Consider the following 116,557-nt stretch of genomic DNA (forward strand, 5'->3'; position numbering starts at 1 on the left):
TGAGGAGCTGGGTTGAGCTCTAGTAATATGCTTCGCATAAAAACTAGCGTCGCGATTCGTTACTGCTGCCGTGTGCGCACAGCAAGTGCTCCTATTGGCTGACGCAGATTTGAACCACCGGTGCGCCCTTCGCGAGCATTTTGACGGTAGCAAGCTGCGCATTTCGTTGTCCTGGCGACGTCTTGCGCTCGCTGTAAGCTGTATAGCTGGCTAGCGTTTCTTTCGTTAATGCGCCCTAAATGCAAAATCGTTGAATGTACCGTTCAACAAGGCAGAATCCTCACATTTAAAAAGAAATAAAAGCTTATTTTCGTGTGTAAGCTACCCATCCCCTCCTCCTACTCGAGTCGAACGCATCGGTAACCACGCCAAGCCGGGCACCACATTTCCGTTCGTACAAAAAAAAAAAAAGTAGCAGTTTCGAAAAAAATGATTGCGATAGCAAAACACCATATTTTTTGCGTTCTTTTTGTCTTCTTCGTTTTCCACGGGTATTATACTTTGCGCCGCAGTACATCGCATTAATTTGCTTACTAATAAATCAACAAGTATGGTGTCATGCACACAAGCAAATGAACAGATCTCCCTCGATTGCCGATGGTACACTCACTGTCACAACGTTACAGAGGGATGAAAAGTGCTAACAGTGAGGAGCGAAGCTTACGCGACCTCCAGCACTAAGCGCGCGTAAAGACAGCGCACATGCAGCCATCAGCCATCTAACCCCCCCACCCCACCCCCTCCCCACCCTCTTCATTCCTTTGAGCCTGCCGGAGATTACCTCCAACATAGGGCGCGAGCAGTGTACCAGCCATGTGCAGCTACGGCCAGGCTGTAGAGGAGGAGCCGCACGCTCACGTCCCCCTCCCACCTTGCGCTCGCTGTGTTGTGCGACCTCCAACACTTGGCGCACACCAAGCCACCATCCTTCTCTCCTCTCTCTTGTTCCCACAGCACACCAATAGGATCTTATCACACTTGGCATTTATACGGAGCCTCACGCCAACAGTGAAAATTCGCCTAGAGCGCCCATGTAATTGCAATACAAGACAGTTTTAGTATAGCGTAAAGCAGCAAACGCAAAGAGTTAGTGTTAGCATTGCATGCACCACACTGCGCATGTGCCGTACGTAAACAGTGCTGGAGCTCTTACGTACGTACGATATTTTTGAGATTTAGCGGTGAACGCTAACGCATGCAAGGGGAGCCTTACGTACGGCAACATGGCGGTGCCAGTCGAAGTGAAAGCAGCCCACTTCGGATCTATCGAGTCGTCGGCCTGCACTGTCCGGCTCATTCGTTCCCCACTAATGCTCGTGTTTGCTTTAGATTTGTGTGATGATGCTTCGACAGTGGCGCACAGGTGACTAATGGGCGTTGTTTGCGATATACGTTCTCGATTAGCGGCGCAGTAGGCTTAACGAGAGGGTTTGCTAATGTTTGCTCATGTTTGCTGTATCCGCCTCGAGATGGCGCCCAAGTGTATTTCGCTGGTTCGCTTGGTGTAAAGCCGCATGTCAAGCCGATGCATGTCACGTTTTCCGCGGCAAAACACAGTAGTGTGGTCGGTGCTGTGGTCACAATGCGTATGCGTTTTACCGACGACGACATGCACCTCCTGAAGGAGGTTTTCGTCTTGAACCCATTCGGATGAACGTCAAGATGGGCGTCCGTTGCAAAAAAGGGGAAAGTGGGAAATCGTATTTATGGAAGTGAAATTGCCGGTGAAACGTCCCCTCCGGAATAGCTTCAATGCTGAGTAGATCTTGAGGACACGTAGAACCTGCGCGGTCGCTCTCGTTCCCGAAGCATGAGGGCGTCTATGTCATCCCAACTTAAGAAGGACACGTAATATGGGTCCCACAGAATACTTGATCGCGGCATGCTAAGAATAAGTGGTGCGTTTTGCGACTCTCGACAAAACAACACTCAAACCAAACACCTACATGCGTAATTAACGCATCGACTGTGGCTTTCGATAAGCTTGACTTAGGGACGCACTTGCCGAATAGGCATTGGATAAGCTCGACATTTCGTGTGGATTTGGCTTTCCAGTAATTTGTGTTTTTACATCTAGATGGTGCTGTATTTGTTTGCGTTAAGGTTAACGCTTTTCTCCGTTCCGCTATTCTAAAGCACTACCTTGTGCCGCGCAGTGCAGTCTTTCTTTGCATTAGCGTTGCGTCGCACGCTAATGCTAACGCAAGCATTTTATGCTATACTAAAACTGCCTATAAATGTAGTTAAGGTCGCAGATCACTTAGTGATTTTGTTTTTTTTGCTCGCTGCATGGGGGGTAGCTTGATACTGCTCTTGCTGAATGAAGATTCTTTCTTGCACCGGGCGCAGAAAGCCAATGATCATTTCGTGAGACTGGCCTAATCCACAATGCAAGCTCGCCAAGTTTCGGATTTGCCGACTCAATCATAAAATTACACTTGGGAGTTGCCATGATGAAAGTAAAGGAAAGCACCATGCACTTAAAACAAGGTGTAGCATTTCACGACCACAAGCACGAACATGGTCGGAATATGGAACCATCCACAAATAACTGTCGAATGCTGAACCGATGGGTTCACAGCAGACATGTAGGCGCCGGTACCGAAGACGTGCTAGGTAACACCAAAGTACTTAACACTACTGCGAAGAAGACGTACAAGCTCCCCATGAAGCCTTCCATCGCATTGCTGCCCCCGTGAACTTCGAGTGCGCTGTCATCGTGCTACCACTACCGCGGAACATCGACACCCTGCTCTCAAGATTCCACAAGCAAGGTAAACACTGGCCTACTAAAAGACGGCTGAAACTCAATTTCCCTGAGAGCTATAAACATTATCCGACACTCCCCTGATTTTTTCCAGAAATGCAATAGTCCCTGATAGTTCCCGTATTACCCCATTGTTAGACACCCTGTATGGAGCTTTACCTCGAGTCGCAGAGCGTGCCGTGTATACTCCCAGTGCGGTATACGGTCGGCTGAAGTCGCACATGCCGTCAGATGAACTGCGCACATACACAAAAAAAGTGATTTATTTCGCTAAGAGTGCCTCGAGTTCATGTCCAACAAATGCTTTATCTTGTTAAACGAGCTTAGCCTGTTCTATTGCACGTGAGCGATATACCGTGCGGAAGCACTTTGTTATAAGATCAGCTGACAGTATGTACAGCCATCTGTATTACCGATACCGATGGGCCAGTCACCGGCTCTGTTCTCTACAGAATTATATGCAACAAAACAACAAACGCTACCTTAACACCTCACTGCAACAAATACAGGGCGTTTCTTTAATTGCTTGTGGCAGATAACACAGTTCCCGTACATGAGCTAGTGTACTCGAAGATGCGGTCATTACTTGCACCCCTTGTGCCACAAAACCCCTATACATCATCATCATCATCATCATTACTTGCACAAGGTTGATTTGCATAATTGAATAATTCACAAAAAATCAATAATTAACTTTCTAGCTAATTACCTCATGGCACATATTGCAATTTACAAATTCTAGCAGGTGAGACTGCAAGACATATCAAATTGAAAATAATTGTGCGGATGACACCATTTACGAGATATGTGCCGTCAAACTTGCGGTAAAATTGCACAGTTCCAGTTACTTTCTTAACAAAATGTCGTTTTATGCATAGCAGTACAAAAGTAACTGGAACGCCAATGCATTGCTCCGCAAAGTTCGGGAATTAATGTCTAGAGACTGGTATCATCCTGAGGATTCGAACTTAGTGGATCTAATCACGGTGACTCCTCTGTGGCATTACATGACCTACTTCTCATTCGTGCTCTCTTCAGCCAGTTGCAGGTACTGGCTCATTATGATAGTTGCAGCATCTTCAGTGTGGTAGCAATGTGGTACTGCTGTGCCTGTACGGCATGCAAGACAACAAAATGACACTTGTGTAGGAATACACAATGGTGCAAAGCAAGCATAGCAGAGGCAAATAGCAAGGCCTTTGTGATGTTAAAATAAGTTGTGAATAATCTACATACAGCGGCTGTCGGACACACTTGTGTGATATGAAGCAAAACTTATTTCTGCTGTTTTTCAGCAGAAACCTAACTAAATAGTCAGCAAACATAATGACATTACTTCTGCACTGCAGTTTTAATATCACACAGACAAATATTTTACTCTTGTCTACTCATCATAACTCCCTAAACTATATCATGGAAAACATGGATGCAAAAAGTCACTGCTGCATGACAGTATCACGAGTGTCTTATAAAAATTTTTCTTGGCCACATTGCAGGTTCCTTAGGTTACAGCATTACTGAAGTGAAGCCAACTTGCAAAGTGATTTCATGTTACCTTTCAGCCCAAAGACCTTGCGACATGTCCCGTGTAAGAAGGAATTAATATATAATCATTACTACAACAGCCTGTATATGATTAACTGTAGATTGTAAAAGCAGCATTTATGGAGCTACTTGAAGCTGTTAGTGTAATTTAGTATTCTCAGAGCCATCATAATGGCTGAGAACTGTCGAAAGTTATTATAACTGGGTTCTATTGATAAAGACAATGCTTTCAACTGAGTGCACAGCAAACCATGAGATATGATCTCCGTGCACTGCGGAAAGGCCAGTTGAAACTGCATAAGCGTGAAGCAATGTCACACCACTTGTACGTATTGTGGTGTTGAACCCAAACAAAGCACCGCATGTTTTTGTGTTCGTCTCATTCTTGTACTGTTAAAGTGTGTTTTTTAAAGTCAGTTATGAATAACTAAGTTGGCCAGGCTTCTATGTTTGAAAATGTTGTAAGCATAATAACAGAAGTGGGCTCAAAGATGAATGAACACTGGTGTATTCAAGGTACTTAAGCTACGAAATCCCCTTTTATGCTACCATGCACTTAGCAATTTCCAAACTGCTGTAGTTTGGATGAAAGCAAGGTTGTTGCCACTCCACAGAAGACACCCCATGCACATAATAAGAAAGCCTTTTCACTCGATAATAAACAATAAAGCTCACCTCTTAATATGGAAACCAGATGGAGCATAGGTGCCTCATTTATTTCAGTATCATGGTGACCATAAAAAAAAAAAGAACTATCACAAGATTTTAAAATTTTTTGCACAATTTGCAACAGTCTCGGTGTGAAAACACTGCAAATAAAAACTAGTCTTACTATATAATAACTTCAACATATATGGTACACAATATATAACGTTGTTTCTACGCACCTCAATTGACTTGCATCTGCTTCGATTGTAAGCTTGTGTTGCAGATGATAAAGGTTTAAAATGCTGAAATCGCTGTCTCGCAGAGAGTAACAGAAAAAGCTTTCCTACACAATCTCGAACCTGATCTTCAGGGGTCACTAACATTATTGATTTCAGTGGAATATTTAACTCGTTAATTATTACGTGATATGAGCCCCGGCATCTTCCTGCGTGAATACAAAGATCTAATGAAATTGTCCCCTTTTTACAGACTTACAACTGTACCTTACATGTTGTTGGGAAATATAGAGAGCAGTAAACATGCGATCATAACATTCAATGGCACATTAACAAAAAATAAATAGAAAAGAAATGACGGCTCGTCATGTGTCCTTAGCGTCCTGAGCACACACTGCAGGTTTTCCTCATGGGGCTAAACAGCCAACACGACCCTTTGCACTTTAAGAACGAGAATCTATATCATGTACCGTCACATAAACAAGTCTCACATCATCTACCACACGTTTGGACAACTGCTCTGAGGCATGCAGACCTCGCTGACCACTTCCTCAACTTGGGACACAGAGAGCATGTGCAGCATGTGCTGCGCTGAGCCCACAACGGTCATCGACGGTCCACCTGCCACCACAGTCAAGGAGGCTGCAGGCTGCTGCATGCTGGCAAACAAGTGCTCCACGGCAGAATGCTCGTGAGTTCCGGGCTCCATTCGGGTCAGCTCGGTGATCTCCTGCACTGGCTCCAATTCAACTATGCTGCTGGCTGTTGGAGACAGCGGCGGTAAGGAAACCAAAGCTTCAGCTGCTGCCGTGTTATGAACTGGAGCTGCTGTTGTATTGGAGGCCGCCACTGGATAGGAAGTTGCATCTGGAACAGGAAGTACTGTAGACGCAGCCGTCATGCATGCAGCCGAGGACACAGAGGACACATTTGCCACATCTGGAAGCGAAGACACAGTGGGAGCAGCTGCCATGCCTGGAACTGAAGGCGTAGTCGACGCGGGCAGCACTACTTGAACTGAAGGCACGGTGGACACAGGCTCCGCGTCCGCAACAGAAAGTGTGGTTGAAGTTGGGGCTGTGGCTGGTTCAGAGTTGACGGCTGTCATTGTGACTGACATAAGAGCATCTGCAGAGGGCTCTGGAGGTTTTGCAATAACTTCAGCTGTTGCTCCGACTTTGGCACCATCCTTTGAACAACAACAACAAAAAAAAATATTTCCCTTAATAAGAATGGCACAAATTCTTATTCATATTAGAAAAACACGGCAGGGGCTAGAGCTTAAACAATATTTTCTGTCATCCACTGTTATTGTGTTTATTCACTCGCTTGTGCGTGCTACCCCTTGCCATTTTTTTTGCCAGGATTGGCCACTCAGCGTACTGGGGGAAAAATCAGAACGAAAGAAAGAACAGAATCAAGTGAGAAGACACATTAACGTTTTATATTGTTATGCTGAGGTCACATAAACTTGAATTCCACTAATTGTTTGGTTGCTTTGCATGTTTCTGGCAAGGATTCCAGCAATCCCTGGCATAGACATGAAATATTTAGGGCAAAGCCTATCACTGTAAACTTCAAGAAGTGGTGATAAACTTAATTGTTTAACAGCAGCCATAGGAACAATATTAATGCCTTTTCTTATTGAAATTGAGAAAAGAAGACACCCTACAAGGCACTAACCACATGAAGAGGTACACTGCCAAGAATACTTTTTCACTGCACTGCTTTGTATTCCACTTGGTTTGGAGACTACCAAATGTAATGTTGTAATCAACTGTGATTCACTTGTTTAAAATGGAAAGATGTTGTAGTTACGTTATTACTAAATGGCTTATGATTACATTATTCCTAGTTTGTTACTAACTGGTGCCACAGGTGGCCCCCTTACTTGTATTCTATATTTCTGCTACTAACAAATAAAACATTCTTCAATCGGCTGCCATCATTTGTGCTTGCTTGGGCTGAGTGCCACTCGGCATGCACCAGCCGAGGATACAACAATGTTGTTGTCATAAAGTCCACAACATCTGCATTTTCCCTTCAACAAAGTTTTCTTGGAGCAAGCCTAGACATAGATACTCCAAAAAAAGAAAAATATAAAACTTAAGACCTACTCTTGCGAGTCCTGATCTAAGAACATGTTTAGAATCAATTAATATGCAGATATCAACTGCCTTTGAGTGCTCCCCAGATGATGCTGGTAACAGTCAAACAGCAACTGACTGTAAGAGCCAGTGCTATTGTCAGTGTCATTAAAATGTGGCAAGATAGCTAGTTTATGCGTAGTCTACAACACCAATGCACTGCTTCCATTTTGAAAGCTCATTCAAAAACTGAATTACTTTACATCCTAAGCCAGCAGTAACAATGTGTCTAGTGTTTCCGGCCATCTGGGCACATTTATGCTTAAGAAAGTCATGTAAATCATCAACGTGAGATGGCTGTACCCCACAGCATATTTGCCAAGGCAGACTGCAGCGTCATCAACCATGAACAAATGAGCAATGACAAAATAATTAGGAGTGTTCATGACTTTGATTTATCGAACAGTGAAGATGCCACCACAGAGTATGCATTCATTCTGGCAAAAACCTTACGCAATGAAAGCCTTTAGTACAATCTGGAGTTTTGTCGGAGTGCATGCCAACAATGTCACGATGCTCTCCTGACAGAATGCGAAATCGGCAGTGCATTGCTGCTGCTTGCCAGCAAGTGCAAGCAAGTTGATATTCAAATTATTCAATTAAAACTACTTTTCCATGTCCCTAAACCACAAGATTCGTGGTTATGTGTAAAATTTCCCATCTTCGAAATTCTGCCACAATTAAATTTTGTTTTTACAAGCCCTATCAACTTCGTTGTAGTGCGATTCAACTGCATGTCACTTAGAAAACACAGACCAACCTTGTGTGCAAATTTAACATGCAGGAGCATGGAGGCATGGCTCAGGAAGCCCCGGTTGCAGACAGCACAAAATACACGCAGGCTTGATCGGTGCGCAGTGGCAATGTGCTTCTTGAGGCTGCAGCGACTGCGATAGATCTTGCTACAGACGCTGCACTTGAAGTTGACCTCCTGGGTGTGCGTGCGGAAGTGCATTGCCAGGCTCAATTCAGTCCTGCATAAATAATGCAGCAAAGAAAGTGTTTCAAGAATCAGAGTCACCCTTGGGCAATGGTGAGCATGGTTGAAGTTTCAGATGTTGAACTAATGCAAGGCAAGTGTTGTGAACATACATTTGCATTATTATTTTGCAATGTAATATTAAACTTCAATATAACAATGTCTTTGATGTAACAAAGTATTTAACTTTGCATAACTTCGTGTCCATAGAACACCATGTATTTTAAACGTCAATGTAACAAATTGTGCTTATCTGTATAATAAAATATCACTGCTGCTGTGGATGAATACCGAGGCAATAAATGGAAACTACAGTGAGAGCCAGTTGTCATACGGTTGAATTACATGCGGCTGTTTGCGGACACATCTTTCAAATTGCAATCCACGTGGCAAAGAGCAGCTGGCGAAGCAGTTTGTAAAATAGCCAGCCATGGCCTCTGAGGTCAGAGCTCTGCCATATCTCAGAGGTCATGATCTGGAGAGTGTGGTGCTGAGGAGGCACTAGGGGGCATACATATTGGTGCATTATATTAAGCAAGTCACACTTTCCTATTAGCGCATCCTACGCAGTATAGTCATAGCTCCGTGTTCCATGTGAGCCTTGCCTCAGTGCCTGATCTGGTCTCTGATATGGTATTTTTGTTGTGACTAACGTTTCCCACAGTTACGTCCAAGGCTAATGAGGCCTAAACACTGTTACATTAGAAGCAGGTACTAAACACAAGGCCTGATCATTTGAGGAGGCTGGTATCTTGCAAGCAATTGCATTTGGTGAAAAGATAAAGGATATGAAGAAAAAATTTCAATATAATGGCATTTCAAAATAACAAAGTGAGGTGACAATTTTACCAACTTGGTTATATTGATGTTTAACTATGGTTATTTCTCAAACCAAATGAAATTTGAATGAAATAGTGACAGAAGTGAGTCAAATCAAATATTAATTACTTTTAGAATAGTTTTCACATAGCTTTGAAAGAATGAACAGCCATTTTTAACCTTAATATAAAGTGATGTTCACATTCTGTGCATATTCATATTGTTAACAAGTTTCTGTCATTACAGTGCAAATTACGAAGTGCAGCTTATCAAAAGCACAAATGAAGCATTGTGAACAAATAAGCAGTTTATTTGCATAGTCAGGACACTTCGGTCGGTGAGTGTAAATGATATTGATTTAGCTGGAAACATCTGGAGCTCTGTGCAACATAAAGCATGCTCCATTATGCAATTTCTTGTGTTTTGTGTCAACTATGGCAACTGGGATTAAAATTATGACACTATTGCTTCAATTTTATGCTTGAACACCCTCAGCTGACGGTTTAAAATATCAGAAAACTATTTGAAAACTATTTGTATTTACGAATAGTGGCCGCTCTATTCAAAGAGGGAAGTTATGTTGACATATGTGATCTGTTATTCAGATATTTGCACACCTCTATATATGTCACCTTAAAGGGACACTAAAGGCAAATATTAAGCTACATTACTACGTTGAAAGATTATGCTTCCATAGTAACGTATTCTTCATTTGTAATGAAAACAGCTTATGTGAGCGAGAGCATGACGAAAATAGAAAATCAGAGTGGCACCATGTGTTGTGAACTATGGTACTTCTTATGTGAGGCGTCAGCACCTCTGATTCACAGAGAGAGGCCGCGACTCGCCACTGTAAACGGCATTGCTTTTCTCTCTTTACAACAGCTGAGGCGGCAACATTTGGCAATTGACTACTCTGCCGGCTCTGGCAGTGCAGGCTCAAGTGACCATAACTGGTAACCTGAACCCAAGCAGAGCCCACAGAGTGACTCACGCAAGCTGAATACCTACACTCGCCAATAAGTAAACTTTGTATATAAAGCTAAGTATAGAGTCTACAAAAGACATAACAAAAGCATAGAGGGCGGTCACATGGAGATGACATCAGGTCCTCCGCTTTGACCCGGGCAGTTCAAATTGAGAAGCAGCAGTAGGACCTTCGATGGCAATGTCCTAGACAAGAAATTTATATATTGGCATGCAGAAAACTACGATACTTCTAGACGAATATTCTATCGATCTAGATGGGCTTAATACTTTTCTTTCGTGTCTCTTTAATCAGCAATGCCCTGTCTATGCATAATGGCAGAGAATAAGTTAGTACAACTCGGTTCCTGCAGTGCCCAGTGTCACAGCCACAGGCAAAACTCACTGGAAGGATTTTCCACACTCTGGACAGAACTTCTCCTCGGCAGTTTTCCCCTCAATGCCATGAACGAAGACCCGATGTGCACGAAGACTGCCGTCAAACTTGAAGAAACGGCCACAAGGTTCACAGCTGTACTTCCACCGTGAACATCCATACTTCCTGCAGAACAACAGAGTTAACACAGATATGCTGCAACTTTTCCTTAGTTTCCTATTCGCAGGCAAAGTGTTAATTTATGTGCATGCATAAGCAACTGCCATACAGTTTTGTTTCAGTTTTTGGCACAGCTGATACGTACTAGCATAGATATACACCGCAATACCGAGAGATGTACATAGTAGGAGCAGTATTGGTAGCGACACCTTGAGGCATTGTGTTCACCCAAAGAGTGCATAACATTTATCAAAGTGAAAGATTGCTTTAGGCTTATTCGCTGATGTAAAAATGTCAGCAGCAACATAATAATCTGGAAGAGGTCTTGACTCACTATTATCATTGTCAAAGGTAATAGTTGTGCAACACAAGAATGTTTCTAGTCCATTGCAGTTGACCACAATGTCGTGAAATGTCACCACCAGCATTGCTATCGTTCATTACATTGTTTGATGTTACAGTAAACATGTGTGCTAACACCGTAACACCACATGCATAATCTCAACTTTTTGCATTACTATATAGATAAGTTTACTGTAGTGTTACCACCATGTTGTTACACTCTGCCGAGCCTTGTTCCAAGAGTAAAGCTAAGGAGGAAGAATTGAAAAAGACAGCTTTATTCTTCATTGCGGGACAAAAGCCACGAGTTCTTCGTGAGAAACAAAGAACATGTTGCGATACCCTATTGCCATAGTCTGCTGCTTCACCAGGCTTCCAATCGGCTACCTTACAGCTTTCTAGCCTGTACGCTGCCTGAAAAACTGGATTTCTAGAAATCCATGTGGACACAAAGAGCTTCGCAAGATTAAGTGCCATCAGAACTTGTATTTCCGGGCTGCTTGTAGCAGCTTCAAAAATAGCAATGTGGCTGAAACAGAAACTACTGCTTAAAGAATACTTGGTTGGAGGAGATGAAGGCACAACAAAATTTGTGAAGAATAACTTCAAGAAGAGCATGAATATGACACGAACAAGAGAAAGCACTATATCTGACATCTGCTTCCTTCGTCCTGCCCCTGGGGATAGTATTTACACTGTCCCTCAATGCACTGAACGTTCAACCTGTTAAACTTTCTGCACAGCTGCCCCTTCTAACAAAAACCCATGCAGCCAGTGTTCGTGTTCCTGTCAAAAAGACACGCATGTTTCCGCTCACCTGCCTGGCCTGTGTGCCCAGTTTTTGGCGGGCACAGCCTGCTTTGCTGTTTTTTCATTACCGCCATATGAATCAAGATGAGCCACCCTTCTGTGAGCCACCATGCCACTGGATGTGCGAAATCGCTTGCTGCACAGGTTGCAGGTGAAACGTGTTGCCTGTGCATTATGAACCGAGGCCTGGTGCTTCTCCAACAGCCGTGGAGTCTCGTACAGCTTCTTGCACTGGGTGCACTCGAGGCCTTTTGCGTGGGGGGCACCGTGCAAGGCCACATGTGCAGTGTGAGCATCCTCAGAGATGAAATGTCGCGGGCAGTGCGGACAAATCAGTGGGCCGCCTGGTCGGTGCTGGCGCCGCATATGCAATGTCAGCTGGAACCTGCATGGGCAAACTTTGAAAATCAGCAAGATAATGTAGTTGTTTCGTGACACCCTGGCATTGTCGCATAGTGTCACGACTAGGACTGGGCATTGATTGAACACTGAAACCCAATGATTGGAACATAAAATTCAATGAATTAATTGGTTAATCGAATATGTGTATCTACACACGTAAGGCAATAATACCAAAACTGATTATGTTTGTATATAAACTTCAAAGAAAACATGCTATCTGAATCAACATTTGCCCGTAATGTGACTGTAGTGGCACCTTGCTTGAACGACTATATATAAAGCATATCAAACTCACTCAAATGCAATCATAAGTCTAGCTGCAATGAGAGTATTGCTTTGTCCCATTGGCCCTAAGTGCAGCGCTCACAAGTGGCTTCTGTGGCAACAAACATGCAGGCGCTGCCTTAGTTGGAACATTTTAGCTCATTATAATTGTGATTACTGTATCAATAAGCTATTCAAAAGATTAAACAATAAATCATCGAGCCCTAATTATGACTTGACCTTTTTTCGATGGCTAATCTAGCTCTTTTGCTGAAGCTCTCAGTTGAGAGTCTAAACTCCTGACTAACGTGGCCTAAACGTCTGGCTGACATGCATGTGCCAGTACTGCACTCCTCCCTAAATGAATGAACAAGAGCCTATATTTAGCAGTGAACAAAGCGACTTGGGGTGCACACAGTTGTCTGTCCTCACCTCAAGTTGTGCCATTTAGTGTTTGAGATGCTGTACCAACAAAGCCAATTCTAAACACATTCAAAAGCTTATCTTATCGGGATATCTGCAATGGGTACATCTTCCAGCAGCCCATAGGCTGCATGGGGAGATTGGGACATTAAACCACATAATTCATGTTTTTATGCTTTTTTGTGCTTTTGCACTGTATTAGCCTTTCTTTCACCCTTTTGCAAAAATGATCAAGAGCAAACATAAATCCACACCAAACACACAAATGGAAGCCACCATGCCTTGAATTGCAAATACAAACCAAAATTTTAAAGATATTGCAGAAACCATGGGATTGTTAACCTAAGCGAATAGCTCGTACGAACAAGTAAGAGCCAGCTAGAGAGGGAGAGGGAGTGAGACAGTGAAAGAGCAAACAAACGTTTTCCTTCGTGAATTCAACTACCTACTACAGACCACCGAAGTACCTGCTACCAACCTACCACAAGGACAGCCAAAAGAGCCAAAGAAAGCTGCCATTGATGCATGCAATCACGAAATCAGTGGCGACAATGAAAAAATTCATTTATGAGGCAATTTTGTCGCAGTAAAGTGAGATAGCACAAACAGGGAATTCAACTTAAATTTGATTAATTCTAGACTACACTAGAAACGTCCCCTGGGCTAAAAGCTGCCATAAGCAGCTTGACTGGACCCGGGAGGCGTTGTACATGACTGTGTGAGGTAGTACTTTGTAACGTACGTGATTAATGATAAACACAGTTCAAAACCTACTAAAACAATGACCAAAGTTAAACAAGATCAATTTGAAAATATTTTTTTTATATATAAGCCTCTTGACAGGTTAATTGACATGTAATATAGAAGCAAATATTTAAGCATATGTGATAAGATCATGAAAAAAATCAAAGGCGGTCGTTCAATTAGCATCGTTATATATGAATATACATATATAAGTTAACAAAAAACATCTTCAATTCCTTGCTAGGCAAATGAGTAATATGAACATAACTATTAAGGTTTTTGGCAAATAGTGTTCAATGGAGTACAATTTGTCTTCTGTGCAAAAGGGTGGTACAGACTAAGGATCAGGGTTTCTGAGGTGTACTGATATTTCATAGTGCTGCAGGGTTGCAATTGATGTAAGCCAATTTCTTAACTCTTCTGCAAAATAAAGTATATGTAAAACATAGTATTCATAGTATCGATCTACCTATACAACTTGCCACAGTCGAACTTCGGTATATCGAACAGCACTGTGATCGCGAAATAGTTCGATATGGCCAGAATTCGATATATAAAATAACGTTAAAAAATCATCAAAAATTTGTGCAAGTTAATCAATGAACCAAGGGTGCAATCGGGGACCGTTGTTCAGAGTGCACGTTCGGTTGCGCCATGCGCAATTGGCCTAGGCGGCACCGACTTCGTCTGCCGGGAGTGCGCAGTCGATTGCGCCGCACGCAATTAGCATAGACCGCACCAACTTTGTCAGCAGCGCGAAGTCGGCGTGGTCCAGGCCAATCGCCTGCGGTGCAACCGAACGCACGCTCCGAAGAAGGATCTCCTATCGCGCCCCAATCATGGCACAGTAAACACTCACTTGAAGCCTCACAAAAAGTATTTATTTATTTGGATGAAAGCACTGCATCAGTGTAGCCTGCTTCTCATTGGCAGCCACGTGCTTAAACCCGGAGTCCTCAACATAGTCTGAATGACCCACAAGCGATAGGCCGGTGCCCTCTATCCACCTTTTGCAACGCCGAACTGCGCATGCGCAGTGCCCTAGCGGCTGAGTACTGAAGCAATTTGGCAGGCGCATGGTCGGACTCGACTCTCTCCTCCAAGTGAGTGGAGTCCGGCCGTGACAGGCACTGCACTTGTCAGTGAAATAGGGTGCCAGCCGTTTCTCTTAGACTCTTAGAGACCGGCACATATCTGTGTGTCTTGCTGTTCTACACAATTTACCCCGACGTATATCGCGATGATGCCTGCCCGTCCCGCGGGCAGACCTCCACTCTAGCGCGCATGCTTTGGGAGTGCGGGTCGAGGTACTTGAAGTTCAGCAAGGAGGAGTGGGACTCGCTTCTGCGCAGCCCCGCTCTAGACAAGCAAATCCTGGCTATCCAGCATGCCCGTGACCGGGCTGGTGGGCTAGATCTGCCAGTCCCTAATGGGACTAGCCAGGTGCGCGCCGAGTTTGCGTCCTTGTCGGACCTCCAATAAAGCTCTTTCACTCACTTGTCAGCCTTGCCATTCTTGCTGCAGCACACATGGAACGCTTTTCGAACATTATTGCCATTGAAATTTGGCGTGAAGCCAATGTCGTGTCTCGTTTACGGCTGCACCTCCCATGACCATCCCAGCAGGACAATGAGGATTTTCCGATTTCCATCGGTAAAACGCAATCGACAGTGCTGTGAAGCCTGGATTAGGGTTGTGAAACGGCAAGATGAGCAAGGGCGTCCATGGCAGCAGTTAGCAGCATCTAGACAGTGCGGGAAGCACTTTGTGACAGGTATGTATTGGCATATGCAGTTTACCTCTGTTTTTGTCATTACTGACTCATACGAATAATCTCTACAAAGAAACAAGTGTATGTTTGAGCTAGCAAAACAAATTATCTCCGAGCTCACGCGACCTGGTTGAGTGAAACGAGAAGTGCTTTTTTTTTTCTGTCGTCTGTGTGTTTGCCGGTAGAACACTGTTATTTCGCAACTTCCCACCGTGTACACTTGCAGCTTTATAAACACTCAGCGAAGGCTCGTGATGTCGGCGTAGCTATCTGTCAGAGCCAAGGTCACCTGTACTACTGGGGTGACGTGGGAAACAGCGTGCACTGTCGAAGTAGATGACAGTTATAGTTAGCAATCGTTGCTAGTTGTCGTTTCGTCATTCTCGTCAGCATTAAGTAAAGTAATATTTAATTGCACAAGACTTTTATATTCGTTTAGCAAATCGGGATGTAGTATAGTACTGTATGTACTAAGGCTCATTTTCCTGTGTGGCATCTTCTGGAGTTGAGTGGCGTGTCTTATTGTGTAACTGACACATTTCAGGGGCGCCTTTGCTGTTGCCCAGACATCTGGACTTCATACTGACGCTGTTTGTGTACACAAACTAATTCAAAAGAAGGACGCAGTTGACCGCCACGTTCGTACCGCGGCACGTTCTAAGAGGAGGACAGGTGCCCCACAAACAGGAGGTATTACCGATTTTGGTCATTCTGACCATTTTTTGGCATTTTTGTAGATGTACACACACTTTATGTGGGTAAATAACCTATGCAACTTGACGTTCTGTTGGCCTCCCCACTGCCTTTGTATGTGTGTACGCCTAGCACTACGCTCTAAAAAATGCCACGCTTAATCTCACATTAAGTTGTAAGTTTAAGCATGACACGCATGTAAATGAGGCAGAGATGACATTACAAGCACCATGTGACCGAAAATAAGCATGACACGCCTTCATGTAAGCGTGAAGGCAAAACTGCCTGCCATGGTTCTGTCTTGTGCAAGCATGAGCGAGCCGCGTACGCATGAGAAATGCAAATCACACGCTTAACATACTGCGGAGCGCTCGTGCGGGAACTCTCCATCACGCTTAACATATCCAAATAGGAGATCCGTGCTATATCACATTATCTAATAGGGGATCCGTGATATATCACATTATCTGCACGAAGCATGGGCGAGGAAGAAAAACACTCTGTGTCTTCTCACTGCCCTGCAGGGAATGCGAAACTTTTCTTGGGGAGGCTGAAGGAGACCATGGTGTTTTGAAGGCGGTGCTCAGCCATTTTCGGTGTGGATCTTCCGGCGGCCTGCCACGAGCGACGTTCGTTCATTGCAGCATAGAGCTTCCGTTCTGATTGTCAGAGTTGGTGTGTATCGCCACGTTGACTTTTACAGACATTCAGGGCGTACAATGCGGGTGGTGTATGCATACATTGTGCACTGTGCCGAGTTTACGAGAGAAAATCCACCACAGTCTGACGGCTCCAGAACAGCCTTTCCATATGGACAATCGATATGTCGCGGTCCCTCACCTGCTATTCATGGACGATTGAAATATAGAGGTAAGAACACTAGTTATGGTTTGCTTCTTTTTAAACAGCGGCTAACTGCCAATTTGTCATTATTTCAGGCATGTGCTTGTATGATGTGTTGTGCAATATTTGCATAATGGTACACTCATTGGAAAGTGAGAACATTTTACACGAGCAGTAGCAGTGATCGAAATTGAGTGCAGTCAGCCTCGTGATTTTTTTAACAAGTTTGAACACCGGGCTGTTGAAGTCCTCTGAATTGTTCAGTTTATTGTGCTGAAGTACGAAATTCCCACAATTTCAGTTTTTTTTTATGTTCACCAGCTCACCATTCTCTGTGTGCCCGCTGCCATTTCTCCTCGGGCAAGGGTGGCGAGCTGGGAGTTGCCACTCCGCATTTTGCACCGTGCTATTTAGAACTATGTTAGTGGCGCATCAATGTGGTATGTGTATGCCGTGTGGTTGCTGCGTATGCTGCTCATAGTATACCGGTGCTTACAAAGTGAAAGTTCATAATTTTGTGAGCTACTTGTCGGCTGACAGTAACCAGCATCTCTGAAGCGCTGCATGCAAGGTTACAACCACACCTGCTATTAATTTGCAACCTCAATAGCACTCTGAATTAGGATATCTATCTAGTGTAGTGTAGCTCCGCATATTTTACTTTTCAGGCTTTAGAGAGAGGAAGTGTGACTGCGTTCAGTGAACATGAGTGTACTCTGCCCATTGCAGTTCTTGATTTCCAGCTGCAAACGCATCTATGCCTGCAGTGACAATTCTCGTGTGAGAAGCTCACGTAGAATGTCATTCTTGTCAAAATTTCCATCTCCATTGGGTTGGGAGTTAAACGTAACTACATACTTCTAGCTCATCCTTGCTGAGGTAGTAAGAGGTTTTATCGAAAACGTTGCCAGTTGTGTTCGAATTTTTAACTTTATTTTTATGAAGAGCATGCTGGAATAAAATCAGTTACAGCTATGTGTCTCACCTAAATGTGTCTTGCATATTGTTCTTTTTTCTTAGGTCACATTTAAAAGATAATAAAGGTTTGGATGTAGGATTAATCAAAGTGAACAAAAATTGAAAAAGTTCCTTATGATCATATAAAAAATATTGAAATTCTCTGAGCCTTCATACGTGGCTTTAGAAGCGTGCTTGCGACCCAGGCTTGCAATGCATGTTCTCATTACTGCAGTCATTTGAACATATTTCGCCTATTGCGTACTTCTAAAAACTTGCAAACTGCAACACTTTAAGAGCAGTCACTAGGAGAAATGTCAGAAGTCCAATCAGTGTTAAAGCAGTGAAAAGGCAAGCGGTCTTCGTTACCACATTTAGTCTAAAAGAAACATGTTTTAACCTCTAAAGTATTATACTTTGGGTATTAAGACATTCTTATGTTTTATTTTCAGATCACACTAAGTGACCTTATCGGACCATGCGTTGTCTGTGGGGAAACAAGGCTCTTCACCTGTGCCTGTGAGCAAGAAAGCAATGAGATCAGTGACGACACATCCCTTGAAAAGGCACTAGTGATGTGCCTATGCCTTTATGGTATGTAATATGTAACATATCCGACGGCATATGGCCAATTTTAGTGCAACCAACTTAAAGCCAAGAACAAGCCAAGAAATATCATGGGTGCAAACAAGGTTAAGGGATTTGTTCACTGCGTTGCGCATTTAAATCAAACTCATACAAATACTTATGGTTTCCCAGCGATCTGAAAATGCTTTAACTCTAAGTTTTGTTTTTAGGATCAACGTTTCATTATGTCATATTTTCTGGGAATGAATTTTATGAATGAAATATTTACCCCATGAAGAAATATGTGTAATACTTTTCTCGCTGCTTAGGATGTTCGTCTTTCTTAGAGAGAGAGGCCAGTGAAAAAGAATTTGATCAAGTATTTTGGACTAACAATCAGAGAAAGAGTGCAATAGCATGATGATTTAATGTGGGAAGTTCTGTCCTGACGTCCCTATCCAACACAAGGCTTGCTAACTTAGAATGCGCGGTGCCGCAGAGCACAGTTGAGAGGGCATTCGTCCTTTTGTGCAAAGAGATACCAAGGGGCTTGTTTATGTTTTACATTCCTTGGCGTCCTTGAAATGTGCCAGGATTTTGCAAAGTACCTTCTTAATGGATTAGTTTCAGTGTCACTGGCGGGAGCATCTTGCGCAATGTCTCTACAGCATACTCAGCTTCTAATTCGCTGGCATGCTGCCACTGTGATAGCGTCTTGGTTCGTCACAGTCTGCGCCGTTGAAGAAGAAGTTGAAGAAGAGGACTTTGAAGAGCTTGGTGAGCAAAGCTCACTTCAGAGAAGCTACCCAAGTGCCCAAGCAGACAAGGGTCAGTGCTTCGTTGCTTCCAACGCATGCAGAGAAGGGGAGAGAGTGGATGAAGCATGCCCCTCAATCCATCCCCCTTTTGCCTTCGGGAACTCTCTCCAAATGTGGAGATGGGTCACGCCATCATAAGCGTGGGAACAGGGGTCCTTATGACGTCTGCTAAGCGTGAAGAGGGGTTGCTGATCACTCCTGGCAGATGTGATCAGTAAGCGTGAATAATATCATGCTTAGATTAAGCATGCAAAAAAGCTGCAAACACATGCCTAGATAAGCGTGGATTTTTTAAAAGTGTATGGAACACCATAAAGCAAGACATGCAGTGGTTAAACATGAAATTCGCCCTAAGAACTACACTTTATGCTCTATTTGAGACATGCGTTTTTGTGTGTACTCATACTGTTTTATTACTTATTCACTTTACGCCACAGGTGCAGCGGTTTCATGTCAAGAAGGAGCTTGTAAAGTGTTGCCGAAGTTGCCGAAGTCGATTTAAGAAGAACTTAGCAATGCAAATGTCGCGATCATTCTGCACGGAAAACGCCATAGAGAAGGCAAAATTTAGATTGTTATATCTGATATGCAACATAAAATATTGTTATGTAAGCCTTTGTATTTTTCTCATGGCCCTCATGCATAAGCAGATACTCTTAAGTCAACTTATTGTTACAACCATATATCGTTATATATAGCATCGTTATAAGTGAACTGCACTGTAAACGAAAATGGCGGCAGGCTCTCAAGCGTGCTGCAACAATATTTTAATGCAATTTAAGTGGAGAGAAAATGCATTTGAGCCCTTTTTGTACTCTGTTAGCATTACATGGGTGTTGGCAAATTTCGTTGATATGGAATTGCAGATAGACAAGAAATGTACAGTGCTCACGGAATGAAACGCGACACGGAGCATTTAGTAGAACCCTGCATATGTGCAAAGTATGCGAGAGCACCATGCCATGTCGCAAGGAATTTGGTCACCAAGGGTAACGAGGGCTCTGGTGTAGGTGTAGGCACCAAAATTACCTACGTCGATGTGACATGAACTGCAGACGGTGGAAACGAAAATATGCGCATTACTTAGCCCTAAATTGACGCGTTTCATTCCATGAGCACTGTACAGAATCCTATGGGCATAAAATAAAACAAAAAGACTGACCGGAAAGTGAAAGCTCGTTCGCACAGTGTGCATGAGAAGGGGTAGCGCCCTGTGTGAGTGGCCCGGTGCTGGCGGAACTGTAGGGCACTGTAAGTGGCAAAAGAACAATCGGAGCAGCGCAAGTGCCGGACGCGCGTCATGGCGTCCAGCTCCTCACGCGTCAGCTCCTGCTCATGCACCACCGCCATGTGGGTCTGCTGCTTGCGCTCGTTTGGGAACTTGTGGCCACACAGTCTGCGAAAAGAACGGCGCCAACAGGAAATCAGGGTGTACTGAAGACGCACACACCACACCAGAACCTAGTCTAAGGTGTTGCACTGGGCAATACAAAATTAAACTTATGGGGTCACATTATGTAAATCAGGGTGTACTGAAGACGCACGCACCACACCAGAACCTAGTCTAAGGTGTTGCACTGGGCAATACAAAATTAAACTTATGGGGTCACATTATGTAAAGGTGCCCTTCATTTTTCCATCTTTTCCTCCTTCATTACTGGGATTGGCCATTTGAGAAGCCAGATGATGATAAACAAAAAGTTACATTACATAATTGTAGGAGTATGCGAATACTCTAATATTTGATTTTGAATTGAATAGTGAATATAGTTAGACGTCGTTGATACGTTCCCATTATGTGCATTTTCCCAGTGCCAACATTTGCAATCGAGAACACAAGAAATTACGTAATAGAGTTACGCAAATTTTTTTACCGGTTCATACGTTCCCGGAAAACACAATTTTTCGGACCAAGGTTCAGTACATTTCGAAACTGCGATTGTACCATACGTTTTCCGACCACTAGAACCCATGTAAACAAGGAAATGCAGGAGGTATACAGTACAGTACATAGCTACCCGCTGCAGCAGCTTCACTGCAATACATGTACTCGCCCAACCATCTCACGTGAAAATGATGGTGCGCACGCAGTTTCTCATTTCAGTACCAGCAAATCATTTTCGCGGCCATCACACGCGGCATTCACAGCTATCACCATCAATCCTATTGAGATAAGTATCTTCTCGTATCTGTTTCAGGTGTGGTGCTGTCAGAAGCACAGCACACACTTTTAATAGGCAATAACTGAAACACGCTGCCGTTCCCTACAGCGGACTGCGATCGCATATGTTTTCTGGCCGTTTGATCCCATGTGAACAATAAAAGACACGAGGTGCACATGACTGCATGTAGCCACCCGTCTGGCGTGAAAACGACGGCGCGCATGCTTTCATATTCCGGTACCCGCAAATCTCCACCCGGGTCGTTGCACGCCGCATTCACAGCCATCACCGCCCATCCAACTGCCACAAGCATCGTCACCTATCTGTTTTACTACACGTGGTGCGTAGTGCCATTGGTAGTGTGCTGCACGCCTTTAGTAGGCGATAATCCAAACGCGCCACTGTTCCCTACTGCAGGTGGCACAACGTGGACATCACATTTCGCTTCGACGGCGGCATCGCCTACCAGCTCGATTTCGTTTCAGTTTCCCGTCGCTCTCTTAAACAACAAACCCATCTTGGGCTGCCAGAGCACCACCAGCTCAACGCACGTCGGCGTCTCGTGCCACAAAGATCCGCGCGACACTTCACATAACGTAGATGTCAACAATAGTTGAGTCTGTCTAATTTTTTAGTTATTTCAGATCATTTAGTTATTTCAGATCCCTAGGCTTAGAACCGCTCTCAGATCGCCGACGCACGGAATCACTGAAGTTTTTGCATTGCGTTATTAACTCTTCTTGCCGTATATCTTCGGATAACTACCTAACTCTTGCGAAACCATCTAATACTAGAAGTCACCATCACCTAAACATCTCACCTGATTTCGCCCATACGGACACATTTAAATACAGTTTATTTCCCCGTGCAATCGAGTACTGGAATTCTTTGCCTGGTGCTACTCGTTCTCTTCCTTTAAACTTATTCTTGGCGGCCATTGAATAGTTTTGCTTTGTGTTTGTTTGTATTGTTCGTATTGGGCCTGTATTGTTTACTATTTTCATTTCTCTGCCTTTCACACCCACTCCTGCAATAGCCCGATTGGGCTGCAGTATGTACAAATAAATAAATAAATAAATAAATAAATAAATAAATAAATAAATAAATATGTTTTCCCGGTTAATATGTTTTTTTTTTGCATTTTCTTCCAAAACGTATAAACGAGGTTCTACTGTATTCAATTTTTCGAATATCGGCACCTCCGGTGAATAACGTAGCCATGGTCGGTGCGGTGCCTTGACGTGTGCAGCATTCCCAAGGTACATGATCTTTATCGAAACAAGGTCCGGCTTGGCCGACCAGACCGAAACAATTAACGCTACGTGAACAACAAAAGCAGCGCATGTGGAAAGCATGGAAGCATGTGCGAGAACAGGGCCAATTAGCCATCAAAAGGCATACTGATCGCTTCTAATACACAAGTTCAATGTTCACACACGCAGGTTCATGCAGTTAGGAGCTTTTTACCCACATGTGAGCACACAGATGAATTTGGGACGTATACTTGTGGTAGTTGCCAGCTGGATGACGCTTCAATGGCCATCAATCTAGACCGCATGCGTGACCTCGCAACCAATTGCTGATAAACCCACCGTAGGAACATATTAGCGACAAGCTTGGACAAGCTCTCTGCGACGGTTTGCGGTCACACCAGCTGGTGGTGAATTTTCGTCCTGGCCACACTGTCTAGCCCATTAGGCCATTGTCTGTTGGTGAGTAGTCACAGTTAGCAAATCAATGGAGATCTATTCACAGTGGTTGCACGACCCTCAGAAAGACTACAAATGGACTCCTCAATGAAAGTGAGCTCATGGGATGACCGTCGCATGTTCACGGTCGTGAAAAGGAATACTGTACAAGGCCCCTCGTTCCAAACGCCGTTTGTAGGCACACAACGGTCTCTTTTCGTAGCTTAGAGCAACCCGTCACAAAACTAGGGCTCGAAAACATCATGTGACAGCGTGCTGACCCTTGGCTGAAGATGGATTTACACAGATGGTAGATGGATGCGAAGAAGGAGGTGGGGGAGGGGGGGGGGGGGGGTCTTTACTGTTGGCGCCGATGACCACACGGAGCGGTGCCGAGTGATGTAATGTGCATTTCCCACTTTTGTCTCTCCCACAGATTGGCCTTATCAAGCTGACGATAACCAACAGAAATCACCTGCCATAAAGATGGAAAAACTCTCCTGTTTTCTGGCAGAAAACTGAAAAGCAATACTTTCAAGCCATCAAAGATTGCCATTAAGCACAGTATGGCCCACTATTAAACTGAAAGCCCCACTCGTATTTAGGTCAACTTCGCTATTTCTTCAGTTTAAGAGGGAAGAAAACAGTTAATTCTATTTGGCAGAGATTCTATTGATAAAAAATATTCTCCGGATTTTTGTATACGAACTGAGTTGTTACTAGTACTGGCTTACTAATTTGGTGTTCCCTTTAATAAGAGTAGAGCATACTTTTTTCTTGATTTATAGGTACCCAAGTTACTGCTAGCTATCAAGATTCTTGTTAAGCACCGTACTTATTCGAATCTAGGCCGATAGGTTTTTCAAATAACCATATTTCAAACTCTAGGGTCGGCTTAGATTCGAGGATTTAAAAAAAATTTGCCAGTTTTTCATTAAAACTGTTAAATATGGTGCATAGCTAGCGCCATCTAGAAAAATCAGTATCGCAGCTGCTACTAGTCGTGCCAGTAGCCAACCGTACACAAGCGAGGTCACCATTTTTACCTGTGTCATGTCGGCCGTATTGGTGTGTGGCGTGGTGTTATCGCAATGGCACCAAGCAGCAGATGCCACTATAGGGCCGCTTTCAAGCGAAAAGTTGTGATAGCCGCAGAGGCATCGTCGAACCTTCAAGCCGGGCGGGACTTCGGCGTCAACGAGAAAAACGTCCGTCGTTGGAGGGGACAACAACAGCAGCTTTTTGCGTGCGCCGCAACGAGGATGGCACTTAGCGGACTAAAGAAAGGCCGTCACCCCGAAGTGGAGACAGTTTTGGCCGACTTTGTTCGGATGCAGAGAGCACCTGCCCTTCCAGTGACAACAGAAGTGCCCCAAGCGAAAGCTAGGGAACTTTCGAGGGAGCGAGGCCTAATGCCAAAGGATTTCAGACAACCGGGGCTGGCTTCAGAAATTCATGAAGCGCTTCGGCTTCAGCCTCCGATGTTGCACTTCAATCACCCAGAAGCTGCTAAGCGATTTCGAAGAAAAGCTGAGAGCTTTTCAGCGCTACGTGCTGTGAAAGAGAAAAGTGGCAGGCTACAACCTTGGGCAAATCAGCAACGCCGACCAGATGGCTGTGTATTTTGATAAGCCAGTGGCGCACACCGTGAATGAAAAGGGTGCCAAGGAGGTGAAGGTGCGCTTTGCGGGCTACGAGAAGCAGTGCGCAACTGTGATGCTGCGCTGCACAGCTGATGGACAAACTCCCTCCTTATATGATGTTTAAAAGGAAGACACTGTCTGCTCGAGAAACTTTCCCAAGAAATGTCATTGTGCGGGCAAATGAGAACAGATGGATGACGGGTGCGATGGTGGAAGAGTGGGTTAAGATTGTGTGGCAACGGCGTCCAGGAGCCCTTTTCACAAAGAACTCGCTCCTTGTCGTCGACTCTTACCGTCAGCAGTTGACCGACAACGTGAAGGCTGCGCTCACCCAAGCGAACACAGAGCTCACTGTCATGCAGGGCGGCATGACAGGCCAGTTGCAGCCACTTGATGTCTGCATCAACAAACCTTTCAAAATTCGTCTGCGGAAATATTACACGGACTGGTTGACTGACGAAGACCACATGCCAACGGCAATGGGCCGCATCAAACGTGCATTGCTATCGCAGCTGGCGGGCTGGGCAACTGTAGCGTGGGACGACATCCCAGGTACTTTGATCGTGCGCGCCTTTAAAAAGTGCAGCATATCTAATGTGCTTGATGGTACCGAAGATAGTGCACTGTTTGAAGGTGACAGTGACAAGGAACACAGCGACGAGTCTAGCAGCGACGACGACGTTGAATGAGCTCTACATGTTCAGATTCAATAAATGCTGCTTGCATTTTGTGTACGCTGTCCTCGCTTTTTTTGTTCGGCCAGCATTCGAGGTAATATATGTTTTTTTTTTTGCTGGCTTCGGACTTTAGGGGGTCGGCGTAGAATTGGGGTTGACCTAGATTCGAGTAAATACGGTAATGTGATAAGCCCTCTGAACATGTGCAGCACTATTGCACAAAATTTGGAAGCATAAAGCTTTGTGTTAAATTTTCTGATATTCGATATTCAATTAGACATTCGGCTTTTCCTTTTTTATTTGATTTGATAATCAATTCAAAATCTACAAATCAGTATTTGCACACTCCTACAAAATAGGCCTCCCGAGCTGTTTCTGGGCCACGAATGAATAGGCAGTATGAGAACCACAAAATAAGCTTTTAGTGATTTGACTTCAACACTCTATTAGCATTTAATTGTCGGAGAAAGGTTGATTATTATCACAGAAAGTGAAGCCCATGCTACTCTTTTCGAATTTCCCGATCAACATTGACATCAGTGATCAGTGACATCAATGTTGTCACAGGCTTCACCACCCACCTCTAATTTTTGGATCTTTTCCCACTTCTGTTGGTTAAGACTGTCCTGCTTAGTACAAAGAATGCGATGTCGTCCTGAAAGGTAATCTACCTTATACAGCTTAGTATTTTAGTAAACTTCAGCATCACCTTCAAAAATACACAGAGTGAAGTGTGCAGCCAGCTCAGACTATTTGCTGGAAACTGCATGCACTACTACACCTTACCGGCAAGAAAACTTGAAGTTGCGGGTGTGGACAAGTCGCTCGTGATTGCGCATGTAGTCGAGGGTGGCAAATTCCTTCGAGCAGTGCGGACACTTCGTGGCATTGGCAAAGTCGTGGGTGCGCTTGTGCTTGGTCAGACTGCCCCGGCTGGTGTAGCGGTGACCGCACTGATCACACAAAAATGGCTTGGCCTGCAAGAGGGGGAAGGATTGAGTGTACCATGTGAGCCTGTATGAACCATAATTGTCAGCCAAACCAATAAAACACACAAACAGCATGAAGGAATGGAACACACTGCTATCTGCTGCACTTCAGTCACAAAAAAATATAAATGTATATAGTACTACAAGAGAGGTAAGAGAGGGTGGTGGAAATTGGGGATTAAATATATTTACTGCATTTATCAGATTCTAACACAACCATTTTTTTTTCCGAGGAATATGGCTGAAAGGTTAACAGTGTGTTACAATTGAACATGGAACAAAAAGCATGTTCATGGCATTGGCAACAGACGCAGTTGAACTTCAAAGTAATAAAAATGGATAGAGCAAATTATGAGATTAGGATTACAACCAAGTAATTATAGAATTTGCAATTTTATTTCACAGATATCAATGTGTATGGCATAACAAATAGTGGATATAATAAAAGACTTTTCATGTTGGATGCAACTGTGTTACAGGCAGTCTCCACATCACACCCGAACCACCCGAGGACAGCCTCCTTAGGGAACTGTCAATGACCAATTTTTTGGATGCCTTCGCAGCACCACCACATACCCCATAGAGCCAGTGTATAAGAACACCTGAAATTTTGAATGTTGAAACCCTTTGCCGTCCATTTTCCAGACTTTTTGCTGTGACCGTAGGTCTGAAATGGCAATAATTGAAGCCATCACTGCCACCGTTTTGATCATCTTGCAGCGTCAAACCAGCGCTCTCACATGCCAATCTGCTTATAGCTGCAGCCATCGCAGCAAGGCTAAGCCTAGCTGCTTCCATGTGTTTCTACGTCACTGGCAGCTAAACGCGCCCGTCTCTGTTTCTGTACCCTCGAAGTGGACATGGCTACGTTATTATTGCAAACTTCCCAAAATTAACGATATTATTCATTACTAATGTGGAAGAAACTGTTTCAATGCGTGTAATGTACTCACGAGAAAAAAAAACAATCGCGTTCGGCTCGTTTAGCTTGCTCCGCTGGCTGCCATTCTTGTTTTGGTGTCTCACACTGACAGCGGCAGCCACCTGCTTGTCATCCCGCAGCAAATGAGGGATGAAAAAAGAAACTGTTTCTATTCATGGGAAACTTAACCCGCATAATGATTGAACCCCTGAATTTGGGTCAATTTTTTTTAGAAAAAGGTGCGATCATTATGCAAGTAAATACGGTAGTCCTTCTCAGCTGAACCACTTAGAAAAAGATACTGGTTGTAAGCAGAACAAAACTGCCAGGTATAAAGAGCAGAGACCAGGGCAAGTAAACTTGCTACTAAGCAGTCTACTCCCAACTCAAGCGGTGCTGTGATAAAAACCTGCCTTTGTGTGGCCCCTGAGGTGTCCCCAGTAGCCGCTGAACGTCTTCAACCGACGGTCACAGATCTGACACAGATAGTTGCCATCCGAAGTCGGCTCCACATGAAGCAGCTGATGCTTGTGCTGCATGTGCTCGTCACACTCAGCCTCCTTAAGGAACGGCTGCTCACACTTTTTGCACCTGCGCCAAGATGAAAACAGCCTCTGTTACCACTCTCCCGGTGTTGAGTTTCACAGTGTGCCAGTTAACTTACGAGGATAATTGAACAATTGCATTTCATGCCAAGATTACTGCAGGACATTCTAATGTCCCAATCGTGAAAGCCCTGCGCGAGCCCTGCGTGAATCTGAAATCCAGGCAGTGATCACAGGCTTAGAAAATATTTTTCTCAGATGCCATGCCCCACAAGCTTTTGACATTGACTCAATTTTTCTGCGATGATTTGACAAGGCTTTCTTGACAAAGCACACTGCAGTTTTTTTTCCTGATCGTCTTCTGATGTCTCAATCCAGTTGTGTGTCTCTGCCCTGAAAGATTTAGTATTTAGAGCAGTTCAGTGCCTTGAGTATACGACCAAATCATGTTATCGCATCATTTACGCCCAAGCTGTCAGCATTCATTAATGGACAGTGAGAATGCATTCTCTAACAAATTCTATTCATACACTGCGACAGCGGCACTGAGAATGTAATGTTTGCAGACAACACCTAAAAGAAACTGACAAATGGCCAGAATGTGTTGCGAGACATTGATAAAAATGAAATGGCCATGATCTATAGGGACAGAATGAAGAACACTGTTTCCGATTTAAGTAGGAATTATTATTTTGAATAGGCAAAGAAAGTCTCAAAAGCTCGTAAGTGGTGTGAACTGGCAGTGAAGCCTTGGTACTCTGGATGTAGTACATGAGGTTACCGTACGTAATTTGGCTGTTATTAAGTACCGCATACATATTGCTTAAAATTGCAGTTTGGTTATTATTAGGCTTTTGCACTTTATTCGATGCGTATTACAAAGTAAAAGTGGAAATGAAAAGTGGAAGTAAAAGTGGAAATGAAAAGTGCACACGTGGCTACAGCAACATGCTGAACTGCGAATCCCGTGTAAAGGCGCCATTTCACTTTAGAGAACTTAACCTCTCTAAAGGAGAAGGCAGGTAAGGTTAACCAAGGCTGGAAAGTTTGGGAACTCCTGCATTAGAGCAATAACAACATCAACGAAGACAAGCAATCCAGCATTATTTTTCTTTAAAAAAGAAAGATTAAATTATGGGGTTTTACGTGCCAAAACCACTTTCTGATTATGAGGCCCGCCGTAGTGGGGGACTGTGGAAATTTCGACCACCTGGGGTTCTTTAACCCGCACTTAAATCTAAGTACACGGGTGTTTTTGTATTTCGCACCCATCGAAATGCGGCCGCTGTGGCCGGGATTCGATCCTGCGACCTCGTGCTCAGCAGCTTAACACCATACCCACTGAGCAACCACGGCGGGGTTTTTTTTTTTTTTTTTGTGAACATACCTAAATATTGGTACCGTGGGGTGGTTTGATGCAACGTGCTGTGCCAATTCTGTGGGCTGTGAGCAGCCAAAGGTGCACTGGTCACAGGACAGTGCAACTGGAATAGAATCCAGCATGGCTGCTGCCTCTGGAGCTGTCTCTGGATCTACACCGTCTGCTTCATTAACTCTTTCACCAGTCGACACAGCTGACAGATTTTTGTGATACCTAGGAGAGAAAAGAAAAATTAATACGAATGCAATAAGAAACATGGACTAACAACATTGCCAGAAATTTCAGCCTAACTATAACAGGTAAGAGACTCACACTAAAGAGGTACAGTTAGATCCCAATAATTAGAGATCTCTTAACTCGAGTTGATGGGTAAGTCGAACTGCTCTACTGGTCTCGGCAAAGTTCTACGTATTTGCATACATAAAAACTCCCGTGAATTCAAATAGCAAAAAAAACGCATAACGATTATTTCAAACAAAATTTCTTCTTCCCATGGACTGCTTTTTACACAAAGCTGTGCCAAAGGCGAAGGTCCAATGTGTCGCTACAGTCTATGCTCGTTAAAATGGTCCCATGTACAACAGACTTTCGGATATAACGGACCATATTTCAACCTTAGTTTGGTCCACCTATTTTATTAATGCAACGAAGTTCACTTTGAATAGACCGCACTACTACGGACTATCGGCTACAGCATATGAAACTAGCGGCAACTTTTTTCAAGATCCGGCACATAGAATGCACTTTTGCAGTGTCGACACGGGATGACAACTGACTTGCAAGGGCCAGCCAACGATCACAGCTCAATATCCCACACGCAAGGAAGGAAGGCAGAACAGAAACACGCCGTCTTTCATGTGCAAGACATTGGGGGGGGGGGAGGCGAGAGAGAGTGGTGGGTTCTGATACTATATATTAACTTGATACGATACATATTCTTGTTTTCTTTGCATCGGACATGTACATGCAAGTTTGTACTATACTGGATACTAGCCGTTTGGCTATTGGTCCAAATAGTTTTGCAGTAATTCATCCTGTGCACCACTAATAAAGCTTTTGATTGGTTGATTGATTGATTGATTGATTGATTGATTGTTGATTGATTGATTGATTGATTGATTGATTTTATGAACGAATTCTGCCCCAGTGCTTTCTTTGAATTCACTGTCTGTCGGCTTCATATAGCTTTCAAAAAAAGAAAACTAGCTCTTTGGTTCTATGGTTACTGTCATGGAAATGCGCTTACCGCACCACATGCCGTGCCAGGCCAGCCTTGCTGAGGAAGAGCTGCTCGCAGTGGACACAGAGGAACGTCTCACGTCCATTCTGGTGTGTCTGCACACATATCAGTGCACATTCTTACTGAAGTTGTAGCACAAGTAGGTTGCACAAATGTGTTGGGCTACCTTTATGGGACACTGAAGAGAGGTACTCAGTCATTTTAGAATGGTATAGCACTGCTTCAGTACTATTCTATTAGAATTCCTGCGAAGTTTCAAGACTTGTCTGGAGTGATCATGGTAGTGAGTTAAACAGGTATGACTTACAGCAAGTGAAGTATACACACTTCATAGATGATAAGAGTCACACGCAAGTGCATTATTATTAACAGTAATAAATTTTATGTGAAATCTACGGCTTGTGTTCAGCGTACACTGCTTGTTCCTCTAGAATATGATTCAACAGCACTGAATAGGGAACAGCAGCATTCAGTACCCGAAATGCCTTACAACAGCAATAACACCCCTGTCACACTGGGCGTTTAAATGTAATTGGAATCAAGTGGCATTTGGTGCATCGAATGTCATTCGTCCGCGGAGGTGCTACACTAAACAAATTATGTCATTCGGTGGCGATATCAATGGCAATCATTCCGAAAAAATGTGGTGACTAAAGTAGAACAAGGTTGGTATAAAGTGCTTGCATAAGTGCATATAAAGTGCTTGCCGATGCCTGATTAACTAAAACGTGCAACCAGGCGCCTGAGCGTTTACAATATGGCCGACGAGCAGAGTGGCGGCGGCAAAGGCGGCGGCCAGACGCTGCTGAGCTGGAGAGTAACAACAGTTTGCGACAGCCTGCTGCACGGATTTTGCCACTTTAAAGTAACAAGTCCATTAAAACACGCAAACATTATTATTTCTATACGAGTACGGTTTTCAATTTGCAAATGCTCTGTCCTGTTTTGCTTTGTTTCTGGGGTTGAGAGTACACATTCGCTCCGAGTGCAAAGCCAAATCAGTTTCTCGAATTCATTAGATTATGGAAGTCATTCGGTGCTAATGGCATTAAATATTGCTGTGTAGCAGCCGAATAATGTCATTCGATGCTAACGCCATTTGATTCGAATGACATTAAAACGCCCAGTGTGACAGGGGTATAATGTTATTAACAGCATTTGAATTCTACACTGCACTTTCTACAAGAACAGCTCCTCGTGGAAATTCCATGCAACTCACCAAGTTATGTTCATGCAGCTCTTTTTGGTCGGTGAAAGCACGGTTGCACTCCTTGCACTCGAGGGCGTGGGTTTGCTGGTGGCGCACGAAGGCTGCCTGGCGGATGAAGCCTCGACTGCAGGATTTACACTGGAACGGCCATTCAGACTCTGGCCTGCATTCCGTCGAGAGTGACCGAATGAATTCCAACCATGATTGGATGAGTGCTTCAGAACAAGCAGAGTATCCCTTAACAAGTCCAAATAGGTGGAACGTCTTATCTGAATAATGCTCAAAACATATAAATTCGATTACAAAAAGTGTGCTGAGGTTATCTATATGTAGTACTAGAAGCATATTACAGCAGGAGGCTCCAAAATTTAGAAAAACAAAACAACTGGTAGGGGGTGCCTTTTGTAATTACATAGACCGGGTAAATATAAAAAAGAGAGGAAGCATTAAAAATTTTATAAAGTACAAGCATATGAACAGTGACAAGTGGATTAGAGCAAATATGACTTGGTGCATATAATAATGTTAATAATAATAAGCAGTAATCAAAGTACAGATATGTTAACAAGCATATAAACAGTAACAGGAACAATCAACTTGGCATAATGAATAGTACTGCCTTTGTCAAGCAAACTGATTGCCTTTAGCCTTATTATAAGACTCAAATGACAAACAATTAAAAATATTTAAGAACTCAATGCAAGTTAAAGAGTGGTATATATTGTATGAAAAATTTGGCTAAAAACCTAGCTGTGCAAAATTGCTATACACACTCATGTTACAAACGCACTCACAACTCTGCTGCTGAAAATTAGGAGTCCCCCCCCCCCTCTTAATAATCGCACCCCTAACTTCGTTCCGTGCTATCCTGCAATCGAACGGCATTGCTGTAGTTTGGGGGGGGGGGGGGAATTAGAAGCTTTTAGAACTCTCAAACACGCGTGTTTAATGATGAAGCAGCTAATGAAAAAGAGGGATTCGAGAATGCAAGCGGCAAGCATGAGGTAAGTACAGGCTGAGCGTTATCACGGTCCCACTTTCCGCCAAGCCCTGCAGTCCCTGGCAAAAAATGGCTGACCGGAACCTGCATCAATTTTAGCTGGACTTTTGAGCCCTCTCGCAGTATACTGAGTGAATTGTGCATTTAGGTGGTATTGTTTGAGCGCTCTGGCAAAAGTAAAGCTGCTGGTTGCCATGTTTTCATCATGGTGGGACACTGGCACTCGTTGCTGCAAGAAAGTAAATTATTTTTACAACGTAAACAATTTCTTGTTATTCTTTTTCTTCTGCTGCATTGTATAAACAAGCAGTTCACTAAAGTGGCCACACCTGCAGCTCAAAGGCCTTCAAAATTTTGATGCAGTTCCATGAAGTTACATCATAGACTATTGGCTTGACAGTCTTCGAAGCTGGCCATATAGTGGTGCGCTTAGTTCTTCATGAGTTGGAACTGTCCATTCAAAGGCACTTGAAATGCCCATGTGACATGAGGGTGTTTGAGCCCTGGAAGTTTAACGCCAGTTAACTTGTGCATGTGTCTTGGGTTCTGTCACCTGTTCTGTATGTAGATGCCAGCAGAAGGAAACATAACAGTATAAATGCAGGAAACACAACAGTAGAAATGCAGAGCTAAATCCAATGCTAACTTGTGTTTCCACTTGTGCAGCAGGCAGTCGGCGCTAGTGCCGAAGGTCTTCTTGCAGTCCTTACAGCCGTACAGTGTCTTGACTGGCTTGTTGGGGTTGACTCGGGCATGACTCATGGCCTTGTGCAGCTGCAACACCTCAGCATTGCTAAACCAACCCCCGCAGGACGGGCACAGCAGGCCTGAGGTCACAGTGGGGGTAACCTCTTCAGACCTCGAAGACTGCCTGTTGCCATCTCCTTTGTTGGAACCTGCATGTGGATCCAGCAATATGTACAAACATTGATAAATTATTCCAATTCAATCCAATTCAGTTTCCAGAAAACCTCCTGAAAAGAATTATGGGCAAAAAGCAAAATTAACTGCTTCACGAGGCCCATAATCCCCCTCTGGGCAGCGAGTGGTGAGACAGAAAACACTGCACTGACAATGCAATCACCATAGAGGAATATAGAGCATAATCCCCCCCCCCCCCCCCCCCACTAAAAGATTACAAAGAACAAAGCAATACGGCATTTATTTTTGTGATGCACAGAAGTCTGTTTCCACAAGAAGGTTGAATGTTACTTCAAAAAAGAAAAATGCTGTACAGCAATATGACAACACTACACAATTTTAAAAAATAAGATTATTTGACAGGAGCCCAGAACATTCATGTTGGTCAACCTGCGCAATCGCTACACTGCAATGGTTCTGTGACTGCAACAAGCAACACCACAAACCAGATTTAGTCTTTATTTCATGGAGCAAAAGTTGATTAGTATTACACCCCTGTTACACAGGCACCTGCGAACTCCATTTAACTCCTTTGTCTTTACCTCAAGGGAATTGTGCTCCGTGTGACACAGTCTCCCTTGTGCCAAGGAAGTTAAATGGAGATTTTGGCAAAGAGAGTTTGTCAACGACCATTACAGCTGGATGGAGCACTCTAGTTCCCAGATAGCTACAGCTGCGAAGGAAACCACGCTAATAAAATAGTCGTAACTGGCTCACTCACAAATTTTAGCATTCTCTTTATTTATTTTTTTTTGCCACGGTTTATACACCACGTAATGGGAGTTCTTAATTTGTTTTTAAGGACATAGCGCCTGCACTCTCTACATCAATGCTTCGCGATGCCACATGGGGAAATGTCATTTCGCCATTTCGTTTGTTTATCCACTTCGGCACTGATCACAAAGCAGTTGAGCTCACCGCAAACACATACACACAAAATTACACAGCACAGAATCACAACTCGAAGCGCACTGCTTGAACAACATTATCCACACTGGCCGTGCATGAAAACAGGAGCGCAGTATGGCCAGCATCGCTTTCAACTTCGCTATGCTTGGAAAACAAGTGTTGCAGTATTATACAGCAAACTTTCTTGCTGTGATTTTGTTAGCTTACATATAGCGTTTAAAAAACTGCCTTTAACAGGGAATGTATATATGAGCAGTTGCGTGCCAAAGTAAGCACAGCAGCACTGTTTTTGTCCCTTGCGGCACCCGTCAAAAGCTTGCATTGTGCCGTGTAGCATGACTGCAACTAAATTGCCGTAGATCTCCACTAAGGAGTTTCATGTCAACGGAGTTCACGAGTGCCTGTGTGACAGGGGTATCAGTAGAGAACATTCAACCAGAACTTTTATTTTTTTACTTTTGTGCTAAAGCCACTGCACCTGTGACGTCAGTGTGACGTCAAGAATTTGGTGCTATTTTCACGCACGTGTGTGCACTGCTTTTGTGCCATTAAAGTAGATGTTGGAGAATATCAACTTTTTCAAATACGAACTGAACCCCAATATAAAACTGAATATTGGATAGTCAAACACAGATGCATATATTTACAGGAGCAATGGCTATTTCAGTACAATTAGGTACCACGTCTGTGCTGACTAGTGCAAAATAGACTATCAAGGGCAAAGAATAAGTTGCAAACACAAGCTCATTATTTGTTATTGACATACTGCACGAATGGCATCTCAAATATACAGCCTGGTTGCAAACAAGCCTTCCAATAATGAACAACTGCTATATGGCTAGCTTTCCAGAAACATTAAATAAATGATAGTCACAAAAAGATCGAAGGTTGTGGAAAAAGAAAAAATGCTGCTGATGGTAGGCGCCTTTTGGAGGCGGCAGGCTTGCAGCCGCGTTACAGTTGCAGCGAGGCGGTTCAGCTGGACGAGAACTCCAGAGGGACCTACGTCGTCGGTCCCTTCCCTAGAAACGTTCACCCACAGCATAATGCGGGCAGGCGAGCAGCTCGTGCCAGGGCGATATTGAAGGAAATGGTCGGCATGGAAGCTTTCATGGACGCAGCTCAATATGGGCGCTCCGGTAAATTCACGGTCACGGCGGTCAGCGAAAAGGGTGAGCTCCTATCTGCGGCCTTGGTAGGCGCTGTGACGGCCGACGTAGCAGAACAGGTGGCGGTTGCGCTGGTGATACAGAATTCAAAAAGGCCGTATATCTACACTGACTCAAACGCAACCATCAGGGCTTTCGCTTCGGGAATGGTTGCGAGACAGGTGGAGGCGATTCTGAAAAGCAAGTGCAGGACTAAGTGTGACCCCCCGCACCATATTATATGGTTCCCGGCTCACATAGACGACAACGTGCTGCCGGGCCGCCCGAACCCCTATGAGATTGCTCACCTACGTGCGCGAGAATTAACGCGCTGCGACGGCGGTGGGGCTACATTGGATCCGGAGCAGCTCGGCCACAGCGACCCCTTGTTAACCTTTCATGAGATCGTCTCCCACTATAAAGAGAAACGCAGGCACTTCCCGCCTCCACACCCAAATCTATGCATGTCTCAATCGATCACGCTTAGGATGCTTCGGACGAGGTCGTATCCCTCGCGAGCTTTCTTAAGCAGGATTTACCCAGAAATTGACCCACAGTGCGCGGATTGTGGGGAGGAGGTTAGCACTCTACCTCATATGCTCTGGCAGTGTCCTGCGTTACGGGATACGTCCCTCACCAGCGAACGGGACTGGGACAAGGCCATACCTAGTACAGAACTCAAGCTCCAGTCCATGGCCGTCCAGAGGGCCCGTGAAAGAGCGGAGAGGCTTGGCCTCCCGATTCCGACATGGGAGCAGCCAGTGGCGAGCGGGGGGCCCAACGGGTCTCCGCCGGCTAGTCCCTCAGGACCTCAATAAAAGTTCATTGTCTGTCTGTCTGTCTGCTGCTGACGGATTTGAGTGCCATAGTCCCATGAAAAGGAGCCTGTTTCAAGAAAAATATCTCTGGTTGTTGTAGCATAAAAGATAAAACTGCTACTACTTGACTAGAGTGTCGAAAATAATTGACGACCTACAATCAAATATGACAGGTTGTCATGTAGGCCTCCAACACAAAGTCATATACAGTCACCTACCGTTTATTCGGACCTCACAGGGACTGCGGAAATGTTCGAATAAACAGGTGTCTGAAAAAGCAGATTAAGCAAAAAAAGAAATCCTTTATTTCCACGCACTTATTTGGGGTCGGCAGTAGGCTTGAAGAAATCGTGAATGCGCTATTGCACGCTGTTTTGTTTATACGCAATCAGATAAGCCTGAATCTTGGAAAGGGTTGTACAGTCACTATAGGCGGCTGAAAGCACAGTCACTGCCTGTGCACACTCCGCATACGATGGCAGCGTAGCACATGGTGCGTCATCTTCCGACTCCGAGTCATCGTCCGGCAGTGTAGCAGAAACCTGACGAATGATCTCGCCGTCGTCGAGTTGTGCGCATGTCAGTACAGCACCTGTGAAACTGTCAAATGAGACGGTGTCCAGAATCGCAATGCAACCATTGCTCAGGTCTCGGCAGAACATTTTCGCAACAAATCCTAGGCCTCCTGACATCCGCTTGCCGGCATGCCCTAGGGCAGTCTGCACGGGCACTCTCGGCGCCATTAGACACTTGACGCTATGTTTCGTATGCCGCATTGGATCACCACAACCTCGACACAGCACACAAAGCAAACACCACCACGCCGTCATGCTGACACCAGTCGCACAAATGAAACAATTGGCCAGTTGCTCATAGCGTTGTGCACTAAAGCCCCAACCAGACGTACGCAGCCGCAAGCGCTGCACTGCATCTGAGCGCGCACAACGTCAGGCGCGGAGGCTGCATCGCATGTCGACACGCAGCGGCGTGGAGACCTTGCACTGCTAGGTTTTTAGCGCCCACGCTGGAAGATGCCGCTCGCATCACCCGCCCGACGAGTGCGCGTGATGAATTACTTAACGAGTGCTAAGCGTAACCTACCAACTTCGCCAAATATTTTTCTTTAGTGTCCCTTTTTTCCTTTCTTCAGACATATATTTACACCGCAGAGAGCTTTGAAGAAGGCCGATGGCTTTCTTGCGCTAACGTGCAATTGTACATATTGTGAAGCAAAAGTCAATGTTTTAATACCTATGGGGCCCTATCACTGAGCTAAAACGTTTGCTATATAGTGGAAGCTGTGTGCCAGTCTACAACAAACATACAGCCACAAGAGTTCTTCGAAAAGATGCTGTAATAGCAAAGCTGCAGGACTATGAGGAATGACAACATGGTTTCCAAGGCTTCTGGCTTGCCTTCGCTATTCTACTCCTCTCTCCTCGCCAGGTACCTTCTCCGTAATCCATCTCACCAACCAGGCGTAGCACTGTGAAAGCTACAAGTCGTGTCAGCCAAACAGAAGAGAAAACCAGAAAAAAAGGAATCCTCTATTGTCAGTCTTTGATCACCCTCCATGCAATGCCGACTGAATGGGAGCTTCATAGAAGGATCAGTGGTCGCACAATGGGCAAGTCCTCTCCCTTCTCAAAACACGCAGTCGGCTCCGAGAGTCTCAAGATGGCGTGCTCGTCCTTCGTCGGTTAACTAATCGACAGCTTTTACCTCGTGATGTCACACGCGTGACCCTGCTGGCTTCACAGCATCTGAGGAACAGAGGCAGAAAAGCACAAAGAGGAGCTCGAAACTGTTTTCTGAATGTGTGATCCCAGATATGTAGCGCTACCATGTTTGTCAAAGATGACCCTCACAGCATCTATATACAATATGTGTGTTTACTTAAAACAAGTTAAATATGTCAAGAGTGGTTTAGGAGCCCTTCAATGTATCTTTTACCTGCTTTTCAACTCTTCTCTGCCTTTGATCCTTCCCACATTCCTTTCTGTCTTTCCACATGCCCTTGCATCCGCTATGGACAGTGTGCCAACATGTCCCACAGTGTGACAGAAAAGCTCCACAACCACAAGAAACATACTAAGGGATTTGATTACATCTTCCTTCACACAACACTCACAAACAAAATTCCATGGCTACAAAACAAACAAGAAAATTGCAACTACGAAAAAACAAAGCATGAAGCAGAAGAGCTATAGGATACAATACGGTTTCTGAGCCAAAACTGAACAAAACGTACGACTTCAAGTATGCAGTCATTACCTAAGATTACATCATCTACAGCTTCTTCATCAGATGGATCTGGAATATCCTCAAGGTCCTCAGGTAGCGGAGCATCTCGTAGCGTGCACAGAGGGTTTCGCTCTCCATAAGGCACACTGATGAACACCTTTTTCTTCAGAGGTTGTTCTTTTCCTGTGAAGATACGACAAACCAGATACTCTCACTCGTTGCAAATTTCCACTCCTATTACACTCAATGACTGCATTTCATTTGTCTCCTTGTAATAAAAAAAGTGGCAACAATTGAGCAGCAAACGCACCTCTAAAGGAACTTGTATATAGCTAGCAATCATTGCTGCTCATTTCTCTTCTTGCGCTCACTCTTCATACAACAGCCAATTTCTGTCCCACATTTGCAACCTCCTCAAGCGCGTCTTTGGTGTCTCGGAGCTATGTGTCAATGATTTTCAATTTTTTTGTACTATTGGCTTCATGCAACTTTGCATGCACCTGGTACATGCTGCTAAGTAATGACCGCACGACTTTCAAGGAGCGCAGTCTACTTCCATGTGTCGCCAATGTTTCTGCCTATAAATTTGTGTGGCTTGCTGAATGCTGAGCCCCTACAGCATCTTGGTGGCAAAGTACTGTTGTAGATCTCACTGCTGGTTCACTTACCAAGACGCATGTACTCTTTACATCTCCCCTCAACATCTGCACTTTCAGATTATGATGTTTATAAAGTGGTTTGATTTGATTTGGATTTGGCTCTACTTGTTGATGTAAGACTTCTCTGCGCAGCACGTGTGTGCTTGCACAGTAACCCTTTTTAGCTTCTACAGCTTTAGCTTTATATGCCTAATCATGGTGCATTTCTACGCTTCCACGGCACATGTGTCTGTGAGAGATGCCACGGAATTCCTACAGGTGTGCTTAGACAGGTAATGTGCACAGTGCATTTTTCAAGATATCTGTAAAAATGTAACAATCATGAAGGTATCTGTGGCTCTTTGCTTATTTTTTTTAAAGTTTTGCAACACCAGACTATGTCTAAATTATTATGGACGAACAGAGAATCATAACATAACAGCACTGCTTTTTTTTCTTTTCCAATCTGTCTTCCTGTATTTCAGTGTACAGTGCACTAAATAATACTGACACATATTGAGTAACATGTAATAAAAAAATTAGGGCAGAACTTTATTTTCTATTTTTATTGTACCTATCAGCTTCATAAAGCTTTGCATCATGCTACGTCTGCAGCACGAGGATCATTTGTACGTACCAGACTTGGCTCTTGCGGCAGATTGGAGAGAGATATGACGCACTCCATGGTCTTGTGCACCATGAGGAGCCTCCTGGCTGAAGCGGCCAAAAACAAGAGAGACAAAGCCCCCGACATCAAGACCTTTTGGGAACACTAGCTCCGCACAAAAGGGGTCCAAGTCCACATTGATGAAGACTCGAGTGGACATCACTAGTGTCAGATGTCAGCCAGCACGACTGGAAAGCAAGAAGTGAATGACGAAGGTGGTGTCCGAAAGAAAAAACATGGAGGTAAATCATGCAATGGTGGCAAGGTCACGCTAATATTATAAAATTTAAAAACTATAAACATCTCACGAAACTCGTGAAGGCCTCTAACAATGCAGGGGCACATGACCTACACAGTTACAGGATGCCATCAGAAATGCCCCAGTCTTTCTGCTAAATGTAATTATATCATGAAACGCTATTTCATAATATTTCTGCACATTCTGCAATGGACAGTACTAGCATTTTGTAACATATGGCTTGTTTCATAGCCTTGACTAAGGGTTGTTGAAAATGTTTTTCTCTCTCCTTCATTCGATAGCCACTCTCATAAAATCTTTCAGCTGCTGTTGCCAATTGATAGTACCCATGAGTGCCAGCGCTACACTTAAGGTTTCTTTTATTTAAAGAACTCAGCAAAGTAGCAACACTCAGTGCACCAACATTGGCTTTTAAAGCTCTGAATACTTCTGTGCGCAATAACTGCCTGTGATAAATATCAAAATGTATATGCAAGGATGTGTTGAAATGTTTAACTGCAAGCGTAAAACGTGAGCAACATATTTTAGAAACAACACATTCTAGTGACAAGCATAATTTACAAACAAGGGTGGCCGAGTGTCCATGTTAGAACATAATTTACGCATCAATTTTTGTAACATTGTCAGAGCTTTGCCTCAGAATGTTTCTACAATCTCCTTAACCCAAGTCAAAGCTACGTTATCTCATTTTTGATTCATCGTAGAAACAGAAGTACACCGCTGCTGATCTTTTTGAAAGTGAAGGCTGAGGAAGACAGAATCAGGAAATCATCTGCCAGGCCACTTCTAGCAGTGGCAAGCCACGGTAAGCACTAATACGGGCGCTAACCCGTCACTTTTCAAACTGCCAGTTAAGTTTTTGGCGCCATCTAACACTTGAACTAGACGCAAACATGGCACCACTAATTTTCTACGCTTACGGAAAATGGCTAAGCTAATTTCATAACGCGAAAGATATAACCGGTGTTAAATTTATCAAGATTAACCTTGCTTTTCTATTGCGTTCATTGCTTCAATCGCGTCGCCAAGCATGGTAACTCGTACAGGTGAGTTTTATAAGTTAATGTACCATGTTCACAACTGAGAGGAACGATCAGTAAACGGTGTTGGTTATGAGATTGTGGACTTGTTCAAATACTGACTACTAAACACAAAGTCGGCAACAATATGAACAAGCCGTAACTAAAGAGGTGTCCAGAATTACCTCACAGATCTAGCAAATACATTGGCGTCATTCAGTGCATCTCCGTTCATTCCAAAGTTTGGACGACAGCAAACGAAACAAAACTAAAAATTGCAATGGAGCGCACATTGGTGCCAGATGGTGAAACACTTACGCGCCAAACTCGCGGTACCTCTGGTATAACAAAGAAACAAATCATTACCAGTTAGTACAATTGCTCATATTTACCTAAAAAAATCAGAAATACATTTTCCGTTAAGATATAATGGACGGAGTTAATCAATAAATCCTCCAAAAAGAAACGATTTACAAAACGCGGGAACCTCAAAATTGTTCCGGAGCGACCACATCCATTGAAACGTCCTGCCGATGAAATTCGGCACTGAGGAATTTACGTATCTATATGTAACAGCCCGAGAACGCTCGCACCTCGTGTTTGCGCTAATTCTTCCATACTTGACAGCAAACATTTACTTTTAAAACCCCTGTTTATTGCGCCATAACCAAGAACGGAGGGGAGCGGAGGGGAGGCCCAAATGAAGAGTCAACCAAGAAGGGACGCGCGAAATCATTAACTTGGTGTTTTTAAGGTAGTCATCCTACGTTGCTCTGGTTTCAGGCTTTCTTGCAGTTCTGGGAAGGATTGACGACACCGAACTACATTTAAAGAGAAAAAAGTCGCAGTTCCACCCGAGAGGCGAAGCATCGATTGCGATGGCAAATTAGTAGGCAGCTATAGTCAAAATAGTAGTTTTATCGGCCGTATAAACTTGTAAACATTCGTTTACTAAGTTAATTAACAAGCGTGGTGTCACGCGCGCACAATCAAACATGAATACATATCACTCGATGACCGAGCACACTCGCTGTCAAAACCCTGGAGTGAGGAAGCGCGTCAGCAGCAGCAGAAGCTAGGGAATCGACCTTCGGGTTGCCTCTCGCTCCAACGCGAACTAAGCGGCGAGAACACAGCGCACACGAAGCTATCAGCATCTGGCGCACTCTGTACCCATCGCAGATCGCTTTCAAGATAGCGCGGCCGCACCATTGGCGGCGAGGAGTTACGGAGTCGCCATCTATCGGAAGCGCCTCGCTGGCGTAATATGAGGGATCACGTGGCGCGCTCCTCATAGGTTTTGCTGTCAGCGCTCACTGAAAACACCACGCGCGAGCTCTCCCGGACATTTCTGTAAGTACTTTCGAAACGAGAGAAGTTTCTTACTGTCTAAATAATAATCTTGGGCAAACTGAAAGCACACAATCGTTTACAGACGCTATCTCTTTACCGAATACGTACAGTGAACGCCACTGCGCGCGGTCGCCGCGATGGAGTCTGCCGAACCGGCTACTTGCGTGAAAGGTAGGTAAACGCTGAGAGCAAACTATGTGAAATATGTTCCTATAGTGTTTGTATAACTAAATGGAGTGTAATAGAACGAAGCCTCAATGCAGCGATCGCGTAGATTCGCAGCGACCGACTGCGCGCGTCCGCATGCTTGTCCGCGCACTGTTTCGCTTTCTCCGCGCGCGCGTTCTCGCACCGTGCCATGAGCTTTAGGCCGCAGAATATGAGCATTTGACAGCATACAAGCAACCATTGTTGCGTGGGCGCTATCACAGCTGTTCAAAGATAATTTCATTGTAGAGACTTCGACGCCTACGGGGACTGTGATGTGCCGTCGTGACGATTCAATCTTTTTGTTTTTCTTCTAAATTCTTTGACCTTTCAATATTATTTCTCGAGTTGCGTCGCACTGTATGTTTATCGGTGTTCTCAGCGTGCAATTTCCCGCTGCTCCTTTTTTGTAATCCAGTGCATTAATTCATAACACAAACATTACCATATGCCATGCTTTCTTTAAATGTGCTTCTTACCGCTGCCTTTCCACTCCACTGAACTTACCAGTATCTATAGCATCGACAAGTTCATAGACCAAACCGTCACGACATTAGTCGGGCAGCGGACTCGGGCGAGCGTCTCAGTGCGCGTTTTCAGAATATCGCAGACCGGGCGCCGTAGCAGAAATCTTCCTCGCTCTGTGCTTGCTGCATACCCGAGTTGTAGCCGATGACTGTTTGCCGGTTTTATGTTTCGCGAGCCAAGCTTCACGCAGCTTCTTGTCCTGCGGCTACGTGTGAATAAGGCTGACACCGGCCTCCGTTACGTGCGTCCGGCCCTGCGGCACCGAGCAGTAGCCTACCATGTTGCGCTCCTTCAAAGGCAGCCACTACCTATTGTAGTGCTTTGAAGCGTTGTGAAGGAGACACTCGAAGCGGGAAAATTTCGCCTCTAAATGAGGACCGCAGCGTACGAGGGAATTTAAACTCGTTTCCAGCTTGCTTCGGCGCGCCCGAAGCAGCCGACGCGGCTGATATGTCCACGTGATCCCTCCTAGCACGTCACGCCGACGGTGGCGCCAGCTTTTCCAGTGGTGGAGCTCGAGGCCAATATGCAGTCGCCGCCAGAGTAGAGCGCGCCCCCTCCCCTTCCCCCACGGGTGTCTTGCGCGCTATGGAAGACCGCGCGATACCTTCCCGCTTTCCTCCTTCACGCGCGCCAGATTGAGCCACCATCATCAGCTCACTCTCGCACGCTCTCACTCGCACCTACAGTAGACGGTGCACATCTACAATGTTATCGCACTTGGACTTTATATCGATCATCACGGCGTCACCGACGAAAATGCGCCTGGAGTGTCCATAAAGTTGATATCGCAATAAAATGAGGAAAACCGATACTCTGGTTATCAACAGGGAGCTTTAGGCTTTGCGCACCCAAAGTTAGAGGGCGCGAACCGCCGGGCGCACAAAAGAACGCAAAAGGAGTACAAAAGAAAGCACGCAAGGCGTGGTGCTTTGGTTACGCCTGAAGACGTTTGGGCGCCCTATTCCTAAACTCCCTAATATGTAAAATGGTTGTCTTGAAACCACCCTGTAACGGCCTTCGGCCAACAGTATTGTTAAATAAATTAAAAAATAAAAACATGCAGCGAAAAGATGCAACGAACTCAGTTCGTCTCCTTTTGACGACGGACCTACAAACACATCGGGGATGTCAAATAGAACAAGGGAGATCGGCGGTCCGCTCGTGGTCAGTCAATGAGACAACGTTAAGCTTTGCCGAGTTACTGCCATCTCCGCCCTTCGTTTCGAACGACTAGAGCTCAAACTTCCCTTTTCCGGGGAAGCGGCGTCGAATGTGTACGTGCGGCTAGGACAAAGACAAATGCAACAGTGTCCTCAGTGCAAGTATACTTCGACGTCGCCATACATGTGATCAGTGCGTCACGTTCGCTGCACAATTTTTCGGGAGCCTCTCGCGTCATGCATTAAACCAACGCTCTGCGCCACCACCACCGTTGATCACAACACCTTCGTCATTCTGTTCTTATCCGCTAACATCGCGTTCATCCTAGAGACCGTCACAGAGCCAGCGGGTAGCCAGAAATTTTTATGGGGGACGGGGAGCGGGGGGAAGGGGGGGGGGGGGTTGAACCGGTGCATGACCGGGATATACGGTGAGAGGGAGGGAGGGGAGCTGGGCAGGTCGCACAGTGAAATCTCTGGGTGAAGATGGGGAAGGGGGGGGGGGGGCGGGGGGGCCTGAGGCACGTGTCTGGTGCGTCACCCCCTGGCCACGCCTCTGCACAGGGCTAACAATGTGTCCGTCTCCAGGAGGCCCATCAACCAACCTAGTCAACCCCTTACCTCTCCCTGATGTGTGAAATTATATGATCATTCACCCTCTTGTACGTCGATCAGGTCAACTCGCATATTATGTATTCATAGTACTAGCAGAGCCTTTAATACTTTGGTAATAGCCTGGTAATTAATAGCCGTTAAAATCGTGCTATCACCTGAATTTTGATTGGTAAGTGATGCTTCTGCTTGGACCCATTGTGGTTCGCAGCATCCAAGAACAAAATGAAATAAATAAGTGCATGGCTCACCCATCAATAGCCGGTAAATGATGCGGATCCTGGTGATAATGATGATGGTCTCCAAACTATGGCACGTACCCACAGCGGGGGGGATTGGATAACAAGCGGGCCGTACAATGAATAGAATTTATTGATAGGAAAGACAGAGAGGTCGACCTGAGCTAGTGCGCTCTAGTCTGCTACTCTGTACTGGGGAAGAGGGAAGGGGAGTGAAAGTATTGGGATGGATGATGATGATAAGAGAAGTGGTGAGTGCTTATGTACATGAGACAGTTGCCTCCCTAGAGCCGCTCGTCGAGCTTGGTGTCCTGCAGGAACTTCAACAATACTTTTGTGGCACGCATTGAAATTGCAGTGTCAGGCCATGGGCCGAGAATAGCCTCCTCCGACAGTAGTTGTCTGCCAACGCTGGCTAGGAAACTGTCTAACGTCCTTCGCTCCAGCATAGGGCCGTACAAAAAAGAGTGAAAATTATGCAGATCCCACGCAATGCGCATGAGAGTCGATGTTATGTGAAGCATTTTGCAGGTATCTGCTGGCTATCCAGTACCGTGTGGCATTCTTCGGAGAGTTACTAGATGAACCAACGTGTTTGCGTAATGCAAGCAACTGTCATTGACGCGACCCTGTGTGCGACTGCAGACGAAAGACGGCGATAGTATGACAGCGACCGCATTACGACAGTTTTCTTTTTTTTTGTTTTTACACCGCGAAGAAACGTTATAACTTGTTCCGTTAAGACTTTAGCTGATCCCAAAGGCGCAGCTTCTTCGTAGCCTAGTCTGCTACAAAGCGATTACATGTCACGAAGCAAGGATGGGAGAGACATGCTTCCGCACGTGACTCAAGTGAAAGACAGGGCTAAGACTGTTGCCGAATGAAAACTATAGGTGTGAGCACACGTTATGTGCAATGTGACGTGCTATGTGTCATGACGCGCACGCGCTAGAAAGAGAGAGAGAGAGATAAAAAGGGCTTTTTAATGGGTCGTGGAGAGGTTTTCCTGGCGGCATACCTAGCATTCTACTCCAAATGGATAGGATAAAAAATGAAACGATGTGCACAATTCATACTAAACATGCAAAACAAATGCGCAAAGCGCGACACTTGACTAAAGAGTCTCATTGAGACCACTAGAAAGCGCTAGTCATCTCAGAGAGCCAATTGGCGCTGGCACGAGAGAAACACGCATACTATCGTGGTCTAACACGATAAAAAAGAGAAAGAAAAAGAAGAGAAAAAGTGATATGGCCTAAGCATTAGAGTATCGGGCTGCAGTGCTCGTCTTCAGAGGTTCGATCCCAGCGTTGGACGCTTGAATTTTGTTTTTGTGAAACGAGGCGAGACAGGAACGTATACCTACTTAATTACAGCAAAGTTCCTAGGATGAGCCAAAGAATGCTTCGCATCAAAAAAAAAAAAAAAGAACATTCCCGCAGAAACTCTACTGGTAGTTGTCCAAATATGCGTAAGCATTGTGTCACTTGCTCATTTCCACGCAGCCCGGTGTCACTATCAATGTTTTATAACTTGATCCGGCCAGTATAAACCCTTATAAACCCTCTTCAGTCGTTCGCTTATCATGTTCGCTAGCGAACATGATAAGGCAGGTTTAATTAAGATAAAGTTCATTATAGCACTCCCACGACCATAGCTGTTAATTAGGGTGAATTTAATTAACCACATATAATTAAGATTAAGACAGACGCTCTTCGCATACAATTTATCTTGCAAAATTCACAATCACAACGGTTATAATTCGACGTACCACTGTTCCTTTTATACATTTATTTTGTAACGAAGAACCGTCGATCAGCTCGGGGCACCTCCAGTGTTTAACTGGCAGGGTAAGACCTCGGCACCGAGTTCGACCTCTCGCTTCTTGCGTACTCTGTAAACACTTTGACAATTTATCATGAAGCACACACACACACACACACAGCCGAAATGTATAAAACAGCTGTCGTTACGCATCTGGTGGGACTTGTGCTATTTCGCTTGGGACGACCAACCAACCACCAAACCTACATGGTTCGTCCGCTTGGCGCGTTCGTTTCAGATCGCATACTTCCCTCTCTATAGGTCAACGAAGGAATGGGAGTGGGAATGATGGCGGAATAGAAAACATAGATGGGAATTCATGCGTCGTAAATCTCCGCTTCACTTTTTTTCTCGTTCTTTTGTGGCTTTTCCCTTTTTTTTCCTTTGTGGAACGAAAGCAATATCGTTCAACACGATGATGAAGAGGATGAAGTTTAATGGCGGTCATTCGTGGCAGCAGATGACAACACCAGCAGCGAGTGTAAGGACAGAGCACCAATGCCCTCAGTGACCATCGTTCGAGACGTCTTGGGGGAGCTGGACACGCGGGTGATCTCGTGCCTCCACGTTTAAGCGCGGTGGACGTGAGTGCGAAACGTGTTTGCTTTGTGGCGTTACCGATTGGGCCAGTTAGCGTTGAAAGTTCTTGCGTGAAAGGGCGAACGTTTATAAGCGAGAAGGGAACAAGAAATGCACGTTGTTAAGCGTTCGCGCTCTCACACAGCATGGTTTCTGCGCTGCGCACGCATCGCCACACCACAAGGGGAGAGTCTTCATGAACATTTGTACCGCGTCGTCGACGCTTTCGTGATGTTAACCTCACGCCACGTTCCTTTCCTCTCGCGGCGATCGTCCAATAGGCATCGCGCACGCACTGCGTGTCGAATTGAAAAAAAAAAAGACATCATGCATGGGGTTTTACGTGCCATAACCACGATCTGCTTATGAGGCACGGCGTAGCGGGGTACTCCAAAAATTTGGACCACCTGGGCACACCTTAATCCCCACCTTTATCGCCACCATCACACCTTTATGCCCCCATTCCCCCCGTGCAGAGTAGCAGGCTAGGGCGCCTTAGCTCAGGCCGGCCCCTCTGCCTTCTTTCACTTAAATTATCTCTCTCTCTCTCTCTTGGACCACCTGGAGTTCTTTAACGTGCACCTTAATCTAAGTACACGGGTGTTTTCGCATTTCGCCCACATCGAAATGCGGCTGCCGTGGCCGGGATTCGATGCCGCGACCTGGTGCTCAGCAGCCGAACAGTATACAGCTATACTGCAACCACGGTGGATCGCGCGTCGAGTTGACATCGTTTACGTCCGGCGGACGAATGAAATGAAAGAGGGAAAAAAATATTATGGAGTTTTACGTGCCAAAACCACGATCTGGTTATGAGGCACGCCGTATAGTGAGGGACACCGGTAATTTGGACCACCTAAAAGGTTCTTTAACATGCACCTAAATCTACGTACACGGGCGCATTTCGCCCCCATCGAAATGCGGAACGAAAGAGGAATGACGATTTTCTCGCAAAATAGTTAAGCGTAGTGTTTTCATTCTGCCTCGCTTCAAACTGGCTGTCCTCTCGGAAAGAATCGATGCAACCAAGCGACTGACTTCGCGACCGGCGCTCCATTCTTCGTCAAATGTACGCGTGCTGACTCGGTCCGTGTCGGGCAAGGTACAGTAGCTATACCGCTTAACTTTAGCATCTATTTTAAGAGCTTTGGCGCACACAGCACCTTAGTTCTCGCTAAATTTATGCCACAAGATTGTGTTCTCAGGTCTACATCATCCACTGTACTGCATTTGGCGTCGTTCCTTGCATCAGCGAGCTTATGCAAATAACGTTGCAACAACGTTATGCAACAAGTTGCTTAAACGTAAACCTGTTTGTCTCTGCAATGGAGCTGGACGGGCATATGACTATAGTTTTTGATATGTTTCTCTGTTTTGTTTTTTCGAGACGAAGTAGACAAGAAAAGGTGTCGTGTACTTTGTAAAAAGGATGTGGACAAAAAAAAAACAACGGTATTTCGAAATCTGAGCTAGAACAAATAACTGGTGAGCGTAAGATCTTCTTTGCCCTTGTACGCCAGCGGGTCCAGTTCCCAACCAGGGCGCTTGACTAGCTGTCACTGTGCCATGGGGTGCCTTCCAATGTGCTTCCTTTTGTAAGCCATACTTGCATATATCGCTAAAGGTTCACCGATCTATGTTACTGCTGTGCGCTCAGCAGCTCCCCCCCCCCTCCCCCCCGCTTCTTGCAGGTGCTGCTGCCGAGTGGCGGCCCAAACGCTCCTGTCACATGTGCCCAGCTGCCCTGCTCGCGACACTGTCGCTGGCGCTGAGCGGCGGTGCCGCTTCGGCCGTCGCCGCCGCAGAGTTGTCGGGGTGCGCGTACGAGGGAGAGCGCAACGTGACGCTGTACACAGACGCCAGCTACATGTACCTATGGAACTACGTGGCCTCGAAGATCACCGACTCGCTCACCGACGACGTCGATACCGGTAAACGCGTCTTCGGCTCAGCGCTAATGGTGTGAAACATATGGCACTGTCCGGTGCGTCGATAGCAGTTTCTGTCAGAAAGACGCGTCATAACGTATACTAAATGATTAAACGTGCACTAAATAATGAAACGCGCACTAAAAAAAAAATGAAACGTGCATGAAGTGATGAAACGTGCGCCATGACCGTTTCTGTCGTATCGTTCACGCTACCGCGCAATTGGCAAGCTCACTTGCTCGGAGTCCAAACAAAGGGACTTATGAGCAACACTCACTTTTGGTCTGGTTGGCTGCTTCACGACGGCTTCATATTTGAAGTATACTGCCAGTAAGAGCAGTGTTTGTCCTCTTCCTTGAATTGTTCGATAGCGCTTGAATATATATTATCATCCTTATAAAGTCTAGAAGACGCTTGTTGTGAAGAAAGGACATTTGTAAGTCATTTTATATGGTGAAAAAAAGAAGCCCGTGTCTCGGTAAACTTCGAACGCGTCCTCAGCTTACAGTGTTATCTTTCTATATTCCTCACGCGAACTCAAATTGTGCAGGAACCATTGAGAATATTCTGTTAGAATGTCAGAGTATCCATCAACAGATCAACGCGGGAAAGCCGTTGTAATACGTCCGCCGTTGCAAGCATGTGGAAGAAGTATAAGGTCGGGACTGCACCGTAAAGACAAGCGAATTGGTAGATCTTTCGCAACTGACGCACTAAAAATAAGCGAAAACTGAGAAATCAAACAGCTTCAGACTTGCACTGCGCGCGAGTAAACCTCACAACCGGATGCGCATGAGAGAGTCACCAATGCTGCTATATACGCTGTGAGCGAATGTGCTACAGCTGGTATGAAGCACGCGCCTGTAATATGTAATGTGGTCGTTTTCCGCACTAGACATCCCACAGCACAAGACACCGGGTCAGTGCCGCCGCTGCTCTCACCTATACTTCCACGTATTCGTTTCATTTTATTCCATTACTCTCGGTGCCATTACGGCGTTGCTATAGGGATGAGCGGCAAGTAGAAATCATGTTCGAAACGGCAGTCTTGAAGGAAGTGTGGTCGCAGATACTGGCGACGGATGCAGGGAGGTGTTTCCATTAAGCAAGAGCGAATGGAAGTACACGTTGGTCTGGCAGCATACCACTTGAACTTTTAAGCGATGGTCTCTCCCATTAATCTCTCTCTCTCTCTCTCTCTCTCTCTAATAGAAGATCGACAACACGAGTTAAAACGTAGCAGGGGAAGATACAGGATGTGCTTCAATTCAGGATTGGTAAAAAAATATCTCATAAAAAAAAGACATAGACGGGATAGCTTTAGTTTGTAAAAGAGTTCAGGAAAGTCAAGAGATTTTAAATGGCAGTGGCAGTGGCGGTGCGAGAATAGTTGGCGACATTGCACAGACCAGAACGACTTTGGATGGCTTCAACGCAGATACAATTGAAAAAGAGTGAGGGTCCCACATAGAAGAAGCGTACTCGAGTTTCGATTCTGACTAATATTTTGTAAGTAGCAGTTTTAAGGAAACAGAGGAGCTATACCTGCACACGCGGCCGCGGTAATTCTCCGTGACTACGGCGCCCAGTTGCTAAGCTAAAGGTATCGGGCTCGATTAACGGCCGCTGGAACCACGTTCTGATGTCATAGCAAAAAACGAAAAAAAGAAAGAAAAAAGAAAGCCCGTGTTTCTAGATTTAGATGCACGCTAAATAATTTTATGTCGAAATTAACTGAGAGCTCCCGACTGTGTCGTTTTTCACGGCACGCTTGCATCTTTGGAACATGAAATCCGATCAGTTATCAATGAATTATACATTATTTTACGGCTTGCTAATGGCCTCACCTTCAATATGGATGCTCATATTTGTTCGCATTCTTTTCCTTGTGTCGCTTTTCAAGACAAGATACTGGACGACAAGCTTTTCGACATGCGGACGGGGCTGGCCAGCTTGGTAAGAAGTCATTTTATTCATTTCGGCATGATGGCAGTTGGCCAGCATCGCTTGCACTTTACCTATAAATCACGCTCATGGTGTAACACCCATTCCTTACATACGAGCTGAGAGACAGAACGCAGCGATGCCGTAACCATGCTAGGCTTAGTTTTTCGAAGGTGTTTTCAACCTGGCGGAGTTGTTCTCATATTCTTAGCCGTACGCCTGTTGTCCCTCTGCGCGAGGGCTGACAAATAATTTCAGGAGATGTTCTCACGCCGAAACAGCCCACCTCTCGCTAAGCCACAGTTTCTCTGTCTTGTTTGTCTTTTTCTTGTTTCGTTATTCCCGTTGTTCACCGTGTTGACCACAGCACTATCACGTAACCAGGCTTTCCTTGCTTGCGTTGTTTACCGGGCAGAATAGACAGCCCTTCGCCTAGCAGCCCTTTGTTTCGTTAAAAAGATGAATTTGTACAATCCGAAAGGGTGGATAGTTGGGCTCGTTGGCGGTTTATGGCTGTATAGGCACAGTGAGAGGCAGAGAAGACGGACTGTATAGTAGACGCACGCGGCGCTGACGTTCAACAAATTAGACTGCTTCACTTTATCCTAGACCTGTTCTTTCGGTCACATAAGTCTGCGGGCTGTCTATATAAAACAGCTTTGAAGTCTGCTTCCTTTGGTCTTATTGCGGTCCATAATGTTCTTAAGCACTGGGGATTCCCAGAAAATTTGTAAGCGTTTGTAGACAGAAACAACAACAACAAGAACAAAAAAAAGCTAGCTCAGAACTTAGCCCTACTAACTGTCTAAGTATGCGACAACGCACTTTGATTGTGACGTCTCGACAGCTGCGCGCGCTTCGGTCCCAGGCGACCTTGCACACTCTCACTTATCCTCAAGTGGCGTTTGTACACCTCCTATGTCTTACAAACTTGCAACTTCGTGCACACTGTTACGCACTAGCGTTGGCGCAACATCCATCGAATTTTCTGTTAGATACCTAAAAAAAAATAGGTGAATTCCACCTATCATGCTATAAGGAATGCGATATACCTACGGTGGGATCGAGCCTCTGTCTTGCAGCGTGGCAGTCAATGCTCTAAACAAGGCCATGATCGCACGCAAGCTTCTTTTGTGTCAGAGTCGCTCTTTGAAACGTCTCGCGCGAGCGTCGCGCGACAGTTTGTCGCATTCTTCTCTCGTGACAGCTGTGGCGCTTTGGACACGCTGTGTTAGACTGCATTGCCCTCGGGATCGGGCCACATTATTCGCTGGGCGGATACTTAATAGAGTTATCGCAGGCTGCTGTAACGCTATCGCGTTCAAGAAAAAATAAGCAAGGGCAAACGTATGTAAAGCTGTCTACGCTCATTCCAGAGAGCTGACAGCAAGACACGTGTAGAGGTTCTGCGTAGAGTGTCAAACAATTTGCGAGGTCTCTCTCCACCTCGCGCAGGCGTCCCAACACCAGCCGCGGCTGAACAACGCGTGGTACGCGCTCACGACGCTCATCGTGGTGGTGCTCGTCCTGCTTCCCATCTTGGTGGTGTCACGCGTGTCCGTGTCGCGCATGCAGTGCGGCTTCCTGCGCGGCCTGTTCGCGCCGCCGGCGCGGAAGGACAGCATCACGTGGTACACCGCCGCCACGGCAGCGTTCGCGGCTCTCATCACGTGAGTGCGTGCGACCGCGCGCTGCGGGTTGAGTGTGTACGTCGACGGAAAAGTTTTTAACACAATTAATCGGAAACATTTAATCGGTGAACAGGATTTATTAATTTACGTAAGTGAGTAAAAAAAACACGACGAAACTTGCGAGTATGCACGTTAATATTGCAAAAAAAAAAAATCGTGCTACTTGAATCGACAGTTGTCTGTCAGCGACAAAGCGTGCGTGGACTTAAATCAGGCATATCAAGATTGCTCGGACGCAATCCATCTGCGTAGGCAAAGAAGCGTGTTAACCTTCTATAGTCCTGTTAATGTTAAGTTGCTTACTATACGACTCATGACAGCGGCAATGAAGAGGCTCACGCGAGGCGTTGTATTTCCCCTCCTCTGGCTCAATATATCACTATTTAAATATTTCAATCTGAAACAAAGACTATCACACTACCACCACCTCTTCTGGCTAGAAGTGCAGCGCGTATCAGTGGATTCTGTACTGAAAGACCCAGAGGCGCCCGCCTTGGAGTCAGAACGTTCAAGCGCGCACTCGGTCGTGTGGTTATCTTTCTTGCAGTTGAAAAACCGCAGCGAAGGCGTCATCGCTGGTGCTTGCTTGAGTTTTCTCGTGACATCACCGGATTAAGTGCGACAAGAAAAAAAAATCGCGATTAAGGGACACTAACGGGGCGAAAATATTGAGCTAGCTGTATTAGTAAATTTACAATGGAAAAATAAAGGCGCCGCTCTTATGTCGAGACAGAAAACGCTTGATAATTGAGACAGAAAACGTACGAGAGCGACAGACGTGTGGCGACTCCACCTAGTAGCTCTCGCATCAGATCGCAGTGACGTCATGGATTTTTGAAAACGTCCGCTCGGACCTTGTTAATTTGTTACCGGCAACAGACCTGGCTGGTATTCTGAAATAGCGAAACGCTGGACGTAGAAAGTTTCAAGAACATTTAATGAGCCAAAACGGCTCGTATCCCCTCCTCCTCCCCCTCCCCCCAGAAAAAAAGAACACTTAGAAACCCGTGACGTCACATTGACTTACCGGCGCTGGGGTTAAGGCGCGAAATTAAAAAAAGAATGGCTTGCATTTTATTTTCTAACAATCAACCTGTCTGCGCGAAATTATCAAGAAATAGAATTCGGGGAGAACACTTTATCAGTTTAAACTAATTTACTGATTCTTTAGTGTTCCTTAAAGCATCAATCGATTGATTGGAATGTTCGGATCAATCATCCAACCACACAATTGGAGGATAGACAGTTGCGTAAATGTGGAAAATAGGTTCAGTACATCGTTGCCATCGCTCAAAGAAACGGCACTGCATGATGTCTTGAACATATTATTAGCGCACGCTCTTTCTTGGTGTGTCTCACCTTTTCGAGGCTTGTTTGTGATGTCGGCCATCGTATCACTTCATTTTTCGCCCCTTTGTAATCGCTTCTCATGACAGCTTAATCAGTTTACGAACTGAATAACCTTCATGTACACTCTCGATCAATGTGAAAGGGAACACCGTATTTGCGGTAAGGCATGTAATTTTCCTCGTGTGTACTTGTCATGAGGAAAAGTTCAGTGAGCGGGATTCTTCAACAGGGGAACAACCTAACAAATAGCAGTGAGTAAGGTTCTGACGTCCGCGTTTATAGGAATGGCGGTTCAAACACAGATATGATGTTTCCTTTCATATTAGACGAGCGTACATTATCACAAAAAGACGGAATTCTGGGGTCAATCGCAGGGGTTTTCGGCATTTGTATATGTGGACTGAAAAGAAAGGAAACGAAAACAGGGACGTGAAGATAGCAAGATGTGAAGTCACTGGTGTTTCAACGCGATTGGCTGCGTTTCGGACCACCGTGCACTCAAAACTTTTCGGCACGAACTTTAGGAATCTAGTAAAAACTTTCAATATAGGTTGCTAGGTGCCTTCGGTTAGCCAGATTGAGTTATACAAGCCCTTTATACCGCCAAAGCGACGATGCTTTGAACACTGCTTATTCAACCTGTGATTCTAAGTATTGTAAGATTTATTACCACTCTTCTCAAATGATTATATATATTGTCACAGTACGCTGAAAGCAGAACGCGGGGACACGTACACATATAAAAACAGGCTGCTTAATTTGTCGACTGACCCCAAAACGTGAGAGTCTCTTGTAGCTTACGTCGTTGTCTTTGACATTAGGTAAAGCAGATGTGGCAATACTCTTTGCATCACGTCTAGTGCTTTTTTGGTATAAATGTCTTCCATTATTATTTTTTCTTTGCTATAGCCATTGTTACTTTAATGTATAGTTTGTTTTACATACACCGGGCTGCAAGAAATTTGTTAAACTTCACCGCACTGTATCAACCTAACATAATTGGCAGTATATAAGAAAAGTAATTCAAAAGATCGGCCGAATCTCAACAACACTCAATTAGCAATGTAGAGGTGGTACTCCCGTCTAGTAACATATGAATTTACGGCTCTTAGTCATAACTTCCCTGCTGCCTTATAGCAGTGTTTCGGTCATAAAGCACTGCTGTAACGCATCAGAAAAATGGCTTTGTTCTGTTTTTTTTGTTTTTTTTTTTTGCCCATGGAGTTACACTGGTTCATTGCGGTGAAGTTCGACAGATGGCCGAAGAGGCAATATCCAGGATTTCTGAGCAACGAAAGCTTTCAGTAATCTTTACTAACTAAAGTTACTAAACGTAGCGTCTTATCTGAAAACATTCACAAACTGCCTTCAGTGTATATGTTACAATTGCTTCATAATAAGGCATGTTCTATGTAGATTACTGCTGGTGAGACAGCAGGCAATGGCGCCTGTTTCGTGAGGCATTTTTTTTTTACAAGTACCTTCGCGGGGCCACATCTAAATGCAACGCTTGCACAATTCGTTGAATTACAACGCGACATTTGAGACGTTTTTGTAGCGTTATCATCATTTATCATCATTTATTTTCCCTTAAAGACCCCGATGGGGGATTACATAAAAGGGGGGAGGGTGGCAGCAGGAAACATTACAGGGCGTGTTATGACATAAAAGATAACAGTGAACAAGAAATAAAAACTGAATTAAAAACCAACTATATATAATAAGAACCACATACAGAAAAGATATTGTTAACGGGCGACGGGGGAGAGATTTCTCTCCTGACATTCATTGACTAGTGATCCAATAAAGTTGTCTCTTCCTTCCTGAGGCAAAGACAAAAAGCACAAGAAAACATTTAGGTAATAAAAAGGGTTCAATCTCGCTCGCAAGATTTGCGGACGCCAGCCAAACATTTCTTATACGACCTTAGAAAAGCGTCCTCTCTGAGTTAAAGCGCAAAATAAAACAGAAAGACAAAAAATAATAGAGAAAAGCCTCTAACACGCGGCTTAGCACTGGCGGGTATGGTATGGTATGAAAATCTTAATTCAGGTCCTTCAGGTCGCGCTAGATTCCTATCCCGAAGCGGGCCGCTCCCACGTCGGGACCGAAAGGCCTATAGCCTCTCGGCCTCATCGCGGGCCCGATGGACTGCCCATGTCTGTTCTTCTAGTTCGTGGCTATGGAGAGCCGCGTCCCAACGCTATTTGTTGTGGTCCTTGTTGCTGCGTAACGCGGAGCACCGCCAGAGCATCTATTCTAAGTCTGCACTGGCAGGTGTCCGAAGACAATCGTTAAAAACCACACAAACAGCGTGTTCCTGTGCAATTCCAGGTTGTTCTACATTTTTCAAATCTTTTCCTCACTTGGAGCGGAAAACGCTGTCGACATCATGCAGACCAAGACTTGGGAGATAAGGAAGGACATGCGCTCCTTTCTCAACAGCATGAACTGTGTGAGTTCTTTTTTTTTATATTGATGGTAGTGCGCGCCGCTACTTAAGGGGACTGACAACCAATTTATAAAAAACTAGTTTTTAAGGCACAATGCAAAGCTCACCCTCGGTAGTGTTTACATCTGCAGCGGTTACTTCCAAAAGCGCATGGGTATTTAGTAAGCAGAATTTTTGTTATCTGGGCAGCATCTAAAAGAAGTAAGAGCCCCTCCTACATGCAACGCTGACAAAATGAAAGTGATGTTCATAGCCCGCCTCGCAAATTGTGAAAGCCGCCTATCACTCTGCTTTCACAGCAGTAAGTGTAACTGTGGTTAGCCACCTGCGTTTTAACCGTTTCAACCACTTTTGAAAATAAAAGGCTGGTGCAATAAGTTCGCGTTGTTGTACAGACCTTTCTTATATTTGTACAGCGTTTTTCCCCATTTACACGCCTAGGTCATGGCCAGTCATGGCTGACTGGTCCCTGTCGTCGTTGTTCGGTCTATAGACGAACCAAGCCAAATAATCAAAAACAAAGGCGGAGGCAGCACCACTTTTCTGCTCACTGCAAACGAAGGCTCATCTGTACATTAAGGTCAGGAAAAACTTATAATAATAAAAAATTATGCAAAATTTAAATAGTTATAAAAAGACCAGGAACCGAGTATACTAGTGAAAAGTCACGTGGTGGACCTCTTATGTAGCTTCATGTTTTTGCCGCGTGGGGCGTCAGGGGTAATTTTTCGCCACTTTTAGTGCAGAATTAAAAATATAAATCCACATTAATTGAGAAAAACATGGCTCGTTTTAGACACTACGATAGGGAATCATCCTATCAGAAGGGTTATCTCGATTCATGTCCTGAGCGCTTGCCTGTTTCCTTTATGTGAAGAGGTGAACGTGTAGGGCTTTGCTTCGCTGTGAAATGCGTTGATGAAGTTCGGAAGGCATACGATGCGTTCGCACGACTGAAAAGCTCGTGGCGTTTGCTGTTTCAGCGATTCGACCAGTTTCTCGACGGCGACATCAAGCCAACGCTAGAGACCGTCAAGGGCACCTTCGGTTCCGGAAGTAAGTTGCTAGCTCTCCGCACGTGGACCGATAAGATGAAAACCCATGCAACACTGTAAACGTGCTTATACCATAACCCAGTTAGCGCGTACTTGAAATATCTCATGTGCCGGTCATATCTGGGCAGGCAGTTTAGTTGCAGACAAGCGATAGGTAATTTACTATTTCATCCTCTAAGCCACCAAGCACTTCCGGAGCCTTGACAAAAATATTTCTTTTTTTTTTCTTTCTTACTCCTCCAGTTCAGTGAGTAAAGTTTGTTTTGTTGCATTACAAAAATATCTTGCAGTGAAGTAAGCTTTCAAGAAAGTAGCTTACGACAGTTAGTTGAGCCTGCAGCACTGTTTTATCAGAGAGATGATGACATCCTTAGACTTAGTGGGAAATTTCTCAAGAGAACTGATATCAGCTTAAGCAGTGAGAAGTCCTCGCTTATGTGCAAAGGCAATAGCGCACTTTTCGGTGACGTTGTAAATCTCCTCATAAAGATTTTTTTTTTACTTTCTCTTAGTAAGCAGTTCGTTTCCGGAGCAGCTAGCAAGAGAAGTACGAAAAGTAATAAGCAACACTCACCTCCAAGCCGTCTACAACACCAGCTTCCTCAACAGTGAGTTCTAGTCCTTGCATGCATGAAAACATAAACATTTGAAATTAAAATTAAATTATGGGGTTTTACGTGCCAAACCCATGATCTGATTATGAGGCACGCAGTAGTGAGGGACTCTGGAAATTTGGACCACATGGGGTTCTATACCGTGCACTTAAATCTAAGTACCACGGATTTTTTCGCATTTCGACCAATGCGTTTAATAAGTTTTCTCGCTCTCTCCCCCTCCAACTTCCAGCGTGCGTCACTCGAATCCTCGTGTTTAGGCGACGCGGCTCCTCTTTTAACCTTCTTGTTTTTTTTCCGCTCTCTTTCATTCTCTCTCAAATCTTTTTCTCTCCACTCCCCTTACCCCGTGCAGTGCTGTTGAGGTGCCCTCCCTTGAGAGACAGTTACGGCACTGCACTTTTCTCTTCCTGTCATCTTAAAATCACTACTACTACTACTTCCGCTCACAGCGCGATTCCTAGGTGCAGCGTCCGATGCGGGATGCCTCTAACGTGATCGCTGCGCCGTAGCGCGTCTGGTGGGAAAGCCTCCCCTGCGATGTGTGCCGTGCTGCTGGCGAGGAGTCATGCGTCTGCGTGGTGCTCCCAAGCGAGAGAGAGGACGATCCCATCGAGGCGTCAGGCCCATGATCGCGTCCGCCTTCATGGCGCGTCGCGGTCCGGCTGTCCGTGCCAATTAGGACGTTTGACTCGCGTAGATCGTTTCTCCTTCCAAGACGCCGAGTTCTTTGGTTCGTTCCGCTTGCTCAGGCGCACGTTTCCTCTTTGTGGGACTCAAGAGCATGCCGAGCGAATGAGTGGGCGGTGCGAACGGGGTGCGATAACGCTATCGCGTTCTACTCTTGAAGGCGAAGCTTAAGCATCATCCAAGTTTTTTTTCTTCTACTTATTCACCGTGCTACGTGATGGTATGCGAAAAACTTGTCTTAACATATATTTTTCAGTAGAAACCAAAGCACAGCGGCTGAACACTGAAAAATAGTGACCCGGAGATGAAGGTTAAAACAAAGAGAGAGAAAGAGAGAGAGAGTCTACTGGAAGGTATAGTTTAGTCCTGTTCAATATTTTCAGAAAATGAAGACATTTGAAGAAATTTCAGCGTTCCAGCGTTCGAACTAAAACCCGTCTTCTATAATAGGACTTCATGGTAATTTAATTTTTATTCATCATTTATTATTGCTTGAGCAAAGCACTCTCAGCAGAAGATAGATGTTGGGAGCTTGATGTATGAATTGCGTAACCTGGACAAAAATTTTGCTCGCTCAGAGGCACACATGAGAAGTGCGAGCTAAAAAATAAGCGCCAGGAGTTCAACTTACGCGCGTCAATCCAATGATGTACGTTTATCTGCCTATCTAATCGTCTGAAATTGTTCTGTCAATGTATAGTAGTCTAATAACGTGTGTCATTCCGTTTATACATCATTGTTCGTTGCTCCCCTGTTCACAGTGATACGCAGAACTATCGCTGTCTATGCGAATAAGGCAAGTATCCCTCGGCAAGTACATTCCCACCATTGTGACGACCTACACGTTTCTTAGTGCCTAAGATAAAAAGGGTAACTGCGCCCGATCAAAATGGCGATGGAATTTTAATCGATGACGTGAGACTCTAACGAGTAAAAAGAAATTGTTGAGTGAATTTGCCTGTGGTTGAATGGTAAATACACGACGAAATACAGGGTCTTGTGTTATAGAAGACATCTTCGCGCTTCTAACAATACCATAGCCCGGCCGGAAGCCACCACTCATAGTGCGTAGGTGACCCTCTTGGCAGCGGCGCAAAAGCGTTAACATTATACATGCAGTTTGAGCAGGTGATGCTAAGGCAGTCCCTCCTCACTGTATTTAACTTAGGAAGAAGTGGCTGCAAGTCTCAACAACCTCATCGATTCTGCGAACAAGACTGACCATGAGGTGGGTGTCATTCCGTTTAACTTTCTTTCTCTTTAAAAAGATGACTTTCGTAGTTTTATTAAAGCTGGCATCAACAAAGTTGGTCAATAAAAAAGATAAACTAAGTTGTAGTCATTGCCTAATACACGAGGCAATACACTACTTCAATCTGTCGTGACGACAAGCGGCTACATATTTTTCCAGATCCAGGAGTTGTGGGCGCAGCTGGTTAGCCGCTTTGGCAGCCTCAAATCTGAAGCCAGACGAGGTGAACCTTTTTCTCCATACTTTTCTTCCTTCAATACCACTACGGAACTCCTACAGGATGAGAAAGTCGCCATTAAGCCCAGATTTTACATAATATATACTGAGCCTTGAAGATTGCTAAGGAACTCAGGTGTGAGCCGATCTTGGAAATCGGTCCTGAGTGGCCTTGGGGCGTAACTTAGTCATCCTTAGCAAAACGTACTTTTTTTTACATCCTGTCGAAACTTTACAGAAGCTTTTTTGTAACGGGAGAGGGAGGGGGGAGGGATATAGAGATTGTCTATAAACGGCCTGTAGACCTTTTGTCTTACACTTGCTGTCGCCTGATGTCTATAAAATGTCCTACAAACAACCTGCTGGGAAGTGTAAGGACCACAACGGACGATAGTGTGTAGACTGGGGTCACACTGGGGTCACACTATGTTTATAGATAGTGTACATAGACTTTTAATATACAAAACGTGAAGTCTAGACAAGAAGGTGAAGTGGTCCACAGAGCGTTTATAGACAGTATGCAGACTGCCTGATTAAATTTTTGTAAGGCGACCACAGGGGGTTCTTGTGATGAATGCGCAGAAGTTGCCCGACCCATGGCATTGCTGTGTCATGGCATCTGGTGTCTTCCATTATTTTACGTGGTAATATCACGAGTCGTTAGATAGTATTGGTACTGCCATGCCTCGGTAACACACATTTGCCTCACGGCTAGGTGCTTTTCGTACGAAAAGGCAGCATGACCCTTATATGTACTTCTGGATTGCCCAGCCCGGAGAGCTCACTGGCACACACTTTCCTGCAAAATAACAGCTGAATTAAGTACGCCGGGACATCGCCCACCCTCACAAAAAACACACCTCTGCAACCAAACTTCAGGCCCACCTTCAACAAATTTTTTTTTCCTTTTTGCCAAGATATATCTTGGTGCATGTTCTTGATGTGCACTAAACAAAACGTTCTCGAACGCCACGCATTCTTTACTCGATTTAGTTGCTTTTTCTGCTCAGACACCAATGTATCGGGTGTGACCCCAGTTTTCGGGTGAACAATTAGCCTTTGTGGAGTAGTCAATCTCTCGATGTACTATGGCAGTCAGTGTCTCGGTTTATTATGGAAGGTACAAGGCCGGCCTCCTGGTCTGCTCCTCGCATAACCTCAACGCTTATATAAAGGCGGAAGCACTTCCCCAGGTGCCGTCATCCCTACTTATGCCGTGAATTCGGTGTGCCGCCCCTGCTATACGAAAAAGCACTTCCGAGAACGCAACACAAATTTTCCGAGGTTGCTTGTGCTCTCGCGGTTCGACGGGTATAGTTTGCTGATGCATATTGCTTCCAGAAGTGAGTAATCCGCGAAGAAGTCCAGGCGACCAGCCGAAGCACGCCTGTCCTTGTCTTTGCTGGTCACTAACAGGGTGTCAGCGACACTCGAACGTACACACGACCTCCAGTGGCCGAGGCGAACGTTCAATTCCACGAAGCCGCCATTGTGCATTTTACATGTAACGCGTGCGTTTTATTCGGATGCACGCACTGCACCTAATTTCATAAAAAACCCATGACCTCCCAGTTTGAACAAACTGTCTGATATCAGCTGCTACTTTCTCGACTTAAAGCACTGACGTATACCGTGGTTAAAACGCAGACGCTGTGGAACAAGTGATCAAGATACAGAAGATAGCAGAGGCGGTGCAAGACAACGTCCGCAAAAAGATAACGACGGTAAACTGGAACCTTACTTCTTTTCTTACCCCCCACTTCTTTCTTTCTTTCTTTCTTTCTTTCTTTCTTTCTTTCTTTCTTTCTTTCTTTCTTTCTTTCTTTCTTTCTTTCTTTTTCTTTACATGACTTGATATTCACGTTCCTTGCAGTATTGCCTAGCAGAAGACCCCCATTTACAAGCGAGGCATATATGTTGCACGACATTGCAAAAGTGGAGGAGAAATGTCTCACGTGTTAGAAGATATTTCTAATAATTGTTAAAGAAATATAATTTTCGATAGGGTAACATTTTTTTTCCTAATACCAATATAGGAAAGAGCTGATCTATGTCCCATAAAGAAGTGGCAAACTTTGTCCTCGTGGAGCGCCGAGCGAGATGATCAGTTGCAAACGTTTGATTGTCCACGTTTTAGAATAAAATCTGGGACAAATTGTGAAGTGTTGAAATAAGCTCCAATCTCCAGCAACAACCACTATACTTGAACAATAAAGACGTGACAGGACATAACTTTATAAGTTAATCTTATGAAAGAAGAGCCTGTAAAGCGTCCCTGTCACTGACAGAGAGTCTAGAGTGTGTTCCGTCTTGATTTTATCACGTCTCTTAACGTGGACTCCCAAAATAATTGGACGCTACAAGACTCCACATGCATTTATGAAAGCGTAGGTGCGTTACAGGCGGCCGGCGATGCAATGCGATGTGACGCCCACAGCAGACCTCAGAGATATCTCCCCTCCCCCCCTCGATCATCCCAACGACTACCTATCCATTCACTTTATCAAACAGACCTCATCTTATGGAATTGAAATGCCCATAGTACTGTGTTAGCGCGATGAAATAAACATGTCATTACACTTGTAATTCAATATTTCTATGCGTCAGCCTAGTTTTCTTCCACACCTGACCCCCCTTGCTCGTCGTCCAGCGCTCGACACTCCTTTTCAGCTACTCGGCCTCCTCATTCAATATGTCAGCAAACTTATCAGGAAACAACAATGACACACCATGTGTCTTCTTTCCTTGTCTATATGATCACAGCACACAATCAATCGATAATGACTGACAGAGTAAAGACGCCACAAAGCGCCGATAGACAGACTAATGACACCATGCTGTGATCAAATATACATGTATAACCAACTATCCCACCAATTCGTCCTGAGCAAGTTCTTCCCTTGCGTTCATGCCATGAAAATTATTCTTCGATGGGCGTCCGACGAGCTCCGTTTCCGAAAGATTGCCGACCTCAGCAACGAAGATGTAAAGGAGGCTCGATGTGTAAAGCATTTTCTGCCGGCGCGAGGCTTAAGTGAGGCGTGGCCCACTTGCTCGTCTCTCGCAGGCCAAGGACGTGCTTGTCACGCACGAGATCGCCTACCCGGGCTTCTTGGGAATGCGGACGGACCCCTTCCAGGCGGGCAGGCGGCGGCTGTGAGTGCTATCGCCGGCGTGCACCGCCTTGATACTGTAGTATATCGAACACGCTAGTCACCGGTGCTTCTCAGAATTGCGTTCCCAGAATATCGCCACGAACCCCACCGACCTGGGCTGTCCGCGTTCGGCAGTGTCTGCGCAGTGAAGGCCGCCCTGTTGACTGCGTTAGGTCGATGAGCCAAGACGCGAGTGCGACGACCACTTTTCGTTTACCTCCTCCTGTGTCCACGTCTGCACGCCTAACCTTTTTCGAACATGAATCTCAACTGGTTCAGCTATCTGTCGTCCTTTCGACACATTGTGTCGGTATAGCATATGTGAACGATGATAGTGGAGTGACAACACGTATACGCTCAAATAGCGTCCGTCTAATAACAACCGCTATGCAAAGTCGCGACGTGGTTGAAGATATAAAATCCATAACAAAAAACATCGTCGCCGTGTAGCTTTCGCTGAGGCCGTGCTGTTATCACAAGTACACAGTTCAAGTCACCCTTAATTAAGCTCCGAAATTTTAGAAGCCCGCGCGAGCTGTTGCCGAAACAAAACTGCGATCACTTTGCTGTATACGCACGTACGGCGAACTTCTCCCAGTCGATGCCACTCGTTTCGGACACCACGCACCTGTCGCATCTTTAATCGGACTCTATTCACGAGCCATACCCGTAAAATGAGCCCGGAAGCTTATATGCATCAGGGGGCCTAGCCAGGACTTCCTAGCTTGCTGTTTGCGCTGTAGTATGCGTTAACTCTTCGTGTCAGATGTCGCGTGCCGATTACGGCTGACATCGAAACAGAGCGCTCATTGCGCGCAATTAGGCTGTCACCGCCCAGAATCATATATGACGGGAAATATCTTATTGGCCCACATATACCCAGAGACCGCTTGCTAACAAGCTTCGCTTTTGGCCGTTCTTCGAGTCACGCGGTGTCTTAATGCGATAAAAGCCAGCGCTGCGTACGACTATGGAGTGCGGATACCCGCCGTGGTTGCTCAGTGGCTATGGTGTTGGGCTGCTGAGCACGAGGTCGCGGGATCGAATCCCGGCCACGGCGGCCGCATTTCGATGGGGGCGAAATGCGAAAACACCCGTGTGCTTAGATTTAGGTGCACGTTAAAGAACCCCAGGTGGTCAAAATTTCCGGAGTCCTCCACTACGGCGTGCCTCATAATCAGAAAGTGGTTTTGGCACGTAAAACCCCAAATATTATTATTATTATTATTATGGAGTGCGGATGAGCCCGAGGTGGTGGGTGCGACTCCCGGTTGCGGCGGTCCCATGTCGACGGGAGCGAAAGCGCTCGTGTACTTGCATTTAGGTGCACCTTACATAAGTCCAGGTGGATAAAACTAGTCTATGTAGTCTTCCACATATGCTAAGCGCAGGTCGTTTTCGACTATCATAGTCCCAAAGTTGTCAGTCAGTCAATCAATCAATCAATCAATCAATCAATCAATCAATCAATCAATCAATCAATCAATCAATCAATAAATCAATCAATCAATCAATGAAGAGCGCTGCTTTCGTCATTCATTCACGTTTACCAAATAACGCATCTGAGGGCTTACTTTCCCAGGAGGCTGGTCACCTTCGTGACGTCCCTGGTCGTGGTCGTGTTCGTGTTGTCACTGGTGGTCACCATCGCGCTCGGCATCTCGATGCGAAGCCCGGAGACGATGCCCGCCGAGAAGAACAAGTTCTCGAACTTCGCCGGCCTGGCTATCCTCTTGTGCGTACGCGAGCATCGATGCGCGGCATATTTGGGGGTGGCCGCGGTTCGCTTGCACTAAATAAGATTTTTATTACATGTCTTCCTATAGCGCATCATCTTACATTACGTTATACTCACAAAGGTAGACTGGAAAGGTTACCATCGCATTTATTACCGTTCGCATTAGAATGTGAGCACGGATCACTGCTTGCACAACATATAATCGCAGTGTTTCTGAAGAAGTTATCGTTTATTTTTCCTTTCGTACGATGGGTACAGACAGCACAAGTGTTTCTTTTAAAATAGGGAACTATATTTTCTGTTATATAGGACACCTAAATTAGCAGTGTATTCAAGTGTAGTATTTATTTATTTCACCTGAGCAAAATTTTTTTCTTCTTATAGTTGCTCCATTGCAATTATGTGATCATCACTGATGTACGTAACTTGATGTTTATTTCTTTGTTCTGTGTCACATGACGGTTGGTAGAGGTCCGGAATTACGTGAGGCAGATATGCTGTCAATTTAATTTAATTCAATCCAAATGTACGATCCAGCTGCAAGGGAAACCCGCACGGCCGCATGCTACACTCAAGTGGATGGCATATTTGCTTTTTGGGGACATACACTCTTACCCCCATCCCCCCACTTTGCCCTTGTCTCCTCATTCCCTCCTCCTCACTCCCTCCTCCTCGTTTCCTCTTCTTGCGGATTTCCTCAGAACTCATTCGGATCGACCAGGTACAGTCTCTGAAGTTTTGGCGACGATCTTAAAAGCGTTCCATAATGCGGCAGATGTGCTTTCGTAAGCTTCACCGCAATGCAGATGTATATTGCAAAAAATCTTTGCTGATTTGATCCCCTGCTGCTCTTTGGGTGCCTTGGAGCTGCCAAAGTTTATTGAATAATGACACGTTGTTTAAATTTAATACTTTCAAAACGAATGTTTTTAATGCAGTGTGTATACTTCACTGCATTACAAATTTGTCTTGTGATGAAGCCATTACGAAACTCGCATAATATCCTTGTCGAAGTTTCAAAGGCACTCCACGGGTAGCAAGATCAGTCACTGAGCTCTAGCAGCGCATGCTCTTGTGCTTTTAACGCTCCGCATTTCACGAGGGTGAGAAGTACACTGTGCGTCGTAATAGACAGGGCCACCGCGCCGTCGAAAGTTCTACAGATGCTGTGGTACTCGGCCTGACCGCAGGCCCGGCTCCATCAGAGACTCGTGAAGGCAAGTCTCCGGTCATTGGACATTTCGCCGCATATGTGGCTGTTACGTGCCTCGGCAGCTACGGGACTGCCGGAGATTATGTGGTTACACCTAGGGCTGATTGTCAAATACTCAAAAAGCTGCATCGTCGTACCAAAACTATAGCCATTCGCATTCGATGCTCAAGTTGGATTCGCACAGAAAAGGTTGCGTTGACATTTAAGGTGTTCGCAATGCTTGCGTCCATGTGGTTGACCGCCTAGGAGAAATGTACAATTGATTACTACAAGAGTACAGAGCAGGTCCCTGCCGCGGATACCGCGGCAGATACAGTTACAATGTCAGAGGTTTACTTTTGGCAGTTACTTCCCCACAAGCTTTAGATTACTTGAACCTCTTCTGTGACTTAGTAGCTATAGCTTCATGCAGTTGAGCATGATGTCGCCAGTTCCATTTCTGGCTGCAGCAAAAATATAATAAATGAAAACTAAAGAGAAAAAGAAAGCTCGTCTATTTAAATTCGTGTGCCCGAGTTTATTCAGTGCAGTGTAGGAGGAATACGCTTCGTGTTGCCTGACATCGTGTTCTTGTCTGACATCATATTATTCTTCAATTTCGCATATTTAAAGCTTTTTGATATCTATAGCAAAATTGTATATGATTCCTAAGGTTGTAATTGCTCGACTGGGACTGTTCTACTATAATTTCCCGTCCATTTTTAACTCCCCATCCTCGCCTCTATCAATGCACATCGAGATCGAGTTATTTGCTTACCGTCACTATCGGGGCCCTTTTCAGTACAGCCTACGGCGCACTTCCTGCGTCGGCCGTGCTGCTCGTGATTGGCCGGAACATCATGAACATGAGCGTGGCTGCCCAGGCCTTCATCTGCAACCCCTACTCGAGGAGAAATCCCAGCCTCGTCGACCACGTACGCCCGGCTTCTCTCTTGCAAACATTAGACTTGCTCCGCTACCCACAGGCCGTCTATAAACGTCTTTCAGACTGCCTGGCATGCTATAGACTTTTTCGCTGTCTACAAACCGATGCCCACAAAGTTTCCATTGTGGCGTACTGGACAAAAGAAAAAAAACCACATGCAAGCTGCAATAGTCACCTATATACCGGATGCTCCACGGAAGGCTTAAATGATTACAAAACTCAGAGCAACAGAGACTTGAGGGATGATTTTCTTTTTCCGACACGTTATTCGGGGCAGCAGATGTTCTGGGATTCTTGCGTTAATTACCAATTGGTTAACTGATAACTACAATCCACTAATTACCTTTTTTTGATTCCGAACTTTAGGGGACACCTTGTAATTTCAATATTGACGTTAATTTATACAGACCATAAAGGCCACCGATTTGCTAGATGACCTGCGCTTGGCACCAATTTATAGAAATACGTCCTCGGAATCTTCGGCAAAGTGCACTGCTGTTCAAGTAAACATATATGCGCGTTGCATTTTACCGTATAGCTAAATAAATGTTAAATATCAACTAATAGTGAAACCTTTAACGTGGTCGCACGTACGTGGGATTCATAAGCATATTTCAGTGCATGTGCGTACGTGTTTGAGTGTGTATGTGCACGCGGTTGTGAGAGGTAGAGAAAGGACAGCGACGGAATCAAAACCACAATCATAGGGGGATCAATGCGTTTGGCAAAAATGTAGGCTGTTGCTGCGAGAAACACAACTTCATAAGCGTCGGTCTTTATTATTATTATTATTATTATTATTATTATTATTATTATTATTATTATTATTATTATTATTATTATTATTATTATTATTATTATTATTATTATTATTCTAATTATACAGTTTTAGCGTACGTGTGCGCGTGCTCAAAAAATCAGTTCATTAGAGAGTTTTTTTTTTTCTCACCTTGCAGATACGCTTTGCCGCTGAACTGAACCGCAAGTACACTGCTCACATTCTGGACTACCTCACTTATCCGTCCAGCTTCGCGTAAGAAGCAAGCCCCTTTCTTTTTCTTTGTTTTTAAGGCGCATAGCGTTTGAATTATAGAGGGGCGCTTACAACGTAAAGCTATTCTAATCTTCTCTATTCCAATTCTGCCATCGGCGCTTCACGATTGCTGAAAAAAGTTTCGGACCACCCGCACTTCACCTGTCTGTCAAGCGACGTCCCAGAAACCGCGAAAAGGTCCTATAAGATATGATATGTGCCCAACGATTATGCATGGTTAGGTGGCACAAAAGAAAAATTATTCTTTTTGATTCGACGCTTCTTTGCTATTATGCATCTGCTATTGGTAAAAAGATTTCGGTCTGCACCCACTTCACCTATCTGTCACGCGACGTCACAAAATGGCGAAAACTCACCGCATCAAAGCGACGTGTACACGTTAAAGGTGCATTAATATGCCGAACAAAAAAGGATATCTTTCTGAATAGCCAAAGACTCTGCCCGGCCCGCTGCAATGACTCGCTTTGTGAAAACAAGAATGCCCCTCGTCAACAACCCGTTGGCGCCGGAATGTCTGCTGGGGCGACTCGCTTTGTAGGGACGACAATACGCCGCGTCCCCAAGCGAACGGCGCCGGCATGTCTAGACGCAGTTAGCGGACCAAGTATTGTCAGTGGATTCGCCGTCACCGTCACGGTTTGTTTAGAGCGGCGAAACTCCTGGAAGGAGGTGTTTTGCGGCGCCGTCTCACGGGTCTTATAAGAAGTCGTCAGTCAATGGAAAGAGAGGGCGGCCACTTTCTGCGGGGTCAACTCTGGGACTAAGAGGCTCCTGCTCAGGGCAAGACCCGTGTCTGCGAAAACGCCCTCACCTTGGTGTGGTCAGTGAAACCTGTGCGGATGTGATTGTGTAAACCCTCCCCCTCAAAGGCGGGTCGGCTACGATGACTTTGGACGCTCGGAATTGGTCGACGGTTGAAGGGCCATTTTCCTTCACATAGGGATCTAAGGAGGACAGAGTGTTTATAAGCAGCCGTGGCGCGGCTGCTGAGTGTGCAGTCTCTTTCAGTTATGCTAGACGGATGAACTGTAACGTTCTCATGTATATACTGTAAATAAATCCCATGTTCCTCGTTCTCGATGAGAACAAGTCCCTCCTTTCAACAACGTCCTCAGCGTGGACGAGTTGGACGACGGCATGGGCCAGCTACCATCTATTTCATGCCCGACCCCAACCATTACATTACTCTCACCTGCCCAGAGAGCATGGATTTGCGTTAATAAAACGTTTTGAGTGGCAGCATAACGTTATCGAGCTCTTACGCCACATACACGACGTCTCTCTGCCAACTCTTCCGTTCTGAGGATCCGTTTTAACGGCATTCTTAACCTTCCGTTGCCCGCCGCCGTGATTTTCGACCAGCGACCGAGAGCTATATAAGTAAGGAGTAGCGGACCAATGACAGACGCTGGCACCACCATCCTCTTCCGGTTATCTATTTTCATTGCGCTGGCTCGGCCCCATTGAAAACCTCACCACTTGAGCGTGCTCCTCGCCTCTTGTCAGCCAATTAGATAAGAAAAACCGTTAAATGCAGGCAATGTTGTTGGTTTTTAAAGCAAACAAAAGTGACCTCCTACAAACGAGGAGAGCGTTTGGTTGGGCTAATAACACAACGCTGCAGGTCACTGCCCGGTGCCTGCGTCGGCAATTACGTAAATTTGACGTCAGAAGATTGGAATAAAAACGGATTGCAATAGTTTTACGTTATATGGGGAGGGGGGAAGTGTTACACCATCTGTGTTAGAGAACAACACTTAAATGGCACACTAATTCAGTATAGACTGACAGATACGTTCAATACGCTCCTTGCATGTGCTGGTTGGAAGATCGATTATTATCAAAAAAAAAAAAAGCTACCGGACTTTGCATTTCGCGCATATACCGCACGGCGTTCGGGACTTCACAATCGTTATATGCTATTTTGCACATGATTGTGGTGCGTCTTTCGTGCACGTAAAGCTTTAAGAAATCGGCGCTTTCTAATCCTTTTTATCAAGAATGAGCGACAGTCTTTGAGTCTTCGCCAAAGTTAGTGACGTCAAAGTGCAGAAACTTAAGCGTGTCACCACTGCCAGTCTTTCGTTTCCTTTTCTTTGGTTTTCTCTCACACCAATCTTCCACTCATGACAAGATTGCCCTGTTTGAAATTTCAGGAGCGTCATCTCCAAATGTATAGGTGAACTATTCTCTCTAGTCTCTATTTGCCCGTCAGTCGAATGTACACTGCTCTCGCACTTCCGCGTGAATGAGGACGTGTGGGATCAATGGACAACCTTTCTTGCTTTCAGAAAATGTGCAAGCGCCCTCGAGAAGGCCATCAGGACCGACATAGAGCCCCTTGAACTAATAGTAAGTCAAATTTAAATCCCACGGCTGGTGAAATCGCAGCCATCGGCATGTCGTGTGAACACCTGAATGAAGCACACACCAAAAGAAATATTTATCCCCTAACACTGTGTGTCTTTTCTTTACATGTCCTGGACGGACACTTCCGCAAATGGCGTCATAATAGTTATATGCGTTTTCAGCGATAGAAGAACGAGCTCACGTGCATCGCGAGAGCACGTGATCAGAGTGTCAAATTTGCTTTCTGGTGCGCACGTTCTATAAGAGCTTGACGTAACTTTGAAATGTCTTGCACGTGCAACGGATCTAAGCTCACTTTAACAGAAACGGCGCCGCACCGAAAGGCGCTGTTTACACATACACTGGCGAGGAGCACAGTTGTGCCGCCTAAGCCACCCAGTGCTGACGCAAACTATAGCTTTCGCACCAATGCCGCATTTTCGAGGTCGGGCTCTCTCTCTCTTCCCCCCCCCCCATACACACACAAACACATACACGTACACACAGTGCAGATAATTTTATAATTACTTTCTCTTGATTTATCACTGTGATGCATATTGGTTTCATGGCACGGCAGCGTATTATTTCGACGCGACACAAGTCCGAGTTTTATATTCGAATCAAAGGTCCAGGGGAAAACGTCCAGTCGGTATCAATTACGTGACAGGAAATATCTTATGGGGCTTTGAGAACCAGCATAACAGCGCGCTTCTTTGAAAATTCCAGGATATCGGACGAGTAAGGAGAAAGCTGCTTAGCGGGCCGTCAGCAACAGCGTACCGTCACAAGGACGCGGACTTGAACACTTTCATGCAGTACGTGACTGACTTCAAGGCTTACGTGGACGAAGAGAGGCAACGCATAAACATCGTGAGCACGCTGTCTGTGATAGAAGCCCACCCGCTGTTCTCGCATTTCTGTGTGTCTCAGACCCATTTTCTTTCCCCAGATACCCGAAACAAGTATAACCGTAAGCAATCTTATACGCATTACTGTTTTACTTGTAAAAACGCTTTCTTTTTTTTTTCTCTTAATGTCGCTGGAGTACTGACTGGTGCTGCAACAATAACGGTGGCAAGCTGTGGCAACGTACCAGCTATGAACGCAACGACAAACTGCGTATATAATAAGGTGATCGAGGGGGGGAGGGGGGTAGTGAGGGGTGGGTATTCTGTAAGTGTCCACCTATAGTGGACTTACGCCCGTTTCGTCTATTTCTGAAGTGCTGATTGGCCCGTACTCCAGCTCAGCGAATCAGAACTTCAGCAGCAGACGAAATGGACCGATCCATCGGGTGGCACTAATCGGGACATCTAATATCCCGATTAGCGCGGCACATTTCGTGCTTTTACCTCCGTTGGTGCGCTGTCCCATGACTTGCGTGTGGGGCGGTGTTTTGTCCCCCTTTGGCCTCTCCTGACCCCTATAGTTCCGGAATGGCTGTCCTGTGACGTCGAATCAGCTGTTCACTTTCTCGGGTGGAGTAATGCAACCTCCAAAGCCTCTCGAGAGGCAGGCGGTAAAGCGAAGCATGATTTTGGCTTCAAGCGCGAAGTGATACACGGACACAGAAAGGAGCAGACAGGACGAGCGCTCGTCCTGTCTGCTCCTTTCTGTGTCCGTGTATCACTTCGCGCTTGAAGCCAAAATCATGCTACCGTACCAACTCGCCCAACTGTCTATCCTTTTGTAAAGCGAAGCACTGCCATAAGTGAGGTAGCAGCACCCACGATAGAGTGTATACTAGAAATAGTCTACCTGCTATCGTACAAAGGTTAGGAACACGAACCGTTCGCTTTTCCTCGCGTATTTGGTGAGAATAGCACTTTTTGAAGAAAACGCGACTTTGGTCAGTCACTCGAAGGCAAGCGAACGGCTTGGTTTCCGAGCCGTTAGAAAATCGCACCCCTCCTATAGAACGCAAGGTCATTTACGGCTCGTATATTTCCTCGGTCCAACTGCAATGGACTTAATGTGTTGGCTAAGGAGCCGCAGCCAAGCTAAAGCGCACTGATGACGCCGTCTTCGGGCGGATGCTTGTCCCGGGTGTGATGTTGGAATCACGTGGAATAGTACCGAAACGCAAAGGCAAGTTTACTAAATAACTAGTTTTTTCGCTTCATATAAACAAAACTTGGAATAGACGCTGAATCTTCTTTCCATCTCAGAACTTATTTCGCTGGCTCTCCCCTACGTTCGGCTCTATATGCAACATTTATCCTTGCCCCGCTTCGAATAGGACGCGGTTAGGGTGACCCCACTTTCAGTGATGCATTTACTGCATCTTTCTACTTTGTTATAAGTTCCCTTCTCCGGTTAAAGGGCTTGTTTTATAGGTATGCACATGATTCCCTTAGCTGAAAAGCTTTTATCTCAGCCCGTAGTGATGCATGCTCGTGACGACTGCCCGAAGGTGGATGGTACGTGTGGTGCGGGAGGAGGAAAAGCTTTATGTTACCTTCGTCCAGTTGGTTCATTTCATGTGCACTCCTATCTGTGCCATGTAAGCTGTACTGCGTGCATCTCCTGCAGAACTGTTCCTGACTGTGCGCGCGTTTGAGGCACGAACTAAAACTTATTTTTCGTTAAGTGCCCAACTAATATGCGTAGCAGCTTCTCACCACACCTGTGCGAAGCACAAGGGTATTTTCCTTTGAGCGCGGTGGGACGTAAAGTTTTGCGCACCCGCACGCTTGCTTGTCCACGCAGAAGTTTATCGACTACATCACGTTCAGTCTTGCCACCGGTGGTGACGCCTTGGCTGCGAAGATGTCTGAGGTCATCGAAAAGGTTAGTAGCCTCTCGATCGCTCGTATACTTATACTCTGTGACGAAGTGTATACACCGAGCATAACCTCGACCGCAGATGGCTTGCGCTGACGTCGTCGTGGCTGTCATCTGAAAGAAAGAAAAAGAAGAAATAAAGTGGCACCTTACAATCTGATCCGCTTGTCTCCGGAAGAGCTACGCAAGCAGGTTATCTAATATGGCGTTCTTCGTGTCACGCCCAAGTAATCTATCGTTGGACCGTTATAGTGTGCCTATTATAGCGCGAACTGTTTTTATGGCTTGTACGGAGCACGCACAAATGTGCTTCTCAATCCATCTACGTACATTGGTTTGACCGGTAGTGCCACAGAAGGCAGGCTACATATGTGTTCTGCAGTAACAACTGCGGTCGACAACAAGGTAGCGGCCTTTTGACACAGATCGTTACGTTTATAGAAATGGAGAGCTAAGGGATTTGTCTTTCATTGCAGAGCTACCGGAACATTGTGAGAAATAAGGTTCTGAGACTCGAAGCGGCATTTTCTGGCGTCAGGACCAATGTGAGTTCCGTTCAATGTTATCCTTCCGAAATCTCTTTCTGTACTGCATCGAACTCAGGTCGAAGTTATCTGCTTTATCTACAAATGTGTATTTTGTTCGTGCGTTATGGCATGCTGCCCCTTTGTGTCGCATGTTTCCAACCAAAATCGCATCCGCGGTTTCACGAATACGAATGTTCAAGAGGTAACGCATATATGTTGAAATAACTGACAAACTGGACCTCCACTTATTTTGTGGAGGTCCGGAGACTGTACGTATGACCACCTATATAATGACGGCGCAGAATGAGTTGCGAAATAGCTGCTTCATTATGACGCCTGACTGCTCTCGGCTCATTGTTCTATATTAAACTGCACAGGCGATCGCTGCTCTTGGACACTGCGATGAGCTGAAACAGGCCTACGACTCCGGGGTGTCGCTTTTGTGCAACGTCATCCTGTCAAACGCGGTAAATACTTTTCCTGCGTTTTGCACTTGTCCTTCTGCGACACTCCAAGAAAAAAAAGCCGGAAAACAATGACACGCTAGGCAGCTCCTAACTAATCATTACTTAACGGAATGTGAATGACGAAAACTGATCGATTAGTGCTAAAAAGCAACAAACACGCTGACGATCTTTGCCCGAGAGCGTCTAGTCGACGGCATCAGCTGTAATATTTGTGAGCCACTAGTAAAGCTACAACTGAGCGAATAGTTGGCGAAACATTCAGCAACTTCGCGCTTCTCTCTCTCTCTCTCTCTCTATTCCTAACTTGGGCTCTTTGCAGTGTTTTGAAACTGGCATATTTGAATTCCCACTCTAATCGTTACCCTCATTGCAGAACGGCTTCTGGGTGGCGCTAGTCATCATCTCGCTTCTGCTAACCTGTGCCTCGTTCACGTCTATGCGGCTCTCGAAGCAATGTCTCAAGATGAACAGGCGGGAACTGGCCGTCTCCGAGGGCGAGCCGGTGCGACACACCCTCAAGGAAAGCGGCCAAAAGTAAGCCGCAGACGTATCCCCCGTCTTGTCAGCACGATCATGTAACCTGCTTGTGAAATATGTTATTGTATCACATAAAAAAATGGAAAAGAAGACGCCAACGGTAAGCATAAAATGGCAGAATAACAGCGCGACAGTGCAGCTTACCCTCTAAACACATTAGATGCATAGTAAGTTCTGCCATGTAGTGCATTTATAAAATACAGCGAAGCTCACCTGCGGGAAACGGAGGATCTAGAAAAATAACGTTTTTTTTTTAGTTTATACGATTTCTTAAAAAATCCCCTTTGGCAGAAAGAAAAATTCTAGTCATGGAGGTGCATTACTCAAAGAGGCGGTCATTACACGCACGAGAAATCAAAATACATAATCGTCTAATTTATAAAATCACTGATTATTTTTATTTGATTACTTTACGCACTTGTTACCGGTGAGTTCGCAAGGCGTATCCACTTGTCGAGATATTCTTTCCCACAGTGTGCGACGAAATGGGCGTTCCAGTTACTTTTGTGCTTCAATGAATAAAACGGTTTTGCCAAAAAAAAGATAATAAGTGTAACAACGGTGCATTTTTACAGCAAGTTTCATGGCGCATATTCAGAAACCGTGAAATCTTCAGAAGTCGTTCCAAGCGAATATGCCTTGCAAGCTCACCAGCTACAATACGTAAAGAGCAATATGTACCGTAAGGTAATTAATCCATATGTTAATAATGATTTTTATTAATTAGTCAGTCGTGCATTTCGAGTTCTGGTGTGACTAATGTCCGCCGCTTCGAGTAATCCAGCTCGAGGACTACAGCTAATTGCCATCTGCCACAAAGGATGTTTTTTTAAAATACTGAATGGTATTAAAAAAGTCGCAGTTTCGCCTAAAGGCGAAGCATCGATTGCGATAGAAGATTAGGAGACAGCTATACGAAGTAAGGATAGTAATTTCGTCAGCCGTGTAAACTTGTAAACATTCGCTTATTAACTAAATTAACAAGCATGGTGTCCCCCGCGCACAAGCAAACGTTAAGACATCTCACACCATCGCCGCGCTCGCTTGCCGTCAAAACGCCGGAGTGAGATACCGCGGCAAAAGCAGCGAGCCAGCTGTGACCTTCGTGCTGCATCTCGTTTCAGCGCGAACTAAGCGGCGAGAACACAGCGCACAGGAAACTATCTGCACTCGGCACAATCTGTACCCATCGCAGATCGCCTTCAAGATAGGGCCCGTGCGGCCGCGTACGGGAGTAGAGCGCAGTCCCCCCTCCGTCCCTCTCCCCAGGTGCGTTGAGAGCGACGCAAGACGGCGCGCTTCCTCCCCGCTTTCCTCCCTTTCGCGTACAAGATTGAGCCGCCATCGTCGGCTCACCCTCACCCGCTTTCACTCGCACATGCAGCATACGACGCGCGGCGACGATGTTATCGTCTTCGGACTTTATGTGAAACATCACGACGACGGCGACGACACAAATGCGCCTAGAGTGTCCATGTAATTGCTAGTGCAATAAAAAATGAAACATCCAGGGAACGCAACTAATAAGCCGTTGCGATTCACCCGCCGTGATTGTTAGTGGCTTTGCCGTTGCTAGGCGCTATACCGTTGCGTCGCTAAGCTCGAGGTCTCAAGATCAAATCGTAGCGGCCGCCTTTCGAAGGGGGCGAAATGCAAAAACTCTCGTATAACGTGCAGTGGATGCACATTAAAGAACTCCAGGTGGTCGAAGTTATTCTGCAGTCACCTGCTACGGCGTGGTTATCGCACGAAAAAGCCGGAAAAGAATATTTTGAAGCCGGTGCGATTCCAGTTGCATTCCGTGAAAGCCAGCGCCACTGGTGAGATGTACGTTGCACCCATTATAATTCGTCCAACCGTATACTACCTGCTGCTGTAGGCACTCTAATTCATGTGAAGGATGCACTGTTAAAAATCAAGTGACAATCTCTCGTTTAGACTTCCTGCGCCCGCCTTTCTAATACATGAGCACAATGGCGGTAACGCATCGCTTAGAATGTTTTGTTATTCTTGTTAAGAAAGCAGCGCACTGACATACGACACTAATTAAACCCCTGTGCAAGCTTTTGTTGTACGAAATCTCTAGTCTGAACTTCAAATAAAAAAATAACCGACTTAACTCGGTGATGACTTCATATCCTTGTTTGCAGGATTTCGTCCCGTATCCGTCCGAAAGCCGTGACGGGCCGCGAGGAGTGCGGCGACTTTCGGGGTGCAACGTCACCGCCGGACGACGACCTGGACGTGACGGTCATCGGCAGTGTCCAGAGCAACAGGTTCTACGGCGACAGCGTCGAAGCGGACCACGCGTTCCGCGCCTAAAAAACTTTCGCGCTCTGTTCTCACCTGCCTTTAACACACATCCCTCTTCCCACTTTTTTCATTTTTTTTTCATTTCATCAGAAGATAACGCGCTCGACAGAAGAAACTCACCGAAAGTGCTTACCTCATGTTACATCATGTGCCCTGAAGAGTGCTTCCAATAAAGTAACTGTTCCGCATTGCCTTTAGTTCGTGCAAACAACACAGTGAGCACAAACGAGCTGTAACAGTGTAGAAAGCTGATGGCCTTATCTCAATAAAGTTCGGCGAAAGAATTTCGTTATGGAGTTCAGTAATGTTCGTTGGCGGGCTAGTATACACTGCTACGAAGAATCCGTTGTGGAGTATATGTTTACGCGCCTTTGTCAATTATGCCTACAAGAATATGTCTTCGTTGGCGAGTTGCCGCCACTTTTATATGTCTGTTTCTACCATCTAGTCTATTGCGTGGAGTGATGACGAACATGTGCCGTCTGAAGCCCGCACTTCTTCCTACTCCCCTCACGAACGGATTGAGGCGATAGAGTGCCGTGGGCGGTGACTCCGCCTTCGGCACGTGGTCGAGGAGCGCTAGATCACGCTCGCCCCGCCTAAGTGCATCGGTACGTACGCGGCACAGAATGAGATCGGTGCTCGCTCGCTACTCGCCCTGGCATTACCATGCCGTGCCTGAAGAAATTTGTGACCAAGGCGAGGGAGCTTGAAGAGCTGAAGAAGAAACGTGAAGTGGGTGCCAGACCGCGGCTATGCATGCACTCGAGGGAAAGTTGGAAGGCGATTAAAACACCTACAGTTGACGTTGATATGAAACGTTGTTGTCACTCCAGCGCGGCCCCACAATAAATTGCACAGTCCGTATACCCCGTCCTCGCTCGCCCCCAATTCGCCCAAGAAGACATTGCCTTTCATCGACATCAGCTAGAGATTGAATGGCCTTCCAACTTTCATGCCCGTAAGGGGCGAGGGTTCATTCAAAGACCACTGAGATCACGGGAATGTGCAAGCTTACACACGGAAGTCGACAAGGCTCGCGGATTTGATTGTCTTCGGTTTCAATGGAATTTAAACGTGTTCGTATAGCAAGTATAACGCCGTCCTTCTGTTTAGTATAATCTAAACAGCTGGTATGAACTCGCTATAGGCGGCAGTTTTATACCCTTGCAGATTCAGTGCGATAAAATATACGTAGGGAAGTTGCGATTTTCCCCGCTAAATAAAAAAAAAGTGGGGGTGGAGGAGGTAAAGATGAATTTCGTTTTGTAGCCACGCTTATTTTAACCTATAAAAAACGTAATGCTGCTCTAAGACGTTACTATAGTTAGTAAGTGAGAACTATATTGGCGTGTTCAGTTAAATCGTGCTTTTTGAGCAACATTCTCATCGCAGCGAATCCCTTGGGAATCGCCGTGTCGGTCAATAAGTTTCCCTCATTAAGGGCCTTAAGACCGTTGTGAAGGATGTCGGACGATAGCGTTGGAAAATTCCTTGGTAATATTTAATGTAGCCTCTCTCGAAAACTCAAAGATTAAGGAGCTGTCTGGATTTTTTAGGGAAAAACTACTTGCCATATTCCCTATTTTGCGCGTGCGTGCGTGCGTGCGTGCCTGCGTGCTTGCGTGTGTGTGTGAGTGCGTGAGATCTTTCCATCGGTGGTCACTTACCAGGACGTGCAGTCTATCTGACATCAGCAAAACATCGTCGTCTCTTTCTATATGTTTAAAAAGTAACTAAAATCTTATTTTTAATAACTTGCTTAATTTCGTAAGCATTCATGTAGGGTACTTTCTTCTTTCTTTCCTTTCCTCTTCTAGTGGTGTTTGTGATCAATTTTATGTGGTAACGATGTAACCTCACTAGTATATTTTCACTGTTAGTTGGAGTTTCGAGGTCTAGAATAAATTTTTCGCTTTATTGGTCGATACAAATCGTCGTAGTTCAAGATGGCGTTCTACCGGCTTGGTGCGCAGCCAGCGTGCCAAAGGCAATTTTGTATGCCTGCACTGTTACTGTGCCTTTGTGTGTTTTGCTTGAATTGATCATTTGCCTTAAAATTTTTTTTCCTATTTCTACAGTCGGTTCTGTTTTCTATCCTCTTGCTTAAATTTAAATTTTTCTGCTCGGTTGTAATTTGCTACTATGTATAGATGGTCCTGGTACGGTAGCCTTGCAGTGGGACCCTCTTCTGCATATTGCAGTGCTGTAATCGTTTCCATAAACTCAAATAAACTTGAAACTACGCGGATACTCTGGAACGCTTCCGTAACATCGAAGTGGGCCTGTGTCATTATCAGTGATGCAAGATCTAGCATCCCTCTAAACGAGGCAGCCCACTTTGGAGAATCGGCCATGAATCGGGTGGTGAAAAACTATTATCAATTTTTTTTTGTTTTTGAGGAAAATAAGGTGCAATGAAATAATTATCTTTTGAATGTGAATTAAAATGTGTACTGTTATAGATATGAATGATCAGACATCTGATTATTACAGTAAAAATTATGTTATCATAGGAAGTAAAAAGAACAATTTTAGCATGCAATTCTCTTTGTCTCGCGCAGAAAGTTGCAGAGGGCTTCACAAACGTTCCTGTGGCTGTAAGCCAGTACTGTAGCCCCAAAGGAAAGCATTAGCAGAAGAGTCAAATTCGAGCCAAGGTTTTGAAAGGGTTCTTTTAAAAAACTTTTCGTTTGAATATTGAACCCGCGACATGTCACAAAAGGAAGTGTGGCATTGTCATTGCATAACGGACACAAAAGTGGCATGGCCAGACCGGACCTGTGGAGGTAAAAGTTCAGTGGGGGGATTCGATCCGTTGTCTCGTAATCGTTACTTCAATTTTCCTCATCCTCCCTCATTCCCTCTTTTCTTTCCATTTCTCATTTTCCCTCTGGGCAGAGTTGCAGGCGAGAGAATATAGGTAAGGGCGGGTGAACCTCGCTGCCATTTCATAAATTACGTCTGTGCGTGCGCGTGTATGTATCTGTTTTGTAAGGTTACGATACTGCATTACGCACTGGCATTACTTTATTTAAATTATTGTCGCCTTCCTTCATAATTGTATCCACCTTTTTGTACTTGTAATAGCACCCGAGTCCAGGCCTATCTTCACAGTAAGCTTGTGCCATCTTTTGAACAAAATCGTCGCCATAATCCTCATCGCCCTCCCACACTTTCGTTTCTGCATTGAGAGCAAACATACGAGTATAAGACATGTCTTGTTAAGATGTGATATCTTTACTATCAAAGGGAAATACATTTGCTTGACTTCCGCACTGCTACCATTGTGAGTTTTAACCACACAAACATTTTTGAGGGCATTTTTTTTCTTTAACGAGACAAGAAGAATTGAAGGCAAAATTTTCTCCTTTCGACAATTCTACTTTCTTTTTTACAGTAATATTTAGCCAGTTATCATTATTCCTTGTATGTCTGTATTTGCCAACTATAAGTTTCATCATATCTGTGGGCAAATAATTTCGTTTGAAATTAAATTTACCAAAATCCTTCTTTTAATGTATTTTTGATCACTTCCACCGGCGATCCCCTAGAGTTGGTACAACATTACACCAGGAACAAACCGAAAAACTCGCATCGGTGTCGAACATGAAAGCCCGAAAATCAACACCGCACAGGTCAGCGGAAGAAGAAGCTTCGCTGAAGAAACAAGGAACAAGGAGAAGAAGAAGATAAAGTCAAACTCCAGCCATGGGTAAGAGCTCGGCGTTCTGCCTCGCATCTTATCTCCGTATTCTATCTTCGCGCACACTAACGCCATTTCAAACGTCTTTAATAAAAACGTCGCATAATTTCCCACAAAAGTACCACGTTTCGCGTTTCTAGCGGAATCCTCCAACATAGGATGCCGTTAGAGAAGGGCTCCGTAACCACTCACGAAAAGCGAGTGGGCTTTTTTTTTTATCATTACTCTTTACCGCTGTTGACAATATTTCTAAATTAGTTCAGCGAAGAAAAGATCGGGATTCACAATAGGCAATTCACAGTCGCTAACTCCATTACGGCACTTAAACATTGCGGCAAAGTCCTCGGGCAAGGACGATAAGTTTGGATAAGTACAATTTGGCTGTTGTTGTTTTTTCGTTACATTTATTTAAAGGAAACAATCGCAAAAACCTATTTAGAAGTACTGAATGCTGGACGAGTTTTCCAATCCTGAGCAAAACGAAACAGCGAGACACTGTAACGGCGATGGGAGGCGAGACTGCGAGTCTCAAAACACGTGTATGGATTTGATGCACGTCGAGGAAGTTTTGTACCTCGTTACAAAGTGCCCTGCTATACGGAGAAGTCATGTAAATAATAAAGAAAGAAAAAAAAACAGCAGATTTTCGTGCCATTTTCTTTATGTTCGACTATTGTGTTGCATACGTTTTTCGCGCGTTTTGAAGTACGTCGTCTAGCGCACAAGTATAGGACGGCACAATATCCGCACCAACGAGATTGCCTCCACTCGATAAGAACAAATCCAAGATCCATATTCATATTCGAGATCCATATCCAAGATCCATATATCGATGCCGGTAACAGCGCGACAGACCTATTGTGTCTTGTGAACTCATATTATGGTGTAAATAATGCCCCGCTCTCTCTTCTTTTTTTTTCAGCTGAAACATCGGGTAAACCACCTTTCTATTACCTAAAATTCTAGAAGGATATGCTACTGAGAGTGCAAGTGCTTTTAAACCGAAAGCTTTATTGGCCGCGAACTTCCGATTTCGCCATGGCCTAGCTCCGAGGAGGCACATGACGTCACACCGCGTTCCTCGTCACACCGCGTTCGCCTGCGCTCGCTTCGCCAGCTGCGTCGCATGCCTGATAACATGTCGGAGCATCGAAAAGGAGAGCTCGCGTGCGCCGCAACCGCAGTTGAGGCGGCAGTATGGACGGCGACAATTGTGATAAGCAGGAGGAAGCCTGGAATCGACATCGGAACGAGATGAGGAGGAAACGAATCGCCCAGGAAACAGACGAACAGCGCGCCGAACGACTGGCTAAACGCCGCAACATAGCTAAACAACCAGACTAAGCTGGACATGCAATCAAGATTAACCAAGGCTAACCATGCTATGCCTTAGCTTTCGCTACGTATATCCTGGCACAGCCAAGCTAAGCCACTGCCAATTTTTTTTTTGTTTTACCTCTTTTCAATAACGTCACCCGGCGACTGGCTCGCTTTAATCCAAGCACCGGCTGAAGAAATCCGAGCGCCACAAAAATAATCTAAGCGCCAGACTATTTATTCCAAAAGCCAGGCATTTAGTCCTCGCGCCAACGCATTTAGTGCCAGTGCCAGCACAAGCATACGCCGCGCACCAGCGAATTTAATCCGAGTACCAACGTGTTTAATCAAGGCGCCAGGAGCTTTAATCGAACTAGCTGTCAAGTTGACATAGAAGATCTGCGGAAACCCGCAAGGTGGAGAGAAGTAATGAATAACGGAAAATCAGACATCCACCAGCAATCGCTACGAACGGGTGGATGTCTGATTTTCCCTTATTCATTGATTCTCTCCACCTTGCGGGTTCCCACAGAACTTCTATGTCAAACACTTTCCTTTGCTCCGTGTTGTCGACAAATTCGACTTCTCCCTACCATCTGCTAGCCGCCTGGTTAGCTCAGATGGTAGAGCGGCTGCCCCGGAAAGGCGGCGGTCCCGGGTTCGAGTCCCGGACCAGGACGAATTCTTCTTCAACTATGAGGCTTTTCTTTCGAGGAACCCGCATGGGTTTCCTTTGTAGCAATTGCTACGAACGGGTGGATGTCTGATTTTCCCTTATTCATAGCTGTCAAGTTAATCCAGGCTAAAAAAACAACAATTTGAGTCAAAACAGCCAAAATACAGTTACCGGAAGACGACAGCACTATTTTTTCATTTCGCTGCTAGCACTTATAAAACGAATGACCGTGATATTTTGATTGAGGCCGATAGACGCGCACGGAGGGCTTGTACTTCAATAAAAAATCAATATTCGCGAATAAATGTTGATCGCTTCAGTAATCTCATATTCACAATTCTCATTATCAAGCTGCAGTTATAAAACAAGTGATAATTTATTAGGTAAAGAGTTTTATGCATAAAGGTGGTTCCTTGTCTTTTCACCCACATGGGAACGGAAGAGTGGGGTTCTTTTAATTATAACTTTTTATGTAATTATTGCAAAATAAAAATAAGACGTTTTAATCTTAATTTATTCTTGGATTTGAAGTGCGAGCTAAATTTGTCTGTAGGACGCTGTTGACGCCGTCGTGGTTTTCCGACCCAAGCGATTACTTTCGACTCGTCCTCGAGAAAATCCTGAAAGCGTCCTGCTAGCAGACGACAATAAATTTGCTCCAGAACACGATCAGCCGCGTACATGATTTGCCGAAATTCTGTGACAGCTATGAATAATTCTACTGGCGAGTGCTAGGTTCTTAAATAAAATGTTAACGAGATGTGCTTTAAGCGTTCATTCAGTCTCTAGATATGTAAATTCACCACTTTCTGATAATATTAACGCTAAAGGTCAGCCAATTTGTGACATTTATTTCAATGTGAAATACCGAAGTCATTCATTTGATAACTATTAGCAGCAACCACAAAAATTAGTGCCGTGTTCTTCCGGTAACTGTATTCCAGAGTTCAGCCATTTTGGTTCGCAATCCTGCCGTTTTTCTTGCATGAATGAAGTTGAATAGCACTTCGATCAAAGCTGCTGGTACTTGGATCAAACTCACTATATAGCACACAACTTGGGCGCTATAACGTACAGCTATTCCAAACGTTTCTATTCCCATTCTGCAATCAGCCCTCCGCGATTGGTCAAACACTTTTTCGGACCACCCCTACTTCGCCTGTCTCTCACGCGACGTCACGAAAACCGCGATAGCTCCCCATCTGATCTTACGTGTACGCACTGATAATGCATGATTAGACCGAACGAAAGAATAACAAATACTTCTCGATCGACGCTTCTTCGCCATTAGCCCTCGGCTATCGGTCAAAAGTATTCTGGCATCACGCACTTCACCTGCCTGTCACGCGACGACACAAAACCACAAAACCTCACCGCGTCAAAGTGACGTGTACGCGTTAAAGATGCATTATTATACCGAACAAAACTGAATTTTCTTCTGAATAGCCGCAAGCTGCCCCGCTCAGAAAGGAATAAAAGATGGCTGCCGCCGATCGCTCAGGCACTGGCTACTCGCACCTGCGGGAGAGCAGGGGTTTATTTCCGTATAATAACACCTTTTGTGTGGCCGTGTAACGTTTTCGAGCACTTTCGGAACGCTTACGACCTCGCTCTGCTAACTCTTCCTTGCTGAGGATCTGTCTTAGCATAATTCTTAAGCTTCCATTGCATGCCGCCGCGATTTTCGACCAACCACCGCAAGGCAAGTAAGGGAAAGCGGACCAATCGCAGATGCCGGGCACCACCCATTCGTCCAGTTATCGATTTTCATTGCAGTGGCTCGGCCCCATGGCATGCCTCGCCACTTGAGCTTGCTCCTCGCCGCTTGTCAGCCAATCAGATAAGACAGCTCGCTAAGTGTAGGCACTTTTATTCATATTTGAAAGAAACAAATGTGACCTCCTATGAACGAGGAAAGCGTTTGATTGGTCTGTTTAGGTAATCCTGAGGGTGACCGCCCGATACTTGCGTCTGTGGTTACGCAAATTTGACGTAACGAGATCGGAGAAAACACATTGGAATAGTCTTACGTTATCGGGCCCCTTGTTTGTGCTGCTGCCGAGGTTAAATGCGTTAGCACTAGGATTACATTGTTGGCACTTCTATTAAATAGCATGGCGCTCAGATTATTTCAGCTGGTGCGTGGATTTAAGTGAGCAGAGAAACGTATAGCGCCCGGAATCTGACGAATGTATTTTCTGTCGTTTAAACTGTCAGTGTTGGTTTAAGACTTCGCTTGACATTCAGCAATAAAATAAATAATATATATATATATATATATATATATATATATATATATATATATATATATATATATATATCAAACAAATGAACAGCCATACGGATCGGGTGCTTGTTAGCTTTCCGTTGAATGGGTTACTTATGCCAGGTTACACCATGTGCCTCGCTCAATCCTAACACCTCAAACTTTCTGCGGCAGAAAGAGAGCCATCAGCAATCTGCCTTTCCTGGTGGCTGCCGTGGTGTTGTCCGAGCCAAATGCTGTTTATCTTCGGCTACCTGCAAAAAAAAAGCAATGTGTTCTTCGTGGCCTGATCGATGTTGGCCTTTACAAAGGGCTTAAAATTAAATCCCTTACAAGGGCGATGAGGCGGGCTCCACAGTGGGCGTTCATTGTTCTTGCACTTCGAGCAGCGTGAGCTAACGGGGAGCGAAAAGAACGCCGCCCTGGAAGAGAAACACAAGCGGTCGACAAGTTGCACTTCTTTCGCATCCCATGGTCGGTGATCCCCATGGTCCGGTGTTCCTAGTTACTGCATGTTCTGCCTTTGGTAGCATATGCAGTAACTCTGCGCAAGGATAATGAACGGCGCCCTCACTAGAACTTCCTCTCAGCGTTCAGTTTACTTTCCGTGAAGAAGCGATGACAGCAACCTAGACTTAACAGTTTGCACAATTCCGCAGACGAGTGATTTAGCTCGCTGTAGCGGCGCTCGAGACGATGCAGCGAGAGTATCCCAACAGAGAAGTCGCCCGACCGAGATAACCTGTGTCATCCTATACTGCATTGTCTGTGTTTCAGATTACTCGGAGATTTCCATTTCTACGATGCTTTCGTCAAGAATAATGTCGGAGCCCGTTGTGGAGGGTAAGGACTTTTTTTTTAAATTCTAATCTTGTTTCTGAGTCATTGTTCGTCAAAGAGAAGAAGAAAAAAGAAAGGAGGACTGTCCTGCCTTCTGATCCGCAATTAGCCGGAAACTGTCCAGTATGTCTCATCGTACATTCACTAACTCATTCCTGTACGTGCCGGGATGTTGACCTGTAAAAATATTTAGTGGGGATTCGGTATTGTACAGATACCTGTCTGTATCTCTTGTGAGAAAAAAAAAGGAATAGAGATGTATGGTAAAGCGACGTCCCATGCAGTCGCGGTGATCGTCACAAACGTACATGGCTAGCATATTATTCATCTCTGGTAAAGCAGGCGCATAGAAATAAAAAAAAAATTGTGACATCGTAAATGAAGAAACCGGCCTACGATCCAGTACCACTACTTTCCGTGAAACTGGTGACGAAAGTACAGCTGAATCATTTAGCGTCTGTTTTACCTCCATACGGCCTAAGGTACCTGCACAGGTACATGATGATTTTCGTTCGGTGAAGATGCCGGAGCGTGTTAGCAACACTTTTGCATTGCCTGACATAAACATTGAAGGATTAATTACAGCAGTTAGCAACCTATCAGTCGGTAACGTGGCGGGACCAGATGCAATACCCGTTACACAGATAAAAACCAACAGTGATATACTGGGAATTCATCTGCTGCGTATCTTTAACTATTCGCTTGAAAACGCAGTGTATCCTGATAAACAAAAAGTGGCGAACGTCATACCTATCTTTGAAAGCGATGAGCGATCCGGCATACGAAGCTCCAGGCCGATATCGGTGCTAAGTGCAATTAATACAGTTTTTGAAGAGGTTCTGTGCAAGCGTATACAGAATTTTCTAAATAAATATAACATCATCTGTCCTAATCAACGTGGCTTCGGGCCCAAACGATCAACCTCATCCGAAGTTCTTGTTCTTACACAACTCGTAATTACTGAAATGAATAACAAACTAGTCATAGTAGTTTACTTAGATATATCCAAAGCTTTCGATATGGTTGATCACACAATACTGCAACAGAAAATGGAAGCTTACGGTCTGAGAGGAAAAATTTATGATCCAATTAAAGTTATTTTACAAATAGGCAACAATATGCTGTTGTAAACAATCTAACCTCACTACTGCAAAGAATTATTCTGGCTGTTCCGTAAGGTTCCGTGCTTGGTCCGCTGTTTTTGTTTCTTTGTATATTAACGATCTTCCGTCAGGCCTCAAAGATTATGAAGCTATTACGTCTGCCGATGACACTGCACATTTTTTCACAGCGAATAATTTAGAGGAACTGCAACGTAAAATAATGAAGAACTTGGCGAAGTATCACAAAGGTTTATAAGTCATCGGCCAACTATTTATACCCAGAAAGGAAGGTACACTTTGTTTCACTTGCGGAGAAGGAACATAATTATGACCACGTTGCACTAACTATTACCAACACGAATATGCTAAGTCAGTCGCAATACAAGTGTCTTGGTGTCCTGTTCAAGTCTGATATGTACTGAAAACAACAAATTATTGGTGTTTGCTCCAAATTAGTCCATGGCTGTCATGAATTACTAAGGGCTGGAGGGTGCTTTCGACTTTCGATCATATGCATTCTGTATGTCTCATTTGTGCGCAGCAGTTATGCTATTGCCTGGAAACGTGAGGCTGCACATACAAAACATATTTAGACCCTGCCTCTCGCCTTCAAAAACGTGCTATTCGTATAAAAGCTAACTCCAACAGTACTCACCCCAGTATGCCACTCTTTCAGCAGCTACGCATATTACCCGTATCAACAGCGCATAAATTGAAGTTAGCTGAAGTAGTAAACATAATAACGTCTTATAACCCGCTGCCCGTTACCATATTCAGATTACCATGAAACAAACAAGAGCCGCTACTAACAATCCATTTGACTTACCACCTTGTCATAATACATACAGGCAGAGACTCGTAGAATATACAGAAGCCCACGTGTGGAATGCAGTTCCAAACGAAGTTTAAAAAAAGAATAACTCTTTGGCATCTTTAAAACATTTTGTCCTGGCGTCCACACATACACATATATATATATATATATATATATATATATATATATATATATATATATATATATATCTATATATATATATCTTTCACTGGATGCGTAACAGAACGTACTCTTTATAATTTACGCTAGAGTTTACCTATAATGCCGTGAGTTATTGCCAAATTAATCGCTCATTCGGTCCATACGTTAAAAGGTGCGGTGTTTCCATATGTCCCCAATGCAACATAAACAAGTCGATCGAGTAGAAAATAACCTGCCATATCTATTCTAAGTGTGTACGCTTGACTTATCAAACTCTTTAGCTTTAATTGCAACCTCCTTGTTCTTCGATATTGAATGAACATTCTGGCACATCAGACACGTAGTTGTCCGTCTGTGTCGCCCAACACTGATTATTTAACTTTTACCAGCGCTTACTTGTTGTACATGCAATGCCATGTATGCATGTATGTATGCATGTATGCAATGCAATGTATGTTTCTCAAGTCATCAATAAATTATTATTATTATTATTATTATTATTATTATTATTATTATTATTATTATTATTATTATTATTATTATTATTATTATTATTATTCAGTTCAAGTACTCTTAATCCTGTGTCGACCGGAAGGTGTCGGTAGGTCACTTTTATATATAATTGAATATTAAAAGTTATGCGCTGTTTGTATTGTTTCTTTGAATTTCACATTGCATAAGTGATAAAGCATGGCAACATGGCCCCTGTTCCTTACAAAAATGCCCCCTTAATGTCTGGAAACGTTCCTTGTAAAAAAAAGAATAAATAAAACAACAGTGGTCACAGTGATGTTACTAAGCGACTATAACGTAACTTAACCCCTGCACTAATCAAAACAACAAAACTTTAATTTCAGATGCGAGACCCAAGTAAGTTATAACGAAAAAAAAAATCGCTTCGAACGAAACGTTTTCTTGTGCTTTCTAGTGTGTGTACTTGACTACGACGGCCACTTTCTGTTACAGTTCGTCACTGCACCATTGCATACGGCGACAACACCAATAGCGAGTAACGCGGATTTTGACGTTACTTTCAAAGGAGATGTAGCAAATATATACTTGCGTTGTTTGAATAGCGCAGTTTTTATACGCATAGTTTTGGATATATACATACCACATTAACGATGTTCACAATCACTAACTTGGTTTCTCTGACGGTGATGCGCTGCTATAAAATAACGGAGTAGTGCGCCTTTGAAGCGAATGAAAAATTGCGAAAATTCGTCACCTTTTTCATCTAGCCGTCTGTATGTGTCTCATAGAAACGGTGTGTGGCCCCTTGCGAACTTGCGCAGAAGCTTCTACGCCAAAATACAGAAAATTTAGTTTTGCACAAACGCCACATAAAGGAGTCTTCAAGACGTCGATACTACTAATTTGAGGAGGCCCTACAATTCTAATTGTAACAATGCATATTGACCTTGTCGAACACATAATCCTTGTCCTCATGCCCTAAGTGACTGATTTAAACATGGGGACGCTACTCTGAAGAGTCTCTTCCACGCTTTAGAAGTATGCGTGGCGTAAGATTATAGCCAATGGATGAAATAATAGGAGACAGAGAAAGAGCCCACTTTCTGCATCTCCTTATTGCTTCTGTTGGTTTTAACCTCACGCCACACATTCATCGTACGCTATGCACCACCTAGCTCTACACGGTACTGTGCTCTTCCGTCCTGTCCGATCATTAACCGAATTTATTGCCACCTCATCGGCCTTATCACCCACCTTGTGCAGCCATACTTGCAAACTGTTCGAGAAAAGGTAATAGAATATTTTGTGCTAACAAACCGACCAATGCCCAGCGTCCATCCCCCGAACTTACCGTGACACGTTCGTCCAGTTGCCTCGCGTTAACTGAGTGATTACCCGTTTACCACGACGCCTTCTTCAATCTCACCGTGTGTCCGCTCTCTCCCGCAACTCCGCAGAGGGAGCGCGTACAGGAAAGCCGCTCAGGCGCTGCCTATTGCGGGCGCCATGCTGTTCCTCTTGGCTGCAATCGGACTGTTCTCCTTCTTCCTGGGTCACGGTGAGCTGAAGCCCGCGCCAAGTATCCTCCTAATCGACAGCTGGCGGTCGGTCGATAGGCCGCAATGCTATCCTGGCATGCTATTTCAGGACAATTCGCCCTCTTAATTTGTCAACTGTAACTGGCTCAGAAGGCTGCTGTACGGCCTCCCTAAGTGGCTCAATAAGCCAAACGTTCAGGAAAGGAAGCGTCAGTGCTCGAACTTTCTGTGCTAACTGAAATGCTGTGCACGAAACGAATTCTTTTCGGTTCTCTTGGTTTTACGTAGGCCTTGGTGTCCGTGTTACCCTGAAATGCGTAGAAACGTATTACTTTTGTGGGAGCGCCGACAGGACAGTCGTATAGCAACCGTGTCCACTGGCTGAACTGCTGTCGTGTGATCCACGAACGCAATGTGGTCTTCAAGCTGCATCAGATAGCTTGTGGCAGGGCATACCCTCTTCCATGGCTACTTTGTAACTGTGAGAACAATAAACATTTCATTTCAAACAAGGCGGCATACGACAATACTTCTACGGTGAGCTGTAATATGACGGAATTTGGAAGTGTGTAGAAAAGCGCACCAGTCGTTCTAGCTGACTGGCTGGCAAGTTGGTTGGTTGGTTTTGAAGGCTGGCTTGGCTGGTTAGTTTTGCTTGTCTGCCAGTCGGCAGCGTTGCGACAGCTGCGCGCTTTGTGTATGCTTCCTATATTGTGCCTCCTTCTTTTCTTTTCTTTTTTTTTTCAAGTGTGCTGCTTAAAATGTAAAACTGAATAACCGACCAGTCTGTCAGCATCTGTGCAACTTTTCTCCTTGCAAATTGGCAGGGAGCTCGGACGAGTTCGGCGCCGCTGCAAAGATGAGGGTCGACGACAGCTCGACCACGGACACCGTGCTGGCATTCCGCAGGGCGCTGGACGCCGAACGTCCGACGGACAGGACGGAACCGATGCCGCTGCTGACCGACAGGGCGCAGAGGTACGGCGTCACCACTATAAAATTGGCGAGGAGGAAAAACGCCATCAAGAACATGACCAAGACTGTCACCAAGAAGATGACAAAGAAAACGACTGAGACGCGTGCCAAGGGGGGGAAGACGAAGAAGCTAGCGACGACGCCAGCCAAGGGAGTGAGACAGAAGACCTCGAACACGATGGCAAAACACAGAAGCGTAGATAAGCGTAGTGGGCGCAGGACCACTGCGATCGGTGCTCGAAAGAAGGGATCGTTGAAGCCGGAGCAGCGGTCGGTGTCTAGTGAGGTCCCGCGGATCGTCGTCACAAAGCATCCGAATACAAAGTAAGCGTTCTTGGCGTCTTTTCTTTTTCTTGCGATATAGCAGTTAAATGGACACTCCAGGCGAATTTTTGGCCACGCCATGGTGTTCCATATAAAGTCCAAGTGCGATAAGACAGCGCCTCAAGCGCTGTATGCTGAGGGTGCGAGGGAAAGCGTGAGAAAGTGAGCCGATGAGGACAGGGGCTTCATGCGCGCCGTCTTGCCACGCGCAAAGTGTTGGAGATCACGTGATCAAGCGAGCGCTTCAGTAGGAGAGCGGGCGTCTCCTCCTCTAGCCCGGTCGTGGCAGCGCATGGTGGTCCGTCCGGTTAAGCGTCTACGTGTTCCGCGCACCATGTCTTGGAAGTAATCTGCGGCTGGTGCAAAGTCTAAATACGAGCATATATAGATGGTCGGTACCTTTAGGTGTGCTGTTTTTCCGCAAGGCTAATATTGTAAGTCGCGCAATCTCAAGTTGCGGAGACGCTGTGAAGCGAGAGGCAGCGCGAAGCATTCGCTCCGTGTCCCTCTCCATCACGTAAGCATCTGACGGCGAATGCTCGCGGTCACCGAGTGAAATCTGATCGTGTTTGTCCGTTCGCATGTGACACCATGCTTGTAAATTAAGTTAGTAAGTGAATGATTATTGCAATATTTATACGGCTGGTAAATCTACTAACCCTACTTCCTGTAGTCGTCTGACAATTTGCCATCGCTTACAGTGCGATATACACCTTTCCAGCGAAGATCCAACTTCTTTTAGCAAACGTTGGCATGTAACTTTGCCTGGTTCGACTGTTCCGAGAGGCACATCCGGCCTCGGTCAAGCGTAATATGCAAACGAACAACTAAAGTCAGTGGCAGGTAAATGAGAATGCAGTAGAAGTTCCTTTCGCAAAAGCGCGTTACGCATGCTCTGTTTTCTTTCGCGCTCCCAGGAAATAATCCTCTTTCTGGTCGGGTCATGAAGACAATGAGTTTCAGTGGTTCAGCAACAACAAAACCGTAGACACGGCAAGTCAATATCAGCAATTAAGCGGGCACGAAGACAGGTCGCATAGCGTCACCTGGCTCGCAGCACAAACGTACGCGCAGCACTGCAGGCAAGCACTGAAAAGGGATTAGGATGGGGATATCTGACCTTAGAAATAGTGTAGAGGATTCCCTCGCCGACGCATGAGAAAGTGCGAGCAACGCAAGAAGCGTGACTACCTTATACATGTATCTTACACGCGTAGAACAACACTCCCACCTAGGAACCTACGATGGAATAGCGCCAGAACAAGGCCAAAGCGAAGGATAGAAGGAATAGGACGAGGTCATTTGCTTCCACATGTACACGTGTTCTCTTCGATGGGGTTTTGCAGCCGAAATTTTGATCTGTCACAGTAACCAGACCACAAACTTTCACAAACCACCGTCTCCCCGTGTTCAATCCTTTTCAGCTCAATATTTCTTTCGCCTCGCAGGACTGTAGAACCCACTCGGAAGAAACTGCGGGGCAAGATTAATGCTCCTGACGCCGAGAAAACATCGACGAAAGCAGGCGTTGTCGGAGAGGACGAAGCGCGCGCGATAGCCGAAGACGTTGCCGACTACGAGGCTCTGGTGGCCGAGCAGCAATCGGGAATCGACGAACCCCACCAAACGGTATAGCAGTCTCGCTGCTATCGCGTGACGTGGTCAACGGTGAAGATAACATTCGACCTTAGTAAAGACGACATCAGCGCCCTCCTCGTTTCTTGCTTGTTCTTTCTTGATCCTCGTGTTGGCATCTGCATAGATACAAAACGCAGACTACCCAGCGCCGGCATGCTATTCGTCATATGCAATATCCTCCACGGGTGGAAACAGCAACAGCATATAGAAAACGGTTTATAGAGAACTCCGCGTTTGCAGCTCAATCCCGGATTGCCGGCGCGAGCAGAGGACGCAATTTCATGGAAACGTTTTCGCGTCCGGTTTGCCACTTGTCTCTGCATGAGAACTCCGCGCGCTTGTAGGCGACTAAAAAGAAAGCAGATCCGATGCCGTTGCGCCGTTCGTGCTCTCTCTCTCTCTCACAGTCTCTCTCTCTCTCGTACCCCCCTCCCCTCCCATCCGCTTCCTGACACAAACTTTTGGTGTCCAGCCACATCTCCCTTCCTATTTGGTCACAACCACCGTTGCCGCAACGAAAGGCTGCATTCGAAATATCTGACGAGTCGCCAGAAAAGAAAGTAGAAGAAAAGAAAAACCGACTTGCAACGTCTCGACTCCGTGAAATATATCCCGACAGAAGTCTGGGAAGCATCTCGCGATGTAGTCGCCCTGCATATGGCTCCCGTAGCGATATACAGGAACACTAACGCAGTCGCACGTGAAGTATACCTCTAGCGTTTGAAAAACGAGTGGGGAGTCGGCACGCATGCGCGCTGACGTTCACTCGAGTTGTGTAGGCCTAAGGTTGAAAAATACTTAACGGCGGAATTGCGAGACAATAGTACTCATCGAAGCCAAAAATGGTGAGAAATGTTAGAGTATATAAAATTGACGCTGTCCTGTATAGCATATTCTTACACCACGGAACGCACCCAACGAATTGTTAGTGGCCTCCATCTTGTACACGGTGAACAAAATGACAATATCCTGCTGCGCTTTTTGAGACCAAAGTTATTGAATTTTGCTAAAACCGAGCGCTTTGAAGTTAAGCCTATGATGTCAGGCTTAACGGTCTTCAGTTTGGCTCGATTTTTTGTAAAGGGCTAAATTATATGCTCCCTCTCTCCCACCCCCTCCCTCTCTTTCTCCCTCTCTCACACACATGCACACTTAGTAGATCTCATGTTAGTTGCCAAGCAACATTTGAGCAATACTGTCTATCTTCGTCACTCACTTATCTTGAATAAAAGCGCGAAAGGTTTGGCAGCAAATTAACACAGGTACACGATTACTCGTGTATTTGTGTTCTTGTCTCCTTGTCAAGCGTTTCGCACTTCACACAATACGCTTTCTTCAGGAACCAGCTAGCCCAATCAGTTACGTCACCGAGTGAATTACTGCGCGACATATTACTGTCACCTTCGTGAAGCATTTTGTCCTCACCAAAGCCGAAAACTCGGCTGTTTCATCTCTTAAAGAAAATGCCACCGCCATCAGGTCCCCAGTGGAGACACACGAAGAGGACGTGCCGTAGATTGGAGTGAACCACAGCTTAGGCATTCCATTAAAGAATCGCGAACTAGGAGGAGATTGCTATTAGTTGCCACCATAGTGATGATGTGCGTGCGAAGTCATAAGTTCGGCTCGCGTCTTGAGGGAAGCAGACGAGAGAGGCAAGCAACCCTACTACTCGCACTGATAAGTCCCATAGCGATACATTTTCTGCGACGTTTCGTCTTCGGCGGAAATTTTATTGTGGATGTCTCATTCTGCAACATTGAATACGGCATCGCTGATCGTTCAGCGTCGGTGTGGGCAATCCTCTGCGACAGCCCAGCTCTCCTCTGGCGGGTTGAGTTCTCTCGCCAATTTTCAAGCATTCAGTTTGGTATTCCAGTCTGCATGCGGATACGATGCGAGACTGCTGGGGCACGAATAAAATAAAAACAACGAAAGAGCTGTTCTTAGTTCGTGAAGCAAAGCAGTGGACATTGCTGGCCACAAGTTGCCCTATAATGCCAGCTACGTATATTGCAACCATCCGCCACATCTCACGGATACAGCACGGAAGTCGCGCAGAGGCTCAATATCCGAGCGGCTTTGCCCTCAAACATCGAAGTCAGGGGCGCAGTCTCGTGAGCGTCATGGGGAAGTATGTGGACTGCATCTTGATTCTAGGACATCGCTAAGTGTCGTATTCAGCGCAATCACTGAAGTATGGCGCTGGTTTAGCTCGGCGCTGTCAAAAAGGAGCGACCTCCACGGGTTCTGTTAAAGGAACACGTGAAGGCGCAGCTAATACTGGACACAAAATACTATAAGAAGCAGAGCAACTAGTCATGGCAAAGCTTAAGGAGTTCTGTGACTCAATCACAATAAAAACTTAGCCTACCTGCATGAACTTCTATTTGTAAATAAGCAACAGATGAGACACTACTCCACATTATTCACGTGCCACATACATTCATCCCCGAAAAAGGGCTTAATCTCCGATTTCATTTTTCTTAATACCCAACCCAAAATCGCGCATGAATCGTTGTTGCTGGAACGAGCAGGAGCTCTTCAAGGCTCACCACACCTTCGGTTGTCAAACAAACAAACAAAAAACAGGGCCGCAGTAATCGGAGCAATCGCCTCCGGCGTGCCTGCCGCCCATGGTCCGACACCTCGAGGGCAGCCGGTTCGGCCGTGGTAAACGACCGGCCGGAGAAACCGACAACCCCCATTAGCGAGACACGCGCGCTCCCTCGTTCCAAGCCGGGCGTGCGATCACTGACCAGAAGTGGCCACTAGTTAAGATCAAGGCCCGCCACTTTCTTTCTTTCAAGGACGCGGTCGCGGTGGGGCGCCGAGCGTGCCGATTTCTTGGGCAACCACCGCTTGCTGAGAGCACGGCGAAAGAAGGGCCTCGCCCCTTTCCAGATCCCGGCGCGGTGGATCGTTTTGACCGCCGCGCTCGCGAGTCGAACGGAAAAGCACACGCACGCACACACAGCACTGCCGAGGCCCCCCTTCCCTTTTCGATGCAACCTCCGCTTGGGGCGACTTCGCGCGCGTCTCACTCCTATCGCTCGCTTGCAGCACGCGCGAGCTCTTCCGTAGCGCGCGCTACCGGAGTGCGAGTCGTGCGTGCTCGACAAGACGTCGTCGCTGCGCTGCGCGCCTCACTTCGCCGGCCGGAGTGAGATAGAGAGAGAGAAGTGCAACCGGTTGCCCTCTCGTGATTCGAGAGTCTGGGGATCGAGGGTGAGCAACGGGTTAAAAAGCGTAGCGCGGTTGCGAGGGGTTTGCGCCGACGCTTTCGTTTTTTTTTCGAGAAGAGCGCCGCCGCTCCGACGTCGTTGTAGGGGGAAACCCGTCGCGCACTTTTTTTCGCGCTTTCGTAAAGACGCGCGCTCGCGCCTCCAACTAGTGTAGTCGGCGGCGTCGCGACGCAGAACGGAAATGTGCGTCCTCCTACTAGCGTTGGGCCTTTTGGCCCTCGGTTCAGACCCCGGTTGCGACGCTCACTTCTTGGGAACAGGTGAGTGGGGTGATTCGAATACTTGGCCTGCTTTTCTTATTTGTTCTTTGTTATTGTTTTATTTTGTTTTCTCTCTTTGCCTTTTTAACTGATGTTTTCTGCAGTGTTCGCACAGCACGAGATAACCCCCTCACGCGAAAGGTAACAGCTGCGACTGTCGGAATTAAAAAGTAAAGGGGCGTTACCTGACGCTTTGTGGTATCAGAAAGCATATTACTAGACCGCGCACATAGAATAAAGGAATTTGAAACTTATGAAGCAGAGGTTTCGAGCTTCGATTTCGAGCTTCGGAAAGTATCCCGTGTACTCTGTCTCCTCCGTGTGACAGGGACCTGTATAACTGCAAATATTTGCATCATTTGCGTTGCTCGCCTCTGTTATTAACTTAATATACATGACCGTGTATGAGTTTAGAGTGGTGCCTATCCAGCAAACTCTTGTTATCGTGCTGTAGTGATCTGCGAAAACGCGTTGCCTCGCTTTCTTTTTGGTTTTACTTTTCAGCGTTCTTCCAGAAACGCGAACAAAGCGTATAGAGGATCAGATGTCTCTTTTTACATTAGATGTTGTCACGTGTTCTTCGGTAAGCTTAGCGCGCGAGTACCAGCTGAATTCGAAGTAATGCGTATTCGTTTTAGGAACTGTCATCAATTGGTTGAAGGAAGATATCTTGACTTCGAACGTTTGGTAAACTGTAAGAATATCGTTCCACAGCAGCTCAACTGATTTAGTTTTTTCAATGCTGGCACCACTGTACTTAATGATGAGCGTTGTATATGCTTCAAAGACATAGAAAAGACGAAAAAATATATATATACGCCAAGCACCGCTTCTGTTAGGCGTCGCTCAAGCATTGGCAGCGCGTCTTCTACTTGCACATGTTCGTCGCTCGGAGGTCAAAGTTACGTACGGATTGTACAGGTAGACTGGCGCCCACGCCAATGCTGTTGCTGCCACGCTGTAGCAATTTACGAGAACGCACGTTGACTCATTTACGAGTCCCACGAGACGGCGGAATTATTTCGCGCGTCGATTGCGAAACAGTTTGCATGCTGCCTTAGTTAAAGGCGGTAGCATATGCCAGGCCTCGTACGTCAGCTATGCCACCCCTCACCCCCTTGGACGCCGTCACTTGGCAGCACGAGCACATTTTTATCGAACAGGATGGAAGGATAGGGGCGAGGAAGAAGGGGAGGCCTCCCGCGTTTTTTTTCCTCTCTCTCTTTCTTTTTTGTTGATTCTTACGCTAATACAGACGGATGAGTCACAAGGCGTGATTGAGCAAATTGCGTAACATTCTCTTTTGCGCGTTCTATACATATTATCTGTTCGTGTAGGTAGGTACGTAGATAGTATAGTAAACTTTATTCAGGTCCAGAAGAATCTTCTCCCCGTGTTTATAGGGGCAAGAACGCGTGCGGAAAAAAAATATTTAAAGTAGAGTCTGACTGCACGTACATGCAAATGCGCCAGATCCGCCGGCAGCGAAGGGAAGCGTAACGTTCCACGTAATTCATAAATAGCATTCCTTCGCGTAAGAAAGGAAGTCGCGGCGAACAAACAAAGGCTTAGATTCCTTGGCGCTATAATTAGAAGGTTCGTGCGCATGTAGTTGAGAAAAACACGCCGAGTAGCCGACTCATGTAATCGGTATTGGGAATCGGGACTAATGTAATCGTTCAATGAGCAGGTGTTATGAAAACTATCGGACGAACAAAAGCACGAAGTATGAACAGCGCGCGTTTCAGCGACTGTGAAACTTTATGTAAAGTCATGCGCTTCCTACTCATGAAATCTGGGCTGTCAGAGATACGTTCGGTATGTCCTGTGGCCTGTCGTGGGGTATGTCTCCTGGGTTCATATCAAGATTCCCTGACGCTCTTTCAGTATGAGGAGCAAATGTCAGCTACGGAGTGACTTGGACAAGAGAGATGTCCGGTTCGCCACATATGCAAGGATTCGTGTAGTATCGTAGTGCGCATTCCACAAAACCGATGTGCAAAAGCAAGTGTATACGCCTTGAAGACCGCGCATACGTGTATCGAAACAAGTTGTAGGAAACGCTCAAAGTAATTCGATCTGCACTACTGTTCTCATAATAATGATCAGGTGAGGGCTCCACGATCGTAACTGGGCACTTAGCGAATGTGCCGATTGGTTTCCGATGCGCATTCGTGATCAACGTCTGCTGTAATACATCGTGAACAAAATCCAAGCGGTCAAACGGTGTTCTTGTAAAAGAAAACTTCAGCTAACACACCAAAATGTGGTTTTGTATAAACAGGGCTTCTGTATCTATAAAAGTGAGAAATACAGTCGGTAACACGAGTAAAAAGAAAGGAAGCGGAAAACAAAACATTTCACATCTGGTCAAAACAAACACATCTGGGGCCCTATAACGTAAAACTATTCCAATATGTTTCTATTCCAATCTCCTGACGTCAAATTTGCGTAACCACCGACACAAGCACCGGGCGGTCACCCGCAGGGTTGTCTGAACAGACCAATCAAACGCTTCCCTCGTTCATAGGAGGTCACTTTTGTTTCCTTGAAAAACGAATAACATTGCCTACACTGAGCGGCTTGTCGTATCCAATTGGCTGACAAAAGGCGAGGAGAACGCTCAAGTGGAAAGGATTCGATGGGGCAGAGCCAGTGCACTGAAAGTCGATAACCGGATGAAGAGGGTGGTGCCGGCGTCTGTGATTGGTCGGCTTTCCCTTACTTAGCTTGCGGTGGCTGGTCGAAAATGGCGGCTGCATGCAACGGAAGCTTAAGTATGACGCTAAAAGGGACACTCAGCTAAGAAGAGTTGGCAGAATGAGGTGGTAAACGTGCCGAAAGTGCTCGAAAACGTTTTACGACCACGCAAAAAGTTTTATTATGCGCAAATACACCCATGCTCTCCGGCATGGTGCGAGTAGCCAGCGCCTGAGCGATCGGTAGCAGCCATCTTTTATTCCTTTCGGAACGGGGCAGCCTGCGGCTATTCAGAAGAAAATTCAGTTTTGTTCGGCATATTAATGCATCTTTAATGCGTGCACGTCACTTTGACGCAGTGAGTTTTCGCGGTTTTGTGACGTCGCGTGACAGGCAGGTGAAATGGCTGCAGCCCGAAAACTTTTGACCAATAGCCGGAGGCTAATGGCGAAAAGGCGTCGAATAAGAAATGACTGTTTTTCTTTTTTCTGTCAAATCATGTATAATCAGTGTGTATACATCATATCAGAAGGGGAGGTATCGCGATTTTCGTGGCGTCGCATGACAGACAGGTGAAGTGGGGGTGGTTGAAAAAAGTTTTTGACCAATCGTGGAGGGCTGATAGCAGAATTGGAATAGAAAAGTTTGGAATAGTTTTACGTTATAGCGCCCCTGGTCTTTTCAACTGGAAAACAAATATCGTGCTTGCAGTACTCTCAGTGTAAATGTACGCTGCAGAACAAGCCATGAAGGTCAACACAGGGATAATAATTATTCATACGGTATTTCACCACACAATGGTATGACCTTGCACGGTTATAGATAGATTAACTATAATTTCACGTTTGTAATATTTGGCGCTGGGGATACGTGCCGACAAGCAACTTAAGCATATATGACGATGCCTGTGCGCTAGCTTTAATACAAAGAGCTCCGTGTTTGCCTCGAATTCCTCTGTCCAGCGTAATACTGGCATTACGAAGATACGTATGGACAAGCTCTCCATACACTCTCCATAGAAAGTTATACCGCCATCGGCTGTGGAAAGCAGCGTAAACAACGCTATTGAAATTGGCAGTATACTTCCTTTATAAGGCGCATTGGTGCAGCTTCAGCTCTCGTCGTATCGCTGCATTGACGCGTCAGTAGTTCGGAGGGTATCGCCACTGTAGAATATGCACCCTCGCAGCGCCTTTCGTCGCGAAAGATTGAGTAATCGGTTGAGTAATGAGCTTTAACGCGCCACTCCTGGAGCAACAACAGGGTAACGGGAGGCGTCGCCCACATCTGAACGCGGCCGTGTCCCCCGCGATTTCGTGCTCATCGGCACAACGACATAGACGCTGAAGCCACCGCCGTGGATGACGGGTGCTGCGTGGGCAATGCTGCCGGTTTCGCGGCTCGTAGAGGCATCGCGAGAGCGACATGTGCAGTACGTGTCCGGAATCAACCGTTTCTTATCCCTATACCGGGCAGTGGAGCGAGGTCCATGCCAGGCCAAGAACCCGCTGGGCCGCGGCTTCCTGGACGGGACGTGCATGCCGATGATCAAGTGCAAGGAGACGCTGCGTGGCATCATCCGACTCAACTTCCCGGTCATCTGCGGCTTCGAACTGCTCAGGCCCATCGTGTGCTGCCCCAATATGGGACGTCCCGCGTCAGGATCAGGAGGAGGAGGAGGAGGAGGAGCACCAGGTGCACACGCGTCCCGCTCTCGCACGCAGTCTGTAGGGAGCTTCCGCTGACGTCACTGTGCTGTTGGGACGTCACCGCGCGACGTCTATATGCTGCAACCCCTTGCTCGTTGCGAAAGCCTCGGCGCTGACTGGAAGGGTTTTCGTTTACCCGAGTCCAGTGTTGTGACATGCAATGGGAACAGCAGAAACAGAAACGATAAAAGGTGGATAGAATGTGCACTGTATATAACAGCGATACGTACGTAGCTGCCGATTCGCGTACAGTGTACAGTCCCAACCAGATCCAACGAGGCCAGCTTGTCATTCTTAGTGCAAGAGGTTGGAATTTCTGAAATCGAGCAAGTAGCACGGGAACCTTAACCGAACATGTGACTTTAAGCGCAAGCTCCCTACAGGCCTAATCTCGTCTAAACTAAAAAGAAAACGAAAAAAAGGAAGGCACAAGAAAGAGCCAAAAGGGAAAAACTAACGAGGGGCTTAGCTTGCATATAGATAAGTTATTTGCTCAAAACAAACTGCCTTAACCAACTCGAATACGTATCCAGTACAGAGGCGTAGCGCGCGCAGACGCAAGAGCAAAGAGCTGAGGTGCATGCCTGGCGACTTGTTTACTCTTCTATCAGGCTAAATATAGCGCGAATGTCGTGTAATATCGTACGTGCATTTCACGACATGTCTTCCCTGTGAAGGTTTCGTTGAACTATGCCTACATGAGCACAAAATGGACGTCAAGTGAAGCGAGACGTAGTAAGGGACGTACGTAGGATAAGATTGATAAGACCAGGGGGTGCGTCTGGTGTATAGAGGGTACGACTGGAGCAGAATAGTAAACGGAAAGGTTTATGAGAAACCTCTATATTGCAGTGAAGCTTATCAGGTTGCGATGAGGATGATTAAAGCTATTGACGATCTTGCATCTATATCGAATAGCTAGTTAGGTCGTTCTCTTCCACCCAGCAAACATTTCTTGTGCATTTTTTTGCTTTTTTTCTAGCGGAATAGTGCGTCAACGCTGCTAAAGGCAAACGAGGCGTTTAGAAGCTGAAGCATGTCGCTCTCAACGCATAACTGCTAAAGAAAGAGCATGAAGCACGAGGAAATATGGACGTTCGCTCAACTAAGCGCACGTTGACGTCAACCTCAAGCTAATCCAGTGTCTGCACTTTATGCCAGAAGGCGTACGTGTGCGCTGTTTTCCTCGCATTAGTTTCCTTGAAACGTGTCCCTGCGCCTAGGCATGGTACATAGCGAGCCTGCCTCGTCTCCAGTCTCTTTTTTTTTTTCTCTGCTCTTTGGTCCATAGAGTTCGTTCAACTGCAGGTAGCTTCTTTGCCCTTCACAAACATATGATAAGTCGGCTACTCATGACAGCGAGAGAAGGAGAAAGAACGCTCACTGATCAGGGGGGCTGGTACAATCACAGATGCCACGAAGCTATCGACTTGCTAACTGCGTAGCAGCCTATACACAGAGGATGCACTGAGCGCAGTACAGACCAGTACTGGCTCATCGCCAATGCGCATGCATAGCATCTGCGAATACAAAGCTTTCACCGCATCCGAACTGCCATTTCCGGTCCGGTGTAACTATTTATAACCTGCGTGCAAACTAACCGCTGCCTTATATTGACGTTTTGGAGCCCTCCCATGCTATTATCATGAGCAGTAGTGCAGTAGCGCGCATTGCTTTTGCTGAAACACGACTGTGCCGTGTTCATGTGCTGTCAGTATGCGCAAGCAGAACTATACTGCTGTCCCTAGCTATACTAATTGCCGCTGACGACAGATGTGCTGTTCGCGCAATAGGACGCAGTGGTGTGACTTCCTTTGGCTCGTTCCACCATTGCCGACACTTAATTAGCCCACAGGAGCGCCAGGCGCGGTTCCAGGTAAATCAGCTACATTCATATAGCTTTTGCCTAACTCTTTGGAGGCATTGCGAAGCTAAGCAAGATGGCGCGCACTTTTTTTTCCTGAGAACCAACATCGAATGCCCAAGTGACGCGCTTTCCTCGGTGCCACTTTCAAACACCGCAGCTAATCACGTCTCTGCTAAAGCTTCCTGTCGCAGGAGACGTTGACGCTCAGGGGTCAGTTAGTTATACGCCTGAACACGGGTACGAGAAAAAACCCTTAAATACCGCCGTAATGTGCGTAGAAAAATCATCCAGTAAGGGACACTCATTCCTATCAAACGCAAATGTCCCATAGAAACACACGGTCTGTGAGAGACGTTATGTAATCGTGGGCTGCGGATTGAGTTCCACCACCTGGGGTTATTCAGCGAGCACCTGAATGCAGGCACGTAGTAAAAGGAGTGTTCTTGCATTCCACCTCCGTCAAAGTGCATGCGCTCGCCGCGTTCGGGAGTCGTTCCCGCGGCCTCTTGCTCGGCCCGTGAGCGCTATATATATATAGCTGCTGGTGAGCAAAGGCAGTGCAGGGTGGGAAGGAGGTTCGAACACCCCCGAAACCCGACCGCTGTTATTCAACGTGCGTTGTTTTTTTTTTTTTTTTTGTACACGCAGGGGATATTAGAAACCCGCTGGATCCGTTTAACGTGTTAGACGACATCTTTAAAGGCATCCCGGGGCTAGGACCGGCAGTGGGAGGCCCACATGCCGGCGCAAGTAAGTCCCGTTCTCGCTCCGCGCGTCTTCGCATCTCGCTGTTCACGTGCAACCGCCACGAGTTTGGCAAGACACGGAAACTCGCGTGTATACACGTATAAGTTTGGCGCAACGACTTCCATGCTTCGCCCGCCCTGGCTTTCCTCTCCCTGCTTGCGAGCCGTCTGCGCTGTTGCCTGCGTGCTTAACGAGAGCTGAGGTCGACACTCGCTATATGCACCTCCACGGAGGAAAGACGAACTGCTAGTGTATCGAATGGAACGTGTACCGTCGTTTTTAACGTGCTGCGACCTTAGTGCAGGTGCTCGGGACCTGTATTCACAAAACAGTTCTTACGCAAAGAAAACTAAAGAAAGAAACTGTGCACAAAAGCAGATGCCAACCTCTCCTGATGCGGGACATATTATTAACGAAGGCTACCCGCCAATGGCGAAGAGCACTTCCGAACTAAAAAGCTTGAATTCATGAATTTAACGTTAAGCAACGTTAATGTAACGTTCAGAAAATCGCCGAAACAGAACGCGAAGAGTATGCAAGAACAATGTTTCAGCTATAAAAAAAAAAGAAACTGGGACGAACAAAATTATAAAAGAAACTAAGTATAACAGCATTTTCGTCCGTGCGCCTCGTGTGACTTTTTTTTTACATTGTTTTACTTATTTGCGCGCCTGCTTATGTGTGCGTACACTGAGCCACAACGTTACTTTCACTTACCGTAAGAGCGTACATACCGTATACATCCAACAATATGCAGTGCCATGGCGCTGCACATATAATGGGCTGCGCGACCTCTACTGAAAAGCAACGCAAACTCAGGGTAGCAAGCACAAATTTGCAATTGTAAGTCGAGGCACGAACTTTGCGGTACACGACGGGTAACTATCTCGACGTACGAGATACACTTCGGAGAGTAAAATTTGCGGACGTAAAGTATGGCCGTGCGGCACATGCAACGCGGGAAATGTACAGTGAAACTTTCCCTCTGTCAGAATACGCGAAGATGCAGTACGTATATAGATAGACGTGTAACGTATGCACGTATAAATATGTATAATTGTTCCATAGGGCAATTAAATAAGCATATCATATCATCAGAACACTGTTATTTGCAGTAATCTTTATCAAAAATGGACACTCCCACGTTGTCATGCATCAGACTACATTAAATACAATACACGAACATTTGCTTTAGTCTATGCGACTATCATAGGCGACAAGAAATAACGAATGCTTCGTAATTACTACGCATTGATTTCTACTTGAAAATTATTGCGCCAGAATGAGAAAAGGAGCACCTGCAGATAAATATTACTGCTATATGAGTGTATGTCTATCTCAGCTAAAGCTCTTTAAACGCCTCACCAGGTGCGAGATTTCCATAGCTTCGTTCTTAACCCAGTAACCCAGTAGAAAAACGGCATTTTGTGACTACTCGCTACGGTATGTGTTGCAACGCGCTGTCCGCCATGGCAGAATCCGCTTTTGCATATGAAAGTGCTTCGTGACATTTGACCCCCCATGGCAACTGCCATGAGGGGTCAAATCCTTTCTTAACCTCTACGCAAATCGACAGGTGCTGCTGCTCGCCTGCCGAGAAGTGCCATAGCTCGGTTTATGTCTGCCGCACTTAGTCCACCGTTGATGCCACACTGAAGGTCCAGAATCGGAAAATCGTTCGTACTCGGAAATGGTGCGTAACAATCACTCCAATTGGGAGAGTTAACAAAACGATAAGCCGATTAACGACGAACAGTTGTAATGGAAGCCATAGTGACATATTGTCCCACCTATATCAAACGTTATATCGAACGTAATAATATAGTGACCGTAGGTACATTGCGGCACCTTCCTCACTCTTCCCTAAAGACGCTTACCCGCGCCATACCACTTTGTCCCTTGTTCGGCAGCTCGAGCTGATGGTCTTCTAACCAATGGTACCCAATACGAACTGTCCAGCATGTCCCGCCGAGTCTGTTTGAGATGTCGCACTTTCTAATTTTTACTTGGCCGTGACGTCATGTCGTACGTCGAAAGTTTACGTTCGAAAACAAAGAAGGTGCATGCTTACATTCTTATACATTATTATTTCTTGTGGCTTTTCCGTCTCGGGATACGGACAGAGGGACACAATTATGCTCGAGAAAATATAGAACTGTGTATCTGGCAGACTAGGTCCACCAAAGCTGTCAGTAAATTCCGCGTCCCACATAAACATTCTTTAAAAAAATAATTGATAAAGGTTAAAGGGGCCAAATGCTTTCTTGTCCATGTTCGCGGAAGTAACTGAAGACGTCTACCACGCATCTTGTTCTCCATTCCACTCAGCTGACGTTGAACGATGCTCACGCTTCTAACGGCGCTTGTGAACTAGCCTGCCCGCATAATCCATTTGAACTGCTTCCATGACCTTGTCACTGCTGAGAATGGCGGGAAGCAGCCGTTGTTCCCTATCGGCTCGTGTGCCGCCAGCGTCGTCTTGCCGGTGAACAAGTAAGAACAAGAGGAACGCATGGCTGTTTCTAAACTCTGAACGGGTTGTTGTGTGAAGGGGGTGGCAGTGTATCCTGCCCCGTGACTTCCAGGAACATCTTCCTTTATGTCGAATGAAACAAGCAAATGAGTCGATGCGCTCAAGACCAGTCACCGTTGGTTCAGTGGAATAAAAGAAGCGACTTTAACAGCGAAATTGTCAAGAGAGAGGGGGGGGGGGACAAAGCGGGCGAGTGAGGGGAGGAGTATTGGGTTACACAAAGTCGAGGCGGCAGAAAACGCAGACCGTTGAGTGGGAAGTCTGCGGCCTAACGCTGCAATTGTGTCGTGTGTACATCTCAGTTGGACCGTTTGGCCCCTACGGAGTCAACATCCCAGGCGTGAATTCGTTTGAGGACTATACGCGCTTCCTCGGACTCCCACCTCAAGGGCACAACTTTGGAGCGATACCAGGTAAATCGGTCTTACGGGAAATCGCATGCCCTTCGTTTGCATGAACTGTAGCAAGTAGATCCACCTCCTCTCAATGTTAAGACCATACTTCCGGCAACTAAATGAACAAGTTGGAAGCAATCACACAGCCCGTGGAAAGATAAAACTTTATTGCGTGACGTTCCGGGTCCACAACTTTTTGTCTGGGGTAAGAGTCCGGCGTTTTTCGTCCTAAACCTTCTCTGCTATAGGCCCAGCCCCATTAGTGGCTGAACCGTGGTAGCTAGGAATGATTGCAACGGCTCGTGAAGCACAGTGATTTTAGCCACAAACATTTTCCTCCTTTGTATAGCGCTGTTCACGCGTCGCAGCTGTGTTAAAAAAAGAGAGAGAGAAATATATACACTTAAGTACAGAGTGCTGCTTAAATGACTTGGCGCTATGCCCCATTGAACGAGTAGCTGGCAAGGTCAATGCTTTTGTTCCACTTGACCAATACGCTTTGTGAAAGCGAAAACGCCGACAACCGTGCGAAACGTCGCAAGGCTCTTGCGTAATGTCATGCAATCGACGTGCTTGGACAGGGCGCGAGTTTCGCTAAGGAGAGAAGAAAGAAAAATATGCGTACGTTGCTGTTAAAAAAGAAATCAGCAACACATAAAAGATACTATGGCGCACCAGAAGACAAATACTAAGTGTTGGCTTTAATTTCCGTTCGGGCTGCCTGTCAAGATCAATTATATATCTCGTAATGTTGCGCTGTGAGGGCAAAAGGCGAACAGCTGGTAATTCTCTTCTATATATTGTAAGTACCCTTGCCTTCGCCAAAAAGAAAACAGAAAAAAAGCGCGAAGGGAGAGCGTCTGATAGACACTTCCTTTTGCTGAACTCAACTGAAAGGCTCAGCGTACTATAATCTTCCTGGCAAAGAATCTGCGCTGTCTTAATACAATGAAAAATAAAGCAAGACGGTACACAACTTTGTATGCACAAATTCAAGGCTGTCCATAATGTGCTGGTCTAAGTTAGATTCCCATTACCGTGGTCACTGTGCATAAATCACCCACTTGCGTTGAGATGCTACACAGCAGAGTCACGTGACACATTTTTAGCTGTGGTTATGAAACATAACCACAGCACATAATATGCCCACTGCACACCTCGCGGATAGCCTCCTTTCTCCAACAGCAACGATGTTTTCGCTGTTCAATCAACTCAACAGTGCCCACTTTGTGCTCGTAGAATGACTCTGTGCCCGATTACGTCGTCACAGGCCCTTACGTTCCCCTGATACCGCATTTGCCGCCAGGTGGCAGCTTCGGAATTCCATTCAATCCCCAAGGCAATCCGCCAGGTACATACTTGCATGCGCCGGATCGTCTGCTCAGACCGGTGAACGAGTCGGTTGCGCGCCGTCGGCGCACTAACGAATGCATACTCTCATTCGCGGCCGACGCAGGACGGGAACCACAAGTTCCTCACCAGCCCTACCCGCCTTTTGGCGGTGGCTCTGGAATTCCCGTTAGGCCAGAGGACAACTATCCTCCAGGTATGACTCCTGCCTACGGTTGCGTGCGTGCGTGCGTGCGTGGGTGGGTGCGTGTTTGTGTGTGTGTGCGCGCGCGTGCGTGTGTGTGTGTGTTTGTGTGCGTGCGTGCGTGCCTGTGTGTGTGTGTGTGTGTGTGTGTGTGCGTGCGTGCGTGCGTGCGTGCGTGCGTGCGTGCGTGCGTGCGTGCGTGCGTGCGTGCGTGCGTGCGTGCGTGCGTGCGTGCGTGCGTGCGTGCGCGCGCCCCCGTTCCGGACCACCATCAGTTTCACTTCGCTCCCCTCGAAAAGGAAGGACGTGTGTCGAGAGAGCTCCTGAACATCAGTTTGCGATGTGGTGATCGGGGTTTTAATCATGCGTTCGGGACCACAAAGATATGCGATGTAATGCTAACAAATTTCCCTCGGATTTGCCCCTAAATCGCCAATATTCTTTTTTTTTTTGCTTTTCTCCATTGCCCATTAAATTAGACCGTTCAGCTAAAGAACGTAGGCAAGTACACGGTTCCCAGCTTTAAAACAAGCTTCACATGCAACCACGTGCGCACGTGTGAAAGTTGAAGAGTGCTGTGGAGCAAAGAGCAGCCTGTCTGAAGAAGTAACAAGGCCAACTCATGGGTGATATGCAAGTACATAGAGCTAACAACCGCAGAAAGGAATTAAGAATGGTTTTAACGCTTAGAACTCAAGTGAGCAGCAGGCCAGAAATGGCACCTTGAATGAACCTCCAAACGTTCCTCTCACTTTCATCTTCCCACAGTTTCGCGTGAAAATTGCATTACGTTTACGGCATTTATCTTAAGCACGGAAATGAGCTTCACGTTACTATCAGGGTGTTATACTGTGACACGTTCCGTTGCTGCACTTGTTACGCTCCGAAAGGCAGAAAGTCAGCATTAGTGCACTTCTTTTCCTGGGAGTGAAGCTTGCTTGCAGCACATCATGTCCACAATTATAACAGAATGCATAGCACGGGACTCGGGCTTTCACCATTTTGTTTTCTGCGCCATAAACACCAATGCCCTTTAAAAAAACTTGCTGGACCGAAAAATAGTCTTCAGATGCCAAATAAATCAGGCCGGAGCTTTCTACCGGACACACTGCGTTCGCTACAATTAATGCACACCTCGCTTGCACAGGATCGTTATCGCTTGTTCGCCTTGTGAGCGTGTATCCGTTGTCATTAACTGGTTGGTTCGTTGTCGCGCAGATGTGGGCCCCCAGCCACCGCACGGGAACTCCCCCGGAACCGGGCCGGTCCCGCCTCGACCGGGAAGCGGAGGCGGCGGTGAGTACAGAGCGGAGAGGACGCCGCACCCTGCGGCGACAGTGACGACACGCTCGCGACATTGGACCACCGTGTATTGCACGCATGGCCAAACATCGCAGCCGCAGCGCGAAGGAAGAAACGCGGTCGTTGCAGACCTGTCTCTACGTCTCCCCACTTTCTCTCGCGGTGCTTTCCGATCCGGAAAACACAGCGAACTTTCCGTATCAGTCTTCGAACCTGCTCCTCAAGCTCTGTATCTCGTATTCAGAAATGAACCTTAACTTGAGGCACATGCTTGACTTGATCTAAATGACGCCTGTCGTTACTGCACCGAAGGAAGCGATATGAACATCGCGGACAAGCTCACGCCAGGCGTCACTCAGATAAAGTCAAGCATGGCCTTCAAGTTAAGATGTATTCCTAAATACGAGAGTAAGCTCTAAAGACACGTACGTGGCGGTTTACATTTTGAATGACCTAGTCTTCGTGACATAGGCTTTTGTCTCGAATTACTACGGGAAATGTTGTCCTATAGCCACTTGCACATGCGTCACAACACCTTGCGCTGGGCTGGGCACTCAAATACCGTAAAACATGCTGGTATTGAACGTCGTTCAGCGTATCGTTGGCAACGCCCATCGTTAGCATAACATTTTTTTCACGACTACTTTGGGTTTTCAAAGAAACGCTTGTTCTCTCACGGGATAGCTTCGCGCTTGAATCGAGCTCTGTCCGCTTTTCTCTGTATCAACAGTTGCCTACAATGTTACGGACAGCTCGTTCTCTAGAGGAAAATGACCTCGTTTTTAACAAAACGAATAACGAAAGGTGCGCCTGCCTGAAACAATGTTTGATGGTAACAAATACCCTGTTAACGCAAAGACAGAAGAAAAACAAATGAAGAAACTCCACGTTGCAGCTTGTTCATTGTCTAAGCTGTTACATACGTGTAACGCTTTCAAATATGCATCGCACGGGTCTTTTAACACTGCCATCGCCACGCGCGATGCTACACAGAAAAGTTCATGAGATGCATACAGTATTTCCTCTTTTTCTTCGTTTACGCTCATCCTCGAAATTTACACCGATGCGAATCAGAGCTAGGCCATTCGGTTTAGCTTAATATAACTTTACACGTAGGAATGAACGTTTTTTAAACGAAGCGGTTCAAACTGTAGCACGCCATCTCCACTCGTCTTGCATCGAATTCCGACATCTTCCCACTTTTGAACGTATATAGGCCCTGCAACAACCACACAGTACACAGACAACCAATAAGTGAGAAAGCTCGCTTAGTCCTAATTTATAACACAAAACTGGAGCACTCGAATGAATTTTGCAGTGCTCCATAAAACGAAATCAGCTCGTTACGCTGCCACTACAGGACTCGACATCGCACATTTTGCAACCAACCTCCTCACTGCGTAAAGAAAAGAAACGGAGAAACAAAGACTGCGTGTACCTCGTCATTATTTTTATCAGAGCACGGCAGGAAGCACGCCGCCAATGCGATGATTTCGTTAGCACTGGCTCGCGAACTTCCCTTGAAGTTCATGGGCACGAGGGTTTGGGGGAGTGCGTGTACATGCCAATCAGCCTCTTCCGTGGGCATCGATGCGCTCGCGAGCATCGACTCAGCGCAGCCGCAAGGCGACGCCAATCGCGCGACAAGTCGACACCGTCGCTCCATGATTGCCGGGCGCGGAAGTAATTACTGGGTAAAAAAAACAAACTCCCCCACGGCGTCTCGGAAGGTGAGGCGGCGTTCCCCCCTCTCTTTCTCCATCACCCTCTCTCGCTGGGGCAAAGAGAAAGTTGCCAACGGCGTTTTTAAGTGAAGGTCGCGCAGTCGAAGGGGCCTCCGGGCGAGCGAGGTACAGTCATGCAAGTAGCAGAAGGTCTCCGATGGAAGAAGGCGAAAATCGCGACCGCGCGCATGCCGCCCTACATCGGTCGTGCGACGTGTACACGGCGGGATTTCCCGTTTGAATGTTCGCTGCATTTGAGCGTCCTTGGCCTCGGAAAAAGACGAACGCGGTCATGGGCTCGTCGAAAGTGCCGCTTTCTCCCGGCATCGAAAGGCGTAACCGTTAAAGTAGAGTTACTGTATATGCTACCAAGGGTAGCTGCTTTGTGGTGGCATATACAGTAACTCTACGTTAAAGCAGCTCAGTGCGACGCATCTTGGCCATTCGTGTGACTATCTTCCGATATCGAAATTTCGGCCGGTTCTTTCTCTTTTTTGTTTATTTGATTCTTTCTTTCATTTTTTTTTTCAGTTTGTGGGAATTCCAATGCTGAACCAAAGAGCAATATCTCGCATTTGCGTCGGTTCGTTTCTTACATAGCCGTTAGGATAAACTGGATACACGCTAGGAAGATGAGCAGGATGGGCTCACACCCGCGCGGCCATTTCACGTATATGCACCTGTAACGTGTTTTGCAAACGAGGATCAATATAAGGGCAGTTTAATCCACGACGGGCCTAGATTGGCCCTGTCTAATGTGCTGCTAGCGAAAGACCGATTCTCGTATTATTTCCAGCACCAGTGATTCCGTCAAGACCAGCGGTTCCGTCAAGACCAGTTGTTCCGCCAACGCCAGCTGGCAAGCCAGGCAAGCGGCCAGCACCTAGCGGTGGCAGCAGTCCTCCAGGTAATAGATCGGGTACCGTCGGGTAGTTGAAGTGTGGCTTAGAGCGTAGCTATTCTATCGCACGGGTTCATTTATTTTTCACTAAACACACCTAAATTCGCTCGCCAGAAAACAGCAAGCGCGTTTTGCAAGTCGAGGACTCAGTCTTTTCCTCACGCGCATTCGTCTAGTGCTTCCAAACATTACCCTCCCCCCCACCCCCTCTTCTAAAAATAAAGAAAGGGAGAACCCAATTTGCTTTCAAGAGGACGTAGTCGTAAACACACATGTATCGTACGCAAATACTAAATAAAGACTAAATGATCAATAAACAGTCACTGGTTACATGTTAAGATGTCAGATTCGCATCCATAGATCACAATCAATCGCTTCTTAAAAGAAAATTCAATGTTCTTTACCATACTGCTCACAAATGGCCTTGAATTACTACAGCGGCGCAACAGTGCATGTTCCATGCTTTTCGTTCGGTCGACAGACTAACGACGTGCTCGTCACCAGCAGTTTTAAACAGTGCGTTTCGAGCTTCTATCGCTACAGCAAAAATAACACAATCACTCACACTGACGATCGGTAAAAATAGGACAAACGGCGTGTTTGGTTGATCGATCCTCTGCATGCTCGTCACTGCTGTTTGCGCAGACAGACATCGACCAGCAGCAAGTAACAACAGGGTGCTTTACTAACAATAACCGCGAACTCCCACGGCTTACGCTCAAAGAAGTCATTGCATGCGCCATTCGGCGAGATTTGGTCTTCACTACACTACAGAAAAAGAGGAGGCTCTTTCACCAGAAGAGCTATACTCGAAGATTCGGTGCCAAATGGTATGCTCTGCATTTCTGTCCTTGTGCGTAGGGGAGGGGGACGATGCCGGCGCGCCATGCGACAAGCCAGAGTGCGAGCCCGGAGACTCCTACATCCACTTAATCGACCCCAGGAGAGGGAAAAACTGAACGCCGAACGAGACAGCGCCGGCCGACCTGCAGCCGGACCACCGTGCACGAGCCGCTTCACCACGTTGTTTCTTGAGCAGAGCTTTTTTTTTTTTTCGCTTCCATGAATCATCCGCCGAGGAGGCGCGCATCGTCGAGGCTCGAATTATGAGAGCAGAAATTAATCGCTTCTTCGCCTCCTCAAATTACGTAAAAGTAAAATTAAAGGAGGCGCAGCTTCAGAGCAGAGGAGACACCTCTGTCAGCGTTATAGTAGTATGCTTTGACGTCGTGCGTGAAAAACAAAATCGATCGACTTCGGTGTGTTGATTCCAGGTTCGGCGTCGCACTTTTCGCTCGGGCGAAAGGCGTTTGACGGCGACACTCCATTACAGGCGGTACACATTTTGACCAAGACGAAGCCACAAGCAAGTCGATGACGTGTTCAGCTTGCTGGCCATCGCCTGCTGAGAAACTATATGTACGGCTTCGGGGTCTTGCGAGTCAGTACGTGTAACACACGCTTATCACACCGTCATTTGCAAGGATACGATAGGGTGTTTTCATTCAATAATAGTCTTCCTTCACTTGTTACGTGAGAACCGCTGCGAGACCGTTCGAATGTTGTCACGCGCGATACTGAAAGGAACTAGACCTTGACGAAAGCTTTCATGACAGTGTCGAAACTCAGACACAACATACTGCGAAAGCACCCTGTCGTTACTGCTGTTGTGTGATGAAAGAGAAATAAAAACGTACGCATGAACGGACTGTGTTGTCATTCCAACCACCATCTAGTTCATTTATGTTTATGACCAGATAGGGGGATCGACATCTGTGCCAACAACATCGGAATTCTGAGTGTTAAGAATTGTCTGCCACTTCACCAAAGGTCGGATTTCATTTTAAAATTTCGTTTAAAAGAAATCCTGCGTATGCCCAACAAGTGCGAGTGCATTTAAGAAAAACGTATACAGCTACACCACATGCGCTATCTCCCATACAACAAAGTGATGGGGCTAAGACCAACCCGAGATGTGTTTGAGGTGACGTGACAGTTACCGGCATGAGGCATGCGACTCAGCTTGTAATAGTAACACACGTAATACTCAGCAGAACTCTAGAAAAATAACGTATATTTCATGTATATATGACGGGTTGAAATCGGCTTGAACCATTCTTAGGTTATATATCTGCCTCTCTACAAAATAAAATTATTTCTCGAATTGAATGGCACGGTCCTGTGCATGATGCCGACACCTGTAGGAAGACAAATATCGCGTCGGGGGTACCAGTGGTTGACGTCTAAACGGCGAACGGCTGGACAGTCGAAAAGAAAACCTACCGCATCCACTGCAACGCACTGTATTTCGGAAAAGTCACGACTTTCTACAGAAAACAACGAGCCACAAGATTCATTGCTGAAAGCTGGAAGAGTTAATCGGTCGGACGAGGAACACGAAGTAGAAAGAGCAAACAAGACGAGCTCTGGACATCAACTGATTTCGCTACTATACGGTTAAGGCTGTGTTTTGAGCATTGATGCGTTTGTAATCGCTGCGTAGCATGATGTCAACCGTCCGTCCTGCCTAACTCGTGTTCTTCCCCACTTCTATTTAGCAATGTTATTGCGTTACACCTGCAGGCAACATGGGCGACATCCTTGGACCTTAGAAGTGTGTATTCACCAAAGGAGAGCAGTCTCGGGATTCACTCATGTGCTTTTCTGCTGCATAAAGTTTATTATCTCTCTATCTCTCTTGCAGTGCTATAGCTTCCCAATGGTGAAAGAACAACTAGCTTAATTGTCTGTCCTGCTGAAATGAGGGAAAGCTGTCACGAAAGAGCAGGGCTGCCTGGTAAGCAGTCAAAAAAGAGAAGAAAAAAAGCACGTGAATTCGGGACGCAGTTGGATAATATGCGGACTCAGGCCAGCAAGTGACACACAGCCATAAGTTAACCTACCAATTTCGTTCAAAAGGCAGCCGAACAGTCCTGCCAAACCCTAGCACACCTATGTCAGCCCACAACCGTTTGCTTTTCGTTCGGGAAAGTGACAATAGCAGATTGCAAATATGTGAGAACGCAAGAATCGCTAGCTCTTAAAACCAACTAATTATCAACTAGAGAAACATCGGTGGTGCTTGACAGTTTCGAGCTCTGGAAATCAGGCAGAACTGGCTAAACAGTCTCGTTTGATCTGTGAGCAGAAAATAAGCGACACCGAACGGTGCAACTTGACACAATTGAAATCATGAAAGCAGATGCGAGAAAACTTGGCATTAGCGGAGAGCGGATGTAGCACGCTGCCAAAGGTGAACAAGACAATGTCGCGAGCGCAAGCTGCAAGTTATCAATTGGTCGCGAGCACCCACGCTGTCAGTGTCTTATTACCTGTGTGTCGCTCACTTAGCTAACACACCCTAGATGAACCGTCAACAATCCACCGAGTTGAACGTCCTCTTGGTATCATCAGCATTTCGTATGAGAAAGGAAGAGCACATCTATATAAATAACTCTGCAGCACAGTGCAAAGAAACCAGAATGGAATATGAGGATCGCAGAGCAAGCGATGGAACGAAACATGGTATTAGCAAAGCTATAGATAGGGGTACTGAATAGGCGTCCATGCGAAAGTAGCTGATACCTTAGTTGAGGCTGAGGTGAAGTGATGTCGTACAGGTCACGTGTAATGCGCAGATCAGGGGCCAAATTCACAAATATTTTCGTTCG

The 116,557-nt window shown here is 45.7% G+C and overlaps 5 protein-coding genes across 12 annotated transcripts; 4 read left to right on the top strand and 1 right to left on the bottom strand.

Moving 5' to 3' along the window:
* Positions 1 to 5,007: 5,007 nt before the first annotated feature.
* LOC135898208 (zinc finger protein 11-like) lies at positions 5,008 to 41,714 on the bottom strand. Of its 2 annotated transcripts, none has more exons than XM_065427049.1 (14): positions 41,696 to 41,714; positions 40,070 to 40,287; positions 38,825 to 38,977; positions 33,401 to 33,650; positions 31,764 to 31,917; positions 30,551 to 30,639; positions 29,311 to 29,517; positions 27,792 to 27,969; positions 26,254 to 26,444; positions 20,460 to 20,693; positions 11,823 to 12,200; positions 10,514 to 10,669; positions 8,104 to 8,317; positions 5,008 to 6,385 (listed from the first exon to the last, which is right to left on the bottom strand). In XM_065427049.1, the coding sequence occupies exons 2-14, from the start codon at positions 40,257 to 40,259 to the stop codon at positions 5,693 to 5,695; spliced, it is 3,087 nt and encodes a 1,028-aa protein (XP_065283121.1). In that variant the 5' UTR covers positions 40,260 to 40,287; positions 41,696 to 41,714; the 3' UTR covers positions 5,008 to 5,692. The 2 variants fall into 2 exon arrangements, with proteins under 2 accessions (XP_065283121.1, XP_065283120.1); XM_065427048.1 differs by having other exon boundaries at positions 41,563 to 41,698.
* A 6,005-nt stretch (positions 41,715 to 47,719) lies between these two features.
* LOC139057844 (uncharacterized) lies at positions 47,720 to 60,496 on the top strand. The gene is made up of 8 exons (XM_070536590.1): positions 47,720 to 47,887; positions 49,574 to 49,813; positions 51,714 to 51,766; positions 53,210 to 53,424; positions 57,130 to 57,250; positions 58,231 to 58,303; positions 58,815 to 58,910; positions 60,368 to 60,496. The coding sequence occupies exons 2-8, from the start codon at positions 49,612 to 49,614 to the stop codon at positions 60,457 to 60,459; spliced, it is 852 nt and encodes a 283-aa protein (XP_070392691.1). The 5' UTR covers positions 47,720 to 47,887; positions 49,574 to 49,611; the 3' UTR covers positions 60,460 to 60,496.
* Positions 60,497 to 60,774: 278 nt separating this feature from the next.
* LOC135898094 (uncharacterized) lies at positions 60,775 to 78,327 on the top strand. Its single transcript, XM_065426835.2, has 15 exons — positions 60,775 to 60,834; positions 61,018 to 61,081; positions 62,722 to 62,798; positions 64,142 to 64,230; positions 65,812 to 65,964; positions 67,962 to 68,094; positions 69,062 to 69,138; positions 71,451 to 71,511; positions 72,235 to 72,378; positions 72,458 to 72,478; positions 74,218 to 74,298; positions 74,769 to 74,837; positions 75,197 to 75,286; positions 75,660 to 75,820; positions 77,974 to 78,327. The coding sequence occupies exons 4-15, from the start codon at positions 64,193 to 64,195 to the stop codon at positions 78,143 to 78,145; spliced, it is 1,200 nt and encodes a 399-aa protein (XP_065282907.2). The 5' UTR covers positions 60,775 to 60,834; positions 61,018 to 61,081; positions 62,722 to 62,798; positions 64,142 to 64,192; the 3' UTR covers positions 78,146 to 78,327.
* Positions 78,328 to 86,907: 8,580 nt separating this feature from the next.
* LOC135898093 (uncharacterized) lies at positions 86,908 to 94,038 on the top strand. Its single transcript, XM_065426834.1, has 5 exons — positions 86,908 to 86,944; positions 89,878 to 89,890; positions 90,952 to 91,052; positions 91,860 to 92,331; positions 93,780 to 94,038. The coding sequence occupies exons 1-5, from the start codon at positions 86,923 to 86,925 to the stop codon at positions 93,964 to 93,966; spliced, it is 795 nt and encodes a 264-aa protein (XP_065282906.1). The 5' UTR covers positions 86,908 to 86,922; the 3' UTR covers positions 93,967 to 94,038.
* A 3,062-nt stretch (positions 94,039 to 97,100) lies between these two features.
* LOC135898206 (proline-rich proteoglycan 2-like) lies at positions 97,101 to 114,590 on the top strand. 7 transcript variants are annotated; one of them, XM_065427041.1, is made up of 9 exons: positions 97,103 to 97,474; positions 101,651 to 101,869; positions 104,399 to 104,500; positions 107,333 to 107,443; positions 108,696 to 108,776; positions 108,882 to 108,971; positions 110,178 to 110,255; positions 112,782 to 112,892; positions 113,748 to 114,590. In XM_065427041.1, exons 1-9 carry the CDS (start codon positions 97,396 to 97,398, stop codon positions 113,843 to 113,845), a joined length of 969 nt encoding a protein of 322 aa, XP_065283113.1. In that variant the 5' UTR covers positions 97,103 to 97,395; the 3' UTR covers positions 113,846 to 114,590. The 7 variants fall into 7 exon arrangements, with proteins under 7 accessions (XP_065283114.1, XP_065283113.1, XP_065283117.1 ...); XM_065427042.1 differs by lacking the exon at positions 108,696 to 108,776 and having other exon boundaries at positions 97,101 to 97,474; XM_065427044.1 differs by lacking the exon at positions 107,333 to 107,443 and having other exon boundaries at positions 97,106 to 97,474.
* Positions 114,591 to 116,557: the final 1,967 nt, after the last annotated feature.

Source organism: Dermacentor albipictus, chromosome 3, assembly GCF_038994185.2.
Source record: "Dermacentor albipictus isolate Rhodes 1998 colony chromosome 3, USDA_Dalb.pri_finalv2, whole genome shotgun sequence".
Taxonomy (NCBI): domain Eukaryota; kingdom Metazoa; phylum Arthropoda; class Arachnida; order Ixodida; family Ixodidae; genus Dermacentor; species Dermacentor albipictus.

Coding starts and splice junctions, on each gene's coding strand:
- LOC135898208 (XM_065427049.1), bottom strand. CDS start 40,259: ATGTCCACTCGAGTCTTCATCAATGTGGACTTGGACCCCTTTTGTGCG. Junction 20,694..26,253: donor AACTTCAAGTTTTCTTGCCG/GTAAGGTGTAGT, acceptor TTCTTTTCGCAG/ACTGTGTGGCCACAAGTTCC. Junction 12,201..20,459: donor GAACGAGCTTTCACTTTCCG/GTCAGTCTTTTT, acceptor TTGCCCATGCAG/GTTCCAGCTGACATTGCATA.
- LOC139057844 (XM_070536590.1), top strand. CDS start 49,612: ATGTGCCCAGCTGCCCTGCTCGCGACACTGTCGCTGGCGCTGAGCGGC. Junction 53,425..57,129: donor GCGTTCGCGGCTCTCATCAC/GTGAGTGCGTGC, acceptor GTGCAATTCCAG/GTTGTTCTACATTTTTCAAA. Junction 57,251..58,230: donor TTCTCAACAGCATGAACTGT/GTGAGTTCTTTT, acceptor TTGCTGTTTCAG/CGATTCGACCAGTTTCTCGA.
- LOC135898094 (XM_065426835.2), top strand. CDS start 64,193: ATGCGGACGGACCCCTTCCAGGCGGGCAGGCGGCGGCT. Junction 74,299..74,768: donor TGTCTGAGGTCATCGAAAAG/GTTAGTAGCCTC, acceptor CTTTCATTGCAG/AGCTACCGGAACATTGTGAG. Junction 75,287..75,659: donor ACGTCATCCTGTCAAACGCG/GTAAATACTTTT, acceptor CCCTCATTGCAG/AACGGCTTCTGGGTGGCGCT.
- LOC135898093 (XM_065426834.1), top strand. CDS start 86,923: ATGTCGGAGCCCGTTGTGGAGG. Junction 91,053..91,859: donor CTCCTTCTTCCTGGGTCACG/GTGAGCTGAAGC, acceptor GCAAATTGGCAG/GGAGCTCGGACGAGTTCGGC. Junction 92,332..93,779: donor ACAAAGCATCCGAATACAAA/GTAAGCGTTCTT, acceptor TTCGCCTCGCAG/GACTGTAGAACCCACTCGGA.
- LOC135898206 (XM_065427041.1), top strand. CDS start 97,396: ATGTGCGTCCTCCTACTAGCGTTGGGCCTTTTGGCCCTCGGTTCAGAC. Junction 97,475..101,650: donor CGCTCACTTCTTGGGAACAG/GTGAGTGGGGTG, acceptor TATACCGGGCAG/TGGAGCGAGGTCCATGCCAG. Junction 104,501..107,332: donor AGGCCCACATGCCGGCGCAA/GTAAGTCCCGTT, acceptor TGTACATCTCAG/TTGGACCGTTTGGCCCCTAC.